Source organism: Pristiophorus japonicus, chromosome 14, assembly GCF_044704955.1.
Source record: "Pristiophorus japonicus isolate sPriJap1 chromosome 14, sPriJap1.hap1, whole genome shotgun sequence".
Lineage (NCBI taxonomy): Eukaryota > Metazoa > Chordata > Chondrichthyes > Pristiophoridae > Pristiophorus > Pristiophorus japonicus.
In genome coordinates, this window is record NC_091990.1 from 166,102,774 (window position 1) to 166,246,952 (window position 144,179).

General features: G+C 44.7%; 4 protein-coding genes and 1 long non-coding RNA gene across 13 annotated transcripts; 3 read left to right on the forward strand and 2 right to left on the reverse strand.

The window, feature by feature from the left end:
• Positions 1-7,462: 7,462 nt before the first annotated feature.
• On the reverse strand, positions 7,463-40,002 carry cyb561a3a (cytochrome b561 family, member A3a). Its single transcript, XM_070899794.1, has 6 exons — positions 39,929-40,002; positions 37,637-37,830; positions 26,815-27,023; positions 14,803-14,957; positions 10,987-11,158; positions 7,463-8,639 (listed from the first exon to the last, which is right to left on the reverse strand). Exons 2-6 carry the CDS (start codon positions 37,821-37,823, stop codon positions 8,619-8,621), a joined length of 744 nt encoding a protein of 247 aa, XP_070755895.1. The 5' UTR covers positions 37,824-37,830; positions 39,929-40,002; the 3' UTR covers positions 7,463-8,618.
• Positions 40,003-40,205: 203 nt separating this feature from the next.
• Positions 40,206-59,867, forward strand: armc7 (armadillo repeat containing 7). Of its 4 annotated transcripts, none has more exons than XM_070898662.1 (4): positions 40,206-40,224; positions 57,007-57,128; positions 57,489-57,632; positions 58,551-59,867. In XM_070898662.1, exons 2-4 carry the CDS (start codon positions 57,026-57,028, stop codon positions 58,886-58,888), a joined length of 585 nt encoding a protein of 194 aa, XP_070754763.1. In that variant the 5' UTR covers positions 40,206-40,224; positions 57,007-57,025; the 3' UTR covers positions 58,889-59,867. The 4 variants fall into 4 exon arrangements, with proteins under 4 accessions (XP_070754763.1, XP_070754762.1, XP_070754760.1 ...); XM_070898661.1 differs by lacking the exon at positions 40,206-40,224 and adding an exon at positions 40,227-40,245; XM_070898659.1 differs by lacking the exon at positions 40,206-40,224 and adding an exon at positions 55,130-55,171.
• Positions 59,868-63,608: 3,741 nt separating this feature from the next.
• Positions 63,609-93,593, forward strand: tmem138 (transmembrane protein 138). Of its 2 annotated transcripts, none has more exons than XM_070899795.1 (5): positions 63,609-63,714; positions 75,592-75,794; positions 76,709-76,880; positions 83,722-83,797; positions 91,979-93,593. In XM_070899795.1, the coding sequence occupies exons 2-5, from the start codon at positions 75,667-75,669 to the stop codon at positions 92,089-92,091; spliced, it is 489 nt and encodes a 162-aa protein (XP_070755896.1). In that variant the 5' UTR covers positions 63,609-63,714; positions 75,592-75,666; the 3' UTR covers positions 92,092-93,593. The 2 variants fall into 2 exon arrangements, with proteins under 2 accessions (XP_070755896.1, XP_070755897.1); XM_070899796.1 differs by lacking the exon at positions 63,609-63,714 and adding an exon at positions 74,001-74,094.
• Positions 93,361-98,804, reverse strand: LOC139280206 (uncharacterized). The gene is made up of 2 exons (XR_011596639.1): positions 98,671-98,804; positions 93,361-93,922 (listed from the first exon to the last, which is right to left on the reverse strand). It is a non-coding gene; the product is annotated as an uncharacterized lncRNA (long non-coding RNA).
• A 55-nt stretch (positions 98,805-98,859) lies between these two features.
• Positions 98,860-118,913, forward strand: tmem216 (transmembrane protein 216). 5 transcript variants are annotated; one of them, XM_070899799.1, is made up of 6 exons: positions 98,860-98,886; positions 99,404-99,420; positions 100,194-100,287; positions 102,978-103,070; positions 112,632-112,833; positions 116,171-118,913. In XM_070899799.1, the coding sequence occupies exons 1-6, from the start codon at positions 98,877-98,879 to the stop codon at positions 116,187-116,189; spliced, it is 435 nt and encodes a 144-aa protein (XP_070755900.1). In that variant the 5' UTR covers positions 98,860-98,876; the 3' UTR covers positions 116,190-118,913. The 5 variants fall into 5 exon arrangements, with proteins under 5 accessions (XP_070755900.1, XP_070755902.1, XP_070755899.1 ...); XM_070899798.1 differs by lacking the exon at positions 98,860-98,886 and adding an exon at positions 98,893-99,313; XM_070899801.1 differs by lacking the exon at positions 99,404-99,420.
• Positions 118,914-144,179: the final 25,266 nt, after the last annotated feature.

The following is a 144,179-nucleotide window of genomic DNA, read 5'->3' on the forward strand; positions in this document are numbered from 1 at the left end:
GAAAGCAGGAAGGGGGTACTGAAGTGCATGTTCAGCCATGAACTCATTGAATGGCGGTGCAGGCTAGAAGGGCTGAATAGCCTACTCCTGCACCTATTTTCTATGTTTCTATGTTAAGTGTGCAGCATACTTGGCAATTTCTTGGCTCTCAGGTCGCTGGTAAGTGTAGAACCGGTGCCTGGCTGTGAGGATGCTTTCTTTCGGTTTTAGTTGTTCCTGTATGATTGTTACAAGTTGCTCATAGCTCTTGGTGGTTGTCTTCTCCGGGGCTAGTAAGTCCCTGACGAGACCGTAGATAGTGGGCCCACAACTGTTAAGCAGGATGGCCCTGCGTTTGTTCGGTAGTGTAGCCGGTGTGTCCCCGTCCAGGTCGTTGGCTATAAAGAAATGTTCCAATCTTTCCACAAAAGCGTCCCAATCTTCCCCCTCTGTAAATTGCTGAAGGTTGCTGAGGTTAGACACGTTGAGCGTATAGTTCGTGATCTCGTATTCCCGTCGCCAGTTGTGGTGTATGTAGGCACCTTTAGTAATGATTCCACGAGGCAGGGTATGATACTTAAACTGTGTAGATCTGTAGTCCTTTATTTGCAGCTCCTGAGTGCCGACAACAAGCTGCGAGTTCCCTTTTATACTGGGTTACCTGCCGTGTGCAGGCAACCCCTAGGTCTCCAGCAGCAGCACCCTCTGGTGTACTGGTAAGGTGTGTACAGTATAAGGGTACATTTAATGTGGCATAACAGTGTTACAGACATCACACAGTAAACAGGCATGCCTACACAACAAAGACCATAGCCATAGTCTTCAGCCCCCGGCACAACTTCTTGCACTTGCTACTGATTCTATCCACTTCCTCAGCCTTTTTTTGAAGTTGAACCAGTTTGCGAGCTCAGCATTATAATCGATCCCAATGCTGCCTGTAGCCTATTCCAAATCAAGCCCCATTTACTCATCAATCCTGTCCTTGCTGAACCACAAAGGCTCCCAATCCTTCAACATCTCCAATTTAAAATACTCTTCCACATGTTTAAATCCCTTCATAGTTTCATCACTCCTAATCTCAGCAACCATCTCTACCTTGACAACCCCACCTAACTCTCCGCTCTTCTGACTATAGCTTCTTGAGCATTCCTGCTCCATTTCCCCATCATTGGCAGCTGTGCCTTTAGCCTCCGAAGCCCTACGTTCTGGAATTCCATCCCTAAACTCCTTCGCCTCTCTACCTCACTCTCCTTCTTTAAGACCACCTCTTTGACCAAGTTTTTTCTCACCCCTCATAATATCTTTGTTTGGCTCAGTGTCAATTTACTGATTACACCGTTGCAAATTATTTGGTATTTTATTTCTCCATTAAAGGCACAATGTAGATGCAAGCTATTATTATAAAAATGGATATTTAGTCAATCCATTGTGATTACATTGAAGGAGGCTTATTTGGAAAAGTCTCACATCCAAATCAAGCATTTTTTTCTGTAAAATATGTGGGAGAGTTCTGTATAGGATCAGATGCCCTGCAATTTATTAGCCTCACTGTTCTCCACCATCCGTTCTGCATAAAAGTGAGCCAGAATTACCTTTGAGTGCATTATTGTGAATGAAGAAAGAGTGGTTCATTGGACTTTTATCCTGTTGTGACCAACCACTGGAAGAAAAGCCCAAAGAGGGGCATATTGCACCGATCATAGCAGCAGAGCATCAACAAACAGCATTGTGCAAATTCACACTGTTCCAATGTTTCCCCAAACGTAATAACTATATGATCAGCTGAGAGCAAAAATCTCAGCATTTTTCATTCCAAAAATGTAACTGCTGTTTCATACCTACCAATCCCAGTTTGCATTGTTTACCGACAGCATATAGAATCATAGAAAATTACGACACAGAAGGAGGCCATTCGGCCCATCGTGTCTATGCCGGTCGAGAAAGAGTTACCCAGCCTAATCCCACTTTCCAGCACTAGGTCTGTAGCCCTGAAGGGTATGGCTCTTTAAGTGCACATCCAAGTACTTTTTAAATGTGATGAGGGTCCCTCTGGGTGAAGAAATTCTTCCTCATCTCCCCTCTAATCCTTCTACCAACTACTTTAAATCTATGCACCCTGGTTATTGACCCCTCTGCTAAGGGAAATAGATCCTTCCTATCCACTCTATCTCGGCCCCTCATAATTTTATACACCTCAATTAAATCTCCCCTCATCCTTCTCTGTTCCAAGGAAAACAACTCCAGCCTATCTAATCTTTCCTCAGAGCTGATGTTTTCCAATCCTGGCAACATCCTCATAAATCTCCTCTGCACCCTTTCTAGTGCAATCCCATCCTTCCTGTAATGTGGTGACAAGAACTGCACACAGTATTCAAGCTGTGGCCTAACTAGTGTTTTATACAGTTCTAACATAACTTCTCTGCTCTTGTATTCTATGCCTCGGCTAATAAATGAAAGCATTCCATATGCCTTTTTAGCCACCTTATCGATCTGTCCTGCTACCATTAAGGATCTGTGGACATAAACGCCAAGATCCATCTGTTCCTCTACGCTGCTCAGTATCCTACCATTTATTGTGTATTCCCTTGCCTTGTTGCCCCTCCCCAAATGCATTACCTCACACTTTTCAGGATTAAAATCCATTTGCCACTTTTCTGCCCAACTGACCAGTTCATCAATATCTTCCTGCAGTCTGGAGCTTTGCTCTTCACTGTCAACCACACAGCCAATTTTTGTATCATGAGCGGTGCAAACAGCAACCTGAAAAGCGGCTATGCCCTCAGAAATTAGATGATTGGCTATTGTGGATGTGGTACAAAGCTAGACTAAAAAATCCAAAGTTGCATTACCAGTTTGTGCCCTATCCCTCCACTTCATCATTTAGAAAACAATTCTTCATATTCCTGCATCAATGAGCATCACATCACAAATTTGCATTTTTTTTGTGGAAATTTTATGAATTAAAAAATGTAAATGACACTATTAAATGCAACAGCTTGAAAATAGCCACTTCAGGGAATTTTGAATTTGTTACCAGGAGCCTGGAACTTCCATTATCGGTCATTTAAAATGCCACTGTTCCTCACCTAAATTACATTTCTAGCTGGAGCATCAGGCTTGAGCTGAACGATGCGAGTTGCCTAGTTTTGCTTTATCCTGCTGTTTGTTGATACTGAGACACTTATTACGAAACAGATGAAGCAGTAATTCATCATTAATAGCTTATGGGTTAGTGTAGGCGCCAAGTGATTGAGTTACTATTTTTGCAGACGTTGTCGAGATCCACCTCAGGAGCTGAGGGCAGCTTACTGCTGATGACCTGGTTGCACATCTGCGACAATGAAAACATCATTGACATCGGAACCTACCTTAAACATTAGCTTCCAACAAGTTTTGGATGGATTGGTTTCATAATCATCTTAGCATGGTAAATAACGGATAAAAAAAAAACATGGATCCATCTCAAAATTTAGCTTGATCCATGGCATACTCGAACCACAAGGGCAAGCTGAGGCACTAAGAGCTGTGGAAATGAATGATCAGAGCACCGGTGTATGTGCCATGCATCTAGTTAATTTGAAAAAATTAACAGGGAAATAAACCTCCTGGAGACTAATATCCCAATTTTATGGTTATCAATTTTAATGATTGGCCCTAAATGCTTGCGTGGATCAAAGCCTACGTTCTCTGCACTGCAGTTCAGACTGACAGCACCCAAGCAGCAATATGAATGACTCCAATGTGAGGTGTGCTCCATGTACACCCCTGACGTAATTCTAGAGAGAAATGGTATCAAGGTTAAGCATTGTGGGACTTTCACTTGGAGTAAATGTGTCCAGGTTTTGTCTCTGCAACAGGAGGTTGTTTGCCTAAGAGATTGACCAATTGAGGTACTTCATGGATTTCAACGACTCACTGACTGGGACGAAAAGTAAGTCTTCATTGTCGGACATTGCTATCACCAGATCTCTTACCACTTTGGATTCTCTTACTTCAAACAGGTATGCCCCAGGTAGGCTTTGATCCAGGCAAGCATTTAGGACCAATCATTAAAATTGATAACCATAAAATTGGGAAGACCTTGCCAGATATTGGGATACTAGTCTCCAGGTGGTTTATTGCCAGTGTTAATTTTTTCAAAATTGACTAGATGCATAGCACATACACCTCTGCTTTGATCATTCATTTCTACAGCTCTGATCACTGGATGCCTTGTAGTTAAGAGTATGCTATGGAGCAAGCTAAATTTTGAGATGGATCTATATTTTTTTTCATCCTGTTATTTACCATGCTAAGATGATTTGGAGAACACGACCGGTAGTGAGGTCAGCATCAGTGACCCCCAACCTCTGAGTTAGATGAGACACCTTCAAATTGCTTTTATGTAAATGCAAGGAGTGTTGGAAGCAAATTGTTGGAATTACAATCCTATGCTGTGTTGGAGAGTTTAGACTGTATTTGAGGCATGGCTAGATGAAAATGATGGCTCAGAAATTCACCGAAAGGGCTACAAGGGTTTCAAAAAGGATAGGGTGGGGTTGCTATTTATAAACAGAGAATCTAAGCTTGAGCGAGACTTGATACTGCATCAGGTACAGCTGAAGCTATCTGAGTTCAAGTGGACCAAGCTCACCAGCAGGGATTAATTATCAGTAATTGTTATACGCCCCGAGTCAGATACTTAAATATTAGTGATCGGTTTCATAGAAACATAGCAAATAGGTGCAGGAGCAGGCCATTCAGCCCTTCTAGCCTGCACCACCATTCAATGAGTTCATGGCTGAACATGAAACTTCAGTACCCCCTTCCTGCTTTCTCGCCATACCCCTTGATCCCCCGAGTAGTAAGGACTTCATCTAACTCCCTTTTGAATATATTTAGTGAATTGGCCTCAACTACTTTCTGTGGCAGAGAATTCCACAGGTTCACCACTCTCTGGGTGAAGAAGTTTCTCCTCATCTCGGTCCTAAATGGCTTACCCCTTATCCTTAGACTGTGACCCCTGGTTCTGGACTTCCCCAACATTGGGAACATTCTTCCTGCATCCAACCTGTCCAAACCCGTCAGAATTTTAAACGTTTCTATGAGGTCCCCTCTCACTCTTCTGAACTCCAGTGAATACAAGCCCAGTTGATCCAGTCTTTGATAGGTCAGTCCCACCATCCCGGGAATCAGTCTGGTGAATCTTCGCTGCACTCCCTCAATAGCAAGAATGTCCTTCAAGTTAGGAGACCAAAACTGTACACAATACTCCAGGTGTGGCCTCACCAAGGCCCTGTACAACTGTAGCAACACCTTCCTGCCCCTGTACTCAAATCCCCTCGCTATGAAGGCCAACATGCCATTTGCTTTCTTAACCGCCTGCTGTACCTGCATGCCAACCTTCAATGACTGATGTACCATGACACCCAGGTCTCGCTGCACCTTCCCCCTTCCTAATCTGTCACCATTCAGATAATAGTCTGTCTCTCTGTTTTTACCACCAAAGTGGATAACCTCACATTTATCCACATTATACTTCATCTGCCATGCATTTGCCCACTCACCTAACCTATCCAAGTCACTCTGCAGCCTCATAGCATCCTCCTCGCAGCTCACACTGCCACCCAACTTGGTGTCATCCGCAAATTTGGAGATACTACATTTAATCCCCTCATCTAAATCATTAATGTACAATGTAAACAGCTGGGGCCCCAGCACAGAACCTTGCAGTACCCCACTAGTCACTGCCTGCCATTCTGAAAAGTACCCATTTACTCCTACTCTTTGCTTCCTGTCTGACAACCAGTTCTCAATCCACGTCAGCACACTACCCCCAATCCCATGTGCTTTAACTTTGGGCATTAATCCCTTGTGTGGGACCTTGTCGAAAGCCTTCTGAAAGTCCAAATATACCACATCAACTGGTTCTCCTTTGTCCACTTTACTGGAAACATCCTCAAAAAATTCCAGAAGATTTGTCAAGCATGATCTCCCTTTCACAAATCCATGCTGACTTGGACCTATCATAGCAGCGCATTTGGAAAATGGTGACATGACATCCTTAATTGATTCCATCATTTTACCCACTGCTGAGGTCAGGCTGATAATTCCCTGCTTTCTCTCTCCCTCCTTTTTGAAAAAGTGGGGTTACATTGGCTACCCTCCACTCGATGGGAACTGATCGAGTCAATGGAATGTTGGAAAATGACTGTCAATGCATCCACTATTTCCAAGGCCACCTCCTTAAGTACTCTGGGATGCAGTCCATCAGGCCCTGGGGATTTATCGGCCTTCAATCCCATCAATTTCCCGACTAATAAAGATTTCCCTCAGTTCCTCCTCCTTACTAGACCCTCTGACCCCTTTTATATCCGGAAGGTTGTTTGTGTCCTCCTTAGTGAATACTGAACCAAAGTACTTGTTCAATTGGTCCGCCATTTCTTTGTTCCCCGTTATGACTTCCCCGGATTCTGACTGCAGGGGACCTACGTTTGTCTTTACTAACCTTTTTCTCTTTACATACCTATAGAAACTTTTGCAATCCGCCTTAATGTTCCCTGCAAGCTTCTTCTCGTACTCCATTTTCCCTGACCTAATCAAACCCTTTGTCCTCCTCTGCTGAGTTCTAAATTTTTCCAGAACAGGCTTTTAATATAAAATGCCATCTTTGTCTGTGGGTGATTTTAATTTTCCTGGCATTCAGTGGCACAACAGTTTACCTGCTGTTGTGGTGGGAAGTGCAGCTGAAAGTCTTGTATATTTTCAATAAAATCAGTTTCCTGACTCAACATGTTAATGCAGTAACGAGGTATAATCACAGGGATCTGGTGTTTGGTAGTGAGCCTGACCTTGTATCAGGCCTCCATTTGGGGAGGGGGGGGGAAGACATCTCGGCAACAGTGACCACATTATTCAAAAACCAGGATTGTCCAAAAACCTGACATTTGAGACGGCTAAGATGATCTCTGGTGGCAAGGGACAAGGAAACTAGTAAAGAATGCAGGCCGGGGGGGGGGGGGGCAGGCATAGCAAGCGGCAAGGAGCACCAACAGCAAGGTCTGGAATCTGGCAAACCACAAAACCTGGCATGGATTCAGTCCAGAATTTGTACCTGTAGTAACTGTCAACTAGCCAATCAAACTTAGCTGTGTCAATTCACAGCTAAGCCAGATTATTTCTGCATCCAATGTGCAAAGGTACCCTTTCCAGGATGGGCCACTGAATAACCACAAGTTAAAACCCATCTTATTAACAGCATAGTTTAAATGTCTGGCTCCAGAATTGAACCTAGGAGCTGCAGTCTTTCACTTGCTTGTTAAGACAGCTGAACTATAATAATATTTAAACACCCTTAAAATGACAATTTCAAATAAGAATTTAGATTTTCTGATGTAGGTGCCAGAGGCAAAATGTTCAACATTGTAGATATGCATAATGTGTGTTGCTGGTTGACAGCAATTTTGTATACACATTTGTAGATAAGGAATAGTGACACCACAAGTACAAGGAATCCTTTATCTGGTTGTGTACATTAAATACATTTTGTAACAGTAATTCTCATACATTTAAAACAATCATAAAACCTTCATTTTTAAAAAAGTTTTTAATCAGTGCCCAATAGCCTCTTTCTCCTCAACCCCCCCACCTCAAAGTTCTGGTTTGTGCTTTAGGCAGAGTACATTAATAAAAAAAAGTTGCTGACCCACAAATCAAGCAGTCAGAAAGTGACAATTAAGTGCAGAGTGAAGCATTTACTGCCATAGTGTGGCTAAAATTTGAACTTTTAGCAGCACTAACTACTACTGGACATTTTTCATAATTTTAACACCTGCAAGAATCAATGTATGCCAACATATTGAGCTATAATCACCCCATTATGGACAAGAGAGACTGCCTACATTAAGTTTAATCAAGTGCTTCAATCATAGAGACTTTCATCCCAACAATCTGGATTGAAGCAGAGTCCCAAAGCCAAAGCATGGCATGCTAATTCATTGCACTGGGAAGGAGAACTTCATTCAAAAACCTTAATGAATTAAAACCCAGGCCCTAGAAATAAGTGACAATGTGCTATTCAATTTTATCAACTCCAAGACAGCAGCTCTTCTTCCCTTAAATAAGTGGTGAGTTAGATGTAAAATTAAAGTGTAGACCCTTCTTGGAAAATACCTTTCCCCTCAGTGATAACCAGTCAGCATACGCATTTGTTGGTCTTGGATGAAACCCTTTTACTATGGTATGAAAAAAAATCAGTTTCTTGCTAGAGTTAGAGTTGCTGCTCTCAAATGTGAATTGTAGCCCAATATTTAACTTAACTCGGCTGGTTATCTGTACAGCCCAGCTTTTGAACAGGCTGCCTGGAAATCTAAACTGTAAAGCAGACACTAAGACTTTAACATATAGAGATCCCTTTCACTCCTTCCCTCCCTCAGGTGCCAGTCAAGTTGTGGTTTAAAATTCATTTTCAGCAAGAAAATATCAACTTGGGTCATGATCCAATCCTTATCCTGGTTTTTTTGACCTAGCAAAATGTGGCAATGCTAAAGCTGCTTAAAAATTGATACCAGGAGTCAAATATTAAGTACAATGACATTGCATTAGTACACAAGTCCCAAGACAGGCTTCTACTGTATCCAGAAGTGCCATAATTTCCTCATTTAATCTTCAGTCAGAAGTGGCTAAAATAAAAAACAATGTCAATAAGCATTAGGCCGCCACATAGAGACACTATAATTAGAGCAGTCAATACAAGATATTAGGTGGGACTTGATTAAAGATGGTTGCTGCAGAATGCTTTCTGCAATTACTTTGCTGTGCAATATTTGTAAAGTTCACTAGGTCACCCAAAATCAAATTCCTGCTCTATTAGCTTTAGACCAAAAAAAACAATAATATCAGGCATGGCCAAGACCCATTTCCCCTCCAGATCGTTGGGGGCCAGCATCGCGAGAGGAGCGGCGCGGAACTACACAGGGCGGTGGCAGCAACTGGAAGCAGCGGCAGAGAGTCAGGGGCCAGCATGTGCAGAGGCCAAAGGTAAAACATAGTAAAAAGAAAATTGAAGTGTGACATCACAGCCAAGCAGGTAAGTGATTGGCTGGTGGATTGGGGAGTATTTAATCTTTTTCTTTCTATTTCCTTATCAGTAGGTAACCTTTGACATTGTTGCCAAATTAAGTTAATTTAAGGGTTAAGTCATGGCAGGAGAGCCCAGACCCATGTCATGCTCCTCCTGTGCTATGAGGGAAGCCAGGAACGCTCCGTGTCCCTGACTGCTATGCGTGCAGGAAGTGTCCAGCTGCAGCTCCTGAGACCGCATTGTGGCACTGGAGCTGCGCATGGATTCACTGGAGCATCCGCAATGCTGAGGATGTCATGAATAGCACGTTTAGTGAGTTGGTCACACCGCAAGTAAAGGTTACTCAAGCAGATAGGGAATGGGTGACCATCAGGCAGAGCAGTGGAAGGAAGGTAGTGCAAGGGTCCCCTGCAGTCATCTCCCTTCAAAACAGCTACATAGTTTTGGGTACTGTTGGGGGGAGATGATTCATCAGGGGAAGGCAGCAGCAGCCACTGCCGCCAAGTTCATGGCACCATGGGTGGCACTGCTGCACAGAAGGGCAGGAAAAAGAGTGGGAGAGCTAGTGGTAGGGGATTCTATTATAAGGGGGAATAGATAGGAGTTTCTGCAGCTGCAATTGAGACTCCAGGATGTTATGTTGCCTCCCTGGTGCAAGGGTCAAGGATGTCCGAGTGGCTGCAGGGCATTCTGGAGGGGGAGGGTGAACAGCCAGTTGTCGTGGTGCATATAGGTTAAAAAATGGGATGAGGTCCTACAAGCTGAATTTAGCATGCTAGGAGTTAAATTAAAAAGTAGGACCTCAGAGGTAGTCATCTCAGGATTACTACCAGTGCCACATGCTGGTTGGAATAGAAATAGCAGGATAGTTAAGATAAATACTTGGCTTGAGGAATGGTGCAAGGGGGAGGGATTCAAATTCCTGAAGCATTGGAACCTGTACAAACCAGACAGCCTGCATCAGGACAGGAACCAATGTCCTGGGGGAGTGTTTGCTAGTGCTGTTGGGGAGGGTTTAAACTAATATGGCAGGGGGATGGGAATCTATGCAGGGAGACAGATGGAAGTAAAATGGGGGCAGAAGCAAAAGATAGAAAGGAGATAAAAGGTGGAGAGCAAAGAAATCAAAAGGCAAAAATCAAAAAGGGCCACATTACATCAATTCTAAAAGGACAGTGTTAAAAACAAGCCTGAAGGTGCCAGGTTTGATCAATTTGGGCTTCTCGCTCAACTCCACTTTCCTGCACTATCCCCATAATATCCAAAAATCTATCAATCTGTCTTGAATATACTTAATGACTGAGCCTCTACAGCCCTCTGGGGTAGAGAATTCCAAAGATTCATCACCCTCTGAAGAAATCAGTCCCAAATGGCCAATCCCTTATTCTGAGACGGTGACCCCTGGTTCTAGACCCCAGCCAGGGGGAAACATCCTCCCTACATCCACCTAGTCAAGCCATGCAAAAATTGTATGTTTCAATATGATCACCCCTCATGATTCTAAATTCTGGAGAATATAGGCCTAGTCTACTCAGGACAATCTTCTCCCTTCTCCCCCTCCCCCAATCCCAGGATTCAGTCTGGTGAATCTTCATTGCACTCCCTCTATGGCAAGTATATTCCTCAAGTAAAGAGACAAAAACTGTACATAATACTCCAGATGTGGTCTCACCAGGACGCTACATAATTGCAAGACATCTGGACTCGTACTCAAATCCTCTTGTAATAAAGGCCATTTGCTTTAGTTGTTTGCTGTACCTGCATGTTAACTCAAAAACAGCCATTGCTAATCTCTCACTAAAGGAATCAGTGCACTATATGGGGCAGGGGGAAAATACGAGCATTTAAAGAATTAAGAGCTATAGACATTTCCAAATGCAAACCCACTGTAGTTTGGTTCAGATAATAAAAATTCCAGGCACTGCAATATTCTTTGTATAAAGTACCTCTGTAGCATCGCTGAGTGCAGATGCATGTAGATTTGGTCGCTGCCATTCACGTTTGAGGAGCATCCAGGCTATAGTCAACGAAAAGCACAACAATAACACTCCCAAAATGTTGGCCAAATATGCCTCAGGTGGAAGCTTCTTGTAGGAAGCAGTCGAGTTGGGAGCATTGCTAAAGGAAAACAGCATTTAAAAATAGTTTTAGTGCAATCAATCTATATTAAACTAATGGTCAATGTTATTCTCATTTTTGTTCCTTGCATTTCCGAGACCACATGATTCCCCAGAGACTGGTAGACATGTGGCCTGCTCGGCCCTCTAATAATGCTTCTGGGAGATAGTTGGAGAAGGTGCATGAAAACAACCCGAGTGACTCAGTCCAATGTTTGACTTGGGTTTCTGCTTCAGTCTCTGGATGTTGTATAGAGCCTTGTTGCCATAGATGAACACATGCATTCATATAGCATCTTTAATGTATTAAAGCATCCCAAGGCACCTCAGGTGTTAAGGTTCAACACCAAGCCACACAAGGATATATTAGGACAGGGGACCAAAAACTGGACAAAGACAGGTTTTAAAGGAGTGTCTGGAGGAGAGGGGGGGGATTAGGGCCCAGGCAGCTGAAGGCATGGCTGCCAATGGTGGAGCAATTTAAAGCCAGCCATTTAGGGCATGTTTGTCAGAAGGGGTGGTGTAACTATCTTCCCTGCACATTTCCTCCAACACTTGCAATGTATTGGCCTGAACCCAATCTATTTTAACCTCATTTTTGCCCTTGTAAAGGCAGATGCCTTGGCTACAACAATTACACAAAAAAATATAGGAGTAGGCCATACAGCCCCTCGAACCTACTCGACCATTTAATACGATCATGGCTGATCCGATCATGGATTCAGCTCCACTTCCCTGCCCGCTCCCCATAACCCCGTAAAGAAACTGTCTATTTCTGTCTTGAATTTATTCAATGTCCCAGCTTCCACAGCTCAGGCAGTAAATTCCACAGATTTACAACCCTCAAGAAATTTCTCATCAGTTTTAAATGGGCAGCCCCTTATTCAATCATGCCCTCATTCTAGTCTCCCCCCCCATCAGTGGAAACATCCTCTCTGCATCAATCTTGTCAAGCCCCCTCAATCATAAGTTTTGATAAGATCTTCTGAATTCCAATGAGTAGAGGCCCAACCTACTCAACCTTTCCTCATAAGTCAACCCCCTCATCTCCAGAATCAACCTCGTGAACCTTCTCTGAACTCTCCAAAGCAAGTATATCATTTTGTAAAGATGGAAACCAAAACTGCATGCAGTATTCCAGGTGTGGCCTCACCAATACCCTGTATAGCTGTAGCAAGACTTCCCTGCTTTTATACTCCATCCCCTTTGCAATAAAGGCCAAGATACCATTGGCCTTCCTGATCACTTGCTGTACCTGCATACTATCTGTTACATGCAAAAGTACATCCAGGTCCTGCTGTACTGCAGCACTTTGCAATCTTTCTCCATTTAAAATCATCCATCATAGGCAGTCCCTTGGAATTGAGGAAGACTTGCTTCCACTCCCAAAGTGAGTTCTTTGATGGCTGAACAGTCTGGTACAAGAGCCACAGACCCTGTTACAGGTGGGACAGACATTCATCAAGGGAAGGGGTTGGTGAGGCTGGTTTGCTGCATGCTCTTCTGCTGCCTGCGCTTGGCCTTTTCACACTCTGTTGAGACTCAGAGCTCAACGCCCTCCTGGATGCACTTTCTCCACCTTGGGCATTCTTTGGCCAGGGTCTCATGTCAGTGACGATGTCGCACTTTACCAGGGAGGCTTTGAGGGTGTCCTTGTAACTCTTCCACTGTCCTCTTTTGGCTCGTTTACCATGAAGGGGCTCCGCATAAAGCATTTGCTTAGGGAGTCTCATATCTGGCATGCGGCCTGCCCAGCGAAGCTGATGAAGCACTGATCACACTAATACTGGGAATGTTGGCCTGGTCGAGGACACTGATGGTGCACCTGTCCTCCCAGGGGATTTGCAGGATCTTGGGAGACATTGTTGGTGATATCACCAGAGACTTGAGGTGCCTTATATACATCGTCCATGCCTCAGATCCACACAGGAGGGTGGGTATTACGACAGCCCTGTAGACCATGAGCTTGGTGGTAGATTTGAGGGCCTGGTCTTCAAACACTTTCTCAGACAGCCAAAGGCTGCACTGGCACACTGGAGGCTATGTTGAATCCCTGCATCAATGTCTGCCTTTGTTGATAAGAGGCTCCCAAGATATTGGAAATGGTCTTCTGTCTAGAGCCACGCCATGAATTTTGATTGGAGGGCAGGCTGGTGAAGGACCCTTGTCTTACGGATGTTAAGCATAAGGCCTATGCCTTCATAGGCCTCTGAATACATTGACTATATCCTGGAGTTCAGCCTCTGAATGTGTGCAGATGCAGGTGTCATCCGCATACTGCAGCTCAATGAGAGTTTGGTGTGATCTTGGACCTGGCCTGAAGGTGGCGTAGGTTAAACAGCTTCCCTCTGGTTCTGTAGTTTAGTTCCACTCCAGCAGGGAGCTTGTGGATTGTGTGGTGAAGCATGGCGGCAAGGAAGATTGGGAAGAGGGTTGGAGTGATGACGCAGCCCTGTTTGACCCAGTCCAGATGTGAATTGGGTCTGTAATGGATCTGTTGGTAAGGATCACAGCCTGCATGTCATCGTGAAGCAGGCAAAGGATGTTGACAAACTTTTAGGGGCATCCGAAATGGATGATGCCACTCCATAGACCTTCATGGTTGACAGTGTCAAAGGCCTTTGTAAGATCGAAAAAGGCCATGTACAAGGGCTGGAGCTGCTCCCTGCATTTTTCCTGCAGCTGTCACACTGCAAAGATCATGTCTGCTGTGCCCCGTAGGGGACAAAATCCACATTGTGATTCTGGGAGGAGCTCCTTGGCTACAGGGAGAAGACGATTGAGAACTCTAATGACATTTAAATAACAACTTGCTCTTGGATTTTTTTTCTGCCAAAGTGCATGACCTCACACTTTCCAACATTATACACCATCTGCCAAATTTTTGCCCACTTAGCTTGTCTATGTCCTTTTGCAGATTGTGTGTGACCTCCTCACACATTGCTTTTCCTCCCATCTTTGTATGGTCAGCAAACTTGGCTACATTACACTCAGTCCCTTCTTCCAAGTCATTATAGATTGTTAATAGTTGAAGTCCCAGCACTGATCCCTGCAGCACCCCATTAGTTACTGGTTGTCAACCAGAGAATGAACCATTTATCCAGACTATTAGTTAGCCAATCCTCTATCCATGCTAATATATTACCCCCAACCCTGTGAACTTTTATCTTGTGCACCAATCACTAACCACCACATCCAAGTCAGCATTCATACAAGCCTGGAACACTATTTAGGATCTGACTATGTAGGACATCACAGCCAAACCCAATCCAGTCATCAGACACTTCCAGCAGCAATCACTGGATAACAATCAGGAAATGGAGGATGCCGCTCCATAGACCTTCACGGTTGACAGTGTCAAAGGCCTTTGTAAGATTGAAAAAGGCCATGTACAAGGGCTGGAGCTGCTCCCTGCATTTGTGTCATCGGACACTTCCAGCAGCAGTCACTGGATAACAATCAGGATTAGGGACCCAGCAAATCCGGGAATATAGAGAATCTAAAAGATGTTAAATTGGTCAATGTTCTGCAAGATTAACAGTGATCAGTAATAAAGGTATGAAAGGTCAGTTTTTATAAAGCATTATTCATATGGCTTCAGGCAAGGAAAAGGAAGACTCTTAAACCTCAAGAAAATATACTTACAGCACAAATATTAACTTTTCATTAATTCCCGACAGACAAGAAGCAACAGTCATTGCCAAGATGCAAAGTCCAAAAAAGACATGCACGTCTCTGTAAGCAGCTCTAAGCCAGAGCGGTGTGCAGGGCAACAAAAAACATAGGAATCCCAGCAGCCACTGTAGATCAAAGGAGGAACAAGTTAGAATATCGCAAAATGAAATCAATTGTAGCAGGCACAACTGACATATTTGTACTGGTTAGGCAAAGGGACACTTGTTTGGTCACCCCCTCATTATGGAGCAAAAAAACTCAGGTCTGTCCTGGGTTGGTGGACCTCAGCAGTGATGGCTGTTGCCAGGGGAGGAGAGAGTGGGTGGGGAGAGAGATGGCTTATAACTGACAGGTGTCTTGAAGACACTACCACTGCTCTACAAATGCCATGGAATCTTGAATCTCATTGGAAAGAGCACCTCAGACAATAAATCAGTCTAGATCTATGTGCTCAAGTCCTGGTTTGAAGTTTGAATTTACCAATTCAAGGGAGTGTGACTATGCATAATAACTGTGCACTGGGATGAAAGACTACAGTGAAGTTGGAGTAGCAAAATGATCAGAACTGCCACAAGTAGAAGTCACAGGTGTTGATGGCAAAAGGAATGTTATCACTTCTCTGGTTACATGACATGGATGTACTGGAGCATTTCAGTGAAATATTACTACATATCCTGTCAAATGTCAGTCAGCCAGACCATCTTCAGATGAATGCCATAATAAATAGCCTCCATAGCAAAACTACACCTGTCTGTTCAATCAAAAAAGTAACCCATGTAACAAGATAAAAAAACAATTTAAGTTGAAAGTCTTAACCAGACTACTTTAGCTTCAGTGTTTTAGGTCAGATGAACCAGATTATTTTACTCAATTCCTTTTCAAAATCTAAGCCAAGTTCCTTCCCTCCAATTCCTGCCGTCCTCTGGAAAGGATCAACTCATGCTAATGATGGAAATATTGGAGAATATCACCAACTGTCCAGGCCATGTGAGCCTTGAGCAAGTGTCACCAAGGCAACAGTTATGTATGTAAACCTGTAAATACTACATCTAACCACCAGAGGGCTTATCCACTAGAGTCCCAAGGAATCCCACAATCCCTTGGGAGCACCTGTATATAAGGAGGCCTCACAGGCTGGAGAGGCACTCAGATCTGTAATAAAGGACTACAGTCACACCTTTGAGCTAGCAGTATCTAGTCTGACTTTCAAGACATAACAGTCAAGCCAGTTCTAGTCAGTGGCAAGAGACATTTGATAGTGATCAAGAGCAATACCCTGTCTGATGACCAGGTTCAGAGAATAAAGTTTCTACTTCTTGGAGATTTCTCTACTCCTCTTCTTTCTACACACACACACACACACACACGGAAGTGGAGATGTGCACGATGCGAGATACAAGGAAGTAATCAGAGATAACCTTGTATGCAATAGATGAGGCAGTAGTTTAAGGACAGAGACCACAAGAGTAGAGAAACCAAGAGGTGAAAAGGTCAATAGGGTGACCATAACCATATGTTGGAGATTGTATTATAGAATATACAGCACTAAATAGGCCAATCGGCCCAACCAGTGTGTGCTGGTGTTTGTACTCCGCACAAGTTTTCATCCATTCAACCTGCCTCATCTCAGCATATCTTTTTGTTCCCTTTCCTCATTGGTCTGGTCTAGTTTCCTTTGAGAACATTCAAGCCATTTGCCTTAACCACTTCCTGCAGTAGCAAGTTCCACATTTTAATCATAGAAACATAGAAAATAGGTGCAGGAGTAGGCCATTCAGCCCTTCTAGCCTGCAGCCCCACTTCAATCTTTTCAGATAGCTGCAACCTCTGTTCTGGTCCAAGAAGCACTGGAGACAGTGCAATTTATGTCCTTTTTATAGTATGGAGACCAAAACTATGCACAGTGCAACCTGACAAGGTCCTATTCAAGTTTAGCACAACTTCATTATTTTTGAATTCTCTACCCCTAGACAAATTCCAGTGCTCAAAATATATATATATATATATATATATTTTTTTTTAAATTGCTTTGCTGACCTGCAATGCTGATTTTAATGATCTGTTCACCTGTATCCTAAATCCCTTTGCTCTTCTACCTCAGTTTTAAAAAAAAAAAATTTCTAACATTTCTGCTTTTCCTATCACTGAACTGCCCAGTCTGCAAGTGTTCTAATGTCTTGCATTATGTTGCAATCTTCCTCGGTATTAGTTATACCTGCACTCCTTTCCCAGTTTGGTTTCTGCAAATTGAGTAACTTATCCAAGTCCAAATCATTACAGTAAATGATTAAGTGGTTCCAGCACTGATCCTTGTGGAGCACCACTTTCTGCCTTCTTCCAAACTGGGAAACTACCCTTGGCTTTCCATTTTTCATCCAGTTATATGTCCAACTCATGTCCTGATCTTGAGCCTACCATAAAGCATTTTATCAAAGGCCTTTTAAAAATCCAAGTACGACATCAACTGCATTACCCTGATCCCTTTCAAAAGGCATCAGGTTTGTTAAGCATGACCAAGCCTTTCAGAATCCATGCTGACTATTATATTTTCTGTCTCTAGATGCTATTCTATCACTTAGAATCAGAATAGTACAGCACAGAAGGAGGCCATTTGGCCCATCAGGCTCTTTTGAAGAGCAATCCAGTTAGTCCCCTCCTTTGCTTTTTCCCCCCACATCTCAAAGGGCAGGATTGTGTTAAATATTCCTGGTTATAAGGTTCAGGAACAATAGGAAAGGAAAGATAGGTGGTGGTGAGGCAGTATTGCTCAAGGAGAATGTTAGTGCTGGACAGCAAGGATGCCCTGGAGTGGTCAGAGAATCGATATGGCTAGAGTTAATAAGAAATGCCATTAAACTACTAGGCGTATTCTATAGACCACCAAATAGTGGGAAAGATATGGAGGAGCAAATTTGCAGAGAAATTACAGAGAGGTGCAAGAATTATAGGGTAGTAATAATGGGGGACTTCAATTATCCTAATAGACTGGGATCATTAGTGAAGAGCTGAGAGGGGGGAAGAATTTCTGAAGTGTGTTAAGAACTTTATTGATCGGTAGCTTTCCACCTCCATGAAGGAGGAGGAGGAGGCATTGCTGGACCCGATTCTGGGGAATGAGGAGGGTCAAGTGTCAGTCAGTGACCATTTAGGGAACACTGATCATAGTATAAGGTTCAGATTAGCTATGGAAAAGGACAGGGAGCAATCTAGAGTAAAAATGTTTAACTGGGGCAAGGCTAATTTCAGTGGGATGAACACAGATCAGGCCTGGGTAAACAGGAATTGAAGATTGGCAGGCAAAACTGTACTGGAACAATGGGCCACCTTTAAAGAGGCAATAGTTCAGGTACAGCTGAGGGGGAAGGTAGGGCAACTAAAGTCAGGGCTCCCTGGATGACAAAACAGAGAATATGAAGCAGAAAAAAAAAAGTGTACACTAGATGTCAGGTTGCAAATATATTGGAGAATCAGGCTATATATATATATATATAGAAAGGAAAATAAGCAGGGCAAAGATGGCAGCCAACATAAGATAATCCAAAAGTCTCCTATAAATAGTAAAAGGGCAAGGGATGGGGCCTATTCAGGACCTAAAGACTTAGCCATGCCCTCTGCCTCAATGCATGAGGCACTAAATGAGTACTTTGCATCTGTTTTCACCAAGAAGCTGCCATAGACTGTGAAGGAGGAGTTAGTGGAGACAGGACAAAAATTTGATTTAAAAAAATTAGAAAGTCTGGCTGTACTTAAAGTAGGTAAGTCACCAGGAGCGGATGGGATGTATCCTAGTGAGTGAAATGAGGGCGGAAATAGCAGAGGTACTGGCCATAATATTCCAATCCTCCATAGATACAAGGTGGTGCCAGAGGACTGGAAAATTTCAAGTGTTGGTGTAAAGATAAGCCCAGCCACTACAGGCCAGTCAGTTTAACCTCAGTAGTGGGGAAGCATTTAGAGACAGTAATCAGGGACAAAATTAACAATCACTTGGATAGGGGTGGATTAATTAAGGAAAGCCAGCAAATTGTGCTTAACCAACTTGATCAAGTTTTTTTGATGAGGTAAGAGGGTTAATGAAGGTAATGCGGTTGACAGTGTACATGGATTTCCAAAAGGCATTAGATAAAGTGCCACACAATCAGCTTGCCAGCAAAATTGAAGCCCATGGAATAAAAGGGACAGTGGCAGCCTGGATACAAAATTGGCTCTGACAGGAAACCGTCGTAAAACTTGAAAGTATAGTGAACAGTCAGGAGGAGAGTGTTAGACTTCAGGACAGAGACAGGCTGGTGGAATGGGCAGACAGATGAAATTTAATGCAGAAAAATGTGAAGTGATGCATTTTGAGAGAATGAATGAGGGGAATTATAAACAAATGGTACAATCCTAAAGGGGGTGAACCAACAGACCTGGTAGTATGTGTGCATAAATTGTTGAAGGTGGCAGGGCAGGTTGAGAAAGCAGATAAAAAGGCTTACAGGATCCTAGGCTTCATAAATAAATAGAGATAGACTACAAAAATGTGGAAATTATAATGAACCAGTATAAGACTGGTTCACCCCAACTGGAGTACTGTGTCCACTTTTGGGCAGCACACTAAGGATGTGAATGCCTTAGAGAAGATGCAGAAAAGATTTAAGAGAATGATGCCAGGAATGAGGGACTTCAGTTACATTGATAAGAATGAAGTTGGGTTGTTCTCCTTGGAGCAAAGATTGAGATTTGAGAGGTATTCAAAATCATGGGGTCTGGACAGAGTCGAGAGAAATCATTCCCAGTCGAGAACCAGAGGACAGATTTAAAGGTGATTGGCAAAAGAACCAAAGGCAATGCAAGAAAAAAGACTTATGCAGTGAGTGGTTAAGATCTGGAATGTGCTGCCAGAAAGGGTGGTGGAGGCAGACTAAATTTTCATCTTTCAAAAAAGGAAGTTAGACAAGTATATGAAGGAAGAGAATTTAACATAGAAACATAGAAAAATAGGTGCTGGAGTAGGCCATTCAGCCCTTTGAGCCTGCACTGCCATTCAAGATCATGGCTGATCATTCCTTCAGTACCCCTTTCCTGCTTTCTCTCCATACCCCTTGATCCCTTAACCGCAAGAGCCATATCTAACTCCCTCTTGAATATATCCAGTGAACTGGCATAAACAACTCTGCAGCAGGGAATTCCACAGAACAACTCTGAAGAAGTTTCTCATCAGTCCTAAATGGTCTACCCCTTATCCTAAGACTATGTCCCCTGGTTCTGGACCCCCAACATCAGGAACATTCTTCCTGCATCTAACCTGTCCAGTCCTGTCAGAATCTTATGTTTCTATGAGATCCCCTCTCATCCTTCTAAACTCCAGTGAATAAAGGCCCAGTTGATCCAGTCTCTCCTCATATGTCAGTCCAGCCATCCCTGGAATCAGTCTGGTGAACCTTCGCTGCACTCCCTCAATAGCAAGAATGTCCTTCCTCAGATTAGGAGACCAAAACTGAACACAATATTCCAGGTGAGGCCTCACTAAGGCCCTGAACAACTGCAGCAAGACCTCCCTGCTTCTATATTCAAATCCCCTAACCATGAAGGCCAACATACCATTTGCCTTCACCACCTGCTGTACCTGCATGCCCACTCAGTGACTGATGAACCATGACACCCAGGTCTTATTGCACCTCCTTTTCCAAGTCTGCCACCATTCAGATAATATTCTACCTTTGTGTTTTTGCCCCCAAAATGGATAACCTTACATTTATCCACATTATACTGCATCTGCCCAAGTCACCCTGCAGCCTCTTAGCATCCTCCTCACAGCTCACACTGCCACCCAGTTTAGTGTCATCTGCAAACTTGGAGATATTACACTATTCCTTCATCCAAATTGTTAATGTATATTGTAAAGAGCTGGAGTCCCAGCACTGAGCCCCTATGGCACTCCACAAGTCACTGCTTGCCATTCTGAAACAGACCCATTTATACTGACTGCTTCCTGTGTGCCAACCAGTTCCCTATCCACATCAGTATATTACCCCCAATACCATGTGCTTTGATTTTGCACAACAATCTCTTGTGCAGGACCTTGTCAAAAGCCTTTTGAAAGTCCAAATACACCTCCACTGGTTCTCCCTTGTCCACTCTGCTAGTTACATCCTCAAAAAATTCCAGAAGATGTGTCAAGCATGATTTCCCTTTCATAAATCCATGCTGACTTGGACCAATCCTGTCACTGCTTTCTAAATGTGTTGCTATTTTGTCCTTATGATTGATTTCAACATTTTCCCCACTACTGATGTCAAGCTAACCGGTCTATAATTCAGTTTTCTCTCCCTCTTAAAAAAAGTGGTGTTACATTAGCTACCCTCTAGTCCATGGGAACCGATCCAGAATCGAGACTGTTGGAAAATGATCACCAATGCATCCACTATTTCTAGGGCCACTTCCTTGAGCACTCTGGGATGCAGACTATCAGGCCCCAGGGATTTATCAGGCTTCAATCCCATCAATTTCCCTAACAATTTCCTGCCTAAGAATATCCTTCAGTTCCTCCTCACTAGACCCACTGTCCTAGTACCGTCAGAAGGTTATTTGTATCTTCCTTCGTGAAGACAGAACCAAAGTATTGGTTCAATTGGTCTGCCATTTATTTGTTCCCTATTATAATTTCACCTGAATCCAACTGCAAGGGACCCAAGTTTGTCTTTACTAATCTTTTTCTCTTCACATTTGTAGAAGCTTTTGCAGTCAGTTTTTATATTCACTGCAAGCTTCCTCTCATACTCTATTTTCCCCCTCTTAATTAAACCCTTAGTTCTCCTCTGTTGAATTCTAAATTTCTCCCAGTCCTCAGGTTTGTTGCTTTTTCTAGCCAATTTATATGCCTCTTCCTTGGTATTAACACTATCCTTAATTTCCCTTGTTAGCCACCTTCCCAGTTTTATTTTTAACTCCAGACAGGGATGTACATTTGCTGAAGTTTATCCATGTGATCTTTAAATGTTTGCCATTGCTTATCCACCATCAACCCTTTAAGTATCCTTTGCCAGTCTATTCGAGCCAATTCACACCTCACTGTCAAAGTTACCTTTCCTCAAGTTCAGGACCCTAGTTTCCAAATTAACTTTGTCACTCTCCATCTTAAGGAATTCTACCATATTATGGTCACTTTTCCCCATGGGGCCCTCGCACAAAAAGATTGCCAATTAGTCCCTTCTCATTACACATCACCCAATCTAGGATGGCCAGCTCCCTGGTTAGTTCCATGACATTGGTCAGGAAAACCATCCCTAATACACTCCAGGAAATCCTCCTCCACCACATTGCTACCAGTTAGGTTAGCCCAATCAATGTGTAGATTAGAGCCACCCATGATAACTGCTGTACCTTTATTGCACACATCCCTTTTCTTGTTTGATGCTGTCCCCAACCTCACTACTATTTGGTGGTCTATACACAACAACCACTAGCGTTTTCTGCCCTTTGGAAAGCCACAGCTCCACCCATACCAATTCCACATCATCCAGGCTAATGTCCTTCCTTACAATTGCATTGATTTCCTCTTTAACCAGCACCACCCCCCCCCACCCCCCACCTCCTTTTCCTTTCTGTCTATCCTTCCTAAATGCTGAATACCCTTGGATGTTGAGTTCCCAGCCTTGGTCCCCCTGGAGCCATGTCTGTGATGCCAATCAGTTTCTGTTAACTGCTATCTGCGCAGTTAATTCATCCACCTTATTCCGAATACTCCTCGCATTGAGGCAGAGCCTTCAGGCTTTTTTTTTTTTAAAAACACACTTTGCCCCTTTAGAATTTGGCTATAATGTGGCCTTGTTTCTTTGCCTTGGGTTTCTCTGCCCTCCACTTTTACTATTCTCCTTTCTATATTTTGCTTCTGCCTCCTTTTTATTTCCCTGCATTAGGTTCCCATCCCCCTGCCATATGAGTTTAACTCCTCCCCAACACTAGTAAACACTCAGGATATTGGTTCTGCCCAGGTGCAGACTGTCCGGTTTGTACTGGTCCCACCTCCCCCAGAACCAGTTCCAATGTCCCAGGAATTTGAATCCCTCCCTTCTGCACCACTCAAGCCACATTCATCTGAGCTATCCTGCGATTCCTACTCTGACTAGCACGTGACACTGGTAGCAATCCCGAGATTACTACTTTTGGAGGTCCTACTTTTTAAATTTAGCTCCTAGTTCCCTAAATGCGACTCGTAGGACCTCATCCCATTTTTTACCTATGTCATTGTACAGATACGCAACACGACAACTGGCTGCTCACCCTCCCTTTTCAGGATGTCCTGCACCCGCTCCGAGACATCCTTGACCCTTGCACCAGGGAGGCAACATACCATCCTGGAGTCTCGGTTGCAGATGCAGAAACACCCATCTATTCCCCCACTCTTTCCTGCCCTCCTGTGCAGCAGAGCCAGCCATGGTGCCATGAACGTGGCTGCTGCTGCTCCCCTCCCAATGAGCCATCCCCCTCAACAGTACTCAAAGCAGTGTCTCTGTTTTGCAGGGGTACAGGTCTAACTGAGTGTTGATGACATTGGCTCAACAGGCCAAATGGCTGCCATCCATGCTGTAACCATTCTGATTCTATTTATTTTTATATTCCTAGATAATTTGATTTTGTAATTTCTCCTTGCTCTCCAATTTCTTGGTATTCCTTCTGTTCTTTCCTTTAGGATTTAAGTATTTATCTTTAGATTCTAAGTTTCCTTTCACTTTAACAAAATTCATCCAGTGCCTCAATTAGCTGGCTTGTTTTTGGAATACATTTCTCTAACTTTTGATTACCCCTTTTAAAGATATCAGTTTTTGTTTTAAGATTCAGTACTTTTTCAATCTATAACCTTAGTCTTTGTCCTACATATATGTCCTCAATCCTAATTTTGAACTTTACCATGTTGTGATCACAACTACAAAGATGCTTCTATCTGTTCTGGTTCATTATCCATGATAAGATCCAGTAGAGATTATTTTCTTGTTACATGTTTTAATGTACTGAGTGAGAAAAGTCCTACATACACTAAAATCTCAATTCCCTTTCCAACTTGGCTACATCTTCCTGCCAGTTTATTTGGGGTGGTTGAAATCTCCCATTATTCTATGCCTGCTGCTCACCTCAGATTTGTCTTAATATTGCTTCCTCCAATTCCCTTCCACTATTTGGTGGTCTATAGTATACCCTTATTAGGGTGATGGATCCTGCATCAATCTTATTGCTAGTTAAATCCTACTGCCATTATGCAAGCTTTAACTTGTATAGCTACTCCACCTTCCCTCCAAATGAGTTACATCTGGCAATACTTTGCTACCAATCCAGTTTTCTATGTAGCCATGTTTCAGTCAGCCTTACTATATCTTATGATGGAGGGCTGGAAATTAATTGAGGGCAAGGGGAGCGGAAATGAAGACCATGGGAATAAAGTGGCCATGGGGATGGCAAGATTGAGGGGTGGCTGTGAATATGGATAGGAGTGCTTAAAATGGAGGGAGGTTTGAGAGAACAAATGAAGGTAAACAGATGAAAATCAGAGGATGAAGAATCACAGTGCAGAGTATCTTGGAATGCAGCCGTAGAGAATGAGGATTTTAAAGTGAGAAACAAACCAAGAAGCTTGAAGGAGAAGATAGTCAGTATGTGGGAGAAGCTGTAGGCTGATCGAAGAGGGATTCATGCTTAAAATGGCAGCAGGAGCAGGAAAATAGAGGAATATTGATGCATTATGGTTGGGATGCTGGGACAAAAAATAAACAGAAAATAAAAGTTGGAATAAACTGTCGGAAGAGAAGGAACCTGGGAGAAGGACGAGATAAAAGTAATGGGCTTGGGTGCAGAGTGGCAGCCAAAGTGCACATGCAAATTGACAGAATTCAGATGCGAGGCACAGCTGAGATTAGGAGAGGCATGACCTGGCTGTAAACAGGACGGGATGATTAGGAGTAGTCCAAAATTGAAGAGCACTGTCTTGCCCAAGTGGTTAGAGATGCTAACACAATTAGAAAAGTGTTGCAGTACAACCTACGAGCTCATCCAAATGGCCTTTATCATTTATGATCTAGTCAGCAGGCTATTTTGACCAGAGGAAGGGACCTCATTCAAGCCTAATCCTCTTGATGTTAACACATGCAGCAAGAGTTGCTAGTGTAACTGGGGTAGGTGGTGATACTCAAGGATGAAACTGAGTACTGAGTACTGTGAACAATGAGCAAGTGTGACCTTAGCAGCACATTTGGAAAGCAGTGACAGGATCGATCCAAGTCAGCATGGATTTATGAAAGGAAAATCGTGCTTGACAAATCTTCTGGAATGTTTTGAGGATGTAACTAGCAGAGTGGACAAGGGAGAACCAGTGCATGTGGTGTATTTGGACTTTCAAAAGGCTTTTGACAAGGTCCCACACAAGAGATAGGTGTGCAAAATCAAAGCACATGGTATTGAGGGTAATGTACTGACGTGGATAGAGAACTGGTTGGTGACAGGAAGCAGAGAGTCAGGATAAACAGGTCCTTTTCAGAATGGCAGGCAGTGACTCGTGGAGTGCCACAGGGCTCAGTGCTGGGACCCCAGCTCTTTATAACATTAAGAATTTGGATGAAGGAATTCAGTGCAATATCTCCAAGTTTGCAGATGACACTAAATTGGGTGGCGGTGTGAGCGGTGAGGAGGATGCTAAAAGGTGACAGGGTGACTTGGACAGGTTCGGTGAGTGGGCAAATACATGGCAGATGCAGTATAATGTGGATAAATGTGAGGTTATCCACTTTGGGGGCAAAGACACAAATCAGATTATCATCTGAATGGCAGATTAGGAAAGGGGGAGGTGCAACAAGACCTGGGTGTCATGGTTCATCAGTCATTGAAAATTGGCATGCAGGTACAGCAGGCAGTGAAGGCAGCAAATGGTATGTTGGCCTTCATAGCCAGGGGATTTGAGTATAGGAGCAGGGAGGTCTTACTGCAATTGTACAGGGCCTTGGTGAGGCCTCACCTGGAATATTGTGTTCAGTTTTGGTCTAATCTGAGGAAGGATGTTCTTGCTATTAAGGGAGTGCAGCAAAGGTTCACCAGACTGATTCCTGGGATGGCAGGACTGACATGAGACTGGAACAACTGGGCCTTTATACACTGGAGTTTAGAAGGATGAGGGGATCTCAGAAACATAAGATTCTGACGGGACTGGACAGGTTAGATGTGGGAAGAATGTTCCTGATGTTGGGGAAGTCCAGAACCAGGGGACAGTCATAGGATAAGGGGTAAGCCATTTAGGACTGAGATGAGGAGAAACTTCTTCACTCAGTTGTTAACCTGTGGAATTCCCTACCGCAGAGAGTTGATGCCAGTTCATTGGATATATTCAAGAGGTAGTTAGATATGGCCCTTACGGCTAAAGGGATCAAGGGGTATGGAGAGAAAGCAGGAAAGGGGTATGAGAGAATGATCAGCCATAATCTTATTGAATGGTGGTGCAGGCTTGAAGAATCAAATGGCCTACTCTTGCACCTATTTTCTATGTTTCTATGTTAATAAGACTTGAGTGCAGGTACCTCATGGGTGGTCTGCTTATATACTGTGCTCCCAAAGGATGCTGGGATCCCTTGGGACCCCAACAGGTAGGCCCTCTAGTGGTATGATATATTTTAACCCCTTGCAACCTATATATCAGTGGGAAAATGTGGTCAGTTTTCTCTCCCCTTACCCAGGAAGACCAGACCAAATGTAACAGCCTTACTGCAGCCCCAGTTGAGATCAGAAAACTCAGTAGAGACCAGGATTAGATCCAATGATATTCTGGACTCCATTCACATGCAGTACATGTAGTCAGTAAATCAAGTGAAGTATGGAATAAAATGCAAATAGTTAAGGCATTATCTTAAAGCAGAAAATTTCGTGGCTGTGGCAATAGGTTGGCAAATTAAGACTTCATTTGACAATACTAGGTTAATTTTAACAATATTTAAAGGACTAATAGCTAAATTTTCTTCTTACCTGTAAGCCAAAGAGAATCACAGCTATAAATCCAACCCAGCTGTGCATGGAATACAAGTTGGGGATGTGCATCTTATTATGGAACCCAAATGCTGCCAGTAGCCCAATGACAGCTAGAGACAATGCACCAAGGTTCAGTGTGGCATGGACCAACTTTAGGATCAACTTGCTGCTGGACCAGGTGAAGGGCAACCTATATACAAGAATAGCTGGGAGACAACAGGTCATGTTAGTTACTCATATTTCATACAATGTACAAATTGAATGGGATACCTACTGGGAAACTATTCAAACCATTTATCCATGTGCTGAAACACTAGTTGGGGTTTTCCACTTTTGTGCTCACTAGCGTGCGATTTTCTGCTCATTAAAATAGGAGTGGGAAGGTTGGCGAGCACAGAAAATGGAAAACCTTGGCTACAATTTGCACACATTCCCACTTGGTGCCACTTATATAGATGCCCTTGCATTCTTTCAAAAATGTGCATCTTTAAAATATAAATTTACATAGCTCCACTTATTGATAAAATGGAGGGTGTAACTAATCACAGATAAGACAGTCCCAACTCCTGTCAGTTAGCTGATCAGCACAATTGCCTCGTAGTAAACTCCAGCTATCACTTATTCTCTACTTAAATGTACACAGGCTATTGAATGATCAGTATCGCCTCCTGGATAGAATCACCCTCCTCACCAATAGCAATATTGGGCCACAGCTTTACTGCCATGGGAAGTGTCATGAAAGCACTGGGCAAGGTTCAAGTCAGTACATATTTTTTTTTATTAAAAAGAGTAAAAAGTTGATTTTGCATCAAACTGAACTCCTCAGACAACACTGTCCAGAAATGTTGCATTCCCCACCATATAAAAAAAGGTTGCTGCTCAAGATAAAAGTTCACAGGACTGGGGACAATATATTAGCATGGATAGAGAATTGGCTAACAATCAGGATAAATGGTTCATTCTCTGGTTGGCAACCAGTAACTAGAGGGGTGCTACAGGGATCAGTGCTGGGACCCCAACTATTTACAATTTATATTAACAACTTGGAAGAAGGGACTGAGTGTAATGTAGCCAAGTTTGCTGACTATACAAAGATAGGAGGAAAAGCAGTGAGAGGACAAAATCTGCAAAAGGACAGAACGGCTAAGTGAGTGGGCAAAAATTTGGCAGATGGAGTATAATGTTGGAGATCATGCATTTTGGCAGAAAAAAAATCAGAGCAAGTTATTATTTAAATGGAGAAAGATTACAAAGTGCTGCAGTAGAAGGACCTGGGGTTCTTGTGCATGAAACACAAAAGGATAGTATGCAGGTACAGCAAGTGATCAGGAAGGACAATGGAATCTTGGCCTTTATTGCAATGGGGATGGAGTATGGAAGTCTTACTACAGCAATACAGGGTATTGGTGAGGGCATACCTGGAATACTGCATGCAGTTTTGGTTTCCATATTTACAAAAGGATATACTTGCTTTGGAGGCAGTTCAGAGAAGGTTCACTAGGTTGATCCCAGGGATGAGGAAAGGTTGAGTAGGTTGGGCTTCTACTCATTGGAATTCAGAAGAATGAAAAGGTGATCTTATCAAAATGTATAAGATTGAGGGAGCTTGACAAGGTGGATGCAGAGAGGATGTTCCCACTGATAGGGAGATTAGAACTAGAGGGCATGATCTTAGAATAAGGGGCCACCCATTTAAAACAGATGAGAAATTTCTTCTGAGGGTTGTAAATCTGTGGAGTTCACTGCCTCAGCTGTGGAAGCTGGGACATTGAATAAATTTAAGACAGAAATACAGTTTCTTAAACGATAAGGGGATAAGGGATTATGGGGAGCAGGCAGGGAAGTGGAGTTGAGTCCATCAGATCAGATATGATCTTATTGAATGGCAGAGCAGGCTCAAGGGGTGGTATGACCTACTCCTGTTCCTATTTATGTTCTTATGTAATCTTCAAGATTGAAAAGATTCAATCTAGTAAGAGATCCAGAGCTATTCGATTTAAAACCCTATTTTCCACTTTTATGCGGTACAATATAGTTCAGTATCATTGCAATTCAAGTCAAGTGGCACAACAGTATTTAGTCCAAGTGATACTGGTTCAACAAGGAGAATTACCATTCATAACTAGCAAGTAAATGATCTAAATAAAATTAAAATTCAGCCCCCACCCAATATGCATGCAACACAAACATACTTGGGTACAGCTGGTTGAACAGCATTACAAACATAGCAATTCAGGGTTTGTCGTCAACATAAACTGTGCAAGCTTGGTTCCAAGAATTAATCAGAGTTTCTTATGCATTAATGCTTTGCAACATTTCAACTGCTTGAGATATAAATCCTGAAGCATGTTGGAAAATAAAAAATAAAACCTGAAGGTGGCAAATGACTTATGGAAAGGGTTTTTACCAGGGCAACAGCAGGGATCCTGCAACCAAATAAATAGGTTTATGAAAGTTTGTCAGTAGTACTTGCAATAGTGTAATAATGCTAATTCTCAACTCATGTTATCATGTCACAAAGGGCCACCATTGCAATTATGTGAAGAGGAACTCTTCTCACCCAAGGGGGGGAAAAAAAAAAGAGGCAAGGATAGTATGATACAAGCAACTCTATTAACTTGGCACAACAGGGCCACCCAGAGAACAAGGTAAAGCCACATGGGTAGGTGAAAGAGCTAGGAACAGACACGTGCTAAAAAAAGTATAATTAACAAAAACTGGAGTTACACATGGTGTTGGGACCAGTTGATAAGAGGTACAAGGCCCAAGTGGTTGGCTGCAGGAGGAGAAATATCTGACATTTTCTGTGAATCAAAGAGTGCAGGAACATGAAGCAATTGCACTGGTGAAAAATGTAGTCATAACTATGGTAACAATAAGAAAGGTATAGAAGTGTGATAGAGAATTCAAGCTCTGCAGCCTAGCTGCAGTTTGAGAAAACAGACCACATTGCATTAAGTCATCAATCAACTTGACATTTTAGGACCTTGGGTAGCGAGCCAATTAATGGTTAACAGACTATCAAATGAGCCAATAAAGGTCAAAGGAGAGTTCTTTTCTGTAAATTGAACCAGGTATAAGTACAGCCATTTTGGCCATGTGGTCTCAGAAGGACAAAGGCCTGGCTTAAAGCCAGAAGCTTGTTGCTACTGCCAGAATAAAGTTACATTAAAATTACAATCGGAGTTCGTATTTCATTGGAAATTAAGAGATCTAACAATTTTGGCATCACGAACACGATCGCTGAGGAAAGAAACTGAATTTTGGACATCGGTCCTACATACTGAGGTAAGGACTCCTCTTTATAAAAGTCCTCGGTCAAAAGTCTAAATTCGCCTCTCCTACACGATTCTGAAAGCCTCGGTTTGCGAACCCTCTGGTTGGTAGTCGGCACGAGGTCCCATAGACGTCCAACTTTGGCGGTGTGTTAGTTAATTAATCACCGACCCACTGATCGGCTGGAAAGCCTACTACTCGAGACCCTAGTAAAGAAATCAGTATTATGGCAGCAGGAGATAAGAGCAAAGAATTGCCTACAACTGTAAAAAGGGCAGGCACCACCTGAGGTTTCAATAGATGAAATCCTCAAACAGTTGAAAGAATACATAGAGCAACAATTCAACTTATCCAAAACCTGTATTAAGATCGAACAAAAGTACAGAACCTCCAAAGGACAATGGTCCTTGGAGATTAAAAGGGTCTGGGGAAATGACCTGTATGAAAAATAAAGAGCGAACTAGATGGTCCCTAGCCGTTATGGGACAGATCCGAAAGCGGAATGAAATTATAATGCGTTCAACATGATCGAGAACTGACCAGTACAAAGGACCAATTGCAAGCTGTTTTCACAGCTGCAACAGAAAAAACTTGAACTTGAAAAGTCAGAAGCGGAAGTTAAAGATCTTAAAGGTGAAATTAAAGAATGGAAAAAATTAGGTCAAGAGACAGTAATAGGAAAAGGAAAATCTATCAGTCAATTCCCAATGTACCCATGTTTGGATAAATTAAAAGCGCAAACCCGAAGACACGACCGAGGAATAGATACGGATTCTGAATCCTCCGATGATACAGGGTCGGTGGATGAAGAATTAGGGGTGCCCTTTGCCCCATTTAAAAAAGGGGGAGTTGTTGTCAAATCAGAAGAGACTGAGGATGAGGGCGGAACCAAAAAACAAAGAAAAGGGTGTATGCAGAATACTTATTTCATGATCCAGCAGAAAATTGATAAATGGTCCAAGGAATTGCCCAATCCAAAGGGGGAGCAAAAACATGGGACCAATTGGACCACTTAAGAAATATACATCAACTTCATCCCTGGGACGGAGTGCAAATTTATTTCATAATGGTGCCAAAAACATAAGAAAATTGCACAAGGTAGAAGAAGCTTTGGGGCAGGATGAGCAAGAATTAAATGCAAGATGGGAGGCGATTAAACACTGGCTGCAAGCCTTCAGTCCAGCTAAGACAGACTGGGGAAAAATTGCAGCCTGCCAACAGAAAGGAACAGAGGAGGTCCTGGAGTATGACAGGCAGTTTAGATGCACATGGCTAGAACATTCGGGTATGAATAATACCAATGAGGAAATGGATGAACAAGTGTTTGGACCCCTGAAAGCAGCTTTCGTGGCAGGTCTAAAGCCAGAACTGTCCAAAATGCTTAAGGTAGTGTTACCAGACTGGGAAGGTAGAGGAACTACCTTTGCAACATTGGTGGATTGATGTAACCAATTAGATCGGGATTATGGGAGCTAAAGTCCGAGCTGTACAGGCTATGGGATGGAAATCCCAGGATTCCGATAAACAGTTTCGGAAAATATTATTGTGGGAAAGAAGGTCACTGGGCCAAGACGTACAGGACAAAACAGCAAGGTTGCGGCCGGGGAAGAGGACGCAGCCAGGGATACAATTCAGCCAACAAACCAGGCTTGTTACAAGATAATGACCTCATAGAAGCATTTAAGCGACTGACAATACAATAGGAGTTACTTGGGATAGCAAAAAACGATTAGAGCCCACCCTGGTCCACCTCCTTGCACTAATACAACAAAGGGGAGATGGACTATATATAACTGAGGGTGGGCGATAAGGATGTGGATTGTCTTTTAGACACAGGGGCGGAATTAACATGCTTACCCCTACAATATGGAGACTTTGTTGTTGGATGGTAGGGCACATACAGCCTATGGAGTTGGGGGCTATAAAATGGAAATTAAAAGGACAACACTAGTACTTATAGGGCTGGGTCCACATGAACTAACCACACTGGTCTGGATAGGCCCAGTAGATCAACCCCTTTTGGGAATGGACGTTCTAATCCAAGTAGATTCATCGTTGCATTTCAAGGATGGTCGGTGACATGGTCAATTAGAACTTAAGAATTGAAGGAACACCCGATATGGGCTAAAGACCGATTGTGGCCTACTCCAGATGGAGCCTGCGTCATTTACCAGGACCAAGCCTCCACGCACTAAACAGTATCCCATCAGTCCAACTGCCATCGCAGGAATCTTACCGATTATTCAGCAATTGGAGAAACAAGGGGTGCTTATTAAAAACATAGCTCCTCCAATAGCCCCGTGTGGCCGGTACAGAAATCTAATGAGACTTGCCGTTTGACTGTCAATTATAGGAAAGCTAACCAGTGTATTGATCAAAAAGCTCCTTTGGTCACAGATCCCTCCACCATTTTTAATTCCCTCAAACCGGAAGATAAATATTTCTCAGTTTATAGATATGGCCAATGGATTTTGGTCAGTGCCTCTGGCACCAAGGTTCGACAGTGGTTTGCTTTCACTGTCCAAGAACAGTATACTTGGACCCGGTTACTGCAGGGTTTCCACAACAGCCCTATGGTATTCCACATGGCTTTACAAAGCTGTTTGCGAGAATTACCCCCCCGTCATTCAGTCATCCAATATGTAGATGATATCCTGCTAGCTTCAAACACGGAAGAACAGCATGAACAAGATTTAAGAGCTTTGCTTGACCACCTTTGGCTGAAAGGACAAAGCCAGCATCGACAAAGCACAAATATCCCAAGAAGAGGTTGTATACCTGGGACAAAAGATTTCACAAGGAAAGAGAACTTACCCAGGATAGAACTGCAGCCATTTGGGCTGCTAAAAAACCCACCACTATTCAGGAACTAAGGTCTTTTTTGGGATTGTGTAACTAACAGAAATTGGATTGACTCCTTCACACAGCTTGCTCAGCCACTGAATGATATCTTAAAGGGGAAACGTGCCTCTAAAGAAGCCATCACCCTCACCAAGGAACAGCAAGAGCCCTTCCTGAGTTTGAAAAAGGCTTTGTGTTCAGCACTGGCTCTGGGAATCCCCTGTTTGTCCATGAGAAAGAAGGATATGACAGTTATACTGACAAGAACATGGGGATCGGCAAAGACCTATTGGCTATTATTTGGCAAAACTGGATGCGGTAGCCCTCGGATGGGGAAGTTGCCCAAGGGCCATGGAAGCTACATGTCGAGCAGTAATGATCACTGTGGGTCTAGTCCTCGACCAAAAGCTGATTGTCAAGTGTCCCCACACTGTACATGCTTTGCTGTCTAGGAATAGAATGCCTCAGGTGACGGCAGCTAGATGGACCCACTGGAAAGCAGTTTTGGAAGCTCTTAATCTCCATATCATCTGGGCCAGCCCGGTTAATCCCACAACCATGCTCCCGATGTCAGAATCAACGGAGCAAGAGGGGGGGAGGATGTGAAGAGCATGACTGCGTGGAGATTTTAAAAGAAAAAAACAGCCTTAGCAGCAGAGGAGCCTCTGCACAACCCAGACCTCATCCTGTTAACAGATGGTTCCTCCTTTGTTGACAATGGTACCAGAAAAGCAGGATGGCCAGTTACAACCTTAAGGTAGTGGCAAAAGGATGTTTACCCTCAGGAACGTCAGCACAACAGGCCCTGTCAGAAGCATGTCGAATAGCAGAAGGAAGACCAATAGTGCTATGTAGCATTAGGGCAACCCCAAACAGAACTACAGGTCTAAGCCATTTGAAATTATAACAGGAAGACCCAGGTCGCTGCCAGGAACTATCTATTTACAGAAAGCTGATGTTCACTTAATGAGTGACACTTTGTTATCATACTGTCAGAACCTAACCAATGCTATTAGTTCTGTTTCCCGACAGGTATTGGCAGCTTGGGGTAATCCACCCGAAGGAGGATACAACATCATCCCAGGAGTCTGGGTCTATGTGAAAAAGTTGCATAAAGAACCTTTGGGTACCAAGTGGGAGGGACCTTATCAAGTGTTATTGACCACCCAGGCAGCTGTTAAAGTCCAAGGAAAGAAAGCCTGGATCCACGCTTCACATGTTAAACGAGCACCCGTAACTGAAGCTGAAATCTAGGGCCCAAGTTTCCACATGATTTACACATGATTTTTTTTTTGGAGCAACTGGTGGAGAACGGACTATCTTAGAAATCACAATTCTCCACTTTTTTTTCCTGCAGTTCTAGTGAGGTAGAACAGTTCTACTTTAGAACAGAATTTTTTCTTCAAAAGGGGGCGTGTCCGGCCACTGACACCTGATTTCAAAGTTTCCACAGTGAAAACGTACTCCAAACTAAAGTAGAATGGAGCAAGAAGATTTTTGTAGAACTGCAAAACCTGTTCTACACATTAAAAAATCAGGCGCAGATTACAAATTAAGCATCCAGAACGAGGTGGGGAGGGGGGGGCGGGGGAGAAAGGGAACTCATTAAATTCGACAATAAATTCTTATTTATACTTCTCCAAATATTATACGAATAAATCCAACCTGAATAAACATTTATAAGCAAAAAAAAGATTAAATAAACCATCTTCCTACTTGTGTGAAAGTGCTTCAGCCATCGTTCGAAGGAAACCGCCGTTTGTTGCCACGCAGGGGAGGGAGGGGAAGGAAGGAGACAGCGGCTTCTTGCCGCGCAGGGAGAGGGAGGGAGGGGAAGGAGACAGCGGCTTCTTGCCGCGCAGGGGGAGGGAGGGAGGGGAAGGAGACAGCGGCTTCTTGCCGCGCAGGGGGAGGGAGGGGGAAGGAGACTGAGAAGGGAAGCCTCAGTGCTGATGGCAATGTGATTTTATTTAAAAATGTTCAAAAATTAAACAGCTACAAAGAACTACAAAAATGGCCGAGTGCCAATGTATTTTTTCACACTGAGCATGCGCGAATGCTCCAACGCGCACGCGCAGCGTTGCTGGCAGGAAAAAACTAATTTAAATAGTACCCGCCCCCTCCCACTTACAAAATCGGCGCGAGTGTAGGCTCCGCCCCCCTGGGCGCCACGCCAAACAGACAAGGAGCTGCAAAGCACTCGAGAAGAGCGCTTTTTTTTCTGGCGCAGTTTTAGGTGCGAAAAACAGGCGCCCAGCTCGGAGGGGTGCCCGTTTTTTATCCTGTGGAAACTTGGGCCCCTAATAAAGGACAATTACTTTTTGCAAAAATGTATAAATTTACTCTATTACTGATTGTAGGTATTCTAGGCATAGGCCTACTTCCTATTAGCCGACCCTCTGCACCAAAAGGGAAATAGTAGAGTACCAAGGGAATTACATGTAAATACCTTTTTATATGTCATACATTTATGCCAAACAAGGTAACATTTCTCGTTGTTGGGTGTGCGCGCATATTCCTATTCACTCAAAGGGAAGGATTCCCTTGAGGCCAGTTCCCTTGAATATCTCGGAAATGGCTGAGTGGATAATTAATCAAAACAAAACAGGCAAGGCATTTCAGGATACGGAAAACTGGGCATGTAAATGGAAGTCAGCAGGTTACAATCTGACTACCTTTGAAGGGGGATACCAACCGTGCTACAATAATTCCAAACAGCCTCCCATTTTTTTTACCACCAATACAACGGGAATAGGAAGACCGGGGGAATCGGTCTGTCTGATTAGAAACATCAAAGGAGGCCAAAATATGGGGTACAGTAACTGCTCCCGGAATTATAATGTAATCAAGCCACAGAACCGTCCAAACTGGGCCGATGTGTGAATTCTTAACATAACGGGGATTCTGAATAAAAGATGGAAAATCCTGGACAGGCCCTGGAGTGATGCTGATAAACAGCTAACCTTCATTGCCTATAATGGCACCTATTGGGTGTGTGGCCACAAGGCCTACCCTTGGCTGCCCCAGAATTGGACAGGATCCTGCTATTTACCCTACATTGTGCCTTATATGTATCATATAAAGTCACTGTCTGAACATTTACACCATCCTAAGAGAGCCATCACAGAAACAGAGGGGTTCTTTGCCATTCTGATCCCCAGGTATGGGACCACCAGACTGGCAAGGGAATCCATCAACATGGCATCCGTTGTGGAACAGGTAGCCAATGATACCTCAGAGGCCCTAGTTAAAATCAATGCAGAAATGGTAGCAATCCACACAGTAACCCTACAGAATAGACTGGCCCTCGATTACATCCTGGCTGAAAAGGGAGGTACTTGCGCCCTACTCGGAACTGAGTGTTACACGTATATCCCAGATAGCTCCGAAGAAATTACCCACTTAGCAGAGCATATCCAAAAAAGGAGAAAAACTTAAGCAACCCCCATCATTCACTTTGTGGAGCAGAGCCACTGAATGGCTAGGTTCAATAGAAACTTCATTGGTGGAAGGTTTAATTCTATTTGTTGTAATTATTTTACTTTTATATTGTTTGTTTATGTTGATTAAATGTTGTTGCAACCAGGCGGCTGTAGCTGCTGTTCTGCAGGAGACACCTTGCAGGTCCCAGAAGACTCTCTGTACGTGGCACAGGGGTATGTTATGCTTAAGGGAAGGTTGTTTACTGGTTTAATTAAAATATTGATTTGGATTAAATTGGAATAAGGTTAATCAACCTACTAAAACCAGACTTCCATTGTGGCCACGATGGAACTCTGGTTGGTGTAAATGTGTGTGGAAGCTACTAGTCCAGACATGTGGTGAAACACATCAGCAAATTTTAGAAGGAAACTATTAACATGAAATTGTTTTGTAGAATGTTTAACCAGTGATACCTGATGTTTTATGATTCAGTTTGTGAAAGAATCAAAGGGGGGATTGATGGAGAATTCAAGCTCTGCAGCCTGGCTGCAGTTTGAGAAAACACAGATCACATTGCATTAAGTCATCAACCAACTTGACATTTTAGGACCTTGGGTAGTGAGCCAATTAAAGGTTAACAGACTATCAAATGAGCCAATAAGGTCAAAGACAAGTTCTTTTCTGTAAATTGAACTAGGTATAAGTACAGCCATTTTGGCCATGTGGTCTCAGAAGGACAAAGGCTTGGCTTAAAGCCAGAAGCTTGTTGCTGCTGCCAGAATAAAGTTACATTAAAACTACAATCGGAGTTTGTATTTCATTGGAAATTAAGAGATCTAACAAAGTGAGTCACCACCTAGAAGGTGCATTACAGGACTCCTTCATGGACAGACCCAAGCTGCCCCTGTTCCCTTGATAGAGAATGCATTATTGAGATTGCTGTGTCCTGTAAAAAGTACAGTTGCCTCAGTAGAAAGTAGTGAGATGCAGATTATTGGCAGAGACATTAACCAATTTTTGGCTAACAATTACATTGTAAGTTTAACCACACATTCATTATTTAATACACAAGTAAAATGCCTATGGCATTGTCCAGTCAGTTGATGAAAAGTAAAACAAACAGCCATTTAGAGTGGAGTGACTATCTACCTTCCAAATTTCTGATGCGTCACTTGTGTGGATAATACTCTAGCATCTAAATATTTAAAAAAGGGACTGGTAGCTCTGGAGGCAAGTACCATCAGAAAAACAACAAGTGTAACATTCATTCTAAGCTTACCATTCCCATAGATGACAACAAGCCCGGTCACCATGCAGACAGGATGCCAGTTAAACATCTTCGCTGATCCATCCCAGGCAAAGCCTCCCCTGTAGCCCTTACTCCAGGTAATCACAAATATTACACAAAGTAGACCAAGGAGGAGGGACAGGGTGTAGACCAGATAAAACACATTGCTGCTCTTCATCTTTATCCTGTACAGCAAAAAACAAATTGTTTATTTTTTCCACCCCTTCCGGAAATTGCTGACTCACATCTAGTTACAGTTCCAATGAAGGGGTGGGGGAAAATTAGCATAGTAAAAATTTGGAGAGTCAGTTTTACAAAACAAAATTACAGACATACAAATCTAAATTCTGCTTCCCTTATGAGTGTTGCATTTATCCATTCAATTCCATGCATCCAACACTAAAGTTAAACACATGCGATAGGATTCTGCAGTGCTGGCATCCCTCCAGTACCTTCACAAGTGGCCACTGTAAACCTAGTCAGTAAGTGTTAGCAAGTTATTTAATATTGGAGGGGAGAAAAAGCAGCTTCAATTCTACTTGCAGGAAAGGGCAGAAGAAAATCATGGAACCCTAGTCAAGGTAGATTAGGGCTAAACTATTTCCTCTGGTGGGAGAATCCAGAACAAGGGGGCATAATCTTAAAACTCAAGCTAGGTAGTTCTGGGGTGGTGTCAGGAAGCAGACAAAGGATAGTGGAAATCACCACTTCACTCTCCCAAAATGCTTTTCAGGCTCAGTCAAGTGACATTTTCAAAATGGAGTATGAGGGGTTTTTTTGTTGGACAAGGGAATCAACTGTTATGGGACCAAAGCATGGATTTGGAGTTAAAATACAGATCAGCCATAATCCAATTGAATGGTGGAACAGACTCAAGGGGCTAAATGACCTACTCCTGATCATAATTTTCACCTCCCCAACCTGGAGCCAGTAAAGGCCTAGCTCCGTCAAGGCCTATGTGTAACAGTACCACACGTTAAAAAAATCCACACAGGCATCTTCCACCAACTTCAAGAGGAGTTCAGGACTGGAACATCAGGTCCTTCATTGAAACATCTGTGAACTCTTGTGGAAGCAAGTCATCCTTGTTCAAGGGACTGCCTATGATTAAAAGTGGTAACCAGCCAAGATCAACTTCCACAACCAGTGGGCACCAGAGGGACAGGAGTGCATCACCTCCAGAAACCAAATTTTAATTTGATTGGTTAGGTTTTACTTCAAAATGTTAGTTTACACAGTTTAGTTAAATTGAAAAAAGGGGGTACATGCTTGACTTTTAATTGGCAATTGCCAATGTTTTAAAAGTGTCAGCTGATTGAGTAGATATTAAATCTGGACTTTCTGGTCCATATAGCGGTGCCACAGCCTATATGCAAATCTGTGCATTTATGTACAATCACTCCAGATAACATTGCAAAAATGTGTTACATATTTCACATCACTGACCCCACAAATTAGCTCCTCCTTAAAATAGCCATAGAACCACATTACTATCAGAATTTTACTATGAATACAAATGTGGCAGAACAAGTTATTAAAGAACAAAGACAGGGATAGCACACCTATACTCCAGTTGTAGAACATACACCAGGAAGGACTATAAACAGGATTTAATTTTTTTTTAAAAAGACAAGAAAGTGGGTTTTAAAATTCAACAGCAGTACACAACAGAGTAGGTAAATGCATAGTTTGGTATGGAGTCTTATAGAACAGAAGGTTTTTATGTTGGAGGATTGTCCCACCACAAGTCTCATAGCTGGTGACAACCCCAAAGTAAATATGGAGATGGAGGAGGGGGGAAAGAGAGATGGAGGATGGGGGGGGGGGGGGGGGGGAGGATGGGTGGGAGAGGGAAGGAGGGAGACTTCCCAATTAAACAGAAGCAGCAATTGACATCCAATAATTCCTTGTTCAAGCAGGTATTGACTATTCTAGTATCTGCATGCTAAGTACAACGTAATTACGGTTTTTAAAAGTATTTTTAAAAAATAGCGAAGCCATTGCACATTTTTAATTGTATAATGCCACTTATGGAAAGAGTGCATTGGTGAAGCATTAGGGACCTTTGCTACAACATTAAATCAGATGGTATACTTTTGCTTCCGTGAGGATGTGAAAGTTAGTGAGAAACATTGTGTTTTGTCCCAATGGTTCTCCGGGGGATTTACAAGGACATCGCTTCAAACTTCCCTCACAGACAGTGATTGCCCGTTAAACCCCACATGTAGCCGATAACGCCGGCTTCCCCCGCCATTTATAACTGTGTATTTAATAATTCCTTACCTCACAACTCACTCTCGACAGCTGACAGACGCCTTGCAGCCGCTTTTATAGTCGGCCTTCAGTCACGTGTCACCATTCCCGCGGGAGGGGGTCTGCGTCCAATGCGCATGTGTATCAATCCCGTGGGCTGTAGTCCTTGGGGGAACCAGCAGGACTACAACTCCCAAAATGCAATCCCCCCCCCCGGCGACCTGGTCATTTTAAAGGCGAATTGACACCTTCAGCATTCCGGAAACTGAAGCTTGTTAATTTGATCATTTCTGCTCCCCATCTCCCATGCAGATTCTGTGATAGTGGTAAGGAGAAGGAACTAAAAGGTGATTTAAAAAAAAAGAGGCATTGTCATCATAATTTTCCGGAGAAATTATAATGGGCAATAAAGAAATCATCATAGTAATGAGAAATTACGCTCGCGGCCTTCCGCAACAGGTGGTCACCGGAGGGACTGGAGTGCATCATCACTCCCGGCAACCAAATTTAAATTTGATTTAAGTTTTGGTAAAACGTTAATTGGTTTAATTGTCGGTTTTAGTGTCCCCCATTAATAAGGGGGCACTTGATTTATGGTTTTACATTAAAATAATTGTAATGAGAAATTATAATAGACAATAAGGAAATGACAGAGATAATAACAACTCCTTCATGGTAGGTGACACAAAAAACATTCCGGAAATAATGAGGAGCCAAGGATAATGGACAGGTTAAATGCAGGAAGAATGTTCCTGATGTTGGGGAAGTCCAGAACCAGGGGACATAGTCTAAGGATAAGGAGTAAGCTATTTAGGACTGAGATGAGGAGAAACTTCTTCACTCAGAGAGTTGTTAACCTGTGGAATTCCCTACCGCAGAGAGTTGTTGATGCCAGTTCATTGGATATATTCAAGAGGGAGTTAGATATGGCCCTTACGGCTAAAGGGATCAAGGGGTATGGAGAGAAAGCAGGAAAGGGGTACTGAGATGAATGATCAGCCATGATCTTATTGAATGGTGGTGCAAGCTCGAAAGGCCAAATGGCCTACTCCTGCACCTATTTTCTATGTTTCGAGAGAGAATGATGAATTTAAAGAAATCAGTATTAGTGAAGACATAGCACTGGAGAAATTAATGGGACTAAGTGGCGACAAATCCTCTGGACCTGACGACTTGCAGGGTTTTAAAAGAGGTGGCTGCAGAGATAGTGGATGCACTGGTATTAATCTTGCAGAACTCCCTAGACCCTAGAACAATCCTCAAGGATTGGAAGGTCGCAAACATAACCCTGCTATTTAAGAAATGAGGAAGAGAAAAAATGGGGTAACTATAGGCTAGTTAGCCTGACATCAGTAGTAGGCAAAATGCTAGAATCTATTATTAGCGACTTGGTAACAGGGCACTTACAAAATTGTAATATGATTAGGCAGAGTCAACATGGTTTATGAAAGAGAAATCGTGTTTGACAAATCTGTTAAGAGTTTTTTGAAGATGTAACTAGTAGGATGGATAAGGGGGAACCAGGGATATAGTGTATGTGGATTTTCAAAAAGCATTTGATAAGGTGCCACACAAGAGGGAATTAAGGAATATGGGGATAGTGCGGGAAGGTGGAGTTGAGGAAGAAGATCAGCCATGATCTTGTTGAATGGCGGAGCAGGCTCGAAGGGCCGAATGGCCGACTCCTGCTTCTATTTCTTATGTTCGTATAAGACACAGATGCTTGGGAGAAGACATCTATGTTAACAAACAAAATATTGATGTCTGATTCAGATTTTAGAAATTCCCAGGCATATACTCAAAATCCAGATATTCCAGGTTAAATTAGGAGAGGTGGTGGGCAAAATTATTTTGCCCCTCCAATGGCAGCAAACTTTAATTTGTACTGTTAATTTTTAAGTATCAGCCTAGCCCAGTGCTAGCACTCTTGTCTCTAAGCCTTCAAACCCCACACCAGAGACCTAACTCTAGATTGACACTTCAGTGCAGTACTGAGGGAGTACCTGTACTATCTTTTGGATGAGATATTAAACCAAGGCCCTATCTGCCATTTCAAGTGAATATTTGAAGGAGCAGCGTTATATTCTGCTCAACATTTAACTGTTATCAACATTTATCAACAATACCAAAACAGAGAGACAGACTATTATCTGAATGGTGACAGATTAGGAAAAGGGCAGGTGCAAAGAGACCTGGGTGTCATGGTACATCAGTCATTGAAGGTTGGCATGCAGGTACAGCAGGCGGTTAAGAAAGCAAATGGCATGTTGGCCTTCATAGCGAGGGGATTTGAGTACAAGGGCAGGGGGGTGTTGCTACAATTGTACAGGGCCTTGGTGAGGCCACACCTGGAGTATTGTGTACAGTTTTGGTCTCCTAACCTGAGGAAGGACATTCTTGCTATTGAGGGAGTGCAGCGAAGGTTCACCAGACTGATTCCCGGGATGGCGGGACTGACCTATCAAGAAAGACTGGATCAACTGGGCTTGTATTCACTGGAGTTCAGAAGAATGAGAGGGAATGCTGGGATCCCTTGGGACTCCAGCAGGTGGGCCCTCTGGTGGTCAGGTGTCATGCAGGTTACAAAGGTTTAAATACATAACACTCTCCAACAATGACTTCCTGCCCTTACACCTCTGGAGTCCCCCCAAAGATTTATCCTTGGCCCCCTCCTTTTCCTCATTAAATGCTGACTCCTGCTGAGATCATACACAAACATAGGGTCAACTTCTACATGTACACTAATGACATTCAGCTCTACTTCTCCACCACCCATCTTGAATCCTCAAATGCCTCTGTGTTCTCATATGGACTGGAAGGATCCAGGTTCAATCCACAGTCTGCATTGAGTTAGCTGACCTCAATTAGGGCACTACAATTGGGGTTAGCATTCTTGGGCAAGGGAAGTAAGAAATCAGCAATGTTGCTGTCTTCTGACCTTTGCTGGAAGATTCACATTAGGATAGGTTTGGACTCAGCTGTGATGCCCTCCGCCATTGAATAGCTACCAGACACTTGCAGTTATGTACGCAATGATGTAATGATGTACTGTAACACTAGACCTGTATATACCTTACCTGTACACCAGAGGGTGCTGCTGCTGGAGACCTAAGGGTCACCTGTACACTGCAGGTAACCCAGTATAAAAGGGAGCTCATCTCTTGGTGTCCTCACTCCCGGAGCTGCAATAAAGGACGACAGTCTGTACAGTTCAAGTGCCATACCCCTGCCTGGTGGAATCATTAACAGAGTGCCTACATACACAATACTTGCTATCTAGCATCATCCATGAAGAATGGGACTTGGAACGGGGGAAATTGGGGGGGAATATATTAATGTAATGGCTTGCTTACTCTCACTCCAGAACAAAGGAGAGCAATAATGAAATCTGATATCTAGAACTGACAGGGCCAGTTAGATAGGCCAGCAAATGGAGGGCAGATCCATAGAGGTGGGGAAAAGAAAGGGAGCAAGACTTGGAATATATGCTGATTGAAATGTCAGTGTAATGTAGGTTTTTTTGGTAGGAGGGGCAAGCAGGAGAAAGGGCAAAGCATGACTTGTGAAAAATTAAATCCTTATCTTGACAACCAACTTCATCAATAAAACTGAATGTTACGAAGCAAAGTTCAATCAGATCCTTGATCATTTAATTAAAAATCCCCCTCTTCTGAAGGCTCTAACGTTTTCTGGGGAACATTGCCACAGGTGTCAGGGCACTTGGGTACATTAATCCAGAGAACCATTAACATTTACAGAGAGGCCATTTGGCCCATCATGTATGTGCTGACTTTTTGCTAGAGCAATCCAAAACTAATACCACTGCCTTGCACTCTCTCCGTTGCCTTGTATTTTCCTCTACTTCAAATATTTATCCAACTTTCCCTTAAAGATACATTGGTCTCTGTCTCAACCACTCTCTGCGGCAAAGGATTTGTTTTTCCAACAATCCTTTGCACAAAAGCTCTCTCCACACTCTACAAGTGACAATTATAAAATAATAGTCTACTCCTGCTCCGAATTCTTACGTTCTTATGATCTTATTTTGCAGTCAGTGATGGCGCTCAGCTCTGACCTCGAAGAAATCTTCCCACAAAGATCTAGTGATCTCTGTGGTGTTGATTCCACCTTTGCCGACGTTAATTTGATTCTGGCACCAGGTCTAGGGGATCCTCAGATAGCAAACCAGGAAGTAAAATGTACTGATTAAACTTCATTGTTGGAGATTTTGTAGCTACTATTGTGGCAAGCGACGTCTGCATCGTCCGCATACTGTAGCTCGACGACAGAGGATGGGACGGTCTTGGATCTGGCCTGGAGACGGCGAAGGTTGAACAGGTTCCCACTGGTTCTGTAGTTTAGTTCCACTCCAGCGGGGCGCTTGTTGAGTGTGAGGTGGAGCATGGCAGCGAGGAAGATCGAGAAGAGGGTTGGCGCGATAACACAGCCCTTCTTGACCCCAGTCCGGACGAGGATTAGGTCTGAGGTGGATCCGTTGGTCAGGATCATGGCTTGCATGTCGTTGTGGAGCAGGCCGGAGGATGCGACCAACTTTTGGGGGCAGCCGAAACGGAGGAGGACGCTCCATAGCCCCTCGTGATTAACAGTGTCAAAGGTCTTTATAAGGTCAAAGAAGGCCATGTACAAGGGTTGGTGCTGTTCTCTGCATTTCTCTTGCAGTTGTCGCGCCGTAAAGATCATGTCCGTGTACCCTGTAGCGGACAGAATCCGCATTGTGACCCTGGGAGGAGCTCCTCAGCCACAGGGAGAAGACGTTAATGCTCTGCTTGCTAACAAGTTACGCTGCAGAACTTTGACTTTGTTTGTTGGAAGTTGCAGACATTTTGGCTCCAGAATTAAGTGTGATACATGAATTTGAATTGGGCTGTCTGGCGTCTAGAGTGTGGCATCTGGAGTGCTAATGTCGATTTTAAAATGTTTCTAGTTAAATAGATAGATAAATATACATTGACATGCTACAATAATGTGAGTGGCTGGAGTCCAATTCTTCAGTAACAGTCCTTATCACAGATGGTGCAGGCATAAACACGGGCTCAGATGATGAAGAGTGGTAACTCTTGAAACCTGATGTGCTTTCCTCTTTGCAATCTTCTCTTTCCTCTCCCTTAGCCACCTCTCTTCAGCCTCTTTGGCTCCTTGACGCAATTGTCATGTATGTAACCTTCATGTAACTGTAACCTTCATGTAACAACACTGCATACTGTATACACATAAGAAATGCACACCTTGACCACAGGGGGTGAACTTGTGGGAGACACTCCTCACCTGGTCATCCAGGTATATAAAGGGAGGTCCCACGCAGGGCCATCACTTCTTGGTCCTGTGAATAAAGGTTCGGGTCACAGAGTGACCTTGTCTGCAGAATGTGCCTCATGTGAATTTATAGTAGTGTGTAAGGACACTACATTTGGCGACGAGAAATGGGAATCAATGACTCACGAGAATGGCCACCGGTAGCACAGAGGAATGGTACTGTGTTGGTAAGGACTGGGACGATTTCATTGAGAGGCTCCAGCAGAGCTTTGTCACGAAGGACTGGCTGGAAGATGCAGTGGCTGACCAGCTGTGGACCTAAGACGTACGCGCCAATGAAAGACCTGCTTGCACCCGAGAAGCCGGCGGACAAAACCTTTGAAGAGCTCAGCAAACTGATTGGTGAGCACCTCAAACCACGAGCAGTATACACATGACCCGACACCGATTCTATACACATCGACATCGGGAAGGACAGAGCATACTGGACTTCGTTGCGGACCTTCGGCGCTTGGCCAGCCTCTGTAAGTTCACAGACGCCTGCAGGGGGGAGATGTTAAGGGATTTCTTAATTGAGGGCATTGGTCAAGCCTGGATTTTCAGAAAGCTAATTGAGACCAAGGACTTGACCTTGGAAGTGGCGGCATTGATGGCTCAGACCTTCATGGCGGGGGAGGAGGAAACCAAGATAATATACGCGCGCAACTCTACTTTCAACGTGGCAATGGATCAGGGAGTTAACATTGTAAATGCGACTCAGAACCCCGCAGGCAGGCAAGGGCAATTCGACATCACCCAGGCAGCAACAGACTCTAGATTGGGTCCTCAACAGAGACAATGGCAGGTTGAACGGACACTTACACCATCACAGTGGACAATACGTCCAGGGATGGGGCCATTGACACCCACTATCAGAGTGCTCAAGAGTAATCAAAGAGACAATCAGAGAGGAATGCCTGGTAACAGCTCTTTTGTTCACAACAATCTCAGCTCATGCTGGAGATGTGGGGGCAGACATATTGCAAAAACCTGTAGGTTTCAACAATTTATCTGTCGAAATTGTAACTTCAGTGGACATTTAGCCAGAATGTGCAGGAAGCCTGCAGCGAGGCTAATTTACGAGGCAGATGAACCACAAGAGGGGTCTGCAAGGCAGGTTGATGCTTGGGACAAAGCAATGGACGCTGAAGTTCAGCGGGTTCATGTGGCAAACATCCACAGCTCATATACAAAAATGCCACCTACGATGATGAAAGTCCTATTAAATGGCATCCTGGTATGCATGGAGCTCGACACAGGGGCCAGCCAGTCACTTATGAGTGTCCAACAATTCGAGAAACTATGGCCACTCAGAGCTAGCATACCCAAACTAGAATGCATTGACACACAATTATGGATGTACACCAAAGAGATCATCCCAGTACTAGGCAGTGCAATGTTGGTGGTCACACATAATGGATCAGAGAACCGGCTGCCACTTTGGATTGTCCTGAGAAATGGGCCCGTGCTTTTGGGGAGGAGCTGGCTAGCCGAGATGAACTGGAAATGGGGGGATGTGCACGCCATTTCATCTGTGGAGCGAAGTTCATGCTCACAGGTCCTACAGAAATTTGAGTCACTATTTCAACCTGGTGTCGGGACTTTCAAAGGCACTAAGGTAATGATACGCATCACCCCTGATGCCAGACCAGTGCACCACAAAGCCAGAGCTGTACCGTATGTGATGCGGGAGAAAATTGAGAGTGAGTTGGACAGGTTGCTAAGAGAGGGCATAATTTCACCCGTTGAATTCAGCGACTGGGCAAGCCCCATCGTCCCTGTCCTAAAAACGGATGGCTCGGTCAGGATCTGTGGCGACTACAAGGCCACTATCAACCGAGTGTCACTACAAGACCAATACCCGCTTCCGAGAGCGGAGGATCTTTTTGCCACGCTGGCAGGCGGCAAGCTGTTCACCAAGTTGGACCTCACTTCAGCCTACATGACCCAGGAACTGGCCGAAGAATCCAAGCTACTGACCACCATCACTACGCACAAAAGGCTGTTTGTTTACAACAGGTGTCCGTTTGGCATTCGATCAGCGGCGGCTATCTTTCAAAGGAACATGGAAAGCCTGCTCAAATCCATCCCTGGAACAATTGTATTTCAGGACGACATCCTTATCATGGGTCGAGACACCGAGGAACACCTCCACAACCTGGAGGAGGTGCTACGTCGACTGGACCGGGTAGGCCTGCGACTAAAGAAGTCCAAGTGTGTGTTTTTGGCCCCAGAGGTCGAGTTTTTGGGTAGGAGGGTTGCCGCAGACGGGATCCGACCTACCGAATCCAAACGGAGGCGATTCGTCGTGCGCCCAGGCCCGGCAACACATCGGAGTTGCGTTCATTTCTGGCACTCTTGAACTATTTCGGGAACGTTCTGCCGAACTTAAGCACATTGTTGGAGCCTCTACATGTGCTCCTGCGTAAGGGTTGCGATTGGTTTTGGGGGGACTGTCAGGAACGGGCTTTCAATCGGGCGCGCAACCTCCTTTGTTCTAATAAGCTGTTGACCCTGTACAACCCCTGTAAGAAATTGGTTTTGACATGTGATGCATCATCCTATGGGGTTGGGTGCATGTTGCAGCAGAGTACTAATGAGGGCCAACTCCAACCTGTGGCTTATGCCTCCAGGTCGCTCTCCCAAGCAGAAAAGGGATATGGGATGGTTGAAAAGGAAGCACTCGCATGTGTCTAAGGGGTGAAAAAGATGCACCAGTACCTTTTTAGCAGAAGGTTCGAGTTAGAAACAGACCACAAGCCGTTAACATCCCTGTTGTCAGACAGCAAAGCTGTCAATGCCAATGCGTCAGCTCGCATATGTAGGGGAGGACGAAAAACCCCTCATTTTACCCAGAAGGAAAAGGGCTGTGGGATCAGTCTGTGCTGTGAATTGAAACTGATACAGTTTGACCGTGGCAGAGCAGTGATTGGATGGGGGAGGACACCGTAGGGCCAATGGTGAGACAGAGTCAGCCCGAAGTATGGGGCTTTCAAGCCAATGGGAGAGCACTTGCTCAAACTGGGACTGACTCGCAGCCATTATCGGACTATTGTCTTCCCCATGTTTACACTATGGAAGGAAATTATGCAGATCTTCAGAAAACTATGGAACCCAAAACAAACCAAGGACCTACACAATGGCTACAGGAGGCCAGCCCAACTAACACCTACTCAAACCTTGAGTAGGTTAGAAAAACTGAATTGGAGGAAAATTATGCAGACCTTAGAAACCAGGGAACTCAAAACAACCCAAGGGCCTACACAATGGCTACAGGAGGCCAATGCAATCAACACCCACTCAAACCTTGAGTAGGTTAACATCAGTGGGAAAAAACCCGCAATAATCTAAAACTGCTGCATTTTTCAAAATCACAAAGCCCACCAATGGGAAGAATCGATTTCAGCAGGAGAGGCGGACTGGATAATCTGGCTATAAAAAGGGGTTTCTGACGTAGAGTGGGTGTTTCCCTGCCCTCGTCATCCAACAACCACAATCAGCAAGACTCTCGACACTGAAGGAAAACCAGTGTCCGAAGACACCGAAGATAGAAGAAACAAACCACTAGACTGCAGAAGGCACAGTCGTGAGTATAACCTCTGGTCCCCAGAACACCCAACTCAGTTAGGCCAGGAAAGGTGGGAGGTTGGGCATTGTACTGCTAAACTTGTGTAAAGATTTTCGTTGTGTCCGTTTAGTGGGATTTAGGGGGATTGTTTTGTTGGTGTATTGCTGTTTGTTGAGATACACCTTGTCAAATAAATTGGAAGCCTAAAGTTCCTCTTGGAATCACCTTGTCTCAGTTCTATTGTATTACATCTCCTGATCGTGAGTCTTATGTCAGAACAGTGTAAGGGAAGCTAGGAGCGCCTTGAAAACGCTCAACTGTGTGTCACAGGCTAGGGAAGAAGGGGTTGGGAGTGTTTGACACTCACAGGTGCCTCACAGGCTAGGCATAAGCTGTGGGGACGCACGAGTCTCAAAACCCACTTCATAAGCTGTGGACACAGTCTCTCCAGGGGTGCTCTTGCAGCATTCAGGGTACCTCACAGGCCAGGCATAAGCTGTGAGGGCAGAAGCTCAGAGAGAGACACCCAAGGCACAACAACACTCCCTGAGAAAACCCCTTACACATACAGCAATGGGCTCTCACGCTGGCTGTATATGACTACACCATGCACCGGCCAGGCACCGAAAATTGCACTGACGTGCTCAGCAGGCTTCCACTGGCCACCACTGAGGGGGCAGCGGAGCAAAGCACTGAGATGGTCATGGCTGTTGATGCCTTTGACAGCGCAGGCTCCCCCATCACAGCCCGCCAGATCAAAATCTGGACCAACAGAGATCCCCTCCTATCCTTGATTAAGAAATGTGTCCTGACTGGGGATTGAGCGCCCGCACACGGAGCATGCCCCGAGGAGGTCAGACCGTTTCACAGATGGATGGATGAGCTCTCCATCCAAGCCGACTGCCTACTATGGGGTAGTCATGCCCCAGAAGGGAAGGGAAGCATTCATCAGGGAACTCCACAGCGAGTACCCAGGCATCGTGCTAATGAAGGCCATTGCCCGGTCACATGTATGATGGCCGGGAATTGACTCAGACCTGGAACACTGTGTTCGCAGGTGCATGACGTGTGCCCAGCTGGGCAATGCCCCCAGGGAGGCCCCACTCAGCCCGTGGCCCTGGCCCACCAGGCCATGGTCACATATTCACGTAGACTACACGGGCCCATTCATGGGAAAAATGTTCCTCATTGTTGTTGATGCGTACTCGAAATGGATCGAATGCATCATATTGAATTCATGCACGACATCCACCACTGTGGAGAGTCTGCGTGCGGTCTTTGCAACCCACGGCTTGCCGGACATCCTGGTTAGCGACAACGGCCCGTGTTTCACTAGCTATGAATTCTGGGAGTTCATGTCGGGTAATGGCATCAAACATGTCAGGACAGCACCGTTCAAGCCGGCTTCCAATGGCAAGGCGGAACGTGCGGTCCAAATCATAAAACAAGGCATGCTCCAGATTCAAGGACCCTCCCTTCAATGCCGCCTATCGCGCCTCCTGCTGGCCTATAGGTCCCGACCGCATTCGCTCATGGGAGTCCCGCCTGCGGAACTACTCATGAAACGTACACTTAAAACTCGGCTGTCCCTCATTCATCCAGTCCTGTCAGACATTGTTGAGGGCAAGTGCTAGTCCCAAAATGAGTGCCATGACCGTAACTCAAAGGGGAGATATATAGAAATCGATGACCCCGTATTTGTTCTTAATCACGCTTTGGGGCCTAAGTGGCTTGAGGGTACTGTAATTGGCAAAGAGGGGAATAGGGTCATAGTGGTCAGACTTAATAATGGACAGATATGCCGCAAGCATCTGGACCAAATAAAAAAAAGGTTCAGCATGGACAGTGAGGAACCTGAGGAAGATCATGAGATGTTGCCCACACCACCGCCAGTGAACGAGCAACAAGAACTTTTAGCAGCATGCACAGTCCCTGCGGCCAACCCAAACAGGCCGGAATCACCACAGGTGACAGAGACGCATGCCAAGGCTCAACAACCAGAGCCCCAACTGCAGCACTCCACGAGAGAGCGTCGACCGCCTTAAAGACTTAATCTTTGACCCCATAAGACATTGGGGGGAGGTGACGTCATGTATGTAACCTTCATGTAACTGTAACCTTCATGGAACAAAACGGCATACTGTGTACACCTAAGAAATGTACACCTTGAGCACAGGGGGTGAACTTGTGGGAGACACTCCTCACCTGGTCATCCAGGTATATAAAGGGAGGTCCCAAGCAGGGTCATCACTTCTTGGTCCTGTGAATAAAGGTTCGGGTCACAGAGTGACCTTGTCTGTAGAATGTGCCTCGTGTGAATTTATAGTAGTGTGTAAGGACACTGCAGCAGTGAAGCCCTTCAGTCTTCTCAGCTTGCAGTATTGATGTTAAAAGTTTTCATGTCCCATTATCAAACATCTTTGAACTCCAGTCTAGGTGATCTCAGCAGCCTCTCAAGTTCTCCAAACAAGAGATCCTTTGGAATATGCCCATCTTGGCAACTTAGCTTCCTTGAGTACTTCAGTGTCAGGACTGTTACCTTCCCACTTGATACTTAAAATACGGTGAAGGGAGCAGGTGCATAAAGAGTTTAGCCTTCTTTCATGCCTCCTGTAGGTGGTCCAGGTCTCACTGCCATACAGCAGCCTGCTCAGGACACACATTTGGTAGACCTATATCTTGGTGTTCAATGGTAATTTCCTATTATGCCACATACACTTGGCCAAATGTGGTTGCTGCCTTTCCAATACAAGAAGTTAGCTCATCATCTAGACAGTCATCTGACAGAGTTTATCCTAGGTAGCAGAACTTGAGTACAGAGCAGTGCAAATATTCAACATTCATACACTCTTCAGGGAAAAGCATTAAAGAAGGTGGAGATAGAAAGAGTTTTGGGCATTCTAGTGCATACATGTCTAAAGGAACATGAGCAATGCCGTGAAGTGATAGCTAGAGTAAATAGGGTGTTGGGGTACATTCACATGACATTGGCATACTATTTTGTCCTTGTACAAGTCCTTGGTCAGGCTTTACTTGAAATGCTGTGTCCAGTTTTGGTCTCCTCACCTGATGGGTAATGTTGAGTCTTTGGAAAGATTGCACACGAAGGCCACTAGATTAATTCCAAGTTTGAAGCATCTTAGTTATCAAGATAGGCTAAAAGAGTTAGGATTCTACAATTTAGAGAAGCGTAGATTTTGGGATTATCTAATTGAGCTTTATGTGTTCCTGGTAACAATTTGTTGCAATTAAATAGGTTAGGGAGGACCAGAGGTCACAATTTTAAGCTGTGTAAGGCCAGATCAAGGTTAGATGTCAGGAGATAGCCCTTTTCCCAGAGAATAATGGGCCTCGAGAACAGGCTGCTGACTTGTGCGTTGGATGCTGATTCGCTAAATTCCTTCAAGTGAGAGCTGGATCTGTTTTTGGTTGGGTTATATATGCAGACTATAGATATACTCTCTGTGTAGTTACTGGATAGTTGCATAAGATGGAGACTTGTTACCTGATGTACTATCAATAAGGTTTACACTGTATATATACTATGCTGGCACCACTAGAGGGTGCAACTGGTGGAGACTGGGGTTTCCTGCCCCTGTGGCAGAGGCTGTCCACCAGAGGGAACTGCAGTGGGAGACCTGAGGATCACCTGCATAGGAGTGCGGGGCCCAGTATAAAAGGCTGCCCACCCTGCTTGTGCCTCACTCTGGAGTTACAAATAAAGAACCAAGGTCAGTACAGTTTGAGTACAACACATTGCCTCGTGGAGTCATTCATAAGTACATTACAGACATAACAGGTTGGGTTGGACATCACCTCTTACAATAGGTAGTTACTTCAGGGAATTCAGGGCCAGAGTGATCTCCTAGACTAGTTTCGGTCGCTTAGATGGGACGGAGAGGAATTTCCCAGATTTTTTTATCCCCAAATTGGCCTAGATTTTTAATGTCTTTTTGCCTCTCCCAGGAGATCACATGGTTTCAGGTGGGGCGGAGAGTGTATATATTGTGATACACAAAGTATTGCAATTGTGTGGGACAGGCTGGATGGACCAGCGGGTCTTTACTGATCCATCATTGTTCGTAACTTCTAGTGTAGTTTTAGCTATTGAAACTTCTCGTGCAGTCTTGTGCCATGATCACTGTCTTCTTTACATTGATCCAAATTCACCATCAGTGAAAAGCATTCTTAAAGGGCAGAGGAGACTGCATTCTTAAAGGCTGCCATCTCAAATCTGCCACACAAAAAACTACACCTGAATGCTCCTGACAAAAAAATTCCAGTTCTCATTAAGGTTGAAGAGAAGCCTGTTCTACCACATTTAAATGAGGTCAAGGAGTCTTCCCCATTCCTCTATTTGTGCTCCAAACCCACCACAAATAATTGCAGCCATCATATCAGTGGTGATAATAATTGTTTCAAGGTATCCCTGAGGTAGATATAGGGTTGCCAACTCAGGTTGGACATATTCCTGGAGGTGTTGTCACATGACCACCTGCCTCCAACACCCCGCCCCACACTCCTGCCATTGGTCAGTCAACATGTCCATCCTCAAGTGCCCCACCTTCCCATGTCAATTAGGAAACAAATACACTCTTCATTGCCCCATTGGATGATTGGTCTGTCAGTCAAACAGACTTTGTTCCCATGTTTATCATTTTTATAACTAGTAACCAAAGTTGTTCAAATAATTTATTTAAAAAAAATGCCCCTGTGATTTTTGGTCAGAGCAGTGTTGTAGAGATTAGACTTTAATTCCTGGAGACTCTTGGAGGGTGGGCAACCTAAGGTGGATGCCACCATTGAGGAGTCTATTTTTATAATGCTGCTAAAGGCTGGTCTAGTTTATTTGCCTGCATGGTATTTTATCCTACTTGAGGTGTCTACTGTACATGGTCCATGCCTCTGAGCCATACAGGAGGGCGGGTATTACTACAGCCCTGTAGACCATGAGCTTGGTGGTAGATTTGAGGGCTTGGTCTTCAAACACTCTTTTCCTTAGGCGGCCGAGGGCTGCACTGGAGGCGGTGTTGGATCTCGTCATCGATGTCTGCTTTTTTTGATAAGAGGCTCTCGAGGTATGGGAAATGGTCCACTTTGTCGAGGGCCGCGCCGTGGATCTTGATGACTGGGGGGGCAGTGCTGGGCAGCGAGGAAAGGCTGGTGGAGGACCTTTGTCTTACGGATGTTTAACGTAAGGCCCACGCTTTCGTACGCCTCAGTAAATACGTCGACTATACCCGCCCTCCTGTATGGCTCAGAGGTATGGACCATGTTCAGTAGACACCTCAAGTCGCTGGAGATATATCACCAACGATGTCTCCGCAAGATCCTACAAATCCCCTGGGAGGACAGGCGCACCAACATCAGCATCCTTGTCCAGGCTAACATCCCCAGAATTGGCCACACTTGATGAGCTCCGCTGGGCAGGCCACATAGTTCGCATGCCAGACACGAGACTCCTAAAGCAAGTGCTCTATGTGGAGCTCCTTCACCGCAAACGAGCCAAAGGTGGGCAGCGGAAACATTATAAGGGCATCCTCAAAGCCTCCCTGATAAAGTGCGACATCCCCACTGACACCTGGGAGTCCCTGGCCAAAGAGCGCCATAAGTGGATCCGGGACGGCACTGAGCACCTCGACTCTCATCGCCGAGAGCATGCAGAAATCAAGCGCAAGCAGCGGAAGGTGCGTGCAGCAAACCTGTCCCACCCACCCTTTCCCTCAACGACTATCTGTCCCACCTGTGACAGGGACTGTGGCTCTCGTGTTGGACTGTTCAGCCATCAAAGAACTCACTTCAGGAGTGGAAGCAAGTCTTCCTCGATTCCGAGGGACTGTCTATGATATATGATATATTTGATCCTATTTCATGTAAGATATTTGAAATATATCCCTGTACGTAAGAATGGCTAAAGGAATGCAAGTTCTTGATGTCTATCCCTTTTGGCAAGGTATCAAAGGATGGATGTAGCCCACTAAAGCCTGAGCAATAGTGAACACCTTGAGGAAAGAGCAGAGAATTTGGGGGAAAAGGGCAAAAAATGGAACATTTAGCCACATTGGCTTCCACATTAATAACAGGTCATTTAAACTTTCCAAACATATGATTACACTTAAACAATTGCCGTGTTAGATAATGCTGAATAGAGAGTGAGTTAGCGTCGAGTTACACTTTAGTGAAAGAATTGCGCCTGTCGGTGACCCTTTAAAGTCTCAGTCTAACCTGGAGTACACTCCCCCGCCGACAGGTGTCGCTGCCTTGGAAGATCGACGGGGGCGCGCATGCTCAGAAGCCTCGGCGCCGCGTCCTGGTTTCCAGGGAAGTGACGCAACAATTTTCGACAACTTCCGGTGTGGGGGGAGGAGGGAGTTTGAGGACGGGGCTGCGCGGTGAGTGCACTCATCATCGGCTTCAGCTGGGCGGTGGCGGCACGGCTTTTTCTCCGGGCCAGGTCCGTTCCGGCTCGGCCTGTGGCAGCCCCGGGCCCCTGCTGTATTTACACCGGGCCTGCGGGCTCTGCCCACCGCACCAGGCCGGAGAGGCCTCGGTGGCCAGTTATACAGTAAATAAGCTGCAGCTGGACTGAGCAACAACAGTGCTCTATATATATATATATCATCATCATCATAGGCAGTCCCTTGGATCGAGGAAGACTTGCTTCCACTCTTAAAATGAGTCCTTAGGTGGCTGAACAGTCCAATACAGGAATTACAGTCCCTGTCACAGGTGGGACAGATAGTCGTTGAGGGAAAGGATGGGTGGGACTGGTTTGCCGCACACTCCTTCCGCTCCTGCGCTTGGTTTCTGCATGCTCTCGGCGATGAGACTCGAGGTGCTCAATGCCCGCCCGGATGCACTTCTTCCACTTAGGGCGGTCTTTGACCAGGGACTCCCAGGTGTCAGTGGGGATGTTGCACTTTATCAGGGAGGCTTTGAGGGTGTCCCTGTAACGTTTCCTCTGTCCACCTTGGGCTCGTTTGCCGTGAAGGAGTTCCGAGTAGAGCGCTTGCTTTGGGAGTCTCGTGTCTGGCATGCGAACAATGTGGTCTGCCCAGTGGAGCTGATCGAGTGTGGTCAGTGCTTCAATGCTGGGGATGTTGGCCTGGTTGAGGACACTGACGGTGGGTCAGTCCTCCCAGGGGATTTGCAGGATCTTGCGGAGACATCGCTGGTGGTATTTCTCCAGCGATGTTTCAAGTAGTTACTTGATCTGGTAACAAATCAAAACACACTTGCCTATGCAATATCTCTGTGAACACTTCCCCGCAATTACAATTTCTAGCTGTACATCATGAATGTAGATTCTACCCCAATGCAGAGAAACTACTTCAATCTGCCTCACACCCCCTCCTCCCCTTTCCGTGCAAGCACAGAAGATGCACCACCATCCAGGGCCCTAATAACTCCTTCCAGGTGAAACAGTGATTTACTTGTACTACTTTCAATTTAATATACTGTATTCGCTGCTCACGATGCGGTTTCTTCTATACTGGGGAGACCAAACGCAGATTGGATGACTGCTTTGCAGAACTGCTCCGTTCAGTCCTCAAGCGTGACCTCGAGTTTGTCGTTTTAATTCTCTGTCCCACTTCCACTCTGACGTCTTGGTTCTTGGCCTGTTACACTGTTCCAGTGAAACACAATGTAAGCTCAAGGAACAACATCGCAGCTTAGGGAGTTGAGGTGAAGTTTGAAGTACCACAAATGAGAAGTCATTCAGTGCAGACACGAACAGAGCCGATCTTTGAAAAGAAAAGCAGTAAATGATGAGGAATTTGAAGAACCATAGCGGAAGAGGTGATGTGCTTCAACAAGAAGGTATCAGAGGTGTACAGGGAGAAAACTCTTCGATGGGACTTGGTGATAACAGCTTCACCGCCACAGTGATTTAGCAAGTGGCATGGTGGACTGTGTAGCCATGTGGGGCTGTCACTTTAATATGTCTGTAATTGGACTGAGTTTTTAGGCCAGCAGTGCATAGAAATAAGAATAGGCCCACTTGCTCTGTCATTTTGTTAGCAGTGAAATATAGGAACACGAGTAGCCCATTCAACCCTTCAAGCCTGTTCCACCATATCATTAGATCATGGGAATTTTTAAAATTACATTTCTCTGTCCTTTCACCAGCTGGAATCTGGCAGAGTGGGAATCGGGTTATGTCACACAACTACTTCCATACTGCAATCTGACTAGGTTTGTGATCTGTTTTCTCTCTTCTATGCAGTGATTGGAGTTTGGATGAAATGGCCAGCTTGGGTCGGTGTATGGAAAGTAAATCCCTGGGGCAAGACCGGTTTGATTACTTACAAGCCCTTGTTACTGAGTTCCAGGATACTGACAATCAAGGTAGGGTGACCAAAACTGTAGTCTGGTGATTCATGATCATCGGTCACACCCTGGGATTGGGACTGTAGGATTCTAAATAGTAAATGGTCCAAAAGGAACTTTTTCAGGGATGTTGGGGAGTGATGCGCTGATGCCATGAAAACCAATATTCTTGATCGTGCTCTTGATTCCATCCACACAAAGCTGCTGGTGATTAAAGTTAGGGTGTTTAGTCTTTTTTAATCTAGTGTATAATGAGGCATTTATTGCAGCACTTCACAGGGGAGGCTTTACTGGGCAAACATCACCTGAAGTTGTCTTATGCATGATGTTTATTCCAGTGTATATAATAGCTAATATTGTTTTATTCTAACTTCTCAGAGTCAAAGGAACAAGTTCTGGCAAACCTGGCTAATTTTGCCTATGATCCCAGTAACTATCAGTATCTTCGACAGCTGCAGGTCATTGATCTATTCCTGGATATGCTCACAGAAGATAATGAAAGATTTGTAGAATTTGGAATAGGTAAAGACTAAATTTTGTATTTGTGTTTTGTCACCTTTAGTTGTGTAATCAGATCTTCCAGGCTGTGGTCTGTCCAGGCCTTTTGCCATAAGCAATCAGCTTTTAAAAAAATATATTTTTTAGGAAATATGACACACACTTACAGATTGAAAAAGTGCGATACTAGAAATGTTGGCAGTAACATCAAGATTTTTTCTATCTAGCTATTTATCTGATTTTCTGTGATGCAGCTGATGGGTATTTTAGGTTGTGGGAGATGGTTGTGATGTTTAGCTGCTAATCTGACCTGTCCCTTTAAGATCACTGCTCAAGTACTCCGTGGAGGAAATTAATTTACATTGATCCAGAGGTCAATTATAGGTTAATTTTTTACTAATGAGCGATGTTTACAGAAAGCGAGATGCTTTGTAACTTTCCTGGTCAATCTGTAAAATGTCCTCACTATTCGGTTCTTAACCAATGATTGATCGGCACGTAAAATAATTGGCTCTCTTTTTGCTTTGGGTCCTTTGAAGTGTGATGGATGCACTTCAGACTCTCAAAACTTGTGTGTAGATAATGGTGGATCTTTGGATTTCCTCATGGGGAGTCAGAGATATGTGTTTATGGTATGACATGTACCAGTATATAGGGTCATTAGGATTATTTTTATTCCCAAGTATTATGGGAGTGTTTAGTATTTTCAGGTTGAGATGATATCATGTCCACGCTTTTATAGCAGTTATAAATCTGTGACCTTGTTTTTTTAATTCATGTGTTAAATGGGATGGGAACTGTAAAAATATTCATTTTACTGTTAAAGTCTAATGTGGCTGCTCATTCATCTTCTCCTCACCTGTAGTTCTTGTATATTATCTCCTCCTCCAACAATATTCTTTTCATGGACCCAAGCTTTGACGATGTTTTAATTTCCTACAGGTGGTCTCTGTAACCTGTGTCTAGACAAACAGAACAAGGATTATATTTTACAGAACAATGGGGTTCAGGCAGTGCTGGACTGCTTATCCAGCCCTAACGAGGACACGGTACTCTCCGCCATTACCACATTAATGTACTTGATGAATCCTTTGTCCCGGGAAGAAATCGCAGCAATGCCGGTTATTGAGTGTATGCTACGGTTCTCCATGTCGAAAAACAAACGTCTGAGTAATTTAGCGACCCTGTTTCTGGAAGACTTCTGTTCAGCAGAAGAAGTAGAAAAAGCCAGGAATTTGCAGAATCACACAGCACTGGGGATACCACTGCCAAAAGAATAGGCTCTGAGAATTCTTCGTGCTCGACACCATCGTGATGCTTGTGGGACAGGAACCTCGACATGGTATAGATTCACTAAGTGTGAAGGGACTGCATTACATCACTGACACTGCAAATGTGGATTCCTTGCTCCAACTGATTCACTCAACTCCAAGGTCTGCAGCATATGGTCCCATTGTGGTGCCGTCTCAGTTACAGTAATTAAGCTCCACTGTCTTTGAGGCAGTTTACAAACACATTTCCTGTCCCCCACATGGTGTTGGCCGCATTGTAACATGCATTTATATACGTAACTATGATCTTTTTAATGCTGCCCAAGTGGCAGCTTGCTTGAGTTGGGTGCACTCTTGCCTCTGATATAATTTAGGCTGACACTGAAGGAGTGCTGCATTGCTGGCGGTGCTATCCTTCAGATGAGGGATTCAACCAATATCCTGTTCAGGAGAATATTAAACATTCCACAACATTGTTCACAGAACAAGGCGCTGTCCTGGTGTCGTACACAAAATTCTTGCCTCAACCACGAGCATAAAAACAGGAATTGGTCATTAATAGCCCAGGTATTGCGGTCGAATCTTCCTTCGGACGAAGGACTCTGACCCGAAAAAAATCTACGGAAGTACCTGGTGATCACAGAGGAACGTACGATTGGGGTCGGAGGTCTTCAATCGCTGTGCAGTGCACGGGGCAATGACTTCCCCGTATATACGGAAATGCTGAAGTCACGTGGGCCTGGACCACCAATCACTGGGTGGTATTCTCATTGATAAAAATGGGAACTGCGTTTTTACAACATTACAACAATGAGTAAACCCTCCTGAAACAAGAAACACGGCATAATAAGTTTTGTTTAAAAAAACCTCTCCTATTTAAAATTAATTAAATGTTTTAGAAAAAAATATCTCTTTGGGAATTTAAAAAAATTTGTTTTAATAGTGTTAAAAATAAACTTACCTTGATGGACAAGGTTTTTAATATAAACATGAATGATTAAATGTAATTTTTATATGTTTTAAAAATATCACGCTGGTAAAAGTAGACAATACGCCTGCTTTTACCAGACGTAAAAGTTTGCTGGGCATGCGTCGGGCAAATAGCCCAATCTCTGCCGCGCGGATGTCCTTCTCCCAGGGATGCGTAGATTCTGTCAGAAGAAATCTTGACAGATGGGAAAAGACGGTTTTCGGCGCGGGTGCATTGCGCCTCGAGAACCGGCTTTTGCAAGGCCTCGCCGTGTCCATGCGCACTCCGTGCATATTTAATGTTTGTGGCGCAGAATGGCTGCTGCATTCACCTACCTAAGTCATTACACTCCACAAATCAGTCACTGTGAAACACTGATAAGAACATAAGAAATAGGAGCAGGAGTAGGCCGTATGGCCCCTCGAGCCTGCTCCGCCATTTAATAAGATCATGGCTGATCCGATCATGGACTCGGGTCCACTTCCCTGCCCGCTCTCCATAACCCCTTATTCCCTTATCGTTTAAGAAACTGTCTATTTCTGTCTTAAATTTATTTAATGTCCCAGCTTCCACAGCTCTTGAGGCAGCGAATTCCACAGATTTACAACCCTCCGAGAGAAGAAATTTCTCCTCTTCTCAGTTTTAAATGGGCGGCCCCTCATTCTAAGTTTATGCCATCTAGTTCTAGTCTCTCCCATCAGTGGAAACATCCTCTGCATCTACCTCATCAAGCCCTCTCATAATCTTATACGTTTCGCTAAGATCACCTCTCATTCTTCTGAATTCCAATGAGTAGAGGTCCAACCTACTCAACCTTTCCTCATAAGTCAACCCCCTCATCTCTGGAATCAACCTTGTGAACCTTCTCTGAACTGCCTCCAAAGCAAGTATATCCTTTCGTAAATATGAAAACCAAAACTGCACGCAGTATTCCAGGTGTGGCCTCACTAATACCCTGTACAACTGTAGCAAGACTTCCCTGCTTTTATACTCCATCCCCTTTGTAATGAAGGCCAAGATTCCATTGGCCTTCCTGATCACTTGCTGTACCTGCATACTAACCTTTTGTGTTTCATGCACAAGTACCCCAGGTCCCGCTGTACTGCAGCACTTTGCAATCTTTCTCCATTTAAATAATAACTTGCTCTTTGATTTTTTTTTCTACCAAAGTGCATGACCTCACACTTTCCAACATTATACTCCATCTGCCAAATTTTTGCCCACTAACTTAGCCTGTCTATGTCCTTTTGCAGATTTTGTGTGTCCTCACACATTGCTTTTCCTCCCATCTTTGTATCGTCGGCAAACTTGGCTACATTACACTCGGTCCCTTCCTCCAAGTTGTTAATATAGATTGTAAATAGTTGAGGTCCCAGCACTGATCCCTGCGGCACCCCACTGGTTACTGGTTGCCAACCAGAGAATGAACCATTAATCTCTATTCTGTTTTCTGTTTGTTAGCCAATCCTCTATCCATGCTTATATATTGCCCCCAACCCCGTGAACTTTTATCTTGTGCAGTAACCTTTTATGTGGCACCTTGTCAAATGCCTTCTGGAAGTCCAAATACACCACATCCACTGATATTTCAACAATGCTACATAAGCACACATTTTGTTTTATTTTTCTTTCAGTGAAAATGACAATAACTTGACTATCAGCAACCAATATAACTGGAGACTCTTGATTATGTAGTTTTGGAACCAGTGCTGTACCCTCAACTGAATATAAGGGTGTTTTCTACTCCGGGATTGGACAGATTCACACAGTTTCTCCGTTTTATGCATCAATGGAAACATGATTAAGTAGCCAGAAGGCAGGCTAGAATTACTAATGTCTCTTTTTATGTACATTGTGTTCATGAATAAGAGCATATGAAATAGGAGCAGGAGTCGGCCATTCGGCCCCTCGAGCTTGCTCCGCCATTCAATAAGATCATGGCTGAACTTCTATCTCAACTCCACCTTCCTGCACTATCCCCCTATCCCTTGATTCCCTTAGTATCCAAAAATCTATCAAACTCTGTCTTAATTATACTCAACCACAGCCTCCATAGCTGTCCGGGATAGAAAATTCCAAAGATTCACCACCCTCAGTGAAGAAATTTCTCCTCGTCTCAGTACTAAATGGCCAACCCCTTATTCTGAGACTGTGACCCCTGGTTCTAGACTCCCCAGCCAGGGAGTAAATAAACAAAAGATGGGAATAGAAGAGGTGCAAATGGGAATAGCAGAATCATCAACTGCTGCCGCCTGAGAAAATGGGGGCAGTGGTTATGATCTGAAATTGTTGAACTCAATGTTGAGTCTGGAAGGCTGTAAAGTGCCTAATTGAAAGCTGAGGTTTACGTTGAGCTTCATTGAAACAGTATAGGAGGCCAAGGCCAAAGTGAGGTGGGGAATTAAAATAACAGGTGTGCAGAAGCTCAGGGTCACATTTGCAGATTGAATGGAGATGTTCTGCAAAGCCATTACCCAATCTGTGTTTAGCTCCCCAATGTAGAGGAGGCTGCATCGTTAGTAATGAATTCAGTATACCGTGAAGACCAATAGAAAATATTTGTTCACGTCTCTGCCATTTCCCTGTTCTCCATTATTAATTCCCCAGTCTCGACCTCCAGGGGACCAACATTTACTTTAGCGTCTCCTGCGCTTATATGGGAAGGTGCTGTGAGAAGGGGAGGGGATGTTGGCGAAAGATCGGTAAACAATCGTGAGCCATGTCAACCACGGTAGAGGGGAATCCTTGGTTGTGGAAAAAGGAAGCCATATCGGAAGCACTGGTATGGAAAGTTACATCGTCAAAACAGTTGCGACAGAGATGGAGAAACTGGGAGGATGGATTTGAGTTCTTGCAGGGTGGGAGGGAGTGTAGTCAAGCTAGTGTGAGACAGTGGGCTTATAGTGAATGTTTGTCAATAGACTATCCCCAGAAATGGAGACGGAGAAGTTGAGGAAGTGAAGAGTCCGAGATGGACTATGTGAAGACGAGGGAAGCAGAGAAAATTCGACTTTACAAATGTGTAACCCCTCTTGGGACATTGCATTATGTTCTTTGGCACTTGAAACAATCTCGCTTGAAATGCGAGATTTATCATCATCATCCTAGGTAGTCCCTCGAAGTGAGGATGACTTGCTTCCACACCGAAAAGGGATGAGTTCACAGGTGTTTCATGAAGTTCCCAATATTCCAGATCCCGAACTACAATCTGAAGGGTGGAAGATGCCTGTGCGTGTTTTTTTTTTAACGTGTGGTGACCGTTGCACACCAGCCACCACATGGGCTTGACGGAGCTAGGTTTTGGTCCAGTGGCAAGGGTTAACCAAGACGACTGGAGACATGCTCTGCTGCACGGACCTGCTCTGCGCGCACATATCGCAGTGTGGGATTATGGATTCGGTGAAGAGGAAAAAGCTCGTGTCTCAATGGGCACAAGTGGCTGCTTAAGTGGTAACTATATGGTGGGCTGCTGCTCCTTGATCTGCAGTGTGTGAAAATGTTGTTTGGCTACCCCCATGTATCGAAGGAACATTGCTTTGCTGAGGGCGCCAGCAGGTGTTCCGTTGTGCTGGGGAAATAGTGGGGAGGTGGTGCTGTCGCTGCTCTGCCCCTCCGGCAGGTGTCGCTGTTGGAGGTAGTGCTGTCGCTGCTCTGTCCCTCCGGCAGGTGTCGCTGTTGGAGGTGGTGCTGTCGCTGCTCTGCCCCTCCGGCAGGTGTCGCTGTGCCGGCGCAGACGCTAAGTTGCTGCGGAAGGTATGCGCATGCTCCGTGGCCTCCGTCATCGGTGGGGCTGCAGGGCCCGGGGGCCTGGGCACTGCGAGAGCGGGGCTTGGGGTCTGGGTACAGCGGGAATGGCTGTCAGACGGTGAGTAGTGAAACGATCGCTGGGAAAGTCCCGGCTTCTCCCCCGGGCCTGTAGAAGCCTGTGGGGCTGGGGCTGAGGCCTGGAAAGCGGGGACTGGAGCCGGGGAAGGGACAGTCGGAGCCAGGGCCTGGGATCAGAGCTGGGCCCTTCCTCACTTCACATTGACGGCTGTGGCCCCGCACTGATCCGCTCAGGGATCACTCTGTAACCTCCAGTTGTTTCTTCAATGAGCCCACGGATCTCCTGCCCCCAGCTCTCTCTGAACATTTGTATTCACTCCAAGTCTAGTTTACAACCGTGTCCCTTAACTCTACTCCCTTTCATTTAAAATATGGGTTAACTTTTTTTTTCAATTCCCATAACTATTTTGTCGACCTTTTATAAAATTACCTCTTGGTTGCCTCCTTCCCAGGCTGAAAAGCCCAGGTTTCTCCACTCTGTCCTCATAAGCCAGACACCCCCGTCGCTGCCTCCCATCATAGAAACATAGAAACATAGAAAATAGGTGCAGGAGTAGGCCATTCGGCCCTTCTAGCCTGCACCGCCATTCAATGAGTTCATGGCTGAACATTCAACTTCAGTACCCCATTCCTGCTTTCTCGCCATACCCCTTGATCCCCCTAGCAGTAAGGACCTCATCTAACTCCTTTTTGAATATATTTAGTGAATTGGCCTCAACAACTTTCTGTGGTAGAGAATTCCACAGGTTCACCACTCTCTGGGTGAAGAAGTTCCTCCGCATCTCGGTCCTAAATGGCTTACCCCTTATCCTTAGACTGTGACCCCTGGTTCTGGACTTCCCCAACATTGGGAACATTCTTCCTGCATCTAACCTGTCTAACCCCGTCAGAATTTTATATGTTTCTATGAGGTCCCCTCTCATTCTTCTGAACTCCAGTGAATACAAGCCCAGTTGATCCAGTCTTTCTTGATAGGTCAGTCCCTCCATCCCGGGAATCAGTCTGGTGAACCTTCGCTGCACTCCCTCAATAGCAAGAATGTCCTTCCTCAGGTTAGGAGACCAAAACTGTACACAATACTCCAGGTGTGGCCTCACCAATGCCCTGTACAACTGTAGCAACACCTCCCTGCCCCTGTACTCAAATCCCCTTGCTATGAAGGCCAACATGCCATTTGCTTTCTTAACCGCCTGCTGCACCTGCATGCCAACCTTCAATGACTGATGTACCATGACACCCAGGTCTCTTTGCACCTCCCCTTTTCCTAATCTGTCACCATTCAGATAATAGTCTGTCTCTCTGTTTTTACCACCAAAGTGGATAACCTCACATTTATCCACATTATACTTCATCTGCCATGCATTTGCCCACTCACCTAACCTATCCAAGTCGCTCTGCAGCCTCACAGCATCCTCCTCGCAGCTCACACTGCCACCCAACTTAGTGTCATCCGCAAATTTGGAGATACTACATTTAATCCCCTCATCTAAATCATTAATGTACAGTGTAAACAGCTGGGGCCCCAGCACAGAACCTTGCGGTACCCCACTAGTCACTGCCTGCCATTCTGAAAAGTACCCATTTACTCCTACTCTTTGCTTCCTGTCTGACAACCAGTTCTCAATCCATGTCAGTACACTACCCCCAATCCCATGTGCTCTAACTTTGCACATCAATCTCTTGTGTGGGACCTTGTCGAACGCCTTCTGAAAGTCCAAATATACCACATCAACTGGTTCTCCCTTATCCACTCTACTGGAAACATCCTCAAAAAATTCCAGAAGATTTGTCATTATAGGCAGTCCCTCGGAATCGAGGAAGACTTGCTTCCACTCTTAACATGATTCCTTAGGTGGCTGAACAGTCCAATACGAGAACCACAGTCCCTGTCACAGGTGGGACAGACAGTCGATGAGGGAAAGGGTGGGTGGAACAGGTTTGCTGCACGCTCTTTCCTTGATTTCTGCATGCTCTTGGCGACGAGACTCGAGGAGCTCAGCGCCCTCCTGGATGCACTTCCTCCACTTAGGGCGGTCTTTGGCCAGGGACTCCCAGGTGTCAGTGGGGATATTGCACTTTGTCAGGGAGGCTTTGAGGGTGTCCCTGTAATATTTCCTCTGCCCAAGTTTGGCACCTCTGGTGCTGAAATGTCTTTCTTGTTTCTTGGTGATCTGTATGCAAGCTGCGGTCTAACTAGAGCACGAAGGTTTGATCATTCCTTTTCTCTGACTTACATTCTACCATTTTAGCAATGTAGTCCAATGTCCTAATAGCTTTGTTGATTGCTGTTCTGCCTTGGACAAGTTCAGTGTTGAGTATACTGAGACTCTTGGTCTCTTTCAACTTCGTAATGAGCTGTTGTGCAGGAGTCCTTTCATGATCTGTGGGCACTGTAGGGACCAGAGTGTGTACTGGGCACGGGTGATAATTTGTTTCTACGCTTCCTTTGTTTTATGGTTTTGTTCTTTATTTGTTGTTCCCCTCCTAGAAAGGAGGCACTTTTGTTTGTTTTTGTTTGATACTGCGGCAACCTTATGGTTTCATTGTTTTATTCTATTTGAACCGCATTCGTGGTGTCATTGTGTCATCTATTTTGTGTAGCATTTTACATTTGTCTGCATTACATTTTATTGACATTTCAGTCCATTTACATATCTTCAACTCATTCTGTAATTTCTGAGCTGCCTCTTCTAATTCCACTGCCCCGCCCAATTTGGTATTATTTGCAAATGTGGCCATTTTGTTTAGACTTCTGGAATCCAGGACATTTTATGTAAATTAGAAACAGTAATGGTCCCAGCACTGAGTCCTTGGGCTCGTCCCGTCCCCCGACAAAACTGGATTCTTATCGGAGGATGATGAAATTGAGTACGTAAGAGCTGGGATGGAAGGAGATCAAAAGAGGAGACTTTGTGAACATAATGAGGTTTGTGAGGTCTGGGATTGAGATGGGGAAGAATGTATGGAATATAGGGGAGTTTAAGCTTGTGTGGGAAAGGGCAGGAGGGAGAGTTGATATTGGGGCTAGGGCATGGAGGCCTCTATTTTGGACGTTTTCTCTCACACTGTGTCCAAGGTGAAAATGGAGGGTGCGAGGGATGGAGGTTGGAGGAAAAGATTGGTGATGGTGAAGTGCAGTTGTTCCAACTACAGGAATGATAAGTGGATTTGGCCATGAAGGAAGAATGACAGTCCTGCTTGAGGTGGTTAAGCCAGATCTGGAACTGGACAACAAGCTTGATTGCTTTCGATGTGCATGTAAGCTTATGGCTCAAGAACATGAGGCAATGGAGGTGACTGTTGTAACAGGGTAAGGAGTGGTAGACCATCTGGTGGAGACAAGTGTGTCAATGATGGAGTGAGACAGTTGTGCAGAAGATGATGAAAAATGTTGATTTTGTTGTGGGTGACAAGCCATGGAAAGGGAAGTTGGAGTTTTTGAGGACCATTGTGAGGGCATTGGTATGATTTTTTTTCTCCCAAAGGTGGTAAGTGGAAATGGGTAGGGAAATTATTAAAGGGGATTTGTAAGGTGATTGGTCATGAAACTTTTTGTTGGTAAAGTTGAGGGGAGACCTTGTGTGTAGGTGATTTGGATAGTAATAATGGGTTGAGGCAGCACTACAGTTGGTCTTAACTCCTGGTTGGCGAGGAATCAGTCAGATTTTCTGCTTCTGGCTGGGAAGCGTGTGATTGCGTGTAATCCCTTTGAGGATAGCATTGAGCTTGGTTCGTGTATGAAAGTCAAATGCTTTGTTGGTGTTCACTGCGGGTAGGCTCACATAATGAATGATCACTTGGGTGAGGTACTGGAAGGCTGATGGTGTCCATGGAACCGTAGCCTGGCAGGAATCAGCATCTTGAGAAGAGAAAGGGAAAAAAAATCAAACAAGTTTAATCTGTGCTACATCAGGGATCACTGCTGATTGCAGGCTTGGAGCCAATATGCAGTCTCTCAGATAGTTGGCCTCCATCCTCAATTTCTCTCCGTGAACAAGAGGAGGCACCACAGTCTTTACATTTGAGCTCTAAGGAAGTAGCTATTTGCAGTGACAGCACTTCTGCACTGGAGAGGGTAGTGTGTGGCATTCAGTGTCAAAAAATCAACCACTCCAGTTGAGTGACACTTTCTTGTGTCCTCTATAGGAGTGAATGAAAGGCCAAGATGTACTTACAAAAAGATATTTCTAATCCCATAAATACTGTCTGCATAATTAAAGTGCCATATTAAACTGCTTTGTACACATGCTACATAATCTGTCGTGCCAATGGCAGCGGGGAGCGGGGTGGGAATAAATAGAAATGACTAAAACTAAAAAGTTAGAAGAATCTTCTCGTTCAACACACAGGTTGGGGTGCATTACAAGACAGTAACACATCAAAGAATAAATCATGACTGTAAAGGTCAAGTGTTTAATTAACAACTGCATTTATATAGCGAGTTTAACGTAGAGAACCGAGTCACAGAAGCATGACACAGTAAATAGTGTAGATGGGAGCAGATGTTGCAAAGGGACATTGATAGATTAAGTGAATGGACAAAACTGTGGCAAATGGAGTTCAGTGCAGGAAAGTGTGAGGTCATCCACTTTGGACCCAGATGAGAGTATTTTCGAAATGGTGAGAAGTCGGGCACTGTGGAGGAGCAGAGAGATTTAGAGGTCCAAGCAATGTTACCTGTCATTTTTCTTGGCGCCGCGGGGCCCCTTTAAGGGACTGAGCAGGCCATTCAAAATATCATTTATGTGTGGTTTTAGAATTGAAAAACTGGCTGCGTGGGATCTCTGGGGGGCTGCGTGGGATCTCTGGGGCACTGCATGGCCGCCCAGCTTAAAGGGGACATTGCGCCCAAGCACGGAAAATGTTATTTTGTATGCAAAGTCGTGTCAGGGAAATTACAGGGAGATGTAAGAACTATAGAGTAGTGATAATGGGAGACTTCAACTATCCTAATATAGACTGGGATAGTAATAGTGTAAAGGGCAGAGAGGGGGAAGGATTTCTGAAGTGTGTTCAGGAGAACTTTCTTGATCAGTATGTTTCCGGCCCAATGAGGAAGGAGGCATTGCTGGATCTGGTTCTGGGGAATGAGGTGGGTCAAGTGGCAGTAGGGGAACACTTGGGGAACAATGATCATAGTATCATGAAGTTTAGATTAGCTATGGAAAAGGACAGGGAGCACTCTTGAGTAAAAATACTTAATTGGAGGAAGGCCAATTTCAGTGGGTTGAGAACGGATTTGACCTTGGGAAACTGGAATCAAAGATTGTCGGGCCAAACCGTAATCGGACAATGGGCTGCCTTTAAATTGAGTTGATTCGGGTACAGTCAAGGTATATTCCCACGAGGGACAGGTGGGACAACCAAACTTAGAGCTCGCTGATGACGAAAGTGATAGAGAGTAAGATGAAACAGAAAAAGAGCATGCATGACAGATGTATGGTTGAGAAGACAAGTGAGAATCAGGCTGAATATAGAGAGTTCAGAGGGGAAGTGAAAAAGAAAATAAGATGGGCAGCGCAAGAGTATGAGAATAGATTGACAGCTAACATAAGAGGGAATTCAAAATTCTTTTGTCGGCATATAAATAGTAAACGGGTTGTAAGAGGAGGGGTGGGGCCGATTAGGGACCTAAAAGGAGACCTACGCATGGAGGCAGAGGGTATGGCTGGGGTACTAAATGAATACTTTGCTTCTGTCTTCACCAAGGAAGAAGATGCTGCTAGTCGTAGCAAAAGAGGTGGTAGAGGAGATACTGGATGGGATAAAAATGTATAAAAGAGGAGGTACTAGAAAGGCTGTCTGTACTAAAAGTAGACAAGTCACCAGGACCGGATGGGATGCATCCTAGAACACTGAGGGAAGTAAAGGTGGAAATCGCGGAAATACTGGCCATAATCTTCTAATCCTCCTCAGATTACAGGAGTGGTGTCAGAGGACTGGAGAATTGCAAAGATTGCACCCTTGTCAAAAAAGGGTGTCAGGATAAACCCAGCAACTGCAGGCCAGTCAGTTTAACCTCGTAAGTGGGGAAGCTTTTAGAAATGATAATCAGGGACAAAATTAAGTCATTTGGACAAATGTGGATGAATTAATGAAAGCCAGCACGGATTTGTTAAAGACAAATTGTGTTTAACTAACTTGATCGAGTTTTTTGATGAGGTATCTAGAGAGGTTTGATTAGGGCAAAGTTGGGCGGTTGATCTGTATGTGGACTTCCAAAAGGTGTTTGATAAAGTGCCACATAATAGGCTTGCCAGCAAATTTGAATAAAAGCGACAGTGGCAGCATGGATGCAAAATTGTCTTGTGTTTCAGGAAAAGGAGAGCAGTGGTGAACGGTTGTTTATTGGACTGGAAGAAGGTATACTGTGTTCCCCAGAGGTCGCTACTGGGGCCAATGCGTTTCTTGATAGACAAGTAAAGCGTCCGAAATCCGGAAACCTCGGGACCGAGGCCGTTCCGGATGACGGATTTCGGAATGTCTTTCCAACATCCCGAATCCAGAAACACCTTGGTCGAGGTCAAAGGGTGGGGGGAGGTGGGGGGGTCCGGGCAGCATCCGAGCGGGGGGTGGGAGGGTCCAAGCAGGAGAGTCTGGCGGCGTGACGGTGGTAGGTCCGGATTTCGGAACATTCCAGATTTCAGACGCTCAACTTGTATATTAATGACTTAGATGTACAGGGCACAATTTCAAAATTTGCAGATGACACAGAACTTGGAAGTATAGTGAACAGCGAGGAGGATAGTGATAGACTTCAAGAAGACACAGACAGGCTGGTGAAATTTAACTCAGAAAAGCACGGAGTGATGCATTTTAGTAGAAAGAATGAGGAGAGGCAATATAAACTAAAAGATATCATCATAAAGGGGGTGCATGAACAGAGAGACCTGGGGGTATATGTGTACAAATTGTTGAAGGTGGCAGGGCAGGTTGAGAAAGCGGCTAAAAAAGGATCCTGATCTTTAAAAATAGAGGCATGGAGTACAAAAGCAAGGAAGTTATGATGGACCTGTATAAAACACTGGTTTAGCCTCAACTGCAGTATCGTGTCCAATTCTGGGCATCACTTTAGGAAGGATGTGAAGGTCTGAGAGACGGTGCAGAAAAGATTTACAGGAATGGTTCCAGGGATGAGGGACTTCAGTGACGTGGATAGACTTGAGAAGCTGGGGTTGTTCTCCTTAGAGCAGAGAAGGTTGAGAGGAGATTTGATCGAGGTGTTCAAAATCATGAGGGGTCTCGACAGAGCAGCTAGAAACTGTTCCCATTGGCGGAAGGGTCAGGAACCAGAGGACACAGATTTAAGGTGATTGGCAAAAGAATCAAAGGCGACATGAGGAAAAACTTTTTTTACGCAGCGAGTGGTTAGGATCTGGAATGCACGGCCTGAAGGAACGGTGGAGGCAGACTCAATCATGGCTTTCAAGAGGGAATTGGATAATTCCCTGAAGGAAAAGGTTTTGCAGGGCTACGGGGAAAGGGCGGGGGAGTGGGACTAGCTGAAGTGCTCTTGTAGAGAGCTAGCATAGGCTCGACAGGCCGAATGGTGGCTTCCTCCTGTGCTGTAACCATTCTATGTTTTGGTTTGTAAGAAGTGCGGAAACTGACTTGCGAAGAGCACAAATAAAGATTCTTCTGTGACTTGTAACAGTTGTTATGCACCATCCATGCACGCACACTTCCCAGCGGCAGGATTGGGGTATCGCAGGCTTTCAACGCTAGAAAACGCTAGTGGGAGTTGTGTACAGACCACCAAACAATAGTAGTGAGGTTGGGGATGGCATCAAACAAGAAATTAGGGATGCGTGCAATAAAGGTACAGCAGTTATCATGGGCAACTTTAATCTACATATAGACTGGGTTAACCAAATTGGTAGCAATGCGGTGGAGGAGGATTTCCTGGAGTGTATTAGGGATGGCTTTCTACACCAATATGTCGAGAAACCAACTGGAGAGCTGGCCATCCTAGACTGGGTGTTGTGTAATGAGAGAGGACTAATTAGCAATCTTGTTGTGCGAGGACCCCTGGGGAAGAGTGACCATAATATGGTAGAACTCTTTATTAAGTTGGAGAGTGACAGTGTTAATTCAGAGACTACGGTCCTGAACTTAAGGAAAGGTAACTTCGATGGTATGAGACGTGAGTTGGCTAGGATAGACTGACAAACAATACTTAAAGGGTTGACAGTGGATAGGCAATGGCAGACATTTATAGATTGCATGGATGAACTTCAACAATTGTACATCCCTGTCTGGAGTAAAAATAAAAAGGGGAAGGTGGCTAACAAGGGAAATTAAGGATAGTGTTAAATCCAAGGAAGAGGCATATAAATTGGCCAGAAAAAGCAGCAAACCTGAGGACTGGGAGAAATTTAGAATTCAGCAGAGGAGGACAAAGGGTCGAATTAGGAGGGAGAAAATAAAGTATGAGAGGAAACTTGCAGGGAACATAAAAATTGACTGCAAAAGCTTCTATAGATATGTGAAGAGAAAAAGATTAGTGAAGACCAACATAGGTCCTTTGCAGACAGATTCAGGTGAATTTATAATGGGAAACAAAGAAATGGCGGACCAGTTAAACAAATACTTTGGATCTGTCTTCACGAAGGAAGACACAATTAACCTTCCGGAAATACTAGGGGTTCGAGGGTCTAGTGAAAAGGAGGAACTGAAGGAAATCCTTATTAGTCAGGAAATTGTGTTACGGAAATTGATGGGATTGAAGGCCGATAAATCCCCAGGGCCTGATAGACTGCATTCCAGAGTACTTCAGGAAGTGGCCCTAGAAATAGTGGATGCATTGGTGATCATTTTCCAACATTCTATTGACTCTGGATCAGTTTCTATGGACTGGAGGGTAGCTAATGTAACACCGCTTTTTAAAAAGGAGGGAGAGAGAAAACAGGGAATTATCATCGGTGGTGGAGAAAATGTTGGAATTAATTATTAAAGATGAAATAGCAGCGCATTTGAAAAGCGGTGACAGGATCGGTCCAAGTCAGCATGGATTTATGAAAGGGAAATCATGCTTGACAAATCTTCTGGAATTTTTTGAGGATGTAACTAGCAGAGTGGACAAGGGAGAACCAGTGGATGTGGTGTATTTGGACTTTCAAAAGGCTTTTGACAAGGTCCCACACAAGAGATTAGTGTGCAAAATTAAAGCACATGGTATTGGGGGTAATGTATTGACGTGGATAGAGAACTGGCTGGCAGACAGGAAGCAGAGAGTCGGAATAAACGGGTCCTTTTCAGAATGACAGTGGGTTCAGTGCTGGGACCCCAGCTTTTAAATATGCATCAATGATTTAGATGAAGGAATTGAATGTAATATCTCCAAGTTTGCAGATGACACTAAGCTGGGCGGCGGTGTGAGCTGTAAGGAGGATGCTAAGAGACTGCAGGGTGTCTTGGATAGGTTAGGTGAGTGGGCAAATGTATGGCAGATGCAGTATAATGTGGATAAATGTGAGGTTATCCACTTTGGTGGCAAAAACAGGAAGACAGAATATTATCTGAATGGTGACTGATTAGGAAAAGGGGAGGTGCAACGAGACCTGGGTGTCATGGTACATCAGTCATTGAAGTTTGGCATGCAGGTACAGCAGGCGATGAAGAAGGCAAATGGCATGTTGGCCTTCATAGCGAGGGGATTTGAGTATCGGAGCAGGGAGGTCTTACTGCAGTTGTACAGAACCTTGGTGAGGCCACATCTGGAATATTGTGTTCAGTTTTGGTCTCCTAATCTGAGGAAGGACGTTCTTGCTATTGAGGGAGTACAGCGAAGGTTCACCAGATTGATTCTGGGGATGGCAGGACTGACATATGAGGAGAGACTGGATCAACTGGGCTTGTATCCACTGGAGGGGATCTTATAGAAACATATAAAATTCTGACAGGATTGGACAGGTTAGAGGCAGGAAAAATGTTCCCGTTGTTGGGGAAGTCCAGAACCAGGGGTCACAGTCTAAGAATAAGGGGTAAGCCATTTGGACCGAGATGAGGAGAAACTTCTTCACTCAGAGAGTGGTTAACCTGTGGAATTCTCTACTGCAGAAAGTTGTTGAGGCCAGTTCGTTAGATATATTCAAAAGAGAGTTAGATATAGCCCTTATGGCCAAAGGGATCAAGGGGTATGGAGAGAAAGCAGGAAAGGGGTACTGAGGGAATGATCAGCCATGATTTTATTGAATGGCGGTGCGGGCTCGAAGGGCCGAATGACCTGCTCCTGCACCTAATTTCTATGTTTCTATGTTTTGATCTGGGTGGGATCCCTCACTGATTTTGTGTCTTCCTGGTTTCAGGTAAATATAATGTTCAACTCAACTGCTGCCTTGGCTGAGATCCAATTTAGGACCCCAAGCTGTGTGTCTCACTGACAAGAGTCATGGGAGCTTAGCCTCTTTTAAGAGGCTTTGTAAGTTTATTCTGATGAAAGGAATAGTATTTATCTCTTACTCATGATCAGAATCATTAGTTGATGCATTTGCTTGTTTTGTTACTGCATCCCATTAAATTGAAGTTAATTCCTGGAGCACAGTATAAGTGCCTGAATCTTGCTAGTACAGTGCATGAATTGCTGTGTCACAGATTGGAAGATGTGATGAGTTTACCTATTGTATTGGATAAATAAGGCTAGAAAGTTGTGCCACTGGGAGCTTAAAATAGGGGAGGGGGTGATATTTGAGTCATTACCTTGGTGTTATTCTACCACGGCTAAGCTGTACTTGAAATGTCTTTCTAAACTACCATGCTGGCAGGAAACTCATGACCCGACCTAACCCAAGCTGGTTGTTGATCAGACCTGTCATCCAGAAATGTCAACATAGCAGCTGGAGTATAGAGTCCCGAGGCTTTCAATGGGACAAACTCCTGCTGTCAAAATCCGCTTAGAGTGGAACGGCTGATTCGGTGACATTTCTGGTGGTCGCACATTGATGGCCAGGCTCTGCCTGAGAAAGGGGTTGGGTGCTGCCCCTTAGATTGAAAAGTTGTTTTAAAAAAAATAAATAAAGATGGACTTGTGTATAAACTTTGTAAATCAAGTGTGAAGCATTTCTTTACATTACCGCAGTGACAATGCAAAAAAAATAATTCATTGGCTCTGAAGCACTTTGGGATTTCCAAAGCTTGTGAAAGGCACGATATAAATGTTTATTAGTTTGTCTCTCTTTGTTCTTTCTTGGAAAGTATGGGGGTGGGAGAGCTAGTTTTATTTGTGGGTTGCCTTATATATGAGTAAATACGGTAATTGGATTAGATGTGGGATGATCCTACGATACTGGCTAGTCTGTCATTTTATTAGCCCTTTGTCAGTATTGGAGAACACTGCATATTGTCTCTGTGCGGAATGAAAGAATTTGGCCGATATCCTGCTCATCTAGTTCATGCAGTTGTTGAAAGAAAGAACAAGATTCAAGAGTTACCTTTTCTGGCTGTTGCTTACACCCAATGCCTCTGTCGGGATTCAGGAGCAGGGACTGTACTTGGACAGGTGATTGATTATTAATGGTGGCAGATTTCAAATTGTACCCATAACCACCGAACTAAATTGATTGATAGCTTCTTATTAAGTCGACCACAATTCCTTTTTAGTAGTCTTTGCAGTTGGGTCGTGAATTCAGTCATGCAGACTCCTTATCTGCCTCAGTGGTTTACAGGGTAAAGACACCACAAGGTATGGTATGGAGCCAAGCAAACTAGAGTTTCTCCTGTGTTCTGAGTTTGCTGATCTCAACTAGGGTAGCATTTGGGATAGTATGATGCTGGCACAATATATCTGTCCCAGTGACTCACATCAGTAATCGTCTACCCATAGGGGGAGGGAGTATTTGTTAAGATGCATGGATCCTCATCATTATATTTTATGTGCACTTTTTTTATTCCATAGTTGAAGTGTATCTTTGTATTCCAGGTCATTGAACAGACCATGAATTTGCATTACTGCATCACTGATTCTCTGTGTTGTCGACACTGACTTCACTGGGGAATGCTCCAGACGTCAAACTACAGCCTTGTGCTGTCAATACAATTCCTCCTGATGATCTACGACCTGTTGGCCAATTCCTTCGCCGAGCTTATAGTCACGGAACCAGTCGTACCGCTGATAATATTCATGTGAGTGTATGTGTGAGCACGCGCAGTTAGTTATATCCAGACTAATAGATGACTGGGACCATGAACGGATATCATGAGGACGGGGGAGGGTTGGAGGAGAAGAAAGTGTGTGTAAGATAGTGCCGTGCCCTGTGGGTCTTCACCTAGGCTTTTCTGCTTTTAAAGACTGAGGAGATAAATTGAGGGACTCTTTAGGTCTTTCATTTAAAAAATACTTTGTTCTCCAGTTCCTCCACTTGCCTTGTGGATAAAGGTCGTACTCGGTTATAAAATCATCATTTGTTATATTCTTATGACTTGAGTAGGAGTTACCTAGCTACATACAGGTTAATGTGACTGTTCACAAGCTTAAATTTGACATCTGTTTTGGCAATCTGTAGTTTAGAAAATATATTGAAATCTAGTTTGTTTAGTTACTTTTAAAGTTTGTTTGCTTTCTCCACAAAGGCACTAATTCATTTGGTGTAATGCTCCATGGGAAACGACTGGCTTCTTGTACCTCATCCAAGTGGCCATTCATCTTGTGTGAGCCTAGACAATGAATGTCATCAGGTTATTCAATCATAGACGGCATTACAGACAACCCCAATCCTATTTGTACCTGCGTTCACATGCAGGTACCTTCCAGTCAGGATAACTGGACATGGCTGAGGAGCACTGGTGGATTTGCCTCTCTGGTCAGGTAGCTGAGATCAGCACAGACTCGGGATCTAATCTGGGATTCTCTGCTCTGAATGGCTCAGTACTACACTGGACACTGCATTTACCCAGTTGATTGCTTTCAAAGATTGTGTGCTGAATTACTGTTACAGGAGCAGTATGCGTTAATTGACATTGTTATTGTAGAGTTGATATAATTTGTCTGGGAACTTTTTTTTAATCAAAATCTAAACTTGTTTTTTCCTCCTCTTCAGTATTCAGGACATTGGAATCCTCTTCAATATCATCATCATCTTTCTTATGTTTTTCAACACATTCATCTTTCAAGCTGGGTTGGTCAATTTGCTGATTCACAAGTTTACAGGAACCATTCTTGTCGCTGGTATTTACTTTCTTCTGAGTATCAGCTTTCATGTTTGGATTCAGGTACGCAAGCTTTAAACACATGAAGAAATCGCAAATATTGCATTTTTGAGTGCATAACAAGTCACTACACTTCCAACTAATTCATTGCACATGAAATTGTAATATTTGAGAGGTGATGAGGTGTTCTTGTGCTATGGTAATCTTGCTTTCAAATTTTTCATGGAGGGGAAAAATCAGTAATTATATCTTTCTAGCTGAACATTGTAAATTTTTGGTAAATCGAGAGGATAGCAAAATGAGGAAGTCTTTAATTCAAAACAGAAAACATTGGAAATACACGGGTAAGTCAACATCTAAAAGGGGAACATGATGAGCTAGCTGATCCCAACCGGGGTGGCTCTGTAGTTGCCCTCAGAGCCCTTTTTGAGCAAGAGGAAAATTAGCCAGGGTTCCTACTATTTAATAACCCATCCAAGATGCGGGCTTGTGTGGATGTCCGGTCAGGCATTGATGTAATGACCGCCAATCACTGTCTAGCCAGATACAAGAGTCCGCACCTTCAAAAGAGAAAATAAAACCATTTTCCTGACATTTGTCTAAGAGGAACAAAGATATTTTCTCCCTCCCTCTTCTGCTCTGGTCACCATTATCAGCAATTGAAAGGGCAGGTGGACAACCTGCTCTCATCCCAATCAGTGCTGGCTGCAGCTGGCTGATGGGTGTTCAAAAGCAGTTTATTATTATGTTGTCCCTTTCCCCCGTAAGTCCTTGCTTCTGCTTGGCTGTTCCCCACACAGCATGACTGAGATTTGGAAGTCTTGATGCAAGATTTTTTTATCTTGCCAATTTTCTAACATCCCTTCTTCTGAATGCATTAATTCCTTGCTTGGTTACGGCTCCATGGATCCTGGATATCGAGATGGAATCTAAGATAGTGAATCTTGATGGGTTATTCTGCCATGTAGGAAATCACCACTGAGCCCACTGCCGTCTTGACTCAACTCCACCAAAATGCACTTCCAGCAGTGGTTGCTGGATGGATGGCAGTCATAAGCAGAAGCATTGTTTAATTTTCTCCTCCCTAGCCATTTGTAGTGCCTCGACTGGTGCACCACTGAAATCAGCTAACAGCATAGTCTGCAGGTTCAAAGCAAGAACGTTCTTGATCTGTATGGCTCGGCTATTCGTTGAACAAACTAGCTGAGATATCAGGGAAGCTACGTATTTTTTATTTATTGAGAAACTCTGATGAAGTACCAAGGCCCATAGTGAAGGACATCACCAGATGATGAGGTAAATCACAAAGTAGTGATTAGAAGTTGGCATTAGAAGTTCGGTTTTAAATGCTTTTTATAGAAGGAAGGGAAGATTAAGGAGTTTCAAAATGTTGAGTTCAGGTAAAGAATGAGAGGTGATGCAATGCATCTTCATTTCAACATCGTGTGAATGTAGAGAAAAGGACAAATGTGTACAATGGATTATTTTATGCTTGGGAAGAACAAGAAAGGAGGAACACTAACCATAATAGTGTCAACTAAATGGATCACAATAATATAAAATATATATGCTCGGGTTATTTAAGTGTTTTTTTTCATCTCGAGGAATTTGTTGTGCAGTGTTTGGCAGTTCATTATGTGACCTGTCCTGATGGTTTGAATGCTTGAGAATAGTCTGGATCTTTGCAGCAAGCGATCCTATATGAACTCTGGCTGTTGATTAAGGCAGAATATAGAAGGTGCCATGCATTTCAGATGTAATTTATAGTAGCCCTATGCTGCATAGAGACAAACCTGCAGAGCAAGTACGGCATATGAATTATAGGATAGTACAGTACAGAAGGAAGCCATTTGGCCTTTCAAGTCTGCAGTGGCTCCAGTTAGTCCCACTCCCCTGCTCTTTCCTCATATCCCTGTAATATTTTTCTCCTTCAAGTATTTATCCAATTCCCTTTTGAATGCTAGCATTGGACCTCTATCAACCAATCCAAAGGACTTGAGAATGTGTACTAAGAATCGGAGAGCCAGGTTATGGAAATATGAGAGGCAAAGACTTGGAAAGGAACTAGGAGAGACTAAGAATATGAGAGTGGACAAGGGAGAATGAGAGTCCAGGACAGATTCAGCTTTTGGGGATGAGGGGAAGAAAAAAGAGAGAGACTGGGAATACAGTTTATAGCTCATCCATGAGGACCATGGATCATATATTCTGGCTTCTTATTCCTGATATTGTATTTTAGTAACTTGCTGCATTTTACTACTTCTATTTATAATTCTACTTGTAAATAAACCTGACAATTAGTTTTAACCTATCCTCATTGATCTAATAAGATTTGTAATATGTTTTGAATAAGTTAGGAGAACATGGTGGGCATCCTGCACAATCTCCATTGGGCAGTATCACCCCCCATGGACCCCATGAAGCCTCATGGCTTCAGGTCAAGCATGGGCAAGGAAACCTCCTGCTGATTACCAGCTACCGCCCTCCCTCAGCTGATGAATCAGTGCTCCTCCATGTTGAACACCACTTGGAAGAAACACTCAGGGTAGCAAGGGCACAGAATGTACTCTAGGTGGAGGGCTTCAATGTACATCACCAAGAGTGGCTCGGTAGCACCAATACTGACTGAGCTGGCCGAGTCCTGAAAGACATATTGTATTTTAGTAACTTGCTGCATCTTACTGCATCTATTTATAATTCGAGAGAACCGACACAAGTGTAAAACCTACTTGATCTAGTTCTCACCAACCATAGAATCATAGAGAAAGTACGACACAGAAGGAGGCCATTTGGCCCATTGTGTCTGTCGCAGATGCATCTGTCCATGTCAGCATTGGTAGCAGTGATCACCGCACAGTCCTGGTGCAGACCAAGTCCCGTCTTCACACTGAAGATCCCCTCCATTGCGTTGTGTAACCCCACTTTTTAAAAAAGGAGGGAGAGAGAAAACAGGGAATTATAGACCGGTCAGCCTGACATCAGTAGTGGGTAAAATGATGGAATCAATTATTAAGGATGTCATAGCAGCGCATTTGGAAAGAGGTGACATGATAGGTCCAAGTCAGCATGGATTTGTGAAAGGGAAATCATGCTTGACAAATCTTCTGGAATTTTTTGAGGATGTTTCCAGTAGCGTGGACAAGGGAGAACCAGTTGATGTGGTATATTTGGACTTTCAGAAGGCTTTCGACAAGGTCCCACACAAGAGATTAATGTGCAAAGTTAAAGCACATGGGATTGGGGGTAGTGTGCTGACATGGATTTGAGAACTGGTTGTCAGACAGGAAGCAAAGAGTAGGAGTAAATGGGTACTTTTCAGAATGGCAGGCAGTGACTAGTGGGGTACCGCAAGGTTCTGTGCTGGGGCCCCAGCTTTTACTTTGTACATTAATGATTTAGACGAGGGGATTAAATGTAGTATCTCCAAATTTGCGGATGACACAAGTTGGGTGGTAGTGTGAGCTGCGAGGAGGATGCTATGAGGCTGCAGAGTGACTTGGATAGGTTAGGTGAGTGGGCAAATGCATGGCAGATTAAGTATAATGTGGATAAATGTGAGGTTATCCACTTTGGTGGTAAAAACAGAGAGACAGACTATTATCTGAATGGTGACAGATTAGGAAAAGGGGAGGTGCAATGAGACCTGGGTGTCATGGTACATCAGTCATTGAAGGTTGGCATGCAGGTACAGAAGGCGGTTAAGAAAGCAAATGGCATGTTGGCCTTCATAGCGAGGGAATTTGAGTACAGAGGCAGGGAGGTGTTTCTACAGTTGTACAGGGCCTTGGTGAGGCCACACCTGGAGTATTGCGTACAGTTTTGGTCTCCTAACTTGAGGAAGGACATTCTTGCTATTGAGCCAGTGCAGCGAAGGTTCACCAGACTGATTCCCGGGATGGCGGGACTGACATATCAAGAAAGACTGGATCAACTGGGCTTGTATTCACAGACATTCAGAAGAATGAGAGGGGATCTCATAGAAACGTTGAAAATTCTGATGGGTTTAGACAGGTTAGATGCAGGAAGAATGTTCCCGATGTTGGGGAAGTCCAGAACCAGGGGTCACAGTCTAAGGATAAGGGGTAAGCCATTTAAGACCGAGATGAGGAGAAACTTCTTCACCCAGAGAGTGGTGAACCTGTGAAACTCTCTACCATAGAAAGTTGTTGAGGCCAATTCACTAAATATATTCAAAAAGGAGTTAGATGTAGTCCTTACTATTAGGGGGATCAAGGGGTATGGCGAGAAAGCAGGAATGGGGTACTGAAGTTGCATGTTCAGCCATGAACTCATTGAATGGCGGTGCAGGCTCGAAGGGCCGAATGGCCGACTCCTGCACCTATTTTCTGTGTTTCTATGTTTCTATGTGTGGCACTACCACAGTACTAAATGGGATAGATTCAGAACAGATCTAGCAGCTCAAAACTGGACATCCATGAGGCGCTGTGGGCCATCAGCAGCAGCAGAATTGTTTTCCACCACAATCTGTAACCTCATGGCCTGACATATCCCTCACTCTACCATTACCATCAAACCAGAAGACCAACCCTGGTTCAATGAGGAGTGTAGAAGTGCATGCCAGGAACAACACCAGGCATAGCTAAAAATGAGGTACCAACCTAGGGAAGCTGCAACACAGGAATACATGCATGCTAAACAGCAGAAGCAGCATGCTATAAATAGAGCTATGCGATCCCACAAACAACGGATCAGATCAAAGCTCTGCAGTCCTGTCACATCCAGTTGTGAATGGTGGTGCACAATTATTCAACTAACGGGAGGAGGAGGCTCCATGAATATCCCCATCCTCCATGATGGCAGAGCCCAGCATGCAAGTGCAAAAGACAAGGCTGAAGCATTTGCAACCATCTTCAGCCAGAAGTGCCGAGTTGATGATCCATATCGGCCTCCTCCTGATGATCCACCATCACAGAAGCCAGTCTTCAGCCAATTCTACACTCCACGTGATATCAAGAAATGGCTAAGCGCATTGGATACAGAAAAGACTATGGGACCTAACAAAATCCCAACAGTCGTGTTGAAGACTTGTGCTCCAGAACTAGCCGCGACTCTAGCCAAGCTGTTCCAGTACAGTTACAACACTGGCATCTATCTGACAATGTGGAAAACTGCCCAGGTAAGTCCTGTCCACAAAAAGCAGGACAAATCCAATCCGGCCAATTACCGCCCCATCAGTCTACTCTCAATCATCAGCAAAGTGATGGAAGTTGTCGTCGACAGTGCTATCAAGCGGCACTTACTCACCAATAACCTGCTCACCGATGCTCAGTTTGGGTTCCGCCAGGACCACTTGGCTCCAGACCTCATTACAGCCTTGGTCCAAACATGGACAAAAGAGCTGAAATCCAGAGTCGAGGTAAGAGTGATATCCCTTGACATCAAGGCAGCATTTGACTGAGTGTGGCATCAAGCAGCCCAAGTAAAATTGATGTCAATGGGAATCGGGGAAAACTCATTCCTAGCACAAAGGAAGATGGTTGTTGGAGGTCAATCATCCCAGCCCCAGGACATTGCTGCCGGAGTTCCTCAGAGCAGTGCCCTAGGCCCAACCATCTTCAGCTGCTTCATCAATGATCTTGCCTCCATCATACGGTCAGAAGTGGGATGTTTGCTGATAATTGCACAGCGTTCAGTTCCATTCACAACTCCTCAGATAATGAAGCAGTCCATGCCTGCATGCAGCAAGACCTGGACGACATTCCGGCTTGGGCTGATAATTGACAAGTAACATTCTCGCCACACAAATGCCAGACAATGATTATCTCCAACAAGCGAGAGTCTAACCACCTCCCATTGATATTCAACGGCATTACCATCACCGAATCCCACACCATCAACTTCCGAGGGGTCACCATTGACCAGAAACTTAACTGGACCAGTAACATAAATACTGTGGCACAAGAGCAGGTCAGAGGCTGGGTATTCTGCAGTGAGTGTCTCACCTCCTGACTCCCCAAAGCCTTTCCTCCATCTACAAGGCACAAGTCAGGAGTGTGATGGAACACTCTCCACTTGCCTGGGTGAGCATAGCTCCAACAACACTGAAGAAGCTCGACACCATCCAGGACAAAGCAGCCTGCATGATTGGCACCCCATCCAGCACCTTCAACATTCACTCCCTTCACCGGTGCACCGTGGCTGCAATGTGTGCCATGTATAAGATGCACCGCAGCAACTCGCCATGGCTTCTTCGGCAGCACCTCCCAAACCTGCGACTTCTCCCACCTAGAAGGACAAGGGCAGCAGGCGCATGGGAATACCATCACCTGCAAGTTCCCCCCCAAATTACACACCATCCTGACTGGGAAATATATCACCTTTCCTTCATCGTTGCTGGGTCAAAATCCTGGAACTCCTTCCCTAACAGCACAATGGGAGTACCTTTACTACAAGGACTGCAGCGGTTCAAGAATACTGCTCACCACCACCTTCTCAATAGCAATTTAGGATGGACAATAAATGCTGGCCTTGCCAGTGACACCCACATTCTGGAACAAATTATTTAAAAAATGGAATAATTGTTGATCCTGGTCATGCTATGTCAGACTTGGCATGTATAAGGTGCAGGATTCTGTTCGTAGGAAAATGAGTTTGCTTTGAATGTCAGATATAGTGTTGGGAGAAAGCATGAACAGTAGCAGCAGCATTGGGGGTCTGTTTGAGCATCACACATGTTGGCAATGCTCATGTTCTTGGTGTGCATGCGATGAGAAAGAAGGTCACGAGGATTTGGCTTGCTCAAACTGGTAATCTCCTTAGCTGATACGTAGGTGCCATGTTAAAAGCATTTCTAAACCTGTTGTCAAAAGTGGCTGTGGGTGTTGCTATAAATATTTTCTCTGAGCTCCTTAACCTTATCCACTTTAATTCCTATTTCTATCAGAATCTGCGATGGGGGAACATGCACAAGCACGTATGGACAAATGGACTTCAAGCACTTTTCGTCTTCCAACGGTTTGGTAAGAGAGCTGTCAGTAACTATTACATAGAAACATAGAAAATAGATGCAGGAGTAGGCCATTCGGTCCTTATATTCTAATATTGTCAAGATTGCCTACTTTTTTTTAAACCATCTTTTACTGAAAGTACTGAGGTAAGGTTCTTCATGTGTGAATCCAGACTGACTTTCAACAAGCCACTCAAAGCAAGGCTATCCTCGTTAAATCTGATCCTGCTCTCACCCAAAGTCCACACACGCACTTGCTTTCCAACAGGGAACATTGGTTACCAATCAGGAGCACGTTCTTGATCCTTGATTCTTTAGCTCAGTGTTACTGAGGCCAATTGCAGTACCCCAGCATGACCTACTGCCTGAGAACACCTCATTTGGCATAAACCAGGGTTTAATTCTGAGATTTTCTATATGTTCACTACTACACCAGGTTCCACTAGACCATTTGGGGAGGGGGAAGAGTAAGGCCGTGAGCTCACTGTAGATATAAATAGAGAGGACTGTAGTGCGGAGGGTGTCATTTCACTGAGCCTTGAAAGGGGGTGAAAAATGGGGTTGATCCTTGCCATGCCCTATATGAGAGTTTTTTTTAACCTCATCTTTGCTGTCAGGGGAGTGGTGGAGTTACAAAACGGAGCCCAAATGCTCTCCTATAGGAAGAAAGGGTAAATTTGAGAATAAGTCGCTCTATTGCACTTCTTAATGGTTGGCTTACGAATTGCCATTGGGCAAAGACCTGGGAACTAGTGGCCTGCATTTACTCTGAGCCAGAGAACAATGTGTCGCGGTCAAGTATAGAAAACAAAGCCAACAAAGTTGCTAACGCCTCTTAATTGACATCCAAGGTTGAAAAGGATGCCAGTTGCCAGGAGTTTGCAGCAATAGAGTAATGCTCCTTTTGATTAAAGCTGAGATTGAAGAAGCCGCTATATGGAGCAAAGCAGAGTTTGAATATGTATCCCATCATTCCACTGCACTTTATCAGCACTGTGTGTGTTTTTGAAAATTGTTATTTTTTTAAAACATTAATCCTCTCAAATCTAAACCGTTCAGCAGGATTTCTGTCTGAATATATTTCACAAGTATTACCCCTAACACAGCCTGATCTTCACTCCCTTAAGTCCAAGGGATGCAGACTTGAATGGATATAGTGGACAACTGGTTTAGCCATTCACCGCCAGATCTGGCTGCACGACAAAGCATTATCAGGTCCTGCTCTCATCTGCCAAAACCGCTCACTATTCCAGAATCATTCTGGAATGTAAAGATAAACCCCGGCTTCTATTCTCCACTGCTAACCGTCTTTTTAAACCCCTCTCCCCAGTCTCCACCCTCACCTCCAACAAGTGTGAGGAACTCGTGGACTTCTTTGTCTCTAAGATTGAGACCATCCATTCAGCTGCCTCTGCCACTTCCCTTCCTTCCTCTAGCCCACCGGCTAAACCTCCTCTAAGGAAGCCCCCTGCCCCAGCCCTGACCCCACATCTTTCTCCAGTTTCACTCCGATCTCTCCTCATGACCTCCATGCTCATCCTGTCCATGAGACCCACTTCCTGCTCCCTTGATCCTATTCCCACCAAACTGCTGACCACCCAACTTCTTTTTCTGCTCCCATGTTAGCCGACATTGTTAATGGTTCTCTCTCCTCATGTACTGTCCCTGTGTCTTCAAGTCTGCCGTCATCACCCCTCTCGTCAAAAAAACCACCCTCGATTCATCCATCCTTGCAAACTACCGCCCCATCTCCAACCTCCCTTTCCTCTCCAAAGTCTTTGAACGTGTTGTTGCCTCCCAAATCCGTGCCCATATTTCAATTCCATGTTTAAATCCCTCCAATCCAGTTTCCCCGCCTGCCACATACCGAAACTGCTAGCATCAGAGTAACAAATAACGTCCTTTGTGACAAAGGCAAACTATCCTTCCTCGTCCTTCTTGACTTGTCTGCATCCTTTGACACGGTTGACCGCTCTATCCTTCTCCAACACCTCTCCACTGTCGTCCAGCTGGGTGGGACTGCACTCGCCTGGTTCCATTCTTATCTATCTAATCGTAGCCAGAGAATCATCTGCAACGGCTTCTCTTCCCACTCCCGCATCGTTACCTCTGGTGTCCTCCAAAGATCTATCCTTGGCCCCCTCCTATTTCTCATCTACATGTTGCCCCTTGGTGACATCATCCGAAAACACAGCATCAGTTTCCGCATATACACTGATGAGACCCAGGTCTACCTCACTACCACTTCTCTCGACCCCTCCAAAGTCACTAAATTGTCTAAATTGAAGACTACTTGTCCGACATCCATTTCTGGATGAGCAGAAATTTTTTCCAATTGATTATTGGATAGACCGAAGCCATTGTTTTTGGTCCCTCCCACAAACTCTGTTCACTAGCAACGGGCTCCATCCCTCTCCCAAACTTCTGCCTGAAGCTGAACCAGACTGTTCGCAAACTCCGTGTCATATTTGACCCTGAAATTAGCTTTTGAGCACACATCCTCAGCATAACTAAGACCGCCATTTCCACCTCCGTAACATCGCCCGTCTCCATCCTTGCCTCAGCTCATCATCATCTGCTGAAGCCCTCATTCATGCCTTTGTTACCTCTAGACTTGACTATTCCAAAGCATTCCTGGCTGGCCTCCCACATTCTACCCTACGTAAACTAGAGGTGATCCAAAACTCCGCTGCCTGTGTCCTAACTTGCACCAAGTCCCGCTCACCCATCACCCCTGTGCTCGCTGACCTACTTTGGCTTCCAGTTAAGCAATGCCTCGATTTCAAAATTCTCCTCCCTATCTCTATAATCTCTTCCAGCCCCACAACACCCCCGAGATGTCCGCTCCTCTAATTCTGCCTTCTTGAGCATCCCTGATTATAATCGCTCAACCATTGGTGGCATGCCTTCTGTTGCCTGGGCCCCAAGCTCTGGAACTCCCTCCCTAAACCTCTCCGCCTCCCTACCTCTCTTTCCTCCTTCCAGACGCTCCTTTAAACATACCTCTTTGACCAAGGTTTTGGTCACCTGTGCTAATTTATACTTGTGCGGCTCGGTATCAAATTTTTTATCTCATAATACTCCTGTGAAGCGCCTTGAGAAGTTTCACTACATTAAAGGCGCTATATAAACACAAGTTGTTATTTCTGTCTTGCACTCCACGAATGTCCAATCTCTGGGGGCTGCATTTCATTTATTCAATAATGCAAACCTCCATATACAAAAATGTGAGACCCCTCCATTCTTCTTTCATCCCTCTATTCCTGGATCTTTCTCTGTCCTCCTCCTTTTATTTTCCTTTCCCCCCCTCCTCTTTCTGATGTCCTCTTCTCCTGGTCGTGTCTCTTTCTCTTTCCTCTGAACCCTGCCTCTGTCCACTGGCGCCTTTTCTTCTCTGCTTCTCCCTCCAGCCCTCCCTTTAGGTCATTATGCATCCGCAGAAAGATTTGATTATAATCCCCACTTCAAAAGATGTTTTCTCCATGAATGTGGGTAGTGGGAGAGATCTGGCTGGCAGCCCGGGGAGCAGGAAAGTGCTTCAGCTGTTTACAATTGCTGTGCCTGTGAGACTGATGAGGACTACTCCCTGGTTGGTCAAAATCCCGTACTCCAGGCTCAGATATTTTACGTAGTTTGAAGCTGTTGAAGTTTACTTTGCTCACAAGCTCAAGGGAGGAGGGGTCTGGCTCATGTACTCGGTCATCAAGTTATTTTTTTTAATTGTTTTTCAAAAATTAGGAGACCCTTTTCAAATATGTAAAGCAATATTTTTAAAATGTTAACTGAATTAACTTTAAATCTTCTTTCACTATCCATTGTGTTATTGAGCTACATAGACCAGAAAGTTCCAACTTTGATTCTTGGTCTGTGTTCTCTGTGTGGTCACAGCGATGCTACAATTGGCATCTGTGCCCCCTGGGTCAAGGAGGGTTTCTTTAAATTGCTATCCAGTGACCCTTACTGGATAGTGCAGTTGTGGATATCTGGAGAGACCTTGGTCAAATAGCCTGCTGATGCTCACTGTATAGGCTGATAAACAAGGTTTGAAACCATATTGCAATACATTGCTCTAACAACACTTGTGCTCTTATTTAGTCGCAGATTGTATTCTACTCCACGATTCCTCTGATTTATTCTTTTCCTCTGCTCAAAGTTCTGACTCTTGCTTGGGTACAGTTGCAAGGACACCGAGATCCTCCTGTACTTCATCATAGTAGACTTGACACTAGGCTGTGCATATTTCAAGCTATTTGACTATGGAGGACGTCATAGCTGAACATAAATCTGATCCTGTCCTTCCCATCTGCATGTGCACTCTAACAACAATCAGGAATAATTTGGTCTCGGCACTCCTCCCCTCTTAGCCTGGGAGTACTGAGACCAAGTCCAGTGGTTCTGATCATTTAACTTAGCACTGTAAGATTTGGATCACAGGTCACACACTCACACGGTCTTAGGAGTTGCAAGGCCTTTTATTAAGGCGCGGCAGTTATCATAGAATCAAAGAAAATAGGTGCAGGAGTAGGCCATTCGGCCCTTCGAGCCTGCACCGCCATTCAATAAGATCATGGCTGATCATTCACCTGTATCCCTTTCCTGCTTTCTCTCCTTACCCCTTGATCCCTTTAGCCGCAAGGGCTATATCTAACTCCCTCTTGAATATATCCAATGAATTGGCATCTCAACTCACTGCGGTAGGGAATGCCACAGGTTGACAACTCTCTGAGTGAAGACGTTTCTCCTCATCTCAGTCCTAAATGGCTTGCCCCTTATCCTTAGACTATATCCACTGGTTCTGAACTTCCCCAACATCGGGAACATTCTTCCTGCATCTAACCTGTCCAGTCCCGTCAGAATTTTATATGTTTCTATGAGATCCCCTCTCATCCTTCTAAACTCCAGTGAATACAGGCCCTGTCGATCCAGTCTCTTCTCATATGTCAGTCCTGCCATCCCGGGAATCAGTCTGGTGAACCTTCGCTGCACTCCCTCAATAGCAAGAACATCCTTCCTCAGATCAGGAGACCAAAACTGAACACAATATTCCAGGTGATGCCTCACCAAGACCCTGTACAACTGCAGTAAGACCTCCCTGCTCCTATATTCAAATCCCCTAGCTATGAAGGCCAACATACCATTTCTCTTCTTCACTGCCTGCTGTACCTGCATGCCAACTTTCAATGACTGATGTACCATGACACCCAGGTCTCGTTGCACCTCCCCTTTTCCTAATCTGCCGCCATTCAGATAATATTCTGCCTTTGTGTTTTTGCCACCAAAGTGGATAACCTCGCATTTATCCACATTATACTGCATCTGCCATGCGTTTGCCCACTCACCTAACCTGTCCAAGTCACCCTGCAGCCTCTTAGCGTCCTTCTCACAGCTCACACCACCACCCAGCTTAGTGTCATCTGCAAACTTGGAGATATTACACTCAATTGCTTCATCTAAATCATTAATGTATATTGTAAGCAGCTGGGGTCCCAACACTGAGCCCGACAGCATCCCACTAGTCACTGCCTGCCATTCTGAAAATGACCCACTTATCTCGACTCTCTGCTTCCTGTCTGCCAACCAGTTCTCTATCCTTGTCAAAAGCTTTTTGAAAGTCCAAATACACCACATCCACTGGTTCTCCCTTGTCCACTCTACTACTTACATCCTCAAAAAATTCTAGAAGATTTGTCGAGCATGATTTCCCCTTCATAAATCCATGCTGACTTGGACCGATCCTGTCACTGCTTTCCAAATGTGCTGCTATTTCATCTTTAATAATTGATTCCAACATTTTCCCCACTACTGATGTCAGGCTAACCGGTCTATAATTACCCGTTTTCTCTTTCCCTCCTTTTTTTAAAAGTGGTGTTACATTAGCTACCCTCCAATCCATAGGAACTGATCCAGAGTCGATAGAATGTTGAAAAATGACCACCAATGCATCCACTATTTCTAAGGACACTTCCTTAAGTACTCTGGGATGCAGACTCTCAGGCCCTGGGGATTTATCGGCCTTCACTTCCATCAATTTCCCGCCTAATAAGGATTTCCTTCAGTTCCTCCTTCTCACTAGACCCTCGGTCCCCTAGTATTTCCGGAAAATTATTTTTGTCTTTCTTCGTGAAGACAGAACCAAAGTATTTGTTTAACTGGTCTGCCATTTCTTTGTTCCCCATTATATATTCACCTGAATCTGATTGCAAGGGACCTACTAATCTTTTCAAATATCTATAGAAGCATTTGCTGTCAGTTTTTATGTTCCCAGCAAGCTTCCTTTCATACTCTATTTCCCCCCTCCTAATTAAACTCTTTGTTCTCCGCTGCTGAATTATAAAATTCTCCCAGTCCTCAGGTTTGCTGCTTTTTCTGGCTAATTTGTATTCCTCTTCCTTGGATTTAACACTATCCTTAATTTCCCTTGTTAGCCATGGTTGAGCCACCTTCCCAATTTTATTTTTACTCCAGACAGGGTTGTACAATTGTTGAAGTTCATCCATGTGATTTTTAAATGTTTGCCATTGCCTATCCACCGTCAACCCTTTAAGTATCACTCGCCAGTCTATTCTAGCCAATTCACGTCTCATACCATCGAAGTTTCCTTTCCTTAAGTTCAGGACCGTAGTCTCTGAATTAACTATGTCACTCTGCATCTTAAGAGAGAATTCTACCATATTATGGTCACTCTTCACCAAGGGGCCTCGCACAACAAGATTGCTTTCTCATTACACATCACCCAGTCTAGGATGGCCAGCCCTCTAGTTGGTTCCTCAACATATTGGTCTAGAAAACCATCCCTAATACACTCCAGGAAATCCTCCTCCACCGCATTGCTACCAGTTTGGTTAGCCCAATCTATATGTAGATTAAAGTCGCCCATGATAACTGCTGTACCTTTATTGCACACGTCCCTAATTTCTTGTTTGATGCTGTCCCCAACCTCACTACTACTGTTTGGTGTTCTGTACACAACTCCCACTAGCGTTTTCTGCCCTTTGGTATTCCGTAGCTCCACCCATACAGATTCCACATCATCCAAGATAATGTCCTTCCTTACTATTGCGTTAATTTCCTCTTTGACCAGCAACTCCACCCCACCTCCTTTTCCTTTCTGACTATCCTTCCTGAATGTTGAATACCCCTGGATGTTGAGTTCCCAGCCCTTGGTCACTCTGCAGCCCTGTCTCCGTGATGCCAATTATATCATATCCGTTAACTGCTATCTGCGCATTTCATTCGTCCACCTTATTACGAATACTCCTCGCATTGAGACACAGAGCCTTCAGGCTTGACTTTTTAACACACTTTGCCCCTTTAGAATTTTGCTGTAATGTGGCCCTTTTAGCTTTTTGCCTTGGGTTTCTCCTCCCTCCACTTTTACTTTTCTTCTTTCTATCTTTATAGAAGCATAATCTGATATAACACGTGATTCAGATAGATGTAGTAGACATAAAACCCGTGACAGATGAGAACAATCCATGGCCCCGGAACGAATGGACTTTGAGGCAGAACGGCGTCTCTGAACCGATCCTGAGGTGTTGGGCCGAAGCCAGCATGAGGGATCCACCTCAAAGATTTGAACTTGGATCAAGATGTTAAGTCGAAGCGTGCATGAGCCACCTTGAGGCTACTCTCTCCTCCGTCTGCCTGTTTCTTTCTCTCAGTTGCCCATTTTTATACCTTATTTCGGTGGGCCGGTGGATACCTTGCGCAATCAATTTTTACCCATTCAATTGTCCAATCACACGGGAAAGGGTACCTATGAGGTCATTTTCTTCCTTATCTCCGTCTGAATGTCTTGTTGCCCTTTCAAGAGATAGTTTGTTTATCTTCCAGGCTCCTTGCGAAATCCCTTATTGCCATAGCTAAGCCTGTTTTTCTCTCTCTCACCTCAGCTCTCTGTACAACTCTTTTCCTGACATGATTGGAATCCTTCTGTGTCCTCAACTTAAGCAAACTGCTGAGCTGGGGAACCCGTAACAGACTCTTATTTCTTCCAATCCATAATTTCTTACAGCACAGACCAGGAACTGAACCTGGGACTTTCCAGTATGTAAAATTTAGTGTTGCAAATGCCATGAGGAAAAGCTCTTTCTGTTTCGACAGATGTTTTGTGCCTGTTACTGGAGAAAGTTTCAAGCAATCAATTCCATCAAGCACTAACTTGAAACTGTAATTTATTTTTTCCACCCTGCAGCTGCTGTTTTATATTATTACTTCTACAAGAGAACTACTCTCTGCCTCGGAGACCCTCGATTATACGAGGACTCAGAATGGCTCCGAAATGAATTCTTTCGTGTCCGAAAATAAGATAGTGAAGCAACAAGTGGGATGATACACTACATTAAAAATGGACCATGTTACACATGTACAGGTTTTTATCTGATTAAAAAGATAATTTTTAACTTTGTACAAGTTTTCTAGCTATATTTGTGAAAAAATATTCTTTGGGGACTGATGTACACTAATGTGTTCATTTTCTTTTTGAACTCGAGCAGTAAGAGGTGGGGATTCTCTAAGCATTTCATTGCTAAATCATGAAATTGCCATGAGTTATTTGTTTGTGTCAAATGGGTTTTAATTTTGCTCGAATCTCACCAGCAAATATCGATTTTTTTTTTTGGAGTTTTCTCCCCTTTTGTACCTCCTTTCCTGAAGACACTTTCTCTTGCTGGGGTACAGTTCTGTGGCGCTGGTAGTTCTCCAAGTTGGCATTTTTCACGAGTGACCTAGATTAGTGTCTGCACTATTTGACTGTGGAGGGCATCATAGCAAATGCTGTTGGCGTCTTCACCCTTTAGAGGTGGCTTTAATGTATTACATTTCCATATCAGGCTAATTACTAATGGCATCACTTGATGTCCACGCATTTACATTTCAACAGCAGTTATGGATAGTGATCAGGATGGGAATGCAGACTTTTTTCATTTCCCTAGCCCAACTAAGGCCAACTATAGCAAGCTATAATCACAAACATGAGATTTTATATTCATTCAAGCCAATCTTTTTTAAATACCTTGCATTGCGCCATAGAATTATATTCTGAGTATATACCTTCTATTTGTCCCATGTGATGATTTTTTGGGGTATCAGCATGGCCATTTTTAAAAGGGTGCTAAGAAGGAAATTGCAAGATACCTTGCCCCACAGGAAGAGGAGTGGGGTGGTGGGGGCGGTACTGCATACCTCTGAATGATTGATTGAGAAATCGAGTAATGATCAACGCTCTTGGAGCTGGTTGCCACTAGCAGCGCTACAAGAGAAGAGGAGGCATCAAGGATCCATTTATGGGAGACAGGTGGTCAAGTTTCTGAACTAGCAGAGTGATCTGCAATTGTTTTGAGTTTTTGTTCTATATTTTAATTGTGTTGTATTTACATATTTAGAGATTCATTTTTTTAAATAAATATTTTTACTTTTTTTTATATATTTAAATCAAAATGAAAGTAATGATACTTGGGTTTGCTCTGATGTACGATTCCAATTCTGACTGCATTTTACATTTAAAACAATGGGTTGTGTGGGAGCATTAAATCAAATGCTCATTTCATCATAATATATTAATTGCCACACTTCACACAAAATAGACATTTATTTTAATAGATTATTAACACAGACTACACTCCAAAAGTATTTCATTGGCTGTAAAGTGCTTTGAGACATCCAGTGGTCATGAAAGGCGCTATATAAATGCAAGTCTTTCATTTGATCTGTTCGTGACTTTGTACTTTGAAAGCTTTCATAATTTTTTTCTAGCAAGTGTCTGTAAAATGGTTGTTTTTGTATTAAATGTGTAAATAAAACGTTCAAAAGTTTTACTTGATTTTTTTCACTCATTTCCTTGCAGTGCATCTTCTGGTTTATCATTGTCCTGCTGTTCAACTTTTTGTTTTCCAGCTCAATAAATGAGAGATTATTCTATTAAATTGTTCGTATTCTGTCTCATTTCATCAGCAGAACTAGTTGTTACAGTTTGGAATTTTTAAACACTGTCTCAATGGTTGTAATAGAGTACACGTATTCCTCCTCCACCCCCAAAGTGGGCTGTGCTCTGAGAACTGAAAGTGTTTATCTTGGGTTACTTAACTGAGGACTGTTGCCCTATTAGCAGGAACACTGTTGTTCTCATTTGGTGTCTTGTCTGGAAAGAGGAAAATATCAAAAATTAGATTACCATTGTTAATGCTAAAACAATGGATTTAATTTATTTATAATTGGATGCTTTACAGAATATTGTGAAAATGCTATATAGCACAAGTTACAGCAAAAGGATGAAGAATCTGGAAGCAGTCCACAAGGAACTAAATTACCTTTTGAAGTCCAGCAAAACTGCAAAGCTTTGCTTAAAGTTTCTTGAAAAGGAACCGTTTCTTTTGATGAAAGAGCTGAACCCTGTTTTGTACCTTGGTAAACAGAATGCAGTCTTCAGATTGAGATGTTACATGGAATTCAATCCACCAGCGTGCACTCTAATTCCTCTGATGTAAAAATGATTTATATCAAGATAGCCCTTACCAAGCAGAATGCACACCAGATGAGATGGTAGTTGATTGGAATTAAGGAGGAAACATCAGAAAAATCCTGAGGTATGGGTATCGTTCAGCTTGCTCAAGAGCATTCTTACAGAAGCATAACAGTACAAAAGCAAGGAGGTTATGCTAAATCTTTATAAAACACTGGTTAGGCCTCAGCTGGAATATTATGTTCAATTCTGGGTACTACACTTTAGAAAGGATATCAAGGCCTTAGGGTGCAGAAGAGATTTACTAGAATGGTATGAGGGATTTCAGCTATTTGGAGAAACTAGAGAAGCTGGGGTTGTTCTCCTTAGAGTAGGGGTTCTCAATGGGGGCTCGTGAGAGGGTTTCAGGGGATCTGCCATGAATAACCTCCAGGATTTTTTTAAAAAAAAAGAAAAACTACACCGTTGCATAAAGGTGGGATCAAGCTGAGCAAAGTGGCAGCTCCGGCCCCAACACAGACTTCTGTATCCCACTCCAGAATGTTTCTGCAATGATTCTGGCAGCTACCACTGTGCCCAGGCCCCCGCTCGCCAAGAAGGGAGAGAGACGGCTCAAGCTCTGTCTTTCACTCTCGCCAGGTCCCGCTGCATATACGGGCAGACTGGCCTGCTGGCCGAAACGTGGCAGTGCCACCGGAACCACCTACGTGTCCAACCAATTCGATATCTAGAATGGCAACTAAAAGCATCCGACTGCACCCTTAACTTATTCTGCACAATATCGAAAACTCCCGGATAGTCGATAGATTTTAGCCAGAGGGTTGACTCACTGTAGTATAGTTACAAGGGTGTTTGCTGTTCTTTGGTGCCAAACCTCATTCATTCCTCACCTATATACCTTGAGTGAACATAAGAACATAAGAAATAGGAGCAGCAGCAAGCCTGGCCTGTTCCGCCATTTAATACGATCATGGCTGATCTGATCATGGACTCAGCCCCACTTCCCTGCCTGCTCCCTATAACCCCTTATTGTTTAAGAAACTCTCTATTTCTGCCTTAAATATATTCAATGACCCAGCCTCCACAGCTCTCTGGGGCAGAGAATTCCATAGAATTACAACCCTCTGAGAGAAGAAATTCCTCCTCATCTCAGTTTTAAATGGGTGGACCCTTATTCTGAGACTATATCCCCTAGTTTTAGTTTCCCCTATGAGTGGAAATATCTTCCCTGCATCCACCTTGTTGAGCCCCCTCATGATATATGCTTCGATAAGATCATCTCATTCTTCTGAATTCCAATGAGTATAGGCTCAACCTTTCTTCATAAGTCAACCGCCTCATCTCCAGAAGCAACCTAGTGAACCTTCTCTGAACAGTCTCCAATGTAAGTATATCCTTCCTTAAATACGGAGACCAAAACTGTACGTAGAACTCCAGGTGTGGCCTCACCAATACCCTGTACAGTTGTAGCAGGACTTCTCTGCTTTTATACTCTATCCCCCTTGCAATAAAGGCCAACATTCCATTTGCCTTCCTGATCACTTGCTGTACCTGCATACTAACTTTTTGTGTTTCATGCACAAGGACATCCAGGTCTCTCTGTACTGCATTTTTGTCCATTTAAATTATAATTTGCTTTTCTATTTTTTCTGCCAAAGCGGATAACCTCACATTATACCCCATCCGCCAGATTTTTGCCCACTCACTTAGCATTTCTATGTCCCTTTGCAGATTGTTTGTGTTCTCCTCAGAACTTGCTTTCCCACTCATCTTTGTATCATCGGCAAACTTGGCAACATTACACTCGGTCCCTTCATCCAAGTCATTAATATAGATTGTAAATAGTTGAGGCCCCAGCACTGATCCCTACGGCACCCCACTAGTTACTGTTTGCCAACGGGAAAATGACCCATTTATCCAGACTCTCTCTTTTCTGCTGTTAGCCAATCCTCTATCCATGCTAATATATTACCCCCAACCCCGTGAACTTTTATCTTATGCAGTAACCTTTTATGTGGCACCTTATCGAATGCCTTCTGGAAATCCAAATACACCACATCCACTGGTTCCCCCTTATCCACCCTGCTCATTACATCCTCCAAGAACTCCAGCAAATTTGTCAAACATGATTTCCCTTTCATAAAATCATGCTAACTCTGCTTAACTGAATTATGCTTTTCCAAATGCCCCGCTACAGTTTCCTTAATAATGGACTCCAGCATTTTCCCAACGACAGATTTTAGGCTAACTGGTCTATAGTTTCCTGCTTTTTGTCTGCTTCCTTTTTTAAATAGGGGCGTTACATTTGCAGTTTTCCAATCCGCTGGGACCATCCCAGAATCCAGGGAATTTTGGTAGATCACAACCAATGCATCCACTATCTCCGCAGCCACTTCTTTTAAGACCCTAGGATGTAAGCTATCAGGTTCAGGGAACTTGTCCGTCTTTCGTCCTATTATTTTACCGAGTACTACTTTTTTAATGATAGTGATTGTATTAAGTTCCTCCCTCCCTATAGCCTCTTGATTATCCACTATTGGGAGTGTTAGCAGTCTTGCTCTACCAAGGAGGGCATCACAGGCAGACCTGATTTTTCACACCCAATGTTGGACTCCAGCTAGGATTTCAACCTGCCAGCATTGTCCTGGAGTTGCCAGGAATAAAACATTAATCTGGACACTGCTGCAGGTAATTTGGGAGAAGAATCATAGGGGTCTTAAAAAAACTTGTTTTTTTCATTTTCATTGTAAACTTTTTTTTATTATTTATGAAAACATTGGTAAAAAACTGTTTGACTGACAATCAAACAGAGAAGTGGGACTGGCTGATCTGTCGGAAACAGTCGGTGAGTGAGCAGGGGTTTGCAAGGGGAAAGAGGGGGACTGGGGGTCAGCTGATTGGGGCTCATGTGGAGTGAAAGAGGGAGTGGAATGGGCGTGGGGACTAGTATTTTCTGCAGTGCTGCAGCAGTAACATGGTGAGTGAGAGCGGCTCTGAGAGAATTTTTATGCAGGAAAACTACGTGTTTTACAGGTGGTCTGTGAAATGTTTATAACATGGGAGGGCTCAGAAGCAAAAAGGTTGAGAACCCCTGCCTTAGAAGAGAGAATGTTAAGAGATTGTATATCATGAATGGTTTTGCTATGAGGAGATACTGTTTCCAGTGGCAGATGGATTGGTAACCAGACGACACAGATTTACGGTAACTGGCAAAAGAACCAGAGACGACATGAAGCATTTTCTTTTTACATAGCGAGTTGTTATGACCTGGAATGCATTGTTTGATAGTGTAGTGGAAGCAGATTGAATAATAACTTTTGAAAGGGAACTGGATAAATACTTGAAAGGAAAACATTGCAGGGCTACAATGGGGAAAGAGGAAGGGAGTGGGATTAATTCGCTAGCTCTACCACAGGCACGAAGGGGCGAATGGCCTACTCCTGTGCTGTATCATTCGATGAGATTTGAGATACTAGCCCAGCAACACTGTGCCTAATTGTTGTCTTGCTGCTATTGACGAGGGGAATAGAACTTGCAACCTTCCTGGTGTGAATGGCTTGGATCCCCAATTCCCATGTTGGAGTGGCAGGCTGTGTGGGTTCTACTCTGCACGGCAAGTGAGCCCCAAGTGGGAAGAGGAAACATTTCAAGGACAGCCTCAAAGCCTCCATGATAAATTGCAACATCCCCACCGGCACCTGGGAGTCCCTGGCCAAAGACCGCCCTAAGTGGAGGAAGTGCATCCGGGAGGGCACTGAGCACCTCAAGTATCGTCGCCGAGAGCATGCAGAAATCAAGCGCAGGCAGCGGAAGGAGCGTGCGGCAAACCAGACTCCCCACCCACCCTTTCCTTCCATCATAGGTGGTCCTTCGTATTGAGGATGACTTGCTTCCACGCCGAAAAGGGATGAGTTTGCAGGTGTTTCAATGAAGAACCTAATATTCCAGATCCCGAACTACATCCTGAAGGGTGGAAGATGCCTGTGCGTGGATTTTTTTTAAAGTGTGGTGGCCGTTGCACACCAGCCACCACACGGGCTTGACAGAGTTAGGTCTTGGTCCAGTGGCAAGGGTTAACCAGGACGACTGCAGACCTGCTCTGCTGCACGGACCTAGTGCACGCACATATCGCAGTGTGGGCTGGCCCGTGCTGCCCCTGGGCCCTCGCCTCATCTGGCCCCCGATCACGTCCCTCTACAATCTCTCGCTGCTCCTTTGCCCCAACCTCGCTGCTCCTGCTGTATCTGCCCGCGCCCCAACCAGCGACCTGCACCCCGGCGACGTCCAATCCAGCCGCCCTCCACACAGCCGTCGCCCTCCGGCACGCGCTGCGCCTTGCACCGTGCGCTCCTCCAACCACTGTCTGTCCCACCTGTGACAGAGACTGTAATTCCCATATTGGACTGTTCAGTCACCTGAGAACTCACTTAAGGAGTGGAAGCAAGTCTTCCTCGATTTCGAGGGACTGCCTATGATGATGATGACTGCCGAGTATGATGTTATTTTTACAAAATGTGATGCCTTTCGGTTGTCGGCCACGAACCAGCACCGCTCGGTGTGAAGACCATATCCGGCCCAGGTTGTCAGGAAGTGACGAAAAGACGCTGGAACGTCGTTGTTGTGGTGACGCAAAATGGCGCGAGGTGAGTGGGGTGGTTGGTGAGGGCGCGGGGCCTGGGGCGCTCCCGGGCCCTCCGTCCCTCTGGGGGCTCGGATACTGCTGATTATATAAAGTGTTGCACAGTCCTTAAACAACGGGGAAAGTAGTGAGAGGAGCAATAATCATGAACTCTCCCCTGAGATCTCTCAACTAATGGAGGCACTCCCCTCAAAAAAACTGTTAAAATGTTTAGGGACGGACACCCTCGCTGTGGGAGCCGGGGCAGGCAATGTTGGCGGGCCATCTGACCGTGTGCAGCAAGGCGGCGGAGACTGGCCCCTGTCCGCTCCTGCCCCTGCTCCTACATGTTTGGTCACTACATGGGGAGCTGCTGACCTCCCCCGCAGTACCATCACTACAGTCCCGGCTGAGCTCAGCGACACAACACGGATCCAACCTGGACCTCCACGGTGTGTTTGACTCAGTATCACATCAAATCCAGCAGTTCCTGGAGCCACGCCTGCAGCAGTTTCTAATCATTGTTATCTGTTTCTTCACAGGAAAACCTCCTCCAATTGTATCCTTTTGTAAATTAACGTTGCTGCAATATTTATTCCTCTTTTGAGGATGCAAACACAAAGGGATTGAATAGTGAAACAAATTAGAGTTTTGAGTATTCTTCACTTCTGAGACCTAGCTTCAAAGCCTCCCCTCTGCTCATTCTGTGGGTTCGACATGAAATTAGCGTTAGGCTGGTTGACATGAGTCAAAGCTTTGACTGAATTGTCAGCCCCATTAAGAGAAACCATGTGAAGAAAGACTAGATCGACTAGGCTTGTATTCACTGAAATTTACAAGAATGAGGGGATATCATAGAAACATATAAAATTCTGACGGGATTGGACAGGTTAGTTGCAGAAAGAATGTTCCCGATGTTGGGGAAGTCCAAAACCAGGGGTCACAGTCTAAGGATAAGGGGTAAGCCATTTAGGACCGAGATGAGGAGAAACTTCTTCACTCCGAGAATTGTGAACCTGTGGAATTCTCTACCACAGAAAGTTGTTGAGGCCAGTTCGTTAGATATATTCAAGAGGGAGTTAGATGTGACCCTTCCGGCTAAAGGGATCAAGGGGTATGGAGAGAAAGCAGGAATAGGGTACTGAAGTTGCATGATCATATTGAATGGTGGTGCAGGCTTGAAGGGCCGAATGGCCTGCTCCTGCACCTATTTTCTATGTTTCTATTTCTAATTGCTGGGAGTTCAGTCCAATTGAAATTCTTATTAAATTTTAAAAAGCTGCAATTAATAAAGATTTTTATATGTGGTGTTTCCTTAATGTTTTTCATCAGCTCTCCTTGACTCAACTGGAAATTCTGCTACTCCTCAACAGCTGGTACTATGCAATGTACTTTGTGATAGAAATCCTTCTTTTCATATACAAAAGTAGGTTTTGAATCCTGTTTTGAGTATTTTAAATGTTATTTTCTCTTTGTGTGTTAAATCTGTGGCAATGGAACCATGTAGATCACATTATTTTGAAAAAAAATAGATTGAGGGTAAAATAGTGTTCCTATATATTTTGCTCTTTGATAATTTTAGCAAAACATTTGATGTGTTTTATGCTCAAACCTTTTTTGCAGTGATTTCCAAATAAACATTTCAATTCAAGATTGTAAGCTTACTGAACTCTTTTCTCCTGTGATTTCTGTCCTTGCAGTGATTCTTGCTGGGTTACAATTCCATCAGTGCCCTCCATGCCTTTCCTACGTGGCCATTCTTCGTATTGGGATGTTTTTCTGCGTTAAAGCTGCTATATAAATGCAAGTTGTTGTATGAGCTGAGATAGTGAATGTCAGCAGATTATTTTATCAGAGGTCATCACAGCCTGACTCAGTCCGGTTATCTTCCAGTGTCTTATGTATCCATACATTGTCCAGCAGGATAACTAGATACTCATTGGGAATGGGAAACGTGGCTGATTTTATTTGCCCTCCACCATAAGCGTAGGGCTCCTCCCAACTGCTCATCTGGCTAATCATGCTAACCCAGCAGGTATGGGCCATCAAATCTGAGACTCTCATAGTCTGTATAGCTTGATGTCACACCATAGATTGTATAAACCCAAAGAACCGGGTCTTTGAAATATTTAAACCCAAACTAGGATTTCAGTGTTGCTGTATAGATTGTCACTTTCCTCTCCTAAAATTAAAGCAACACAAACAACCCTGATGGCTCAATAAGCTTATGCAGTGAGTGACTGAGCTATAATTACAGATCTCATGTTTGATATAGGATCCATACTAAAATTGCTGATCTTAGCCAGGATGATTAGCATTCCTGTTCCTGATTGCTATCTAAAAATCCCTGGAGTGTGCACGTGTGAAAATGATAACACTAGTCTGGTTGTGTTGCCCCTGCAATTGAACAGACTTCTACTTCCTGTAAAAGTTCGGATGTGAATAATTCCCATCTGGGTGAGGTATTGGATGGCACGTATAGTACTGGACCCCATCTAAGGAGAGAAGGGGAGAGAAAATTTACAAGTAAAAGAAAGGTTGTGTTTTGCCCAAGTGCCAGAATTAACTGGTGTATCACGAGGTTGTAAATCCAAGATATAACCTGGCAGGATCGCTCCACCAGAGACCGTACAGGTGGCTATCAATATGCATCTGTGCATGTGGTATGGAGCTGGTTGTTCATTGTTGTAAGTAAAATGCCACAGTCTTCCAGGTTGTCTTCTCAAAGCACAGATATATTTCAAAGGGGTTTGCGGATATAATAAGAACAACTTGCATTTATATAGCGCCTTTAACATAATGAAATGCCCTAAAGTGCTTCACGAAACAAAATTTGACACCAAGCCACATATGGAGATATTAGGACAGGTGGAAAGAGGTAAGTTTTAAAGAAGGAGAGAAAGGTGGAGAGATTTAGGGAAGGAATTCCAGAGATTTGGGCCTAGACAGCTGAAGGAACGGTCACCAATAATGGGCAAAGAAAGTTGGGCATGCACAAGAGGCCAGAATTGAAGGAATGCAGAGTTCTTGGGTTGTAGGGCTGGAGGAGGTTAAAGATAGTGAGGGGCAAGTCCATGGAGGGATTTGAAAACCAGGATAAGAATTTTAAAATCAAGGTATTGCTGGATCGGGAACCAATGTAGCACAGGAATGATGGGTGAACAAGACTTAGTGTGAGTTGGGATACGGGCAGTAAAGGTTGGGATGAACTCAAGTTTATGGAGGGTGGAAGATGCAGGCTGGCAAGGAGAGGAACAAAAGCAGGGATGAGGGTTTAGCAGCAGGGGTGGAGACAGGCGATATTACAGAGATGGAAGTGGACGGTCTTGGTGATGAGAAGATACAGGGCCAGAAGCTCAGCTTAGGATCAAATAGGACACCAAGGTTGCAAACAGTCTGGTTCAGCCTCAGGGAGAAGGATGGAATTGGTGTCTCGGAAACCAAAAATGACTAGTAGGGATCAGGCAGCTAGCTACTCCCTTTGGAGAAGTGTTTGTGTATTGTTCATTTAGAAGACTTGAGGGGGTGGGGGGTACTATTTGAAGGATTGAACACGTGACTTATTTGTCTGTTTAAACCTTTCATGAACTGGTTACAAGCTGCTTTGTTATGTGGACTGACCTCAAAAATTGGCTTACTGCTTAATTATATGAATAACCAGCAATGAATAAACCTGTTTGGTAGTTTATAAAACTGTCTGGCTAGGACTGATCATCATCTTCTGAAATGATTTTGGTATTTAGTGGAAGTCCTAGCATAAATCCAGAGAGGATTAATGGGTCTATTGCTTGACCTGGACATGTTTTCCCAGATTACTTTACAAGATATCACATTTAATAGGGGCGCTGGCTTGTCTTTAGAAGCTGACATTTTTTTGGGCACAATAAAATAATTTCTGGAGAAACATGAATTATAACATGTATCTCCCATTCTCTTGGCCAGCAGACTGTCTGTACTGCTAACAGACAGTTCTTGTTGGTTTGATCTTTCTGTGTATCACTAATATGCTTCTCCTGTGGCAAGTCTAGTCTCGTCCTATACCACTAATGTGCTTCTTCTGTATATAAGCTAGTTTTTGCCCTACCTGTATTTGTTTTTCTCTTGTGTATATTGTAGGTCTGCTCTTGCCCTACACCTCTGCAAACTTGGCTTTGGATCTAGTGATGCTCTTTTTGTACCTTGGAGTTGAAATACTGAGGATATATTTTGGTAAGTGACCTTAAACTAATTCTGAAATTTTGCACATAGCTATGGACTTATTTATGCTGAATCCTGATGCACAGTAAGGCTCAGAATTTGCTGTCTCACAATTCATGAAAGTACATTGTTTATACAATAGGGCAGCTCCGTGAAGCATGGGGCAGCATAAATCTTATTTTTTTATCCACTATTGCTCTTTCATCGCGGGCTTGCATCCAGTGTAGTACTTTCCACAGATCTTCCTGCTCTGTTGCTTGTCAGCCTGCAAAGAAAATTTAAAACTGAAAATCTATATCTCAGTATGTGCAGCTCACCTGATAGCCGAGTGTGTGAAGGTACAACCTGCAGCAGCAACTTCACTTCTGTAGCAGAAACATCTCGACACCTTACAAGGCAGCAGGCAGGAAGTGAACACCAAGCATGAGGGCGAAAGGAAGAAGGACAAAAGCTTAGTCAAAGAGAGGGATCTTGAGGCTTTTGAAAGCAGGAAATGAAAATGTTATGGACAAGAGTTCTTGAAGGCAGGGGCAGTAGTGGTTGAAGGACTGGACACGTGCTGGAGTGGAGGGAGCAAGGCACAAGGACAAGGCGAAAAATGATTTCAGAGGAGTGGAGAATGTGCACAAGGACTTGCAGCTAGAGGAGTTAGCAGAGGTATCATCATCATAGGCAGTCCCTCGGAATCGAGGAAGACTTGCTTCCACTCTTAAAATGAGTCCTTAGGTGGTTGAACAGTCCAATACGAGAACCGCAGTCCTTGTTACAGGTGGGACAAATAGTTGGAGTTGTCCATGAGGGTCCTGACGTTCCAGGTCCTGAACTTCATGTTAACGGAGTGGAAGGTGCCTGTGCATGAGGTCTTTTAGTGTGGGGTGGCCATTGCACACCGGCTACCACACGGGCTTAGCTGAGCAAGGTCTTGGTCCAGTGGCAAGGGGGTCCAAGACGACTGGAGACCAGGCACTGCTGTATGAGCCTAGTTGCCTACGGCGAGATGTTGGCTGCAAGCTCGGCGTAGCACCCTTGCAGCAGAGCAAGGCCCTGGACGAATTTGAATATAATTGATCTTCAAATCAATTTGGGGCATGGGCATCCAGTGACAATTGAGTACAACTCCTCAGCCTGGCCCCCCCCCCATCCCCACAGTCAACCTGTTTAATTCTTTACCTCATTCCTTGACGTTGGCCCTTTTAAAGTTTTATACCTGGTTATTGGTTTATCCCAAATTGTGCTAAAGTTAAGGTTGCTTCCACCCAGAGATGCTACTGTTCCCAGTAATACTTCACAGAACATCTGGTTCACAGTGCCAGCCATGGCTCAGTGGTAGCATTCTTGCCTGTGAGTCAGAAGGCTGTGCGTTCAAGTCCCATTCCAGAGACTTGAGCACATAATTCAAATTGATACTTCAGTGCAGTACTGATGGAGTGCTGCATATTTCGGATGAAAAGTTAAATTGCGGCTCTGACTGCCCTCTCAGGCGGACATAAAAGATACCATAGCATTATTTCAAAGAAGAGCAGGGGAGTTCTCCCTGGTGTTCTGGCTAATATTTATCCCTCAACCAAGATCACTAATACATATGATCTAAAAACAGAGAATGCTGGAAATCTCAGTGGGTCAGGCAGCATCTGTGGAGAGAAAAACCGTCGCTGACCCGAAACGTTAACTCTGTTTTTCGCTCCACAGATGTTGCCTGACCCGCTGAGATTTCCAGCATTCTCTGTTTTTATTTCAGATTCCAGCATCCTCAGTATTTTGCGGGGAGACATTCGCCTTCATTTTCAGTGGTTTTCTTGGCGGTACAGCTGTCTTTGGGAGAGAAACCGCCCGGTGAAAGTTTCCCCCTTAATTTTTAAATGGTGCCGCCCACATCTCAAAATGCCCCCCGGGAGCACACCGTCGAGAGAGTCACCAGGGCGTAAGTTTGGCCTCAACGGGAGCCCGTCCAGATCGCTGAGGGAACTGCCCTGTAAAAGCTGCTTAAACAGGACGGTAGGTGAGTACTCTGTAAAGAAAGGTAAGTTAAAGGTTCTTTTTTTTAAATTGTAAAACGGCGATAAACTGTAAAACAATCTTGGGAATGCTTTTTAACTTTTTTTTTGTGACTTTTTTTTTTAAGTTTACCTCCCTCCCTAGGCTCAACCGCAGCCTCGGAGTAAATTTTTTAAAGAACTGCCGGTTTCACCTAGTTTCGCCTTTAACCGCCGAGAAACCGCTGAGGTTATTGGTGCACGATCCATTTTCTCGCCAGGCAATAATTTTTACCTTAATTATGGAAAGTTTTCCCAGCGTGAATTGCAGAACGTTAGCGGTATTTCTGGGCGGCAATCAGGCGTTGAGGGGCTCTCGGGGAAAGTCTAGCCCATGGTCATTATCACATTTCTGTTTGTGAATTCTTACTGTGGGCAAATTGGCTGCTGCATTTCCTACATTAGAACAATTACTACACTGTAAAGTAGGGGAAATATATTAGCATGGATAGAGGATTGGCTAACTAACAGAAGACAGAGAGTCAGGATAAATGGGTCATTTTCAAGTTGGCAAACAGTAACTAGTGGGGTGCCACAAGGATCGGTGCTGGAGCCTCAACTATTTACAATCTATTTTAATGACTTGGAAGAAGGGACCAAATGTAATGTAGCCAAGTTTGCTGATGATACAAAGTTTGGTGGGAAAGCAAACTGTGAGGAGGACACACAAAATCTGCAAAGGGATATAGACAGGCTAAGTGAGTGGGAAAAAATCTGGCAGATGGGAGTATAATGTGGGAAAATGTGAGGTTATCCACTTTGGCAGAAATAATAGAAAAGCAGATAATAATTTAAATGGAGAAAAATTGCAAAGTGCTGCAGTACAGAGGGACCTGGGGGTCCTTGTGCATGAAACACAAAAAGTTAGTATGTATGTACAGCAAGTAATCAGGAAGGCAAATGGAATGTTGGCCTTTATTGCAAGGCGTTAAGAGTATAAAAGCAGAGAAGTCCTGCTACAACTGTACAGGGTATTGGTAAGGCCATACCAAGAGTACTACGTACAGTTTTGGGCTCCGTATTTAAGGAAGGATATACTTGCATTGGAGGCTGTTCAGAGAAGGTTCACTAGGGTAATTCCAGAGATGAGGGGGTTGACTTATGAAGATAGGTTGAGTAGGTTGGGCCTATACACATTGCAGTTCAGAAGAATGAGAGGTGATCTTATCAAAACACAAGCTAATGAGGGGGATGCAGAGCGGATATTCCACTCATAGGAGAAACCAAAACTAGGGGACATAGTCTCAGAATAAGGCCATTTAAAACTGAGATGAGGAGGAATTTCTTCTCTCTGAGGGTTGTAAATCTTTGGAATTCTCTGCCCCAGAGAGCTGTGGAGGCTGGGTCTTTGAATATATTTAAGGCGGAGATAGACAGATTTTTGAGCGATAAGGGAGTAAAGAGTTGTGGGGAGCGGGCAGGGAAGTGGAGCTTGTCCATGATCAGATCAGCCATGATTTTATTAAATGGCAGAGCAGGCTCGATATGCCGAATGGCCAACTCTTGCTGCTATTTCTTATGTAAAGCGCTTTTGATGTCCTGAGGTGTTTGAAAAGTGCTGGAGAAATGCAAGTCTGTCTTTCTTACTTCCTATAACCAAGTGAAGATATCAGTTACCTCTCATGGTGTTCCTAATGCACTCGCATGTTTCAAACAATGAAAGTTAGTTTGGGCCTTGCTGTGATCTTTAATACCTATTCTTTTTGAGATGACTCAATTTGTTTGAGAGTCAGCAGTAGTGATTGCCAGGATAGTCTGCTAGGATTCCATTACCTGGGATCAGAATTAACAAAACGAGAGAAAAACCCATATTTAGGGTCTATCGGGTCGAACAAAGATTGCGACAAAGCAAGATGGGTTTAAGATATGTCCCTTCTGTTTTTCAACCAGAAGCTGACCTGAAAGGAAATAAAATGTGAACGTACTGTTCACTACTCTGGATAGCAAAGCATGTTTTTGTTGTATTGTCTTGTTACAGGAAGTGTTTCAGGAAACTTTTTTTTAAAAGTCTGGAATTGCTGCTTTTGTTCAGACAAGTACATGTATGTTGTAAACTAAACCAGCGTCTTGATTTGTCAATGATCCCATCTTACCTATGTTCATCAGTTCACCCTGTCGAAAATTTGGAGAAGTGCATGTGTAAGTTTATGGTATTGCGTTCAAAAATTATCAGTATAGAAACATAGAAAATAGGTGCAGGAGCAGGCCATTCAGCCCTTCGAGCCTGCACCACCATTCAATATGATCATGGTTGATCATTCACCTCAGTACCCCATTCCTGCTTTCTCTCCATCCCCATTGATCCCTTTAGCCGTAACGATCACATCTAACTCCCTCTTGAATATATCTAACGAACTGGCCTCAACAACTTTCTGTGGTAGAGAATTCCACAGGTTCACAATTCTCTGGGTGTAGAAGTTTCTCCTCATCTCGGTCCAAAATGGCTTACCCCTTATCCTTAGACTGTGACCCCTGGTTCTGGACTTCAACATCAGGAACATTCTTCCTGCATCTAACCTGTCCAATCCCGTCAGAATTTTATATGTTTCTATGAGATCCCCTCTCATTCATCTAAACTCCAGTGAATATAAGCCTAGTCGATCCAGTCTTAGAAACAAAGAAAATAGGTACAGGAGTAGGCCATTCAGCCCTTCGAGCCTGCACCGCCATTCAATGAGTTCATGGCTGAACATGCAACTTCAGTACCCCATTCCTGCTTTCTCGCCATATCCCTTGATCCCCCTAGTAGTAAGGACTACATCTAACTCCTTTTTGAATATATTAAGTGAATTGGCCTCAACAACTTTCTGTGGTAGAGAATTCCACAGGTTCACCACTCTCTGGGTGAAGAAGTTTCTCCTCATCTCGGTCCTAAATAGCTTACCCCTTATCCTTAGACGGTGACCCCTGGTTCTGGACTTCCCCAACATTGGGAACATTCTTCCTGCATCTAACCTGTCTAAACCCGTCAGAATTTTAAACATTTCTATGAGATCCCCTCTCATTCTTCTGAACTCCAGTGAATACAAGCCCAGTTGATCCAGTCTTTCTTGATATGTCAGTCCCGCCATCCCAGGAATCAGTCTGGTGAACCTTTGCTGCACTCCCTCAATAGCAAGAATGTCCTTCCTCAAATTAGGAGACCAAAAATGTACACAATACTCCAGATGTGGCCTCACCAAGGCCCTGTACAACTGTAGTAACACCTCCCTGCCCCTGTACTCAAATCCCCTCGTTATGAAGGCCAACATGCCATTTGCTTTCTTAACCGCCTGCTGTACCTGCATGCCAACCTTCAATGACTGATGTACCATGACACTCAGGTCTCGTTGCATCTCCTCTTTTCCTAATCTGTCACCATTCAGTTAATAGTCTGTCTCTCTGTTTTTACCACCAAAGTGGATAACCTCACATTTATCCACATTATTCTTCATCTGCCATGCATTTGCCCACTCACCTAACCTATCCAAGTCACTCTGCAGCCTCATAGCATCCTCCTCGCAGCTCACACTGCCACCCAACTTAGTGTCATCCGCAAATTTGGAGATACTACATTTAATCCCCTCGTCTAAATCATTAATGTACAATGTAAACAGCTGTGGCCCCAGCACAGAACCTTGCGATACCCCACTAGTCACTGCCTGCCATTCTGAAAAATACCCATTTACTCCTACTTTTTGCTTCCTGTCTGCCAACCAGTTCTCAATCCACATCCGCATACTACCCCCAATCCCATGTGCTTTAACTTTGCACATTAATCTCTTGTGTGGGACCTTGTCGAAGTCGAAAGCCTTCTGAAAGTCCAAATACACCACATCAACTGGTTCTCCCTTGTCCACTGTACTGGAAACATCCTCAAAAAATTCCAGAAGATTTGTCAAGCATGATTTCCCTTTCACAAATCCATGCTAACTTGGACCTATCATGTCACCTCTTTCCAAATGCGCTGCTATGACATCCTTAATAATTGATTCCATCATTTTACCCACTACCGATGTCAGGCTGACCGGTCTATAATTCCCTGTTTTCTCTCTCCCTCCTTTTTTAAAAAGTGGGGTTACATTGACTACCCTCCACTCCCTAGGAACTGATCCAGAGTCTATGGAATGTTGGAAAATGACTGTCAATGCATCCGCTCTTTCCAAGGCCACCTCCTTAAGTACTCTGGGATGCAGTCCATCAGGCCCTGGGGATTTATCGGCCTTCAATCCCATCAACTTCCCCAACACAATTTCCCGACTAATAAGGATTTCCCTCAGTTCCTCCTTCTTACTAGACCCTCTGACCTCTTTTATATCCGGAAGGTTGTTTGTGTCCTCCTTAGTGAATACCGAACCAAAGTACTTGTTCAGTTGGTCTGCCATTTCTTTGTTCCCCGTTATGACTTCCCCTGATTCTGACTGCAGGGGACCTACGTTTGTCTTTACTAACCTTTTTCTCTTTACATATCTATAGAAGCTTTTGCAGTCTGTCTTAATGTTCCCTGCAAGCTTCCTCTCATACTCTATTTTCCCTGCCCTAATCAAACCCTTTGTCCTCCTCTGCTGAGTTCTAAATTTCTCTCAGTCCCCGGGTTCGCTGCTATTTCTGGCCAATTTGTATGCCACTTCCTTGGCTTTAATACTATCCCTGATTTCCCTTGATAGCCACGGTTCAGCCACCTTCCCTTTTTAATTTTTACGCCAGACAGGAATGTACAATTGTTGTAGTTCATCCATGCGGTCTCTAAATGTCTGCCATTGCCCATCCACTGTCAACCCCTTAAGTATCATTCGCCAATCTATCCTAGCCAATTCACGCCTCATACCTTCAAAGTTACCCTTCTTTAAGTTCTGAACCATGGTCTCTGAATTAACTGTTTCAATCTCCATCCAAATGTAGAATTGCACCATATTATGGTCACTCTTCCCCACGGGGCCTCGCACAACAAGATTGCTAATTAATCCTCTCTCATTACACAACACCCAGTCTAAGATGGCCTTCCCCCCCTAGTTGATTCCTCGACATATTGGTCTAGAAAACCATCCCTTATGCACTCCAGGAAATCCTCCTCCACCATATTGCTTCCAGTTTGGTTAGCCCAATCTATATGCATATTAAAGTCACCCATGTTAACTGCTGTACCTTTATTGCATGCACCCCTAATTTCCTGTTTGATGCCCTCCCCAACATCACTACTACTGTTTGGAGGTCTGTACACAACTCCCACTAACGTTTTTTGCCCTTTGGTGTTCTGCAGCTCTACCCATATTGATTCCACATCATCTAAGCTAATGTCCTTCCTAACTATTGCAGGAATCTCCTCTTTAACCAGCAATGCTACCCCACCTCCTTTTCCTTTTATTCTAACCTTTCTGAATGTTGAATATCCCTGGATGTTGAGTTCCCAGCCCTGATCATCCTCTAGCCATGTCTCTGTAATCCCAATCACATCATATCTGTTAACATCTATTTGCACAGTTAATTCATCTACCTTATGACGGATACTCCTTGCATTAAGACACAAAGCGTTCAGACTTGTTTTTTTTAACACCCTTTGTCCTTTTAGAATTATGATGTAGTGTGGCCCTTTTTGTTTCTTGCCTTTATTTATTCGGCCTTCCACTATTGCTTTTTACCTTTCTACCATCTGTTTCTGACTCCATATTACTTCGCCCTGTCTCATTGCATTGTTTCCCACCCCCCTGCCATATTAGTTTAAACATTCCCGAACTGCATTAGCAAATGTTATCCCTAGGACATCAGTTCCAGTCCTGCCCAAGTGCAGACCGTCCCTTTTGTACAGGTCCCACTTCCCCCAGAACTGGTTCCAATGTCCCAGGAATTTGAATCCCTCCCTCTTGCACCACTGCTCAAGCCACGTATTTATTCTAACTATCCTGCTCCCTCTACTCTGATTAGCACGTGGCACTGGTAGCAATCCAGAGATTACTACCTTTGAGGTCCTACTTTTTAATTTAACTCCAAGCTCCCTAAATGCAGCTTGTAGGACCTCTTCCCGCTTCTTACCTATATCGTTGGTACCTACATGTACCACGACATCTGGCTGTTCACCCTCCCTCTCCAGAATGCTCTACAGCCTCTCCGAGGCATCATTGACCCTTGCACCAGGGAGGCAATATACCATCCTGGAGTCTCGGTTGTGGCTGCAGGGACTCCTATCTATTCCCCTTACAATAGAGTCCCCTATCACTATAGCTCTCCCACTCTTTTTCCCGCCCTTCTGTGCAGCAGAGCCACCCATGGTGCCATGAACCTGGCTGCTGGTGCCTTCCCCTGATAAGTCATCTCCCCCAACAGTATCCAAAACGGTATATCTGTTTTGGAGGGAGATGACCGCAGGGGACTCCTGCACTACCTTCCTGCTCTTGCCTTGTCTCTTGGTCACCCATTCACTATCTGTCCTAACCCTTACCTGCGGTGTGACCAACTCACTAAATGTGCTATCCACAACATTCTCAGCATCGCGCATGCTCCAGAGTGAGTCCATCCGCAGCTCCAGTCTGTCAGGAGCTGCAGCTGGACACACTTCCTACACACATAGTAGTCAGGGACACTGGAAGAGTCCCTGATTTCCCACATAGCATAGGAGGAGCATGACACGGGTCCGAGCTCTCCTGCCATGACTTGACCCTTAAATTAATTTACTTACTAAAATTTACTTAAACACCAAACAGCTACTTAGTAGTTTGCTGCCAATTAAACCAATCGAAAAGTCAGTCTAAAAGAGAGTTGTACTTGCCAGTCGAACAGCCAACCACTTACCAGCTTGGCTGTGACGTCACTTCTCGATTTCGCACCCCTCTATCTTTGTCTGCAGCTGGTTGGGCTGGTCTCTGGGCCTCCGTCTCCTACTCTCGCACTCCTTATCAGCTGCTCTAGTGTCAGCACTGGTAGGAAAAACAAGACAAAACAGCACCTGCCACCCCCACTTACCCTTAAAACTCACCCACTTACCAAACTCACGAATGCCACTCTATGCTGCTGCACTCTGTGCTCTGCACAAGCTGCCTCTTTTTAAGCTGTATCTAGGTCAGATGACTCACTACTAGTCAGTCGTTTACAGAACTGGTTTTAACTAGCTGCTAATTGCCTCCTACTGGAGAGTTACCTTATTTTTCTCTGCCTAAACCTGAAAGATTCCCAACTATTTACATTTTCTCTTTTAAATTAAACTGCTAGTTACTTAAAAGCTACTGGCAATTGTCACTAACAATTTACTCCAGCCTCCGAATGGTTTAAAGAGAATAACCCTTAAAACTCACCCACTTACCAAACTCACAAATGCCACTCTACGCTGCTGCACTTTCTTCATATGTCAGTCCTACCATCCCGGGAATCAGTCTGGTGAACCTTCGCTGCACTCCCTCAATAGCAAGAATATCCTTCCTCAGATTAGGAGACCATAAGTGAAGAATGGCCACTTGGGTGAGTTACCAGCGGGCTAGAACTGTATCATGGCAAGGAGTCACCACTTTCAGTTGTGGAGGAATGAAAGTCATATGAATTCCATCTAATGCCTTTGTTAATTCCACCTTAGGTTCCAAGGGGAATCTGTCACAGCGTAAGGTGCCTCTCACTATTAGCCTGATGCTTCTTGGACCATCTGCAGTAATGGCTGTTTATTATATGCTGCTACAGACCTACGTTTTGAGGCTGGAAGTGACTATCAACGCAATACTATTAGTGTTTTACGTCTTTGAACTGGTTCTGTGCACTGTGGGTTTGATAAGATTTTCAAGGTGAGGAGAACAACATGTTGTTGTAGATTTTGAGATGTTAGTCATTATTAAATGCTTGTACCAACCAGGTTGATTCCGGGGATGAGGGAGTTGACTTATGAGGAAAGGTTGAGTAGGTTGGGCCTCTACTCATTGGAATTCAGAAGAATGAGAGGTAATCTTATCGAAACGTATAAGATTATGAGGGAGCTTGATAAGGTGGATGCAGAGAGGATGCTTCCATTGATAGGGGAGACTAGAACTAGAGGGCATGATCTTAGAATAAGGGGCCGCCCATTTAAAACTGTGATGAGGAGGAATTTCTTCTCTGAGGGTTGTAAATCTGTGAAAGTCTCTGCCCCAGAGAGATGTGGAGGCTGGGACATTGAATATATTTAAGGCGGAGATAGACAGATTTTTGAGCGATAAGGGAGAAAAGGGTTATGGGGAGCAGACAAGGAAGTAGAGCTGAGTCCATGATCAGATCAGCCATGATCTTATTGAATGGCGGAGCAGGCTCGAGAGGCCGTATGCCTACTCCTGTTCCTATTTCTTATGTTCTTATGTACCTTATTTGCATTTGATTGTGTAAATCTCACTAATATAAATTCCGATACAGTTTTGAAGGTGACTTTGAAATTTGAAGCTTTCCTCCATAATTTGAACCCCTTTCACCCTTCCCTCTTGTAAAAATGCTGATTCTTGCTGGATTACATCGCCGTGGCCAGTGGCAAGCCTCTGGTAACTCATTCAAGTGACCAATCTTCATATGTGAGTCTGGACAGTAGGTGTCAACAGGCTATTTGTCTTTGACAGACATCACAACTGAGTCCAAATCTGTCCTTGCCCAACATTCCAGCAGGGAATACTGGATAGTAATCAGACGTGGGAACCCTGGCTATTTTTTTTCCTGTTCTAGACCTGCTGCCCCAGTTGAAATAAGCTAACTTGGCACTGAGCAGAATTGGATTTAAGACCTTCTGGTTTATGTAGCTCAATACCAAATCATATTGTGCATTGAGCCATCTCAAAAGCAAGCTTTCTTTAACTGTTGAAAAACCTATGTAAAGAGCTGCGGGTCACAGTGCCACACAATACCAAGACTGACGATTGTATGGGGAGCAGACGCTCAAACCCTCCGTACTGTAGCATTCGTCCTGGTGTACTCTACAGCGGAGTACTACTCTCGGGCATGGCTATCAAGTCCGCATGCCAAATCCGTTGATGTCCAGCTGAATTCTACTAAGAGAATTATCACCGGTACGCTTTTATTGACACCAACACCTTGGCTGCCTGTGCCTGCAAACATCGCATCACCACACCTTCGCCGCGAATATGCAGTCTCCAGAGAATACAACCGCTACACCAGCAAAGACATGCTGATCCAGGCCGACTTGAACAACCTATTACCAACCTGTCTCAAATCTAGGAGGCTATTTTGGACCGTCGCCGAAGTCCTTCAGGGATCTCCCTTCGGCCTTGATGACCGATGGCGAAATGCTTGGAAGAACTGACATACGGAATGGATTCCTTATAGCAGACCCCACAGTACAACCTGAAGGATCAACCCTTCTTTGCAAACAGTGGGCAACCATCTACCTCCTCAGAATTGGTCATGGTCGATGCTGCCCCCTTCTCCATCGGTGGAAGATTAAAGCATCCCCATCATGCGACTGTGGAGCTCCTAATCAGACCCTGGAGCACATCATTGAGCACTGCCCTCGGAGGGAATTCGCAGGCAGCCTACAAAATATCCACGCCGTTACACTAGATATCCTACTTGGATATTGACATTTGATTTTCTTTGCTACTACGGTACAAAAGAAGAAGAACTGATGGTAGTATTGGTAATTGTGGCATTTGGCTTTCTAAAGCTTGTATATTATAATGGAGGCAGCATGTTCTACAGTTTTGAGGTCCTGAGAAGACTGAGGTAGATTAGGAAACTGCAATATATTTTTATTTCAAAACTGAGAATGCAAGGAAGAGGAAGAACGAGAAGGTTAAGTAAAGAAAAAATCTTGAATTTATAAAGCATTACAAGTATAGTATGATTTTCTTGAAAAGTAAACCTTCCTCTACACTGTTCCATCAGACCACGTAGATGCAGAGTAACGGTAAGAGAGCAAGATAAAATTCATAAGGCTAGATTTTGGCCGACTTTGCGACTGGGTTTTCGCCGCGATTTGACCCTCCGCGGCGAAAACCCGGTTGGTGGGATCCTCGGTGATCTCTTTGCGGCGGCGCTTTCACGTACCGCCGGGGACAGCTGCTTTGATGTGCAACGACGCAAATTGCTTTTGTGTCGCACTTTCGGCGCTCTCGGGACCTGTACTCCACACCCAGAATAAGTATGACGACCTGCAAAAAGGTAAGTTAAATTTTTTATTTTTTAATTATTTTGCAGCGATTTAATAGGTAATGTTTTGTGAAATTTTTTTTGTTTGCAATTTTGTTGTTTTTGTACCCCCCCCCCCCCCCCCCACCAGGACACTCTCTCAGCGCTACCGGCCTCGGATTAAAATTGCCGAAACTTGCGGTTTGTGCCGCGAATCCTCGTGCAACGTCGATTTTACCGGTAGTGCAGCGAAAACTGTAGTTTTGGCGTAAAATTACCGTTTTCACACAAACCCGAAAATCCAGCCCGTTATACAAATATAAGAGCAGGACAAGATGATCAGAGCCATTAAGCTTGTTCCATCCAATGGACAGTGTAACCTTGCACACTGAACATCGCCGAGAGCATGCAGAAATCAAGCGCAGGCAGCGGAAAGAGCATGCGGCAAACCTGTCCCACCCTCCCCTTCCCTCAACGACTATCTGTCCCACCTGTGACAGGGTCTGTGGCTCTCGTAATGGACTGTTCAGCCACCTAAGAACTCATTTTTAGAGTGGAAGCAAGTCTTTCTCAATTCCGAGGGACTGCCTAATGATGACCCTCCAGTAATGATATCTTCAGGCAAACACAAAAAAGATCGAAAAAATACCTGTGGGCAGTTCACACAAAACTCTGGGAAATTGTATCTCTAATTCCTTAATGCAATCAAGGAGTTTAGAGTTGCCCATGATGATTTACAATCTAAACTAACTAAACACTTACCCCATACAGCTGACGATGTTTTCTTGCCTAAGGAACATGTCCAGTGCCCTTTTAAAGAACAGCTATTCCATACTCACCACATACTGTAGAAATTTGTTCCAGAGAACAATAACTGAGAATCTAACCTAACTCTTTGTCTGTGTTTATTATAAGTTATTACCTCTAGTCCTACCACACTCTTTCAATTTATTAAAAACATAATTTCCATTATTATTTTTATAAATTTCTAATTTTTTTAATTTAATTTTGTTTTCTTAGTGTGCGTCTCAGTGACTGAGAATCTGAAGAAGTGGAAAATGCCTCATCACCGATGAACTGTTTCTCTACACTGGTTGCTAGATAATTGTAGCGCATTTTATGGTGTCTTTGTAAGTGGCTACCTTAAGGATAACATTTCCAATATTTTATACAGTTATATCTTTAGCACTGGATTGTGGGTTTTTGCTCAATAATTTCTTTTGTAAGTACTGTATGTTATATTCTATTTTTTTGTTCTCCTGTCTGACAACAGAAGTGGAAAGATGGTTTAGATGGCAAAGGCACTTTTGAGGGCAGTCTGGAGACATCCTTCTCTCTGGTTTCTTCTTGAACATTAATGTAATATTTACTGAAATGACTTTCCCTAATTCTGCCCCAGTCTCAATTGCTCCCTTTTTTCTCATGTCTTCTGAAGGCGGTGACTCATGCAGGGGTCTGGTTAAATATCTATACTTCATTGGTGAGCCTCGACAGTGAGTGTTGATAATCCCAGATGGAGTCTCAGCTGTGGAAGGCATCAAAACCAAGTCTGAGTTAGTCCACAGTCAAATCCGTACACATGCACACTTTCTTGCAAGTGTCACAAGATGGTAATCAGGAACAGCAAACCTGGCTGATTTTCTCTTCACTATCCTGAGGACATTGACGTCAAATGAAATACGTAATACCGCTGCCCGCTGAGATTGCTTAACTCAGCACAGACCAGAGATCAGATCTTTCTGGTTTCTATGGCTTAGTATCATATCATGCAATGTATTGAACTGTCATTGGATCCCATCTAAAACATTGTATTTAATACACTAGTGGATCTTTCCTCACATTGCTCATGGTAAATTGTAGGATACACTATTTGAGAAGGATAGGAGCGTTATATCGGGTAATGCACAATGCTTAAGGAAAATGTGTGTAACTTGGTCTGTCCCTTGAGATATGTTTGAACAACCAAATGCCAAGTGACTTTCTACCTTGCTGCGTGCCTCTGTTGTGTTCTGAGTTCATTCAACAAGTTTCCTGCATGGGACAATCTGGCTCCTGACCTGGTTCACGTTGGTGAAGCCACTGTCCTTGCACAATGCTACCCGCATCCACTGCAACAATTGTGCTGATCCCAAACTCTGTGTTCCATTTTCATCTTGGCCACTAGTAACTGCACCAGCTAACAATATTTTAACATTTTAAATCATTGACCAACTGCTTTGCACTGCAATGGCACTAAAACTCCAACTTCTTTTACACCTGTCCAAAATAGACGCCACACTTTGGTACAGGATGCTGCTTTTGCTTCGAAAATACAGCCCTACCATGAATGTGGGCACTTAGAAACTGATTGCCCCCGCATCGGATATGGGTGTACCAGCATCAGATTCACAAAAAGCAGCGAGATTGGTCATATTACTACATTATAATCCTCACTTTCCATCAGTAATACTTACGAACACACTGAGTTACGGTACTGACCCAAGTTCCTTCTGCCATCTTTGGTGGTTTGCTCATAATCAAATGCCCTAATCAGTTATCATACCCTTCCTTAAAGTTTGGGTTAAGGCTAGATTGGATGAAATTATTTAGTAAAAAGTTATGGGCTGTATCAACTGGACTCCCCTTCACTGGTTTCATGGTGGATGCTCACTCTGCCAACTTGAGCAGACACTGATGCTGTTTCTCTTTTTCTTAATGTTTGTCTTGTGCTGATCATTTTAATCCTCTTCATACTTGTGCTGATGCACCTTTTTGTCCTCACGTCTGCGCCACATCTCCTTGTACCCATGCCTTTTATTTTCCTCCTCTATTGCCAGTCTATGTATTTCAACTTTATGTCGCTGTTAGCTTTCCTCCACTAATGAGTCAATTCTAACTCCCTGGCCACATCTTTCTGAACTCTTGTACTCCAAGTAACATCCAAGTTTGCTTCTGATAATTTACTTTGACAAAAAATGAATACATCCGGTTTGGTCTGCATATGATATTCATCCCACTTTAGCTGCCATCAGTTGATAGGGTTTGGGTTTCTCTCAATAATTTAACTTGTGTTCACAGCAAATAGCAATAAGCAGGACAAATGTTCCCATGAATGGAATCAGCACCTTTGTGGCAGAGTTAATGTGCCTATGATTAAGAATTACCATTTAATTGTGTTATCAGCCAAAATGTGGTAAATACTCCACAGTCAGATTTATCCTGTTCATGTAAAGTCATATTTAAAAATATAATCCAGAAATTCTTGTTACAGACACATTGTGTGTTTATGTAGAAAGCTGTTTTTGTTAGGTACATCCTAAGGCCGATAGAGGGCATTTTGAGTTGCTGGGAAGTTTCTTTGAAACCAGCAGGAAATTATTTTGTTTATACTTTTTTTTAAAGCGTGATAGAAATTTGTATGTGTGACTAGAAACTTTTATTTATATTCTATTTATATATTATTATTCCTTTCTCATCAAAACATCCTAATTGTATGTGTGGGAAGGAGTGTAGTTTTATATCTATTAGCAGATTATCTAACGTGCCAATTTTATATTATGTTTGTATTAGCATTTTTTAAACTGTCCATTAAAGGAACTTGCAACACAGCAAAATTAAACTTTATTTTTTTATAAAATCTAAGCTTTTGTTTTTAATTACATTTTTTTTAAATCAGTGTAACACAACCTGGTGCTGGACTAACAGATATTATAGAGTTGTATGATGTACACTCAGGAATCTGTTTATAGTGTGATGTAGTGCAAATAAATTATTTGTAAAAATGTGTTTTTTTCATCACTAATGAAAAGTTATGAGCTGCCGTATCCTGAGGGAGATACCATAACAACACGTGGAGGCAACCTGTTCCTTTTTTCTACATTTTTTATTGCAGAAAATCTGAAATACACACATTTAGTGGGATACATAAATAGCTTGCACTGTGACATATACATGTTGAATGGTGTGCTCTGAACCTGTACTGCTGCCAGAAACTATATGCACACTGTGTTGGAATGCACTCAGCAAGGAGGGTATGGGTGAGCCACACAAGTGGCTGTCTGATCTGTCAAATTCTATCACCCGGATGTCTTGTGTGTGTTTCTGGGAAAAATCATTTCACAAGGGAATGCATGCACACAAATGGGGAAGCTACAACTTTGATGGAACCGTCGAGATTCAAAGAGATAGCACATAATTCCACCCGTTGCATGTCAACATCTCCTTTCTCCTACTCAAGTTAAGCATCTCACATTGAACTAGTCACTCTGTGCTTAGCTCTTCATTTTCTTACCCTAATACTCCTTAATGCTTGCAGCTGAATCCCACCTGTCCATTGTTAGTCCTCACACCAAAACAACTCTGAGGTTTAGTAACCTGCTTCCTGTGGCGGCTGACAGATCTTTGTTGGTTTCACTGGCAGTTTACTTTCCAAGTTTCAAACGGTTTGGTGGAACCAACAACGGTCAGTTAGCGGGGACTGGAAACAGTAGAGGGATGAAGCAAATATGGGGGTAAGAAGCCACAGGCCTGGAGAAAGTTAGTGGCACGGCAGAGATAGGAGGGAAAGGCAGCAGAGGCAGGAAGAGATGGAAGGTGGGGGGAGAGGCAAGGAGAAGAAATCGTGATCTTGAGAGGGATTAAGGCCCAAAAATATTTTTTACATTTAGCAGAGGAGTCAGCAGGTGGGCAATCAATGGGAAAGCTGGAAAAGGAATTCTTGCTTTCAAAGTTTAAAAAATAAAAGTTTGCAAATGAAGTCTACTTGTAGTGAAACCTCGATTAGATACATGGGAGACAATGTGCAAAGAGTAACAGTGTCATCTATGGTGGGAGGACTGAATGGTAAGTATGTATAGTTTTATGTATAGTGTTAGCAAGCATGGGAAAGCATCATGCAGACATGACTAAATCATTGCACAGGAAGTAAGTGTGATACGCACAAGGAGTCAAAATCTAGCCAGTACTGAAAAGTTTATCCTGATTTTTTCAATGTGATAACAGTACATCCTAGAACAGTGGATAGCAGAAGCTGCTGCTATAATAACATGGAGATTGAAAATTAATGGAATAAGATTTCTTACAAGCTTGAGGGACTGATCAGCCTCCTCCTGGTTCTATGTCATCAGATCAAACGACTGAATGGCCTGTTAGTGTTCCTGGGGATGGGGGGTGGGTGGTGAGTGGGACTAGCTGAGGTGCTTTTGCAGAGAGCAGGCACAGACTCAACCAGCCGAATGGCCTTCTACCGTGCTGTAACCATTCTATGATTCTATGAACTGGGAACTTAAATCACAGCAAGAAGTCTTTATTTTTGCATTATAAACAATTGCAACAGGAAAATTAAATTCACATTAATCAACACAAAGCACATGCATCACTACTTACTGACAACAATGAAAGATTACGGACATTGCAACAGAATTCAGCAGTGAATTAGTAAATTAATATAGCACTGGTAACCACTGAATCAACACATTAATTTCCTGGTGTTTGCCGCTCTATAAATAAGTACACTGCAGTGTACTAGAACATAAATGGACAAACAGCAAAAATTATTAATGAATTAACATAGCAGTGGATACCAGCAAATAATTGGATAAGTGGGCAGCGACAAGTGAATAAATTGATCATTCAGCAGGCATACCAAGAAATCAATAACTTAACAGAGTAGCACGCACACCAAACAAATCATTAAATTATTGGATAATTTGGCACTAGTGCATTAATATTTCCTGCCTATCTTTATTGCCTCTACTGCTACTCCATAGCAACAAACTGACTTGTCAGTTTCACTGGGAGATTACTTTTCAAAGAATTTGCAGATTATTTGCTGACTTTAAAGATAAGTTTAAAATAATAAAAAGTTTCCAACACTTGAGGTAAAAGAAGGATTTTGATTTAAGACACATGGGGGTCGGAATTCGGTTGCTAGCGCCAGCTGATAACGTCAGGATTAGGCGTAAGCTGGGCGGCTGTGGGTTGTCGGCGCTAGGTCCTGGTGATGCCTGGCACGAAATTGGGTTTAATGTCCTGTCAGCTAACACCATGGAAATCATGACATCACCTCGTGTACAATGCTTCCTTGGCGCCGGTGTAGCCAGATTCATTTGCCACCTCACTTACCAGCTGGCGGCGATGACGTCTGAACAAGGCGGGGAAATGAATCCAGGGCGTTATTTACAAGGAATTGCAGCCAGCCCAGAGAGCTCGCGGTGCGTGCTGCGTTGGCTGCTCACACAGTTCAAAGGTGCTGACGTCCTGCGGCTACTGACTCCTAAGCTCCAGAACTAGCATTTCGGAGACGTTGTTGGCTTGCATCCTAGGGTCTTAAGAGAAGTAGCGGCAGGGATAGTGGATTTACCAAAATTCTCTGGATTCTGGGGAGGTCCCAGCAGATTGGAAAAGTGCAAATGTAACACCCCTATTTAAAAAAGGAGGCAGCAAAAAGCAGGAAATTATAGACCAGTTAGCCTAACAACTGGTTGGAAAAATGTTGGAGTCCATTATTAAAGAAGCAGTAGTGGGACATTTGGAAAAGCATAATTCGGTCAGGCAGAGTCAGCATGGATTTATGAAGGGGAAGTCATGTTTGACAAATTTGCTGGAATTCTTTGAGGATGTAACGAACAGGGTGGATAAAGGGGAACCAGTGGATGTGGTGTATTTGGACTTCCAGAAGGCATTTGACAAGGGGCACATAAAAGGTTACTGCACAAGATAAAAGTTCATGGGTTGGGGGTAATATATTGGCATGGATAGAGGATTAGCTAACGAACAAAAAACAGAGAGTTGGGATAAATGGTTCATTCTCTGGTTGGCAATCAGTAATTAGTGGGGTGCCGCAGGGATCAATGCGGGACCCCAACTATTTACAATCTATGTTAACGACTTGGAAGAATGGACCGAGTGTAACGTAGCCAAGTTTGCTGACGATACAAAGATGGGAGGAAAAGCAATGTGTGAGGAGGACACAAAAATTCTGCAACAGTATATAGGCTAAGTGAGTGGGCAAAAATTTGGCAGATGGAGTATAATGTTGGAAAGTGTGAGGTCATGCACTTTGGCAGAAAAAAAATCAAAGAGCAAGTTATTATTTAAATAGAGAAGGATTGCAAAGTGCTGCAGTACAGTGGGACCTGGGGGTACTTGTGCATGAAACACAAAAGGCTAGTATGCAGGTACAGCAAGTGATCAGGAAGGCCAATGGAATCTTGGCCTTTATTGCAAAGGGTTTGGAGTATAAAAGCAGGGAAGTCTTGCTACAGTTATACAGGGTATTGGTGAGGCCACACCTGGAATACTGCGTGCAGTTTTAGTTTCCATATTTATGAAAGGATATACTTGCTTTGGAGGCAGTTCAGAGAAGGTTCACCAGGTTGATTCCCGAGATGAGGGGGTTGACCTATGAGGAAAGGTTGAGTAGGTTGAGCCTCATTGGAATTCAGAAGATTGAGAGGTGATCTTATCGAAAAGTATAAGATTATGAGGGAGCTTGACTAAGTGGATGCAGAGAGAATGTATCCACTGATGGGGGAGACTAGAACTAGGGGGCATAATCTTAGAATAAGGGGCCTCCCATTTAAATCTGAGATGCAAAATTTCTTCTCTCGGAGGGTTGTAAATCTGTGGAACTTGCTGCCTCAGAGAGCTGTGGAAGCTGGGACATAGAATAAATTTAAGACAGAGATAGACAGTTTCTTAACTGATAAGGGGATAAGGGGTTATGGGGAGCGGGCAGGAAAGTGGACCTGAGTCCATGATCGGATCAGCCATGATCGTATTAAATGGCGGAGTAGGCTTGAGGGGCCATATGGCCTACTCCTGCTCCTAATTATGTTCTTATGTAAGATCGAATACACTTGGAACTAGCATATAGCTGTTACCTCTGCAAATTTATGGAGACAGTAATAGCACACCAAGTTGTCCTGCGGCGAAGACTTGAAAGGCGCCAGTTGCAAAGACGGCTGATGGCCAATGTGAATGCTCGCCACAGGAGAGACCCCAGACGGCGGGGCAGAAGGCTGTATAGTTTCAGGGTTTTCCGTCAGCATTATTCTTACCTTGAGTTGTCCGAGGGGCAGTACATAAGAAGGCTGAAGTTCTGCAAGGAGGTGGTGACGGAGCTCTGCCATCTCCTGCATTTATTCAATATGCCATACCTGGCAGCTGACATCAGCAATAGGGCCTCACTGTCAATGGCCGTGATTGTGACAGTAGCCCTCAACTTCTATGCTACCGGCTCCTTCCAGTCTCTTGTAGGCGATATATGCAACATCTCACAGTTTGCAGTACATTGCTGCATTCGCCAGGTGACCAACACTCTACAGCAAACTAATTACTACATCAAGTTCAGTATGTCCAGGGAAGACCAGGATGAGCACACCCGTTACTTTGCCAGGATAGTGGGCTTCCCCAGGGTTCAGGGGGCCATTGATTGTACGCATGTGGCATTGCGGGCCCTGCCGCTAGATGGAGAGGTGTATCGGAATCACAAGGCATACCACTCAACGTACAGCTGGTCTGTGATCACAGGCAGATGATCCTCGCTGTTAATGCCCACTATCTTGGCATCTGCCACGATGCCTTCATCCTGCGGGAGATCACTGTGCCATGACTGTTCCAGCCACCGCACAAAGGCCGTGGCTGGTTACTCGGCGACAAAAGATATGATCTTGCCACCTGGCAATGACACCCCTCCGCAATCCCACCACCCTTGTTGAGCAACACTACAACATCAGCCATATCGCAACTTGGGCCATTATAGAGCAAACTATCTGGGTCCTGAAGTAGCGTTTCTGCTGCCTTGACCACTCTGGAGGGCCATTGCAGTACTCATCTGATAGAGTTGCCATGATCACCGTGATCTGCTGCATGCTGCACAACCTGGCCATTATGAGGGGACAGCCATTACCAGCGGGGATGGATGACCCACCTCAGGCAGACGACGACGATGAGGAGTAAGATGAGGAGCTTCAGCCAAGGAGGAGGCAGCCTGACACTGCTGCGGCTGGAAGGGCTGCTCATCAGAGACTCGTCACCCATCGATTCCAGTGAATGATGCAATGAGTGGCGAATTGCCAGCCTTGTACACCTCGGCATCTTCTAAACATATCGTTCCCCACCCTGCAACCCTCCGTGTACATAAATAGCAGCACAAAATGTGAAGGATCTAACCTTTGTTTATTTTACACATAAATGATGGTGTGTTGAAAACAAGCACAAGACAACGCTTTCATCCCTAACAAATAATCATACTCACGAGACTCCTTCAAACATTCTCAATGATATCCAAGTGAAACTATTGACATCAGTTCATTTTCCAACAAGGTAGCCATCTCTGTTGACTATCAAGCAATTGTTTGCTGGGTCATACAAGTGCAACTAGTTATATGAGTTCAAATCTTAACAAGGTGAGGATCTGTGGCCACCTCCCACAGGTCTTGAATTGGTCTTATAGAGTGCTTTACCTCCCCTTCCCTTCTCCCCCCTCCCATGCCGACTGCTCCTCCTCAATGGGGTCTCAGGGCCTGCAGCAAGGTTGGTAGTCGGTTGCTGACTTGGAGCCGCAGCCACACAAGATGGCCTAGTAGGACGACCCTGACCAGCTCGGGCCCTGGAAGGTCCGGCTGTGGACTGCCTCACCTCAGCATGGGCGGCAGCACTCAGTTGTGGATGGGTTGCAGAGAGCGGCAGGTGCAAAGGTGGAATAATGTTGCCCTGAGAGAGGACATCGCGTTTCAACAGGCCCGACACGCTGCTACTCCCCTGGGGCAGAGCCTCATCATCTGCAGCAATCTGGGAGAGCACAGATTGCTGCCCTGGTTCGGCAAGGTTAGGTCCCCGTGGAACTGATGGGGGCCCAGACAGGATTGCAGCGGTCAGTGCGTCCGTGGAATTAAGTTGCCTCTGCATTAAGACTGACTGCGACTGCAGCACACCACAGAGCTGATTGATGTCAGCGCGCACTGATGACATTACAGTCTGCAGGCCTACAATTGCATTGGCCTGGTGCTCAATAAACACTGCAATGTCTGTCACAGCCAGTGCCACCATGTCTGGGACCCCATGGTCACTGGTTGCATCCAACATCCATTGATATCTACCAAAGATGGGTTCATGGGCTACTGAGAGACATGAGCAATAGTTGAGGTGGACTCCTCCATCCTCACAGCCAGTGCAGCGAGACTCTGTGGCACCCTTGCTAGTGCACCCAGCAGATCGCTGTGCAACTGCAGGGTTTGTCTTGCGACAACCTCTAGTTCCAGTGTGCTGCTGAGCATCACTCAGGCGCGCACTCACCTCGGGGAGCTGGCCCCCAGGCTTTCCCTCCCCCGTGGCATTGCTGGAGGCCGGTGGGTCCCGGAGCATCACCCACCTCCGCCTCCCCCACCACTCCTTCATCAACAAAGCTGCTGGCCCCGCTCTCAGATACCGCTGGTTCCTGCATTAAATCAAATGAGGTGTCCTCCTCCTCCTCGGCAGCATCTCTACCAGTGGAAGGCTCATGTGAAGGCCCCGTTGCATCTGGTTGATCATCTGAAAGCACAAACACATAGAAGACTGGTTACCTGCAGGGGAGGGGGCCAGGAGCCGTAAAGGCATTCGAGAATGCCAGTCTCATGGAAAGAGCTGAAGGATTGTGGTGTCAGGTCTAAGTGGCCTGCCAGACACTGCAAAGGAACTCAACATACCGTCACTTCCCAAGGGGTGCGGCCTCACCCACCATCATGGCACCAACTTGAACGCCCATCAGGGCCTAGAGGCGTTCCTCAAACGGAGTCAGGTCCTGGAGGTCAGAGTCCCCTCCTCTAATCCTCAGCTGCTCCCTGCAGTTGTGGGCGAGCGTCGCTTGTAAGATTAAAGAGAACGTCTGAGTTAGAGCCCTTCTATCAGTGTGGCAAAAGTGCCTTACATAGTTTAGTAGATGTTACTGAATGAGAGTTTCACAACTCGATGTAACTTCCATTCGCTGCATGGACCTGCTGTGGCAATGCTTGAATTAGGGGGCCAGTACAAAACAGTGATGGGGAGGCTACTGTCTTCGAGATGCATATGAAGCCATCAAGGGCCACAGGAATGGCCGTTCACACCTCATCAACCCATAATGCGAGCAATCAACTACAAACTGAGAGAAGCTCAAGAGAGATCAGCCAGATGCAGCTCATTCTTTGGGAACACTTTGAACAATGGAACAGGTCTGTGCTGGAGGTGTGGGGGTGGGCACTCGTCAAGGGGATGTCAATTTCAGCAGGCTGTTTGCAGAAATTGTGAATATACAGGGCATTTGGCCCGCATGTGCAAAAAAACGGCAGCTCAGCTGGTATACGAATCGGATGGGTCGGAAAGCGGACCAGAAGATGGTGGGGACAGTACCCGGGACACCGATGTACAGCGGGTCAACACGATCAATGGCCGCTGCTCCTACAACAGGACACCTCCTATAATGATGAGGGTCCTACTCAACGGGATATCTGTCAACATGGAGCTGGATACGGGAGCGAGTCAATCTCTCATGGGCACTCAACATCTGTGGCCTCATAAAAGAGACAGACCAAAACTCACAAGGGTCGACACCAAACTAAGGACCTATGCCAAAGAAATCGTACCAGTCCTCGGCAGCGCCATGCTCTCTGTCACACACAAAGGGACAGTGAACCGACTTCCCCTGTGGATTGTCCCCGGAGACCCCCCAGCACAGCTGGGGAGAAGCTGGCTGGCAAAACTAAACTGGAAATGGGATGATGTCCATGCCATGTCATTAGAGGAACGGACCTCCTCCTCAACAGCTATTAAGCGATTTGAACATCTCTTTCAACCAGGTGTGGGCACTTTCAAAGGGGCCAAAGTCAAAATCTATATCACACAGGATGCTAGACCGGTCCATCACAAGGCCAGAGCTGTACCCTATGTGATGAGGGAAACGATTGAACACGAACTAGACAGGCTTCTGCGGGAAGGCATTATATCACCTGTGGAATTTAGCGACTGGGCAAGTCCCATCGTCCCAGTCATGAAGCCTGATGGATCCGTACAAATCTGTGGGGACTACAAATCTACCATAAACAGAGTCTCCCTACAGGACCAGTACCTGCTGCCCAGAGTGAAGGACTTATTTGCCACATTGGCTGGAGGTAAACTTTTCTCAAAATTAGACCTCACATCTGCGTATATGACGCAAGAATTGACCGAGGAATCCAAGCTACTCACCACCATCAACACACATCGAGGCCTGTTCATGTACAATCGATGCCCATTCGGCATCAGGTCGGCAGCTGCCATATTCCAGCGCAACATGGAGAGTCTGCTCAAGTCCATCCCGGGGACTGTTATATTTCAAGACGACATACTTATCACGGGCAGGGACACCGACTCCCATCTCCGTAATTTGGAGGAAGTACTAAAGCGGTTGGATCGGGTAGGCCTACGAGTCAAGAAATCCAAGTGCCTGTTTCTCGCACCCGAGGTTGAATTTTTGGGCAGAAGGATTGCCGCTGATGGAATCCGTCCAACAGAGTCCAATTCGCCTGGCACCCAGGCCCCGGAATGTCTCAGAACTGCGCGCCTTTCTCGGGCTACTCAATTACTTTGGGAACTTTATGCAGAACTTAAGCACGCTGCTGGAGCCTCTCCACGTGCTACTCAGGAAGGGGTGCGATTAGTTTTGGGGGGACGCCCAGGAACGCGCCTTCAATAAGGCACGCAACCTTCTGTGTTCCAACAGTGTTTTGACTTTCTTTGATCCAGGTAAAAAGCTAGTTCTCACATGCGATGTGTCAGCGTATGGGGTCGGGTGAGTTTTGCAACATGTCAATAGTGCGGGCAAATTACAACCCATAGCTTATGCCTCCAGGTCACTTTCGCGGGCAGAGCGCGGGTACGGAATGGTAGAGAAGGAGGCGCTCACGTGCGTGTATGGTGTCAAAAAGATGCACCAATACCTTTTTGGGGCCAAGTTCGTGTTAGAAACCGACCACAAGCCCCTCACGTCCCTCCTATCCGAGAGCAAGGCAATAAACGGCAACGCCTCAGCGCGAATTCAACGCTGGGCACTCATGCTGGCGTCCTACCACTATAAGGCACAGACCAGGCACAGACAACTGTGCCGACGCGCTCAGCGGGCTACCCCTGACGACCACGGAAGGGTCTGACGAACAGGACTGTGAGATAGTCATGGCAATCAATGTCTTTGAGTCCACAGGTTCGCCCATGACGGCTCGCCAAATCAGAGCCTGGACGTCCAGCGACCCTACGTTATCCTTAGTAAAAAGATGTGTCCTAACCGGTGACTGGGCAGAGCTCGCGATGCCTGCCCCGAGGAATTAAAACCTTTCACAGGCGCATGCATGAGCTATCACTACAAGCAGACTGCCTGATGTGGGGCAGCCGAGTAGTCATGCCTCTGCGAGGCAGAGAGGCATTTGTCCGGGAGCTCCACCGCGAGCACCCGGGGATCATTCTCATGAAGGCCATAGCCAGATCCCACGTCTGGTGGCCTGGTATTGACGCGGACTTGGAGCTCTGCGTCCAAAGGTGCACCATTTATGCCCAACTCAGCAATGCCCCCAGGGAGGCTCCACTGAGCCCCTGGCCCTGGCCTACCAAACCGTGGTCGCAGGTGCACGTAGACTATACGGGCCCATTCATGGGCAAAATGTTCCTCGTAGTTGTAGATGCATTTTCAAAGTGGATCGAATGCACCATTTTAAACTCGAGCACAACCTCCACCACTGTGGAGAGCCTCGCAACCATGTTTGCAATGCAGGGAATCCCTGACATATTGGTCAATGACAATGGTCCGTGCTTCACCAGCGCAGAATTCCAAGACTTTATAATTGACCACAGCATAAATCACATCAAAATGACACCGTTCAAGCCGGCCTCCAATGGCCAGGCGGAGAGAGCAGTGCAAATCATTAAACAAGGCATGCTTAAAATCCAAGGTCCCATGCTGCAGGGTCGCCTGTCGCGACTGCTGCTGGCGTACAGATCTCGTCCACACTCACTGACTGGGATCCCCCCCGCGCAACTGTTGATGAAAAGGACTTTAAAAACAAGGCTCTCATTAATCCTCCCAGACATGCACGAAATCGTTGAGGCAAAGCGCCGTAAGCTGACTGAGTACCATGACAGAAATTCGAGGGGGTGATGGAATGAGATAGGGAACAAAGTGTTTGTACTAAACTACGGCAGGGGTCCCAAATGGCTTGCAGGGACAGTAGCGGGCAAGGAAGGAAATAGGCTACTGGTAGTACAAATGGACAATGGCAAAACCTGCTGGAGGCATGTAGACCAAGTCAAAAGCAGATTTACCAACAACACTGCGGAACCAGAGGCAGACTACAATGTGGAACTTGCACCACACCTGGTGGACAGACAGAGGGAACAACCTGAGGAAAGGGCAATCCCAACAGGCAGCCCAGGCGAGTCAACAACAATCACACCAATCGAAACAGACAGCCCAGGCGAGATACCAGCAACCACACCCAAAGAAAAACAGACACCAAGGCAAACAACTGAATCACAACTCAGACGCTCCACGCGAAAGCGTAAACCACCTGAGAGACTGAACCTATAAAGACAATAAGACCTTGGGGGAGGGTGATGTCATGTATCTTACATTATTATATATAACTGTATCCCAACATGCTATACATGACTGTAATAAGATATGACCTGTAACCAGCAGCATACCTTACCACCAGGGGTGCACTTGCAAGAGACAGGTATATAAGGACAGGTCTCAGGCAAGTGCGGCATTCCAGAGCTGTGAAATAAAGGTGCAGGTCCAGAGTGACCTTGACTTCACTACATGCCTCGTGTGAATCTGTACTGAGGGGACAGGACTTTACACTTCGCCTGTAAGATTAAAGAGAACGTCTGAGTTAGAGCCCTTCTATCAGTGTGGCAAAAGTGCCTTACATAGTTTAGTCGATGTTACTGAATGAGAGTTTCACAGCTCGATGTAACTTCCATTCGCTGCATGGACCTGCTGTGGCAATGCTTGAATTAGGGGGCCAGTACAAAACAGTGATGGGGAGGCTACTGTCTTCGAGATGCATATGAAGACTGAGGAGTTAACAACGAAGGGTGGGTCTGCAGAACCAAGTAGCAAAGTTAACAGCGCATGCAGGCCTTGGCAGTGGGTGAGGCTTCAAATGGGAACCTTGCAGCTGGCCTCACCCACGTAGAGCATGGATTCGAAGCACTACATTAAGCAGAGAGTGCACATTGAGCTCAGAGCATAGTTAAATTAAAGATACTCACCCTCACCAGTCGTTCCACTTTTTTCGGCATTGAGTGGCTGTCTGGCCACCATGTCACTGGCAGACACTCATTCTGCTCTCTCCCTCCATAGCCATCTGTACATTTGTGGTTGAGATCTCCTCCCAGCCTCTTTCCTGAGCAAATCCCGCCGCCTCTCCAGGGCATCAAGGAGTGCATCCACGGCGGCGTCCGAGAACCGGTGGGCAGACTGACGAGCTGCTGCTGCTGGGTCTGCCATGCTCACTGTCTGAGTGAACGTGTAGGAAGGGAATATACCCATGAGGCGTTGAAGTGCCCAATCAATGCCTCAATGGAATCCAGGTGGTGCCACTATGTCTGCGGCGCAGCTCCAAATGCTGCCCAATGCCCGGATGTTGAGCCCACGCTGAATGGCCCACTTAACGCCGCTTACTGCCTCCAGGTAAGTGTGCAACATCATGATTTAATGCTGCAATCCACTTTTCAGGCGGCAAAACTGAATTTTGCGTTTCGGGGCCATGCCTAACGCCTGCTGTTAAAAAGTCCTCTCAGCTGGTGACACCGGCTCAAAAACAGATACCCAATTTCGGCCCCTTAGACTTTTAATACTAGATAATGTGATCTTAAGTATTTGCAAACATTCCTATTGTGGTGGTGCCATAGCTGTGGCTCACGGCATGAAATTGGACCTCCACAAGTGTGGGCTTCACAGGTACCACCTTTTTGGGTAAAATAGTTGATGGAACTGGGTGCATCATGCAACACTTCCACCATTTGTCTACATTTTATTCATTCCTGGATGTGAGCGTCGCTGGCAAGGCCGACATTTATTGCCCATCCCTAATTGCCCCTTGAAAAGGTGGTAGTGAGCCACCTTCTTGAACCGCTGCAGTCCGTGTGGTGAAGGTGCTCCCACAGTGCTGTTAGGGAGGGAGTTCCAGGATTTTGATCCAGTGACGATGAAAGAACGGCCGATATATTTCCAAGTCGGGATTGTGTGCAACTTGGAGGGGAACGTGAAGGTGGTGGTGTTCCCATGCGCCTGCTGCCCTTGTCCTTCTAGGTGGTAGAGGTCGTGGGTTTGGGAGGTGCTGCCGAAGAAACCTTGGCGAGTTGCTGCAGTGCATCTTGTAGATGGTACACACTGCAGCCACGGTACGCCGGTGGTGGAGGGAGTGAATGTTTAAGTTGGTGGATGGGGTGCCAATCAAGCGGGCTGCTTTGTCCTTACATAAGAACATAAGAACATAAGAATTAGGAACAGGAGTAGGCCATCTAGCCCCTCGAGCCTGCTCCGCCATTCAACAAGATCATGGCTGATCTGGTCGTGGACTCAGCTCCACTTACCCACCTGTTCTCCATAACACTTAATTCCCTTATTGGTTAAAAATCTATCTTTCTGTGGTGTCAAGCTTCTTGAGTGTTGTTGGAGCTGCATTCATCCAGGCAAGTGGAGAGTATTCCATCACACTCCTGACTTGTGCCTTGAAGATGGTGGAAAGGCTTTGGGGAGTCAGGAGGTGAGATACTCGCCGCAGAATACCCAGCCTCTGACCCGCTCTTGTCGACACAGTATTTATGTGGCTGGTCCAGTTAAGTTTCTGGTCAATGGTGACCCCCAGGATGTTGATGGTGGGGGATTCGCCGATGGTAATGACGTTGAATGTCAAGGGGGGTGGTTAGACTCTCGCTTGTTGGAGATAGTCATTGCCTGGCACTTGTGTGGCGCAAATGTTACTTGCCACTTATCAACCCAAGCCTGAAAGTCATCCAAGTATTGCTGCATGCGGGCATGGACTGCTTCATTATATGAGGAGTTGCGAATGGAACTGAACACCGTGCAATCATCAGTGAACATCCCCACTTCTGACAGAGGCAAGGTCATTGATGAAGCAGCTGAAGATGGTTGGGCCTAGGGCACTGCCCTGAGGAACTCCTGCAGCGATGTCCTGGGGCTTTGATGATTGACCTTCAACCACCACAACCATCTTCCTTTGTGCCAGGTATGACTCCAGCCAGTGGAGAGTTTTCCCCCTGATTCCCATTGATCAGTTTTACTCGGGCTCCTTGATGCCACACTCAGGCAAATGCTGCTTTGTGTCAAGGGCAGTCACTCTCAACTCACCTTTGGAATTCAGCTCTTTTGTCCATGCTTGAACCAAGGCTGTAATGAGGTCTGGAGCCAAGTGGTCCTGGCGGAACCCAAACTGAGCATCGGTGAGCAGGTTATTGGTGAGTAAGTGCCATTTGATAGCACTGTTGACGACCCCTTCCATCAGTTTGCTGATGATTGAGAGTAGACTGATGGGGTGGTAATTGGCTGGTTTGTATTTGTCCTTTTTGTGGACAGGCATACCTGGATAGTTTTCCACTTTGTCGGGTAGATGCCAGTGTTGTAGTTATACTGGAACAGCTTGGTTAGAGGTGCGGCTAGTTCTGGAGCACAAGTCTTCAGCACGATGGCCGGGATGTTGTTGGGGCCCATAGCCCTTGCTGTATTCAGTTCGCTCAGCCGTTTTTTGATATCATGTGGAGTGAATTGAATTGGCTGAAGACTGGCTTCTGTGATGGTGGGGACCTCAGGAGAAGGCCGATATAGATCATCCACTCATCACTTCTGGCTAAAGGTGGTTGCAAACGTTTCAGCCTCATCCTTTGCACTCATGTGCTGGGCTCCGCCATCATTGAGGATGGGATTGGGGATGTTCATGGAACCTCCTCCTCCCGTTAGTTGTTTAATGGTCCACCACCATTCATGACTGGATGTAGCAGGACTGTAGAGCTTTGATCTGATCCATTGATTGTGGATCGCTTACTCCTGTCTATGGCATGCTGCTTCCACTGTTTAGCATGCATGTAATCCTCTGTTGCAGCTTCACCAGGTTGGCACTTCATTTTTAGGTACGCCTGGTGCTGCTCCTGGCATGCTCTTCTGCACTCCTCATTGAACCAGGGCTTGATGGTAATGGTAGAGTGAGGGATATGCTGGACCATGAGGTTACAGATTGTGGTGGAATACAATTCTGCTGCTGCAGATGGCCCACAGCGCCTCATGGATGCCCAGTTTTGAGCTGCTAGATCTGTTCTGAATCTATCCCATTTAGCACTGTGGTAGTGCCACACAACACAATGGATGGTGTCCTCAGTGTGAAGACAGGACTTTGTCTCCACAAGGACTGTGCAGTGGTCACTGCTACTAATGTTGTCATGGACAGTGCATCTGCGACAGGTAGATTGGTGAGGACGAGGTCAAGTGTCCCTTGTGTTGGTTCTCTCATCACCTGCCACAGGTCCAGTCTGGCAGCTATGTCCTTCAGAACTCGGCCAGCTCGGTCAGTAGTGGTGCTACCGAGCCACTCTTGGTGATGGACATTGAAGTCCCCCACCCAGAGTACATTCTCTGTGCCCTTGCTACCCTCAGTGCGTCTTCCAAGTGGTGTTTAACATGGAGGAGTACTGATTCATCAGCTGAGGGAGGGCGGTAGGTGGTAATCAGCAGGAGGTTTCCTTGCCCATGCCCATGCTTGATCTGAAGCCATGAGACTACAGTGCTACATTGTGCCAGAGGCATGTGACAATTGTTGGTGTTTTTCATTTAGAAAATGTTGGCGCGTTCTTCTGTGTTTTTCCCATTGTAAACAACAACATTAAATGTGATAGAAAATTGTGACTAAGGTTTGTAGACAGGAAGTGCATGGCAAATGCAAAACTTTTAATAGATCAGTGGATACAACTCCGCAGACTAGATGCACATAATCTAGGCCGACACTTCAATGCAATACTAAGGAATGCAGCATTGTTGGAGGTTCCATCTCTTGGATGAGACATTAAACCGAGGCCCTGTCTGCCCTTTCAGGTGGACGTAAAACATCCCATGCCACTGTTCGAAGAAGAGCAGGGGAGTTCTATCCCAGTGTTCTGACCAATATTCATCCTTCAACCAAGATCGCTAAAACAGATGATCTAGTCATTCTCACATTGCTGATTGTGGGAGCTTGCAGTCTGCAAATAGTCTGCTGCGTTTCTTATATTGCAAAAGTTATTACTCTTTAAAAGTACTTAATTGGCTGTAAACCGCTTTGGGATGTCCTGAGGTTGTGAAATGCACTATATAAATGCAAGTTCTTTCTTTGGATGTAGATTGATATTGTCTCAATGAAGCCTCAAAGTGGTGCATGACACTGGCCTGAGGCAATACTTTTTTCTAAAACCCCTCCAATGTGCATCTCTTTCCTGCCCAAGATGATGATTACTTATTAGGATGTGGTTCCACAGATGTTAGCAATCTCACTTCAGTTGCCATTGTTCCATATGAACTGAGACAGGGACTGTAAGCGGGCTGTTTTATTGTGGAGACACCAGCCAAACCAGATCCTGTCCTCACCCGACTTCCACACACATGTCGTTTCCAACAAAGAATGGGTGACATGAGGAGTGTATTTTCTAATAGATTTTGCCCCTCTTCAGATGAGGCTAAGAGGCTGAGAAGAAACCACACTCAGAACAGACCAGGAAGTAACCATGGAACCTTCTGTTAGAAAAGACTTAAATTTTATACAGTGCTTTTCACAACCACTGAACATCCCAAAGTGCTTTACAGCCAGTGAAATATCTTTTTGAAGTGTGGTCGTTGTTGTAATGTGGGAAACGCGGCAGCCAATTTGTGCACAGCAAACCTCCACAAACAGCAATGTGATAATGACCCAGATAATCTGTTTTTATGATGCTGAATGAAGGATAAATATTGGTTAGGACACCAGGGACAACTCCCCTGCTCTTCTTCAAAATAGCACCATAGAATCTTTTACATCCACCTGAGAGAAAAAAAAATATTGAAAAATAGGTGCAGGAGTAGGCCATTCGGCCCTTCAAGCCTGCACCACCATTCAATAAGATCATGGCTGATCATTCACCTCAGTACCCCTTTCCTGCTTTCACTCCATACCCCTTGATCCCTTTAGCCGTAAGGGCCATATCTAACTCCCTCTTGAATATATCCAATGAACTGGCATCAACAACTCCCTCTTGAATATATCCAATGAACTGGCATCAAAATCTCCCTGCGGTAGGGAATTCCACAGGTTAATAACTCTCTGAGTGAAGAAGTTTCTTCTCATCTCCGTCCTAAATGGCTTACCCCTTATCCTTAGATTATGTCCCCTGGTTCTGGACTTCCCCAACATCGGGAACATTCTAACCTGTCCAGTCCCGTCAGAATTTTATATGTTTCTATGAGATCCCCTCTCACCCTTCTAAACTCCAGTGAATACAGGCCCAGTCGATCCAGTCTCTCCTCATATGTCAGTCCTGCCATCCCGGGAATCAGTCTGGTGAACCTTCTCTGCACTCCCTCAATAACAAGAATGTCCTTCCTCAGGTTAGGAGACCAAAACTGAACACAATATCCCAGGTGAGGCCTCACTAAGGTCCTGTACAATTGCAGTAAGACCTCCCTACTCCTATACTCAAATCCCCTAGCTATGAAGGCCAACATACCATTTGACTTCTTCACCGCCTGCTGTACCTGCATGCCAACTTTCAATGACTGATGTACCATGACACCCAGGTCTCGTTGCACCTCCCCTTTTACTAATCTGCCGCCATTCAGATAATATTCTGCCTTCGTGTTTTTGCCACCAAAGTGGATAACCACACATTTATCCACATTATACTGCATCTGCCATGCGTTTGTCCACTCACCTCACCTGTCCAAGTCACCCTGCAGCCTCTTAGCGTCCTCCTCACAGCTCACACCGCCACCCAGCTTAGTGTCATCTGCAAACTTGGAGATATTACACTCAATTCCTTCATCTAAATCATTAATGTATATTGTAAATAGCTGGGGTCCCAGCACTGAGCCCTGCAGCACCCCACTAGTCACTGCCTGCCATTCTGAAAAGGACCCGTTTATCCCGACTCTCTGATTCCTGTCCGCCAACCAGTTCTCTATCCACGTCAGTACATTACCCCCAATACCATGTGCTTTAATTTTGGACACCAGTCTCTTTTGTGGGACTTTGTCAAAAGCCTTTTGAAAGTCTAAATACACCACATTCACTGGTTCTCCCTTGTCCACTCTACCAGTTACATCCTCCAAAAATTTTAGAAGATTTGTCAAGCAGGATTTCCCTTTCATAAATCCATACTGATTTGGACCGATCCCGTCACTGCTTTCCAAATGCGCTGCTATTTCATCTTTAATAATTGATTCCAACATTTTCCCCACTACTGATGTCAGGCTAACCGGTCTCTAATTACCCGTTTTCTCTCTCCCTCCTTTCTTAAAAAGTGGTGTTACATTAGCTACCATCCAGTCCATAGGAACTGATGCCGAGTCGATAGACTGTTGGAAAATGATTACCAATGTATCCACTATTTCTAGGGCTACTTCCTTAAGTACTCTGGGATTCAGACTATCAGGCCCCGTGGATTTATCGGCCTTCAATCCCATCAATTTCGCTAACACAATTTCCCACCTAATAAGGATTTCCTTCAGTTCCTCCTTCTTACTAGACCCTCAGTCCCCTAGTATTTCTGGAAGGTTATTTGTGTCTTCCTTCCTGAAGACAGAGCCAAAGTATTTGTTTAACTGGTCCGCCATTTCTTTGTTCCCCATTATAAATTCAGAGTAGACTGATGGGGTGGTAATTGGCTGGTTTGTATTTGTCCTTTTTGTGGACAGGCATACCTGGATAGTTTTCCACTTTGTCGGGTAGATGCCAGTGTTGTAGTTATACTGGAACAGCTTGGTTAGAGGTGCGGCTAGTTCTGGAGCACAAGTCTTCAGCACGATGGCCGGGATGTTGTTGGGGCCCATAGCCCTTGCTGTATTCAGTTCGCTCAGCCGTTTCTTGATATCATGTGGAGTGAATTGAATTGGCTGAAGACTGGCTTCTGTGATGGTGGGGACCTCAGGAGAAGGCCGATATAGATCATCCACTCATCACTTCTGGCTAAAGGTGGTTGCAAACGTTTCAGCCTCATCCTTTGCACTCATGTGCTGGGCTCCGCCATCATTGAGGATGGGATTGGGGATGTTCATGGAACCTCCTCCTCCCGTTAGTTGTTTAATGGTCCACCACCATTCATGACTGGATGTAGCAGGACTGTAGAGCTTTGATCTGATCCGTTGATTGTGGATCGCTTACTCCTGTCTATGGCATGCTGCTTCCACTGTTTAGCATGCATGTAATCCTCTGTTGCAGCTTCACCAGGTTGGCACTTCATTTTTAGGTACGCCTGGTGCTGCTCCTGGCATGCTCTTCTGCACTCCTCATTGAACCAGGGCTTGATGGTAATGGTAGAGTGAGGGATATGCTGGACCATGAGGTTACAGATTGTGGTGGAATACAATTCTGCTGCTGCAGATGGCCCACAGCGCCTCATGGATGCCCAGTTTTGAGCTGCTAGATCTGTTCTGAATCTATCCCATTTAGCACTGTGGTAGTGCCACACAACACAATGGATGGTGTCCTCAGTGTGAAGACAGGACTTTGTCTCCACAAGGACTGTGCAGTGGTCACTGCTACTAATGTTGTCATGGACAGTGCATCTGCGACAGGTAGATTGGTGAGGACGAGGTCAAGTGTCCCTTGTGTTGGTTCTCTCATCACCTGCCACAGGTCCAGTCTGGCAGCTATGTCCTTCAGAACTCGGCCAGCTCGGTCAGTAGTGGTGCTACCGAGCCACTCTTGGTGATGGACATTGAAGTCCCCCACCCAGAGTACATTCTCTGTGCCCTTGCTACCCTCAGTGCGTCTTCCAAGTGGTGTTTAACATGGAGGAGTACTGATTCATCAGCTGAGGGAGGGCGGTAGGTGGTAATCAGCAGGAGGTTTCCTTGCCCATGCCCATGCTTGATCTGAAGCCATGAGACTACAGTGCTACATTGTGCCAGAGGCATGTGACAATTGTTGGTGTTTTTCATTTAGAAAATGTTGGCGCGTTCTTCTGTGTTTTTCCCATTGTAAACAACAACATTAAATGTGATAGAAAATTGTGACTAAGGTTTGTAGACAGGAAGTGCATGGCAAATGCAAAACTTTTAATAGATCAGTGGATACAACTCCGCAGACTAGATGCACATAATCTAGGCCGACACTTCAATGCAATACTAAGGAATGCAGCATTGTTGGAGGTTCCATCTCTTGGATGAGACATTAAACCGAGGCCCTGTCTGCCCTTTCAGGTGGACGTAAAACATCCCATGCCACTGTTCGAAGAAGAGCAGGGGAGTTCTATCCCAGTGTTCTGACCAATATTCATCCTTCAACCAAGATCGCTAAAACAGATGATCTAGTCATTCTCACATTGCTGATTGTGGGAGCTTGCAGTCTGCAAATAGTCTGCTGCGTTTCTTATATTGCAAAAGTTATTACTCTTTAAAAGTACTTAATTGGCTGTAAACCGCTTTGGGATGTCCTGAGGTTGTGAAATGCACTATATAAATGCAAGTTCTTTCTTTGGATGTAGATTGATATTGTCTCAATGAAGCCTCAAAGTGGTGCATGACACTGGCCTGAGGCAATACTTTTTTCTAAAACCCCTCCAATGTGCATCTCTTTCCTGCCCAAGATGATGATTACTTATTAGGATGTGGTTCCACAGATGTTAGCAATCTCACTTCAGTTGCCATTGTTCCATATGAACTGAGACAGGGACTGTAAGCGGGCTGTTTTATTGTGGAGACACCAGCCAAACCAGATCCTGTCCTCACCCGACTTCCACACACATGTCGTTTCCAACAAAGAATGGGTGACATGAGGAGTGTATTTTCTAATAGATTTTGCCCCTCTTCAGATGAGGCTAAGAGGCTGAGAAGAAACCACACTCAGAACAGACCAGGAAGTAACCATGGAACCTTCTGTTAGAAAAGACTTAAATTTTATACAGTGCTTTTCACAACCACTGAACATCCCAAAGTGCTTTACAGCCAGTGAAATATCTTTTTGAAGTGTGGTCGTTGTTGTAATGTGGGAAACGCGGCAGCCAATTTGTGCACAGCAAACCTCCACAAACAGCAATGTGATAATGACCCAGATAATCTGTTTTTATGATGCTGAATGAAGGATAAATATTGGTTAGGACACCAGGGACAACTCCCCTGCTCTTCTTCAAAATAGCACCATAGAATCTTTTACATCCACCTGAGAGAAAAAAAAATATTGAAAAATAGGTGCAGGAGTAGGCCATTCGGCCCTTCAAGCCTGCACCACCATTCAATAAGATCATGGCTGATCATTCACCTCAGTACCCCTTTCCTGCTTTCACTCCATACCCCTTGATCCCTTTAGCCGTAAGGGCCATATCTAACTCCCTCTTGAATATATCCAATGAACTGGCATCAACAACTCCCTCTTGAATATATCCAATGAACTGGCATCAAAATCTCCCTGCGGTAGGGAATTCCACAGGTTAATAACTCTCTGAGTGAAGAAGTTTCTTCTCATCTCCGTCCTAAATGGCTTACCCCTTATCCTTAGATTATGTCCCCTGGTTCTGGACTTCCCCAACATCGGGAACATTCTAACCTGTCCAGTCCCGTCAGAATTTTATATGTTTCTATGAGATCCCCTCTCACCCTTCTAAACTCCAGTGAATACAGGCCCAGTCGATCCAGTCTCTCCTCATATGTCAGTCCTGCCATCCCGGGAATCAGTCTGGTGAACCTTCTCTGCACTCCCTCAATAACAAGAATGTCCTTCCTCAGGTTAGGAGACCAAAACTGAACACAATATCCCAGGTGAGGCCTCACTAAGGTCCTGTACAATTGCAGTAAGACCTCCCTACTCCTATACTCAAATCCCCTAGCTATGAAGGCCAACATACCATTTGACTTCTTCACCGCCTGCTGTACCTGCATGCCAACTTTCAATGACTGATGTACCATGACACCCAGGTCTCGTTGCACCTCCCCTTTTACTAATCTGCCGCCATTCAGATAATATTCTGCCTTCGTGTTTTTGCCACCAAAGTGGATAACCACACATTTATCCACATTATACTGCATCTGCCATGCGTTTGTCCACTCACCTCACCTGTCCAAGTCACCCTGCAGCCTCTTAGCGTCCTCCTCACAGCTCACACCGCCACCCAGCTTAGTGTCATCTGCAAACTTGGAGATATTACACTCAATTCCTTCATCTAAATCATTAATGTATATTGTAAATAGCTGGGGTCCCAGCACTGAGCCCTGCAGCACCCCACTAGTCACTGCCTGCCATTCTGAAAAGGACCCGTTTATCCCGACTCTCTGATTCCTGTCCGCCAACCAGTTCTCTATCCACGTCAGTACATTACCCCCAATACCATGTGCTTTAATTTTGGACACCAGTCTCTTTTGTGGGACTTTGTCAAAAGCCTTTTGAAAGTCTAAATACACCACATTCACTGGTTCTCCCTTGTCCACTCTACCAGTTACATCCTCCAAAAATTTTAGAAGATTTGTCAAGCAGGATTTCCCTTTCATAAATCCATACTGATTTGGACCGATCCCGTCACTGCTTTCCAAATGCGCTGCTATTTCATCTTTAATAATTGATTCCAACATTTTCCCCACTACTGATGTCAGGCTAACCGGTCTCTAATTACCCGTTTTCTCTCTCCCTCCTTTCTTAAAAAGTGGTGTTACATTAGCTACCATCCAGTCCATAGGAACTGATGCCGAGTCGATAGACTGTTGGAAAATGATTACCAATGTATCCACTATTTCTAGGGCTACTTCCTTAAGTACTCTGGGATTCAGACTATCAGGCCCCGTGGATTTATCGGCCTTCAATCCCATCAATTTCGCTAACACAATTTCCCACCTAATAAGGATTTCCTTCAGTTCCTCCTTCTTACTAGACCCTCAGTCCCCTAGTATTTCTGGAAGGTTATTTGTGTCTTCCTTCCTGAAGACAGAGCCAAAGTATTTGTTTAACTGGTCCGCCATTTCTTTGTTCCCCATTATAAATTCAGAGTAGACTGATGGGGTGGTAATTGGCTGGTTTGTATTTGTCCTTTTTGTGGACAGGCATACCTGGATAGTTTTCCACTTTGTCGGGTAGATGCCAGTGTTGTAGTTATACTGGAACAGCTTGGTTAGAGGTGCGGCTAGTTCTGGAGCACAAGTCTTCAGCACGATGGCCGGGATGTTGTTGGGGCCCATAGCCCTTGCTGTATTCAGTTCGCTCAGCCGTTTCTTGATATCATGTGGAGTGAATTGAATTGGCTGAAGACTGGCTTCTGTGATGGTGGGGACCTCAGGAGAAGGCCGATATAGATCATCCACTCATCACTTCTGGCTAAAGGTGGTTGCAAACGTTTCAGCCTCATCCTTTGCACTCATGTGCTGGGCTCCGCCATCATTGAGGATGGGATTGGGGATGTTCATGGAACCTCCTCCTCCCGTTAGTTGTTTAATGGTCCACCACCATTCATGACTGGATGTAGCAGGACTGTAGAGCTTTGATCTGATCCGTTGATTGTGGATCGCTTACTCCTGTCTATGGCATGCTGCTTCCACTGTTTAGCATGCATGTAATCCTCTGTTGCAGCTTCACCAGGTTGGCACTTCATTTTTAGGTACGCCTGGTGCTGCTCCTGGCATGCTCTTCTGCACTCCTCATTGAACCAGGGCTTGATGGTAATGGTAGAGTGAGGGATATGCTGGACCATGAGGTTACAGATTGTGGTGGAATACAATTCTGCTGCTGCAGATGGCCCACAGCGCCTCATGGATGCCCAGTTTTGAGCTGCTAGATCTGTTCTGAATCTATCCCATTTAGCACTGTGGTAGTGCCACACAACACAATGGATGGTGTCCTCAGTGTGAAGACAGGACTTTGTCTCCACAAGGACTGTGCAGTGGTCACTGCTACTAATGTTGTCATGGACAGTGCATCTGCGACAGGTAGATTGGTGAGGACGAGGTCAAGTGTCCCTTGTGTTGGTTCTCTCATCACCTGCCACAGGTCCAGTCTGGCAGCTATGTCCTTCAGAACTCGGCCAGCTCGGTCAGTAGTGGTGCTACCGAGCCACTCTTGGTGATGGACATTGAAGTCCCCCACCCAGAGTACATTCTCTGTGCCCTTGCTACCCTCAGTGCGTCTTCCAAGTGGTGTTTAACATGGAGGAGTACTGATTCATCAGCTGAGGGAGGGCGGTAGGTGGTAATCAGCAGGAGGTTTCCTTGCCCATGCCCATGCTTGATCTGAAGCCATGAGACTACAGTGCTACATTGTGCCAGAGGCATGTGACAATTGTTGGTGTTTTTCATTTAGAAAATGTTGGCGCGTTCTTCTGTGTTTTTCCCATTGTAAACAACAACATTAAATGTGATAGAAAATTGTGACTAAGGTTTGTAGACAGGAAGTGCATGGCAAATGCAAAACTTTTAATAGATCAGTGGATACAACTCCGCAGACTAGATGCACATAATCTAGGCCGACACTTCAATGCAATACTAAGGAATGCAGCATTGTTGGAGGTTCCATCTCTTGGATGAGACATTAAACCGAGGCCCTGTCTGCCCTTTCAGGTGGACGTAAAACATCCCATGCCACTGTTCGAAGAAGAGCAGGGGAGTTCTATCCCAGTGTTCTGACCAATATTCATCCTTCAACCAAGATCGCTAAAACAGATGATCTAGTCATTCTCACATTGCTGATTGTGGGAGCTTGCAGTCTGCAAATAGTCTGCTGCGTTTCTTATATTGCAAAAGTTATTACTCTTTAAAAGTACTTAATTGGCTGTAAACCGCTTTGGGATGTCCTGAGGTTGTGAAATGCACTATATAAATGCAAGTTCTTTCTTTGGATGTAGATTGATATTGTCTCAATGAAGCCTCAAAGTGGTGCATGACACTGGCCTGAGGCAATACTTTTTTCTAAAACCCCTCCAATGTGCATCTCTTTCCTGCCCAAGATGATGATTACTTATTAGGATGTGGTTCCACAGATGTTAGCAATCTCACTTCAGTTGCCATTGTTCCATATGAACTGAGACAGGGACTGTAAGCGGGCTGTTTTATTGTGGAGACACCAGCCAAACCAGATCCTGTCCTCACCCGACTTCCACACACATGTCGTTTCCAACAAAGAATGGGTGACATGAGGAGTGTATTTTCTAATAGATTTTGCCCCTCTTCAGATGAGGCTAAGAGGCTGAGAAGAAACCACACTCAGAACAGACCAGGAAGTAACCATGGAACCTTCTGTTAGAAAAGACTTAAATTTTATACAGTGCTTTTCACAACCACTGAACATCCCAAAGTGCTTTACAGCCAGTGAAATATCTTTTTGAAGTGTGGTCGTTGTTGTAATGTGGGAAACGCGGCAGCCAATTTGTGCACAGCAAACCTCCACAAACAGCAATGTGATAATGACCCAGATAATCTGTTTTTATGATGCTGAATGAAGGATAAATATTGGTTAGGACACCAGGGACAACTCCCCTGCTCTTCTTCAAAATAGCACCATAGAATCTTTTACATCCACCTGAGAGAAAAAAAAATATTGAAAAATAGGTGCAGGAGTAGGCCATTCGGCCCTTCAAGCCTGCACCACCATTCAATAAGATCATGGCTGATCATTCACCTCAGTACCCCTTTCCTGCTTTCACTCCATACCCCTTGATCCCTTTAGCCGTAAGGGCCATATCTAACTCCCTCTTGAATATATCCAATGAACTGGCATCAACAACTCCCTCTTGAATATATCCAATGAACTGGCATCAAAATCTCCCTGCGGTAGGGAATTCCACAGGTTAATAACTCTCTGAGTGAAGAAGTTTCTTCTCATCTCCGTCCTAAATGGCTTACCCCTTA

What these genes read in the sequence shown, in the direction of transcription:
- tmem138 (XM_070899795.1), top strand. Translation starts at nt 75,667, where the DNA reads ATGCTCCAGACGTCAAACTACAGCCTTGTGCTGTCAATACAATTCCTC. An exon ending in GTACCGCTGATAATATTCAT is followed by an intron (nt 75,795 to 76,708) that starts GTGAGTGTATGT and finishes CCTCCTCTTCAG; the next exon opens with TATTCAGGACATTGGAATCC. An exon ending in TTTCGTCTTCCAACGGTTTG is followed by an intron (nt 83,798 to 91,978) that starts GTAAGAGAGCTG and finishes TCCACCCTGCAG; the next exon opens with CTGCTGTTTTATATTATTAC.
- cyb561a3a (XM_070899794.1), bottom strand. Translation starts at nt 37,823, where the DNA reads ATGAAGAGCAGCAATGTGTTTTATCTGGTCTACACCCTGTCCCTCCTC. An exon ending in TGTTGTCATCTATGGGAATG is followed by an intron (nt 27,024 to 37,636) that starts GTAAGCTTAGAA and finishes GTTGTCTCCCAG; the next exon opens with CTATTCTTGTATATAGGTTG. An exon ending in GAAAAGTTAATATTTGTGCT is followed by an intron (nt 11,159 to 14,802) that starts GTAAGTATATTT and finishes GTTTTCCTTTAG; the next exon opens with CAATGCTCCCAACTCGACTG.
- armc7 (XM_070898662.1), top strand. Translation starts at nt 57,026, where the DNA reads ATGGCCAGCTTGGGTCGGTGTATGGAAAGTAAATCCCTGGGGCAAGAC. An exon ending in CCAGGATACTGACAATCAAG is followed by an intron (nt 57,129 to 57,488) that starts GTAGGGTGACCA and finishes CTAACTTCTCAG; the next exon opens with AGTCAAAGGAACAAGTTCTG. An exon ending in ATTTGTAGAATTTGGAATAG is followed by an intron (nt 57,633 to 58,550) that starts GTAAAGACTAAA and finishes AATTTCCTACAG; the next exon opens with GTGGTCTCTGTAACCTGTGT.
- tmem216 (XM_070899797.1), top strand. Translation starts at nt 99,133, where the DNA reads ATGTTGGCGGGCCATCTGACCGTGTGCAGCAAGGCGGCGGAGACTGGC. An exon ending in CAGGAAAACCTCCTCCAATT is followed by an intron (nt 99,421 to 100,193) that starts GTATCCTTTTGT and finishes GTTTTTCATCAG; the next exon opens with CTCTCCTTGACTCAACTGGA. An exon ending in CCTTCTTTTCATATACAAAA is followed by an intron (nt 100,288 to 102,977) that starts GTAGGTTTTGAA and finishes TGTATATTGTAG; the next exon opens with GTCTGCTCTTGCCCTACACC.